The 144,179-nt window shown below is 31.1% G+C and overlaps 3 protein-coding genes across 4 annotated transcripts; all 3 read right to left on the bottom strand.

Annotated features, from left to right (window-relative positions):
• Window positions 1–14,633: 14,633 nt before the first annotated feature.
• On the bottom strand, window positions 14,634–88,724 carry LOC139481121 (uncharacterized). Its single transcript, XM_071264228.1, has 5 exons — window positions 88,252–88,724; window positions 22,916–23,018; window positions 18,661–18,806; window positions 17,533–17,910; window positions 14,634–16,178 (listed from the first exon to the last, which is right to left on the bottom strand). The coding sequence occupies exons 1-5, from the start codon at window positions 88,367–88,369 to the stop codon at window positions 15,715–15,717; spliced, it is 1,209 nt and encodes a 402-aa protein (XP_071120329.1). The 5' UTR covers window positions 88,370–88,724; the 3' UTR covers window positions 14,634–15,714.
• Window positions 88,725–109,357: 20,633 nt separating this feature from the next.
• On the bottom strand, window positions 109,358–120,938 carry LOC139481122 (uncharacterized). Of its 2 annotated transcripts, none has more exons than XM_071264231.1 (6): window positions 120,871–120,938; window positions 119,092–119,304; window positions 116,377–117,654; window positions 115,657–115,807; window positions 114,968–115,091; window positions 109,358–114,077 (listed from the first exon to the last, which is right to left on the bottom strand). In XM_071264231.1, exons 2-6 carry the CDS (start codon window positions 119,241–119,243, stop codon window positions 113,092–113,094), a joined length of 2,691 nt encoding a protein of 896 aa, XP_071120332.1. In that variant the 5' UTR covers window positions 119,244–119,304; window positions 120,871–120,938; the 3' UTR covers window positions 109,358–113,091. The 2 variants fall into 2 exon arrangements, with proteins under 2 accessions (XP_071120332.1, XP_071120331.1); XM_071264230.1 differs by lacking the exon at window positions 120,871–120,938 and adding an exon at window positions 120,641–120,811.
• A 12,957-nt stretch (window positions 120,939–133,895) lies between these two features.
• LOC139483042 (uncharacterized) lies at window positions 133,896–142,569 on the bottom strand. The gene is made up of 6 exons (XM_071267069.1): window positions 142,467–142,569; window positions 140,159–140,371; window positions 137,057–138,337; window positions 136,330–136,480; window positions 135,631–135,754; window positions 133,896–134,758 (listed from the first exon to the last, which is right to left on the bottom strand). Exons 2-6 carry the CDS (start codon window positions 140,308–140,310, stop codon window positions 133,896–133,898), a joined length of 2,571 nt encoding a protein of 856 aa, XP_071123170.1. The 5' UTR covers window positions 140,311–140,371; window positions 142,467–142,569.
• Between the last annotated feature and the right edge of the window lie 1,610 nt (window positions 142,570–144,179).

A 144,179-nucleotide genomic window follows, 5' to 3' on the forward strand; every position in this document is an offset into this window, starting at 1 on the left:
TCTTTTCAGCGTAAGAAAATAACAAAAACATTAAACACAGATCAGGCTAAGACAAAAATACTCCTTCATAACTCTTACAAAATAGTTTAATCGAAACAGATCTAAGCTATCCCCTCAAATTGCGTTTTACTTGCACTGAGTCTTTTTTCTCTATTTACGAATCTTATGTTTTTTATAAGCTACATTATTATCATTTGTCAGCATTCTATATTCATGCAAACAGGAGTACATTAGTGGTGCATGTCCAACTAAATAATCCAATGATACAGTTTTTAAAAAAGAGTATATGGGAAGCAAGGTATAACATATATGAGATAATGGGAAATGAAGACAGAAGAAGAGTCGCAAGGTTCATTGATACTTTATTTCTATATATATAACTTAAAATCCAGCTTTTATTTATTACGTTTATATCATTTACATTTTGAAGGAAAATTAACAGCCGTCTGCGAATAATTGATCAACAGCTCCAACATTGGTCAAACATTTTCTCATTGGAGATTTCTGCACTGTCAATTGTTATTAGATTAAACGCATCAGTAGTTTGTAAATAATTACTGGCTACATTTCCGAAATAAAATGTCTATAAGAAAGCAACTGTACTTTCGTGGTACATTTTCATTTTTGATCATGCATACATTTATCAAAAATATTCATAAAACGAACGAAGAACAGAAAAAGCAAGCATAGTCTGTAAATTTAGATGAAACTAAACGTAGCATTGATGAAATGGAAATTAGTGCTTTGCGACTTTTTTTATAATATTATTTTGAACCATGGATGCACGTTTCAATACAAATAATAATCAGAGGCCAATCATGTACCAGTAGATGATGTACAAAAAACTGAATTAACTGCACTTTCTAAATGAAGTGGGGCAATTGTACGCAATGACATGAGTTGTACCTATAACATGAATATTCGTCGTCAACATTATTGATTAGTTCGTCAGACAAAGGACTTCTTGTCAAGATAAACATATCATGCTAGCGCCCTCTCTGTGGTTGTTATTACGTAAATGTTTGATATCGGTCTGTATATCATTTATTTAAGTAGCCTTGGGAAAACTATACATGTTGCACAACACCTAATTTAGCTGAAAATAATGAATTGGTTTTTTTTTACATAATATGAGTTGTATCTGCATCTAATTCAAAACCCAATGATTTACAAGAAAACACAAACGGTTAAATTGTATACCAAACGTTCTATTTCAAACTAACAGTTAAATTATGTTGTCAATTTTATAAATTTCCTGTTTACAAAACTTTGCATTTTTCGAAAAACGAAGGATTTTCTTATCCCAGGAATAGATTACCTTAGCCGTATTTGGCACAACTTTTTGGAATTTTAGATCCTCAATGCTCTTCAACTTTGTACTTGTTTGGCTTTATAACCTTTTTTATATTAGCGTCACTGATGAGTCTTATGTAGACGAAACGCGCATCTGGCATACTAAATTATTATCCTGGTACTTTTGATAACTATTATTAAGAAACTGAGATTTCAACTCCCTCATGCAAAGTTGGCTTTAGATGAATTTGGCTATCTATTTAAGGTATTTTTGACATATAGCTCTTCAACGGTTTCAGTACTTATACATCTTCGGATTTCAAATGTTTGGCTTTGAGCGTTCCTGATGAAGGTAAATCAAGAACAGCGTTACGGACGATAGCAATTATTTAATGTGTTGTTTTCAAATTTTTACATCACTGGGTCGATACCTCTGCTGGTGGACTATCAGTCCCCGATGGTATCATCGGCTCAATAGTAAGTACTTCAGTACTGACTTATTTAACAAACTTTACTAAAATTGTCCATTTATAAATTTCGAAATTATTAAGAAACTAAGGTTTCAACTCCCTCAGGCAAAGTTGGCTTTAGATGAATTTGGCTACCTATTTAAGGTATTTTTGACATAAAGCTCTTCAACGGTTTCGGTACTTATATATCTTCGGATTTTAAATGTTTGGCTTTGAACATTTCTGATGAAGGTAAATCCAGAAAAGAGCTTCGGACGCAAAAAATTATTTAATGTGTTGTTTTCAATGTTTTAACTGATCTGTGTTGGACTCAAAACTATAGAGAACATTCTAGTACAAAGATATTAACAACGATGTTTATCTTTAGGAACAACAGTTCCTCTCATGCTGGGATTAAATTGAAATTTATATGCAATCAATATTTGTATCTCTGGTATCTTTCGTCCCTCTTTTGTAGAAAAAAGAAACAAATATTCTTCTTATAAATAGTTAATGCTAAACTGTATATTTGATATCAGTTACATTTTTCTAGGAGGACATCTTTGGTCACCTGTATTTGATAAGCTGCTCTAATTTGTACTTATACTTTTACTTTATCAGATGTGTTTCTTACACCGTTGGTTACTATCGTCGATAAATTTGCACCGGGAAAGTGTTTTGCGGCATCTCTGCTGTGTTATTTTCCAAAATGTATAATGTCATTTTACCGTTTCTCTTACACCTTATTGGAGCGACTACGATTATTTGTACTAGCTGAAGCGGAGAGAGGTTTTGAATGTTTTTTAAAATTTAGCATTTGTCATAATTGTACATGTAGAATGATTTATATAAGATATATTGGAAATTGACCTATTCTCAAATCATTAAGGAATGTTCGACATCAGCGTTTATTAGATTGGGAGAAAGAAAACTTTTATCTAGTACCAGAAAAAAGAGGCACCTATTACCTCATATTAAGCAAGCAAAGTAGCAAGTTTATTACTTCTCAATATAAGATACTTCTACCTTTTATTCAATTATGATCCACTAGAGACACATACGATCCTAACTTGCATAAATTGTCATAAAAGATATGTAAGTCACACAGACAAAGTTACGATAATATAAGACAGCTTGCATTTCATAACCCCTCTGCGCTTCTGGCAAAATGGCAAAAAAAAATAGCAGGTGTCGCTTCCATACCGTGTCTAAGACGTTTGATCATAGCACTCTTTTTCATTTTAAAACGTCTAAACAGCTAGAAAATCCGAAAGATAGAATATACCATATCAGTTGATGATCAGAATTGTTAGTCGGATGTGTCATGTTTTTGAACATCAACAGTTCATGATATTTTACCATTTGTCAAATAAAACTTCTGAAAGTTACTGTTATATTTTTAATGTTTGTTATGTTTGCAAAAATCTCACAAACAAATTGTTAAAAAGACAAGGTTTTAAACGATTCTTTAAAATATTAGATGCATTTGTTCCATGTGATGTTTTGTTTTTATTTCACCACTTTTTGGCGATTTTAAAGATTTCCCGATTCATAAATCAGGCTTTAACCACATTAATTTACTTCTCCATATTGTATTTTACACAACCTGAAGTCCCAATACGTTGTTTCACTGAGACCTTGTTTTTATTTCTATCAGAAATGTATTTAATGAAAACTGTAAACGAAGAATAATTGTCCGATTAAGAAAATGATTTACAGTGTTATCAATCGGATTAGTTTTCAATCATTTTGATACAATTCAATCCAAATGTTTCTCTTTTTTTTTTTTTTACAAAAAAGAAGGCAATTATTCAAGGGAGGACAATGACCTTTAATGTTTTCAAGACGTGTTTCCACTGTAATCACAACTATGACATATTTATTGCGTACAAAATTGAATCTCTCAAGATTGACATTTTATTTTCATTAATGTATTTGTATCTTTATTATCTTGAATGAGTCTCAAGTAATTATACGATGTTGAAAAAAATACAAGAAACATCATTATGCTTCACTAAATACTTCTATAACATGCAATGCATATAATAAGTCTATTACCTACTAGTATTTATCTCCAAACTCTCAGTCATCCTTACGACAGTACAAACAGAAATAAATAATGTGCTGTCAAATGAAATGCAAATAAACATGGGATAATAGTTTATGTGCTAAAATTTCACAAAAAGAAATAAATATTAAGGAGATATTTTTCTAATAATCTGTTTTTCTTTTGCACAGATACATTTAGTGAATTGACATTTTATATGTATTACCGATAAAATTGCATTACAGCACTAAGTCTTCTGCGCTCTTAACATTTTAATTTGAGACAGGTTTAGAAACTTGATAATCTTTCATGCCTGGTCAGTTCCTGTTCTATGTGAGAAGGGGTTCGTCTTTAAGGGGATGAAAAATGGAGAAAAGTTTGGGCTTTTCCGAAATTTTTAAATATATAAATGTGCAACAAGCATTCATTGCGATCTTAATGTAGCTGATGCAAAATAAGAAATATACATTTACATTTGTGGGAAAATTCTCCTTGTACGATCTAGACCAAAAACTAGAAAAGCCAACAATAAGTAAAATATCTGCATTTGGTGAAAAGTTTTATATTGGTCTACGGTATTTGTGTCATAGTTCTGTTAGTAAAGTATCTATAATTTTTTACGTGTCTGTCATATTGAATCCTTTTAGTTTTGAAACATATTTATGATAATTCAGTCTTTCCTCTTGCCTCCATCGTGTTTGATGCATTGATATATACTCTTCCTAAGGTCATAGTGTGGCTTTTATTGATTTTTTTATTGACATGTTTTAACACTCACGCAAATTGAGAGAGCAGGGATTACTTTCGCTTAATTTACAATTATTCTCCTGGTTGTTGGTTGTTAATTTTCCGTTTCCACGAGTGAATAATAACGTCGAATGTATTTCAAACTACTTCCAATATACAATCTGAAGACATTATGTAATACAGATCATCTCCAATTACCAATTGAAAGCAATATATATCTATGTATTGACACTCCAATGAATCAGTCAAGATAAAATAAAACAAGATCGATATATCTGGCCTTTCTCAAGTAATACAAAGATAAGCTGACATGAGTGGAAAGACCTTTTAAATATTAACACTGGCAAGTTATAACGTGCATTTATTTACAAATTACCGGAATAAAATAAACTTAATGTCAATACAAATACTTTTATGTTTACCTTTTTGCATATTTGGCATTCACAAATTAAAGAAAATATTACCAGATAAGTAAAAGAGATGTTAAAGATACCTGAGGGACAATCCAACCTATCATTTTGCTTTTAAATTTTTTTAGTGTTTCAAACAATTTAAGATTTTACAAAATTGATGTTCTATTCTATGTCACATTGTACAAACCAAGAAATAAAACCCATGCCACTATACTGCACATCTCTCGGTATGAAACATGTTTGAAAGTTACTAACAGAAATCAAAATCCAGTCAAACCACGGAGGCGAAGTTGAGTTGTGTCAGAGTATTAAAAGATGTTTAAATTTCTATATTGAAAGGTATGAGCGGAGATAAAATGACCTTATTCGTTGCTTATTTTCAGACCTGTAAACAATATAGAAAATCATCAGTAAGAATGTCAAGGTCATTTACAATTTGAAATGAGTCTATTAAAATTGACAACATGGGTATTCAGACGATAGTTTTTTGGCGGGGTTCCTGTTGCTAAGTCTTTATTTTTCTATGTTGTGTCTTTTGTACTATTATTTGTCTGTTTGTCTTTTTATTGTTTAGCCATGGCGTTGTCAGTTTATTTTCGATCTATGAGTTTGACTGTCCCTCTGGTATCTTTTGTCACTCTTTAATCACTCAAAAAGTGATTATTTCAGGTAAAGCTGACTTGATATGTTTTAAAAGCCCGTTGCACACCAACTCTCTGATTAGACAAATTAATCGGGGTCAAATTTAGAAACAAAAACTCATAACAGTGTATCGCTACCTAAAACTACAGCGCTCGACTTAACATTTACAACGCTAGAATTTACATCGTGTGCGCTAGACGTTATTTATACAGCTCTCTTTTATCACCCTCGCATTTCGGCGCTAGACTTTACATCTCGTGTTATAGGATTTAAAGACCACTGCTCCTTTCTTTAGAGTCTTTATTAATAGACCTACCTGACTTGAGCATACCAAACAAATGTCAAAACGCAAACGTGATAATATAATGAGAACCACTAAAAAGAGATTCATACATGAAAGTTAACCAGGCGTGTTACTGACTTCATGATTTGATTTTAGTTAGTTCAGGTATAGTTTGGTTAGTTTTCAATTGATTTTGTTGGTTCATATTTTTACAAATGGTAAAATATATTGTGTTCTATTTGGTAAAATCCCTTTTATAGAATTGCGTGTCTTAATTATGCACCAAACGTTAGTTAACGTTCAGTTTTGATTCATGGGTGTTTGTATCATTAGCTCTTACGTCTAATAACTATTGTGATGTATTAAAAGTTAGTAAACATCGTTAGTTACAACAAATAAATATTCCTTATGGGCCTTTCCAGACACAGCAGGTGTTTACTTAAGCATTTTCTTTTGTAATGGTCTTTTTCCTAGGCCGCTTTCAGCTTTCAGAAGGTTCGCCATTTTAGATTGCACACAGTAAGTATGTTTGAAAGTGGAATGTATTGTTCAGTAAATCTAGTTGTATCGTACGATATCTATTTGTGCAAAAAATTTGCTAATTTTAGTTTTAGAACCAGTGGATTTTAAAAAGAAACTTTAAACATTATAAACATTACAACCTTAAAACTTTAAAGGAATCAATTGTAAATCGAAACATCAACTGAGATGGCCAATGGAAACGAAAAGATCCAATGTATCACTTTCAAATGCGAACGCAATTTACAAATTTCACATTATATGGGATGGCTTAGTTACATAAAAATTGTTTACACGTGTCTTTTTGCAAAAGTATGTGTTTTGAGAACTATAGTGTAGATGGACTGAAAACATTTTCCTAAATACCATATTATTGTAAAGTGTCATGTCAATGAACGTATTCTTGTGGTAAGATATGTCTTAGGAAAATATTAATAATATTTTCAGGAAGTGTCTGAGACATTTCGTAAGATGTAAAGCAAAGCTATCTCAGAACTTTTTTTCTATCTACGATTGCCCAGTGACAATTCTATAAAAACACTATAGAGTACATTAATTAATGAATAAACATATGTAGTGAAGTAGAAAAAAATATTATTGGTGCATCTTTTATTGAAATCAAATTTACACAAAATAATGGTTTAACGTATATGCAAAGATACATTACTATATACTAATCATTAAATTAACTTCAAACAACAACTTAACAAAAGTGTCACCAAACTTTATGGTATGTTTTTATAATGCTGTAATTTCAGTTTAATTAGCTAGTTTTGTTCTCAAATCAACTAGGTTTTATTACATGCATTGATTTAGCATGAAGAATACAATAACTTCATTTTTATCTGAAACCGATATTCAAATTCTGCTGACTGAAGTAAATAGGCATAGGCGAGTTTGATCAGCAAGCTTTTATATGTGTCTACGATTGATATTAAGGAAAGGCATGGGATATGTTTTGAACAATAATAAAACTCATTAATTACTTACCATAATCAAATAGTTTTAAAAATTCGATTCAAATAAACCCAAGTTTGAGACAAAAGTCCGTTACAATAATAACAGTTTACAAGGAAAACTTCAACCTATAAATTTGACAAATTTCTTTGTACCCACATACACGTTATTGGTTATGTCAATGAGACAGTCGTCCATGTATAGGAATAGTTACACAGTAGTTCCCACAAAAACGGGGGAGGGGGGATAAGAAGGACTGGAATATTATTATGATATGACGAATATGTAACCCAGTCGTGAACGAACAACTGCACCGATATTTTAATTACAATCATAACATAAAATAACAAAGTACATAAAATCATGGACGTACACAGCGACCATAACTGTTGTATATTTCAAAATAGGTCATCGGAACTTTGAGGAATATCATAATACCATCCTAAGATATATATGAATATATCAAAGCTAACAGACCAAATTAAGGACATATCATGTATGAGGAGACTTTTGTTAACCTGCCTAAGGGCTTAGAAATTTCCTCAAACCATCATAAAACATATCCTAGTCATTAAATAGCTGCATTGACACTAACCATGTTTATTCTATCGAAGGATTAAGCTTATCGTATACAATAACACTGTCAGAGAGTATCTGATTAATATTGAACAACATATATTGAAAAGATATTATATATCTAAACCATAAAAGAGGATCCTTAATTCTTTGATTACATGATTACACGAATGAAGACGATTTGGTGATTATATTCCCATACGAATAAGATTTTTTTGTTATTTTTTGGTATTGAACTTGGTGAATCTATTGAATGCTTATTAAAAAGTATTATTACACATATTATATTATATTTTAATTCTGCATTAATGCCACAGCAGCTTGTTAGAGGTGACCTAAAAATTTCATACGCAAACAAGCATTGTATAAATCATTCAAAAGTTTGAACTATCTGAAGTATGAATAGAGAGAGCCACATCTCTTGCACGTAAAAGACACCATTGTAGATTTCACAAAAGAACAGGCTCCTGCAGCTACAAGGCAGCACGCGCACCCGCAAAGTGAAAAGGGATTGATATAAGTTGCAATAACTTGTTTCCCAATCCATTTAAATAAATATGTTTAAACTAAGTATGCAATGAATTATATTATTACTTTGTAAACAAATTATAAACAGATGGGAGAATGAAAAACTGAGAAAACAGTATACTTGCATAGTTCATTGATTCTTTATATTGACGACATCCAGCTTTCAAGAGTTATGTATCATCATTTATATCTCGAAGGGAAATTAACCGCCGTCTGTAAATTGTCCGGATTTTATAATTGATTAACACATCCAACATTGGTCAACCATTTGTCATTGGATATTTCTGTACTGTAAATTGTTATTAGATTAAACGCTTCCGGACTTCTGTAACATTACTGGCTACAGTACCGGACAAAATGTCAATAAGAAGAAAACAGAACTTTTACGGTACATTTTAATAATTGTTTCTGAACACATTAAACGTAATTATTCTAGAACGAACGGAGAACGGAAAAAAACAAACATGCTCTACGATCAGGTCTACTGTTTAAACAGCTTGGATGGATGACAGTAGAGAACAGAATCTCGTACCACAAATCAGTTTTGATGCATAAATGCCTTAAGAATGAAGCCCCTGTATATCTCACTGAAAAATTAAAAACAAATGCCAGAAATATACCAATATTGTTTGAGAAATGTCTCTTGCAAAAATTTACAAGTTCCAAAAGCCAAAAACAGAGCTTTATAAGAAATATTTTATGTATTCAGGATCTATTTTATGGAATAACTTACCAATATCCCTGAAAAATTTAACCTAAAGTACAAGCTCATTCAAAAAAGATTTAAAAAATTACTTGATGGAACATTAAGAAGCTCTGCGTTTTTTTATATGCATAATAATTTTCATACACTTACTCAAACTTATGATATTGTTGATGCCAATACAATATATGTCATATATGAATTTGTAACTTTTACCTGTTTTGAAAATTGTATATTTCATAACAATTTTTTATTTCATTCTTCATTTATGCAGATCAATTTTTTTCGTTCATAGTGTATTAATTTACGTTTTTTGGTTGAGTTGAGCCTGTCAATTGATATTTTATCGTATGTTTTTCTATGTTGTGATGTTATGCTATTGTTTTAGAAAAAGGGAGAAGGTTTGGTACCATTAAAACGTTTAATCCCGCTGCAAATGTTTGCACCTGTCCTAAGTCAGGAATCTGATGTACAGTAGTTGTCGTTTGTTTATGTAATTTATACGTGTTTCTCGTTTCTCGTTTTTTTATATAGATTAGACCGTTGGTTATCCAGTTTGAATGGTTTTACACTAGTAATTTTGGACCCCATTATAGCTTGTTGGTCGGTGTAAGCCAAGGCTCCGTGTTGAAGGCCGTACATTGACCTATAATGGTTTACTTTTTTTAAATTGTTATTTGGATGAAGAGTTGTCTCACTGTCACTCACACCACATATTCCTATATCTTTGTGTGTCTGTTTGATATTTTGTAATTGTTTGTTATATTTCATTATATTTCATGAGGGCCTCAGGGAAGATTAGCTTTATAGCTAACTGTGTAACCCTCTTTAAATAAAGAATAATAATTATTATTATTATTATTATTATTATTATTATTATTATTATTATTATTATTATTATTATTATTATTATTATTATTATTATTATTATTATTATTATTATTATTATTATTATTATATTGGTCAAAGGGAAGATATTGCTTCGCAAAAAAAGTATGTATGTTGGTGTTTGTTTTTGTAGCAGTTTAGTGTCTCTGTTTTCCGTCGATTCTCTCTAATATTTGATGTGTTTCCATCAGTTTTGGTTTATGATAAGGATTTTTCTCTCGCTTAATCGATTTATGACAATTGACCAGTGGTATACTTATGTGGCCTTTATTTGAGGCAAAAGTCATTAAAGATCCGTTTTAGATATATTTAAAAGAATACTAAACTAATGCTTACCCATACCTTGATGGCACTGCTTTAATATAAAAGATTTTGTTTAATGCACTGTGGAAACTGGTTTTCAAACCACTTCTTTGAATTGTCCTTTCCTAAATTTGAATATTTAGTTTCACATGAAAAACACTATACAAAAATAAACGACAAAGTGTAAAACATATTTATTTATTGTGGATTGGGAAACAAGTTTTGCAACTTATATTAATCACTTTCCACTTTGCTGGTGCGAGTGCTGCCTTGTCGTCTATCGATTTTTATTATCCTTAATAGTTTGTACTTTCTATTTTAACAATTTGTTCATATTTATTTTAGCTTACTATATGGTAAGGATTTATTTATTGTTGATGGCTGTGCATTGACCTATAATTGTACAAACATCTATTGTTTTTATCTCCAGTAGATAGTGTCATTGGGAATCATACCATATCGCCTAATTCTCATAATAAAACATGACTTGCACCTGACGGAAAAGCAATGGTTATTGTATGCATAGTGTGATAAAGAGATATTTAAATGTAAACTGTGATCTGTACTATTTTAATGTAATACTTTTTTACACAAAACAATTCAATCTCAAAGATTACACGCGATTTTGTGTCAGAATGACAATGTGTATCTCTAATAATATTCTTTAACTGATAAAACTGAACCGTTATTGTTTTTTTTCGATAAAGGTGCAAAACAAGTTTGTATATCCTTTTCAAGCAGAAACAGATAAACCAGGTAGATTCTATTTTCATTTCATAAGTAGTTCTATTGCATTGTATTTCATCGTCGTGAATTGCTCGTCAAGAAATAAAATGTGATAATAAAACAATACATAGCTATATTAACACTAATGTCGGAGGGTAGATTTTGGAATCTTATCGTTGGCTTTTTTTTTTAAATCTGTTATCATTTACCTCTTCGTTGGTTTTGTGACTGTTTACTAGCTTATTTTAATCCACCATTTTCTTTGGAAAATTCCTATTCCAAGTTAGGAATATGATTACCATTCGTTCGTTGTCTTTGCTTAGCACGTGGCATTGACGAGGCAGATCTAACACTTGTCAGCTTGGTAATGGAGCCAGATTTATGTGTCAAAGTGTGGTGAATGGTCTATCTACGGACTGTTATCTTGTGAACGAAACGTGTTGGACCGAGCAGATTTAAGTTTAAACATATTTATTTATGGTGGATTGTGAAACAAGTTTTGCAACTTATATTAATCCCTTTCCACTTTGCGGGGGCGAGTGCTACCTTGTAGCGGTATTAACCTGCTCTTTTTCGAAATCTACAAGGGTGTCTTTAACGTGCAAGAGATGTGGCTCTCTCTTAACACGGGTCAGCTATTTGTCGTTCCCTTCCGACGGACTCTCATCGTTTCCTGATTTAAAAATCATAACTATCACATCAAAATTTTCTCGTCCTGAAATGCATATAATGTCTTCCTTTGTAAATTATACACCAATCAAGCCATACAAATATATTCATTGCTAGTTACAATGCCACATACATTGCTCTTAATAACGTGTTATATTATTATTTCATTTGTGTTCTTTGATATTAGTTTTACATTTAGTCTGTTTTAGGTGATATCCATTTGACGTTACTCTGTACTTATTTATCCCGCCATTGTGTTATTGTCCTATATATATTTTATTTAATCTTGTCTTTTATTTTTGCTTATGTTATTTGTCTGTATGCTTTTTAGTGTTTCTTTGCTACATATAACGTGGCTCTGTACTTATACAAGGACAAACTGTTACATTTTTGAACAATGCAATTAATAAGAGAAAAAACTTTTTGTATAGGAACAATCAAACATGAATTCTAACTTTGTCCGCTGTTAAATGATTATTATATTTTATGTATAAATGTTTAAAGTGACTTATAGGTCCAAGGGGCCGGGTGTTGATACATGTAATTACAACTGCTTATTGAAATATTGTATATTGTCATAAAACACATGTCACTATAATAAACAATTTGGTATTGGTATATATATATATACATCCCGTCATTGTATTGTTATATGATAATTTTTGCATTGTTTTTTATCATTTTTATTAATGTACTTTGTCTTTATCATGCCTTTTAATGTTCCTTTGAAACATATGAAGTGGCTCTGTACTACATCCATTCATTATGTTATTGTTCTAGATCTAATGCACATTTTTGTATTCTTGTCTTTCTTTTTCGCTTGTGTGCTTTGTCTATATGCCTTTTTGTGCTTTTTAGTTACATTTTTTTTTGTTTTTATAGTCAGCAAGACTATAACACAATGTTGACTGTTGTATCGGTTTTTTTTTTATATTTTGACCTATGATGTCTGTTTGTTGTGTTCACACATTGTTGTCAATATCATGGAATTTGATGCGACTGTCATACAAATGATAGTTTAAGCTAGCTGTAAAACCAGGTTCAATCCACCATTTTCTGCATAAGAAAATGCCAGTTCCAAGTCGGTAATATAACAGATGGTATCCATTCGTCTGATGTGTATAAGCTTTTGATTTTCCTTTTTGAATTTTCCTCAGATTCACTATTTTTGTGATTTTACTTTTAAGGAAAAAAATCGTTGTATGAAATGTTAATTTGAACCTAGCAGTATACATTGCGACTCACGCGCCTGAAAAGGGAAATCGCTGTTCAAAGCTTTTACATATGATATTTGGGTAGTTTTCTATCTTCTAGCCTAATTTTAAGTTTCATTAATGTTGAAACTAGATGTGTCAAAGCAACACGAAAGGCGCCGTCTCAAAAAGTTGAAAAATCAGCAATTTCAATATCACATATGGACACAAATAGTCTCACATATCAAAATTCAGCTCAAAAACTGAGGGTTTATAGAAAAAAAGCCCATATAACTGTGATTTTCAACAATTTTCAAAGTTGTAAACCCTTAATATTGGCAAAATTTTCAAAGTTGTAAACCCTTAATATTGGCAAAATTTTCAAAGTTGTAAACCCTTAATATTGGCAAAATTTTCAAAGTTTTAAACCCTTAATTGTGGCAAAAATTAGCGGAGCGGAACAACACTTAAACTTGATCTGTAACTTACAATGGTTAGCTCACATAACAATAATCAGCCCAATATCTGAAAGAGTTTGGCAAAAATTCCGTATAACTGTAATTTTAAAAATTTATCAGAGTCCAAAGCCCGTAATTTCGGCAAAAATTAGCCGAGCAGGACGAAACTTAAACTTGATCTGTAACTCATCTTGGTTAACTTACATGCCAAAAATCATCCCAATATCTGAAAGCGTTAAGAAAAAAAGTCCGTATAACTGGTTTTTTTTTTTTAACAATGTATCAAAGTCCAAGGGCCGTAATTTCGGCAAAATTTAGTGGAGCGAAACACAACTTCAACTTGATCTGTAACTCATCTTGGTTAACTCACATGCCAAAAATCATCCCAATATCTGAAATCGTTTAGAAAAAAAACTCCGTATAGTGGTTTGTTGCGGAAAGACGGAATTACGGAATTACAGAATTACGGAATTACGGACAAGGGTAAAACTATATTATGGCACCGACAACTTCGTTGCGATTTGTAACAATTTATCAGAGTCCAAAGCCCGTAATTTCGGCAAAAATTAGCCGAGCAGGACGAAACTTAAACTTGATTTGTAACTCATCTTGGTTAACTCACATGCCAAAAATCATCCCAATATCTAAAGCATTAAGAAAAAAAATCCGTATAACTGTTTTTTTTTAACCATTTATCAAAGTTCAAGGGCCGATATTTCGGCAAAATTTAGTGGAACGAAACAAAACTTCAACTTGATCTGTAACTCATCATGGTTAACTAACATACCAAAAATCAGCCCAATATCTGAAAGCGTTTAGAAAAAAAACTCCGTATAGTGGTTTGTTGCGGAAAGACGGAATTACGGAATTACGGAATTACGGAATTACAAAATTACGGAATTACGGACAAGGGTAAAACTATATTATGGCACCGACAACTTCGTTGCGGGGCCATAAAAATTTTCTTATTGTATAACTGACATATTGGTCAACCTGTCTGTTCACAGTTCGCAATTTTCTACTTTGATTCAACGATCAATGTAGTGACAAAATGTTTTTTCGTATTAACAAACAACTGTATAATTATAAAAAAACCAACACTTGTATGATTAATTATTTGTCGCAGCTCTTTACAATCATGCAAACTGTTTGTCAATAGAACGTTTGTTTGTTTGATGTAACGAATTGTATTTGAAGAAAGGTTACAAGTTGGAGTTAGAAAGGCAAGGAGAACACGGAAAGGGTATGATAAAGATTTACCAAGGTACATCTAAAAAATATCTTTTGACAAAGTAGTTGTATAAACCTACATTTATATAGAATATTATTAAACATTGAATAAATCTGTCGGAATGTAAGAGCTAGAGTAAAGGTAATCTCATGTAGAAAAAAACGAGAAAAAAACACTAGTCTTTCAAGAAATAAAATTATAAATTATTTTTAATACTCAATATAAAAGTCTTTGTTTTCGCCATCAAACAGATAAGGAAATGTTGTGTTTCATAGTCATATACAATTATGGTCTTCATCAAAACTTAATATTTACTATAATCAAGTAGACAAGACATTACTTTCCCGGATGTTCAATGTTCGAGACTCGAGAATGTTGAGGGATATTAACTTTCGATGAAAACAACTATATTGTATAGCTTGACTGTGCTATATATTGAGAGGTATTCTTTTTTTTTATACCCAAAAGCGCCCCCAATTTAAAGTGCAATCTTTACAAAATGCATATTCCCAACAGGATGTCTACTCTAAGTTTGCCATGAAAATAATGTATTTTTTTTTTAAAGAAATAAAAAGGGTTAGCTGCCCACAATGTCTATTATAGGAAATATTTTAAAAATAATTGTTAAAGGTTGAAGGTTTCTACGTTCAATAGGTGGTATATAAAAACCATTGTGTAAACAAATTGAGAGCATCATACATAAATATTCAATTTTAGAATCAATCAATAATATTGAACGTTATCTTTAAAATGTTATAAATTGACCTTCAAAAAAAGCCAAAAGGATGGTCACCTACAATGACAATATCAAAATGAAAACATGAAGACAAATAACTGGAGTATGATATTTCACTTTTTTGTGCTTTCGTTAATGTAAGTGTTCTCCATCAGGGCAATCTGCTGAAATATCTGCACTGAAATAACGACCAATCATTTTCATGTTTTATTTTATCAGCTGAACATTTTAGACAACCAATGCATTTTGCTGATTCTGAATGCCGTCTTCACTTTGTGAGCTTTTTGTCACAAATAATCCAAACTGTTTTGTTTGCTGAAAAGCAGAAAATCTGTCGATCTAAACAACTTTAATCACACGTAATCAACTTTAGAATATTCTTGTTCCATCTGGATATCTTCTTGTATTCCATTGCTGTTTGAATAGGAATGTGCATTTTTCGTAGATTTTGTTGATTTCCTACATTTCGGTCGCCTATATAGTAAGTACGGAATAGTTAAACACAAAGAAGAATTATAAAAGAAAAAAGTGGAAACAAAATTGGCATGTCTCGGAATGAAATGTCCAGATCCATTCATGAAATTGATAACATAGTAAGGAAAACAGCATATGAAACTTAACAGACTTCCAAAATATATTATCTTAAAGTTAACAATGTTATCAGGTAATGAACCGGAATAGTGGTTCATAAGCACAACTAATCCACAGGCTGCGGTTACAGCAAATGGTAAAATAAGAGTTGTTCCGAATATGTAATATGTAGCTGACTTTTTATAATCATTGACTGAAGAAAAATCCAAAGTACAAACTCCAAGACCTGAAACAAATTAAAAATATTATTTTTTAATTATAGAAAGAGAAAAGTCAAACAACTCCACACAATGTGTGGACAACAATGAGTTTACTCGATGGGTAAACACAACGGTGATGGAAGAAGAAATTATTTCAATAATACACTCGTGATCGAAAAGCGTGAACAATTATATTTGTTGGCCCCAGTCTCAAGGAAGGAGCCTCTTGCCTTTGTTAGTTTTTTATGTCTTTTTTTATTTTAGTTTATTTATATGGTTATCAAAGGTACCAGGATTATATGGTTTGGAGTTCAGTGTGGCGTTAATTTTCACTGAACTAGTACACGATATCATTTAGGGGCCTACAGATGAGGACCATCTCCGGGTGTGGGATTATCTCGATGCCTTAAAGACCAAATGGTGGCATCGGACTGTTTTTGGCTCTTTGGTAAATTTTTGTCTCTTCGACAGATTTTACATTTCCATTCTCAATTTTAATCTCTATTTTAAATGAAGAGGATTTACTAGATATTTGAATATTTCTATCATTTACAAAGAGTAATGTTACCATAATATTGGGAATCGTTTGGTCATGTCATTCCACATTGCTTTGACAAGTATAATGCACACGTTATGTGTAATTATTTTGTTTGTATGTTGAAGTATGAAGTAAGTTTATCAGGATATGTTTGTCTTTTAATTTCATGTCAATTTATAACATTCAAGAACCAAAAACCATAGTTAGGTTAGCTTTAATAATCCCTGCTCCCGGATTATAATTGGTTCAATATGCCTACATCATTTTTTTCGATGTAATGCTAAGTGACGTATTGTAATACTGTCTGTGCAACTTCGGCTTATGGATTTTTTATTTCCACTTTTTATATCTTTCTCCCTCTCCCTTCGTTAATTGTGTGCAATAATGTCTTCATGTTATCTGTATATTTATGAAGTTATTATCCTTGTTGTCATGTAGGCATACGATTATTGACACACATATGAATAATTGACCATAATAACTTAAAGAAAAGGACAGATACCTCAATTTTCATTTAAATCAAAGAACGGGTCTACATGTAAACCATTAACGATGGAAACCAATAATGTCAAATAGCTTAATCTGTTTTATGAGATTGCTATAGTCATAGTTAATTCTATATTTTCAAAACTAGTAGTCCGTCAAAATTTCTCAAAACAAAACCAAGAGAAAACAAACAGCTTCTTTTATAAAAAGTATATGGAACTGACGACAGAGAACTCTCATCGTCCTTTTGTTTGTGCACATACATGTATTCAAATCTATTAAACTCGTTTCTGTTTGTGTACTTGTTCAAAGTGACATATTGGATTTATATATAAAGTTAACATATTTTTACATACTTTGAAATGGTAGAAGAACATTTTTATAATTATGCATATTGCTTCTATCCACAATAATCTCAGGTGTATATCTCTCTGTAACGTTATTGTTCAGGTGAGTAATTAGGTCATATAGAATATTGCCCGTTTGTTGAGACTCTACGTCTTCTAGTAATACTGTTAATGAAGGAACATCTCGAATCCTCACTGTGAAATGAATATCACATTTAGTATTCATTGAACGGATGTACATATTCCATTTTTCTTGCAAGCTTGATGTAATCAATTGTCCAAAATATTGGATATTTTCAGCATCTGTTTTGGTTAAAGTGGTATTACACAAGTCTGTTGACTCTGGTGTATGACGTGAAAGTAATCTCACTTTTATCATCAATAATCCTAAAAATAAAAACTTGGAGTGAGTTATCATGTTAAGACGAAAAATGTACAAAGATATGTATGAAATTGATTATATTGAAATTGCAAAACCAAAGATATAATTGCTTTTGGATTTTTTTAAGATAGGTGGGAATTTAGATAAGGAACAATGGTGTAACTTTATATAAAACTAACTACAAAAATCACTTGCAAATAGTTGTCTTATATGATTTGTCCTAAATTAACTACACAATAAGCCAATGAACAGAACACATCGATATAAGCTTATGTTGACTGTTACAAAAAGCTATTTTAAAACACGATTTGAAGTAAATCATAAATTACGTTTTCCCACATTAAAAGTCAGGTAAGTTTCAAAACAGAATCATATAGGTGTAAATAGTAGAAGCTTTTTATTCACCACAAAGGATATTTGGTCAACGAAAAAAAATGTGTTCAGTTGTTGGGATAGGTAATTCAATACGCCAGACACGCGTTTCGTCTATATAAGACTCATCAGTGACGTTCAGATTAAAATAGTTAGAAAGCCACACAAGTATAGAGTTGAAGAGCAGTAACTATCGAGATTGAGATGAGACTATGACAAAAGAAAGAAAGAAAACTATCATGATAAAAAGTTCTTCCAACATGTAATTTACAAAGGAATATGTTCATTCATTAGTCTAAATAAATACCAAAATATATCTTCACTTATATAGATATTGCTATAAACATTTTTATCCGAGTTCAAATTTACGGGGACACTGGTACCTTTAAATTGTGAATACTCTCCCCATCCATACATAGGACCAGTGCACAGAAAGAAAGCTGTCATATACATTCCAAATATCAGGATGCGTGTATTGATTTCAGAAAATGTCATCGAGTAACTTCCAGATGATAAACATTTGTATAACCTGAAATGCAATGTATATGAAAAATTTATAATTTACTAAGGCGGGATTCATACTAATGTTATTCCATTAATAAACAGGTAACAAGACTGTGTGCTGTAAAAAAAACACTTATTCTCTTCGATTTGACTAAGTTTATAGTTTATTCAGAAATTCAGAATTTATTCTTGTTTAACCATCGGTTGATTTGAGAAAATTAGTTAATTTGGAATGTTTCATCGAGCCTCATAGAAATAAAGAATAAGCAAAACTACCCTAGATGAAATATTTCGAACTGGTTTCATTTTAACTCAGAATGGAAAACATTATAAGGAAGCTTGTTTAACCTTATTCAACCGAGGTTAAATAGGGTCCTCTACTAAAGTCTTTGTGCAGAACTTTGTTGGTCGTTGGTATATTTTCTGGCTCTAATTTTGACATTGTATATTTGTCTCTGAAGCTTCGTATTGATAATCCTATAATGCAAATTCTTAGCAATCTATGGTTAGTACACAAAGACTACATGCATTTGTTGTAAATGTCATATAACCTACACAATGTACTGGACACCCATTTGTTTATATTCTGGATTCACTTTCTAGTTTCCTTCTAAAATCTTAAATATCTAGGATTTTTATACAATGTTTTCAACGTCCTTTCGGATGTAAAATACCTATCTTGCATACAGTTGTTTACTCTGAATTACAAATACGCTTCCTTTGTACTCAATTCAGAGAAAAAGTCATTCCAGCAATTTTTAAATTGTAATCGTACTCTACAGTATTTTTATCATACATATGCACTTCCGTTGCAATGCACAAGAAACTAATAAGGTGTAAACAAATAAAACACTATTTTTCAACTATACTATGCAACAAAATTGTTTCGTACGTGATATATAATAACAAGCATAAGTTGATTAGTCAACTTAAAAGCTTTTAGAATGACTACTTCGTCTTCATATCTTGGGACACATTACGAGCAAGATAGCTTGGAAACTGCAACACAAGGAAATATATCAAACAGAAATTTGAATAATATGAGGAATCATAAAAACAACTCTCAATAAGATTTGATGTTATCCCAAATTTCTACTAAAAGCTATCTGATGAACGCTTAATATCTGTCAATAAAAAAATACTTGAACTGCATTTTTTCTTGTTAAGGTAAAAAGGTATACATCAACTGATAATTTGTTTTATAAATCTAAAAATTTACGAAATTTTGCATAATTGATAAAGAGTATTCTCTGAACAATATTCTCTTTTCAAAAACATATATTGAATTGAAGTTAGTATGTTATTTAATGGCTTGTTGTTAAATACAACTTTATACTATACATATATTGTTATTGTCAAAACAAACTACCAGCCAAATATATTTAATTTTAAAACACGTGATCTACGGAATATTTTAAAAGATGAAATTTCAGAACTTATTTTGGGAGTTAAACAAAACAGGATTATATTATGTCATGAAAATCGAAGTTATAATTTTAAGAAAACTGTTAACGAGCTTGGGTTAAAATGAACAGTTAATAAGATAAAACGAAACATCCTTTCAGGACCCAATATCTTCCATACTCCGTCATTCATTTGCGATGTTGTTTCCACAATTGGTTGTTATGATAAATAATTTTTAAAACATCCATTTCGCATTAAAGCTTTCTTTAAACATTTAAAAATGTTTAGATACATGTTCAAAATTATGACATGTTACAACAAAATATTGAATCGGACATGTATCAAAGACATAATGTATCGGCAATTAAGATTAGTGAATAATCGAATGGATAGACTGTCATACAAGTGAGAGGTTTAGCTAGCTATAAAACCAGGTTCAATCCACCATTTTCTACATTTGAAAATGCCTGTACCACGTCAGGAATATGACAGTTCTTGTCCATTCGTTTTTGATGCGTTTTGTTATTTGATTTTGCCATGTGATTATGGACTTTCCGAATTGATTTTCCTCTGAGTTCAGTATTTTTGTGATTTTACTTTCTATTAATGTTTCACAAGAAAAAGTATTCTAAAATGACACTTTATTAAAGAAGATGTATTGAAATTATCCTGCAATGGAATGAAACATAACAAATCAAGCAAGGAGAAATGATGAATCTAATATCGACAATAGTACGATGATGTGGGTTGTCAGAAACCACCATGTGAGCTGTCACATACGAGTATGCGAGCTGTGATTCATTTCTAGGTGGGTTTTTACACTGTAGGGTGTCTGATACATTGTTTTAATATCTATTTTATCGATCAGTGTCAGAAGCAAAACTAGTTCACAATTAGTATTAAAGGATTGTGTATAAACTGAACTATAATTAGGCCAACACCAATTATTTCAAATAACATAGTCCTTAAAGACACAAAATTTGATATGCTCAGGGTTGGGTGGGCGATTTATATTAAGGAAATTAGAAAAATGTGACCCGACATTTCAACCTCCACAAATTGAAGATATCCTATGGCAGTTTAAAAATTATTATCCTGACTCACAAAGTATTGAACAATGATAATAGTATTAGATAATAATGTAGCGTTGCCTCAAAAATGAATAATTTTTCCTTGGAATGATTGAAAATAAATATTCATGCGGAAACAAAAACACTCACCCATACTAATCTACACTTCATGGTGAACTGAACTAACAGTCTTCATCAATATACTTTTCTACCTCAGGAATAGATTACCCTAGCTGTATTTGGCAAAATGTTTCGGAATTTTTAGTCATCAATGCTCTTTACCTTCGTACTTTTTTTGGCCTTTTAAACATTTTTTTATTTGAGCGTCACTGATGAGTATTTTGTCGACGAAACGTGCGTCTGGCGTAAATAAAAAAAATAATCCTCGTATCTATGATGACTTTATATACATACGATAATGAACTTTTCAATCTCTAAATCACCAAAAAGTTGCAAAAACCATTTATTATTTTTTTTAACGCATTAAAGGAACCATCTTTACAAGTATATAAGTCATGCGCTCGTTTTGTCTTTATAAGATACATCAGTGGCATACGAATCAAAACAAGAAATCGGAAGTTGGAGTACAGTGCATGCTTGAAAAAACGATTTGATCCATCTATGCATGGCGCTCGAATTAAACTACAAACAAATAAATTACAGGAACTGACCAATTCAAGAATATTTCATGTATACATAAAGCGTTGACTTCACTGTTGGTGATAACAACTAAGACGAAACGTCGACCAGAAGTTGTATCGAACCAATGTATTTAAAATATACACGCGTTTCGTATGCATACCTACATAACAGTGGTCCTTAAGTCGAAAACTTAAAAGCACGATCAATCACGAATAAATGAAATAGTTTTTGATAGCCCTTAAACTGATTGTAACGTTATCGCTCAGTCAAATAACAAATAGTAGGAACTAGAATTTGTGATAAATAATTTAGGACAAAAAAAAATACTTAACTCCACGATAACGTTTTTATTGACACTAAAACCAACATGAACGTTTAATATCCATATTTTTTCGGAAGTTAAATGAGTTAATGTATTCCCTAATGATATCTAATGGCATTCACCATGCCCTTAACGGATTATTTATGTATTTAGAAATCTGCCAATTTGCAAAACAGTAATAAATGCAAATCACTGTATTGTATTTCAGAAGTTAAACCTTTAACATATTAAGACCTCTATGAATGTCAAACAAAGTAAACGACCCTACAAACACAAACAAGAATGACAATTAACCTTCCGCTAATAGTATTAATACATAAAGATTTAAGGTGATTTTTGAAAACAGTAACAATTAAACGTCACATTTATAATATAGCACATCAATAAAAACAATTGTGAAACATTACTTGTACAATCAAAATTATTTAAAACAAGCATCAGAAGATCGAGAAGCGTAAAGAAAAACGAAAAATAAAGATAATGAAAAAATATAAAACAAACAGAATTGGAATTAGTCTTTCTATTGTTCAAATATGTATTAGTCTTAATCTATTGCATATCAAGTATGGCGATGTTTTTTTTTTATAAAAGTATCAAAAGTAAAATTCTCTTTTTATCATTAACATACATGATGAAAACAAACGTTCACTTTTTGGTAACTATCGGGATGATGGATGCTGGAAAAAGAATGATTACCTTTCAATCGCTGCCAGAGATGTCAACCAGGCAATACTGGATAACAAGACGTAACATACAATCGCATGGATTTGACAAGAAACATCCCCAAACATCCAGGTTTCTGAAATATATATTGAATTTCATTGTTTACCATATGGCAACGAAATTACTGTATATTACTTTCCAATATAATATGATAATATACATTGCTTTCTTTTTTTAACTTTAAGTTCTATATAACAATATGTTGACGTTTATCAAACTGTGTCTTACACCATTCATGGTTTAAAATGAATATCATTGTATGATCTCCAGTCATAACCTAATTTCAGCACTTTAGCAATTTTTTCAGCACGGTTTTATTACTGTGCTTTATATGCTATATAGCATTTCCAGACTGTTGATCACATACAGACATTAAGTGTGGACGGAAACATTAATACTATTTCTATATATACTTTTAATGAACGTATTATTGCTTTGTTTGCACCAGAATATCACGATTCACCAAATTCATATAATAGCCAACACATAACAATACTTAATGTGCATACTTTACCTATTGCAATCATAGTAAAAGTTGTAATGGATTAATATTTTTATGAATGCCCTCTAATAAAGGATACTTATCGAAAAGTAGTCTATATTAAACCAAAAGCTTGACTATACTTAATTAAAAAATATTCAAAATAATTGCTGATTATATTAAAGCTAAAACAGGAATCAAAAGTATGCAGTTGATCTACATAAGTATTCTAGTGATACACAAATGTACGTACCTGCCTCATTTGGTACAAATTTGTTTTGGTTACTTTTGAAAATTGCATACTTTATATAACAATGTTTTAGACTGTACGAAAATGTTTTCTTGCCATCAACCGTGAAATCTCAGTTGGTAAAGCGGGAGACTTTAGTAGAATAGACACAAAGCGGAAGACTGTAGTGTTTACAGGACCTATATTGAATTTGTCAATTGAATCCCTCTGCTGCTTCCAAACATTTACACTTGTGTCAAACAACTACCCAGAGAATTAATATTCATATTCTTGTCCTACTTTGGCGTGTTATTATATATGATCGAAAAAAAATATTTTGTTCAATACAATATAAAAAAGATATTCATCATTGAATACAAAATCATTTTCTTGTCTTGGAAACATCTTTCGTGCCTACATGTATATTGATAATATACATTTAATTATATTATTTAGACGAAAAAGAGAAAACATTTGACTTCTAACATTATAATATAAATTTGAAAATAATAGGCGCTTTTCCAGTACATATACAAATAAAAAATGGCTAAATAACGTAGTTATTAACTACTGCGTTGACCTGCAACAATGTGAAAATCACTGTTTTTATCCGAAAAGTTTTAATTGTAGTACTCTTTTCTTTTCGTCTCTTTTAATATTATTATCATATAATGGATATATATATTTTGTGTTATCAAATCTGATACGGTATATCATTTATTTAAACAAATGTATTAAAATGTTTCTATTATTTCAATATACATTAATGATCATTAATAATAAAATAAAAAATGTTTAAAGGACATATTGTCTGAATTGACTTAAGAATCCTTGATCTGAATGAATCTCGAATTCCTTCGAGGAAGTTAAAGAAGACTAGATTCAACGTTAAGGAGGCTCGCGGTTACAAACAATTCTGCAAAAAACATTTGATTGTTTTTCATTATAATTTATTACACTATTAGTTATTACTTTATGATATGGTACAAAAATCAACCAGATGGCTCCAGATGACTTTTAAAATGTTTAAATCATTGAAAAAACTCAAAATTATCTCCCTTTGGTGCACAAATGCCATTTTTTGGCATTAAAATTGAAATATCTTTTTTAACTCATCGATGATCTATATTGTTTATCAGTGTTTTCAAATAAGCTGTACATAATCTAAGTAATTGTAAAATTTAAGAGATTTCTGTCATTTAGGGTGTTTTTTTTTAATTTCGATATTACCTCTATTTCTCCTATTAGTTCAACAGAAAAAAGGACATTAACAAAAATGTATGCTTCTTTCAGAGGAAGATTGTGAGCTTAAATGAACGGTGACCCCATTTTTTATTTCATTTTTCTTAAAAGTATATGATAACGTTCATTTATAAAACAATACAACGAAATCCTATATTAGAAAAAAAATGATTTATACCCGCGTGCCCCCTTAAAGGCTGAAACCATAAGAGCGATGTAAACAGAAAAAATAAGCGAGACTAAAATCAACGAATAAAAACAGAGGAATATATTCTATTTGATTTACTTAGGGTAATTGGTCTTTGATTGTGATTCATTTACAACAAATATTCATTTTCTCGTCACTTTATTGACATAGTATGTAAGACAGAAAATTTGATGTCAGATAAAGAAACAGATCGTTCATAGCATGAGATGTGATTAAACTTACCTGTTAGCTGCATCTATAATATTCTATAATTCAGTGCAACAATACACATGATACATGTACATGAAATTGAAAGTAGTTAAATAAAATCTGTATGGTCATTTAAGAAAAAGAAGAGTCACCCGCTCTAAGATATATGAGACTAACATTTAAGTTAATCAATGATGTCATTAGGTCAGGAAACATTTATCAACATTGCCTTGCTTTCCAATGCCCTTTAAATCTTACTAAGTTTGTCGTCATTAAGCAAACAAGAGCTTCATTGGCCGAAAGATACAATTAAGAATAGACCAGACTTTTAGGACGTCTGCTTTATATATAGATCTTAACACAACTCGAATCTAGAATTTAACCTATAAAAGGCTATTGATATCAAACCAGCAAATTTAATTCCTAACGAATCGTTTAACAAACAATTAGCACACACATATTTTTTTTTAGATATATCTTAGATCCTTAATTCAAAATTTTAAGAAATTACCTTATATATTGTAAGCATACAGATATGAGAAGAGCCTTTGTATTTCCCCCTCCGAACATTTGATTCAATAGCATGCCGTTACCAAATGTAATATAAATGTTTGACTACTAGAATCTGTAAGTTACAGGGGTAAAGGTCTAAATGAAGGTATTCAAATGAAAGTATGAAACAACAGTCCTTTAAATAATGTTGGATTCTTTATTTTGTTTGATTAGTCAGACCAATGTTTCAAAACTACTGCATGACAAACAACCTATACCATATGAAAATTTTAACCAAATTTTTCTTCTTTCGAACGATTCCTTTTTTTTTGTCCGATTCACTTTCTCATGTCTAACTTAACATGTTCTTGGTACGTTAAAGTCTCTAATTCAAACTGGTATATTTATTTTATCTTCCCAGACTTCTGAGTCACAGAGCTCTTTAACGTCAAATTGAAACATGAAGATAGACTGAAATGAGATTATTCAGTAAACCTTCATTTATAACGTACATTCCCGATAGATAAGTTGAACAAATAAACCCATAATTAGTTCCGTAAAAACTATACTAACAAACAGTTTGTTAAATATATGAAATAGAAGTCGTGCACACCTAATTCATCAAAGATACAGACGTACAACTATAGATGTTTTATAAAACATGGCTGACGACAACAAATATTTGTTCATGTTATACAAATGTTGGTACAACATTGAATATCAAACCCATCTGGTGTATTAGTCTTTATAAAGTTAAAACAGTTAGTTTTAATATTCCCTGTTATTTAGTTTATACATAAAAAAAATTAAAATAAAACCATATTGGATTCTAATTTCTATTCAATCGTCATGATCGTGTTATTTTTTTCTTATTTTTTAATTACTAGAACTTATAATAATTTGATATTAGCTTATACTACTTAATCAGATGTATTCCGAGCCTCCGTGCTTTTGAGTTTTAATACATCAGGGTTCTAAAATCATTATGCAAGTAAAACGAACTTCGAATTCAGAATTTTGATTGGCATTGTCTTCGAGAAAGTCAAGCAACTGGCTGTTCTTGAGATAAATAAAAATTACGAACTTATTTCGAACAATTGACCATGTTGACTGAGGAGTTTTCATTCATCGACAAACTGACTTTTTTCTACCCCTAACTATAGATTGCCTTAGTCGTATCTGACGCGACTTATCGGAATTTTAAGTTGGCTTTCTAACTGTTGTAATTCAATCACCACTGAAAAGTTTCACGTAAATATAACAGAGTTATGATGTACATGGTTAAAAGCCTGGTATCATTGAACTGATGATTGTTTTCATTAACTTTGCTTTCATGTGTTGATATAGCTATTTGGGAATAAAACGAATGAACTATTTGGAATATCTGTAGTCCTGTTTTGTCCATTAGTTATATCCTTTGAAGATACAGAATATAAAGATTGAGATGAAAATACACCTTTTTAAGGTTAACTGTTTCTTGTTAACTGTTTGCAAATAACCATTGAATTACTTAGAATAGACGAAAGCAGAGCTCTGATAAATATGCGATGTTCTTATTTATAGATATTGCATATTAGAGCTCGTAAAACAAAGGTCTAGTTCCTATATATAAGATATAAGGGCTCGTATAAATAAATAATTCTGTCGCTCATATAAATAAGTAGTAATAGAGGGTATACATTATATCCTTAGTATCTATCCATGAGTAATTTTTACACAAACAGAATCACACGTTATTGTGCATTTTCGTACGAAATTCCGAGAAAAACTAATGCAGATACATGTATTTAACAACCATTTAATCAGCTGGTGCTCGGGCTCAGAGACTAAAACATCTACGGATCTTTCTTATTTGTTTATTTGTACTTTTAATTTAATATACATGTAAATACCAAGATATTGTATCATGTTTAAATCTTCTATATAAGATTCCAGTTATATGTTTTCTTGTAAATACGTTATAAAAAGATATGTGAGTTAATTTTGAATGAGTAAGCCAAAGGGTCCTTTCTTTGTCTATCTTGTAATTACATTAGAAACTTATCTTCAGAAATGTGTACTGTTGAAGTCTGCAGAATGTCTTAAAAGGTTGGTAAAATTCACTAATTACTTTGTTTATAATGTGTATAATTCACACTCTTCTCTTCAAAGCTCTATGTCGTTTTTATTAACGTTGCATTCGATTGATGGTCAATTATTGGACATGAAAAAGAAATATTAACAAGAAATATAAATGTTTAGCACTTATTTTATAGACGACAAATTGAAGTATCTTTCTGATCTTAATTAGATTAAGAAATTATAAAACTTATAATAACGTCTTTATTTTGAAACGAACGCTGTATTTCTCAACTGGCTACTTTCTTTATTTTCAAATAAAATTCATACCGTCGCTTGGCTTAAAGGCTGTTATCTCGTTATCGTTCTTGACTGAAATAGAACTACAAGTGTTACAATTTATCGTCAGCTGTATAACCTTTTTTTATTATTACATTGCTCTGGTATCCGCTTGATTTATTACGAAGTGATTAAATCGTAAATATTGTTAAAACTTGTTTGCTTTTTACTAAAACCTTTCTGGCGTTTTCCCCTTCAAAATTCTTTGCAAACTAAGGCATCATTCTGATGGAATATATTGAAATTTTGTCATTTCTATGCCGGTTTTTAGCAATTTATTCCAAAATGTGTTTCACATGGAAAATCTAGAAACATATAGATTCTACCACTGCATCGAGTGTGATACGATATTTATCCACTCGAGACAGTAAAATTTTCAAATTTAAAACGCTAGGCTCGCCGAGCGTTTTTAATATTTAAAATTTAACTGTCGAGAGTGAATAAATATCGTATACACGAGATTTGGAGGTGGAATCTGTTTCTCTAATGATTTTCAAATGATAAGCAGGCAAAATATTTCCTTCTTTTCGAGTGATCTGCAAAAAGATGGGTTCTTTCTACATGACGTCATCAGGCATGGTCCTCTTTTATATGCTGTCACAAGAGGAAATTCAGAGGAAAGCAAGAAAATTCGACGTCATAATCGGATTGTAACCAATGAAGAACTGAGATCAAACGAACCACACGTTGATTTTTTTTTATACAATGTGTGTAGATAGGAATAAATTGACGAATAATTAGAGAAATCTATTTAGCTAGTCAATCTTATTTTTCACATGGTTGACCTGGAAAAAAACAAGCCCACAGACACATCTTCACTGTGACATTCGTTTTATACAATTATTATATCGGAAAGGCGTCAATTATGACAATATTATCAACTTTACATTAAAAAATAAAGATATTTATATTGCTTCCTCAATTTGATATTCGATTGATATAGGAACTTTTCATTTTTTTTCAGAAGTGAGACTTGTAAAGGGTATTTTATTTTCAATATAAGTAATATTGATCGTGTCACGCACTAAAATCAAAAATGTCGAGATGAAACATCAAATCGACAGCTGTACAAATAATATACAGCTACATTTGTACCTCATTAGCTTAAAAATCTTTGTTTTTTTAGCATTGTATTCCAACATCATGTAATAAAAGGACCAGTTTACATTGTGATGTTAGGCTAAATGACTCTTACAAAAGCAAACAAAAGATGCGTTTGAAAAATGCACATTTTTATTTAATCTTGTTTATTTCATGGCAAAGGCAAAATTAAAGGTTGGAAACTATTGATAGGTTTTTTTAAACTGAAATTCTCTAGAAGTTAATTGAAGTTAAATTGGGAATACCGTGAAATACAATTCTTATCTGTTTTAATCCTATCCTCGCTGACATAACAGCGTACCTTTGGGTCTTTTCAATTTTATATAGATATGCATTACATATTACTTTAGTTTTTCTTCGTCCATTATCTTTGAAGGTGTAAACATCTATCAAATGCTAAGGTAGAAGGAAACCTAATGGCTTGATATAATGGTTAAGTATCATACTTGATTTTGTGAAATCATTAAATTGTTCAGAATAATTACCAAATCCATCCATACAAAGCCGATTCAGCGAAATAAAGATATATTAGGACTATAACGGTCATTATCGGTTAATCATAGGGGTCAAAGTAGTAGATATACGGACTAACTAGTCTTCTAATTATTATCAGAGTGACAGGTCCGATGTATTATGTCCATAATTGGCCAAGTTCTAGAGACAAGGTGAACAATGGATATTCATTTTAGAGACATTATTGTGACTAGTTGGTGGTTAAAGTCAACTGTCATCGGGTAAAAGATATTGACGATCGTGATTAGTCAATAGAAAATTGTTTACTTTTATATCAATGTACGAACGCTGACCTTTAATACTCCCTTTATGAATAAAATAAGCTTCAGTATCAATGTCAACCTTCAAAAACATAAACTCCCAAAAGAAGCTGACTGGTGAAGAGCATACCCCAGACGTCATTAGGCAATATCAATAAATGCGTAAACAAAAACAAGGTCAAGCTAAATAAACAAAACAAGAAATCGTTACAATGCGTAAACCAATGTATAGAAAAAGTTTAGAAATGAAAAACAATTGTAAAGGGGCTTTCCGTTTATCTTAACAACCCGGCTAATAATCAGCATAAAAGTATAATTTCGACAATGTCAGAGGCGACTTTAAAAAACATTGCACACATCTAGTTATTTTTCAGATAAAGAGGAAGAGAAGATGGGATCGGATTTTCGAAGATGAAAAAAAAGAAAAAAAAACATTTTAATAAACGGAAACTTTTGATTTCGATATCTGTGTAAACTACGAACTACACGTCTGTATTTATTAAATAGTCTTTAATTTGTTAACAATGTTAAAATCAACAGTTGTCATCCGTAGTTGTTTTAACAGTACAGGTATTTTGATTTCTCAAAACCTTTAGACAAAATGTCTTCCGCAAAGTACCGGTAATGTTATCACTGCAAATAGTAATAGCTGTGTAGAAGATGTAATAAAAAAAACATTGTGATAAGGTAGCAAATCACATAACGGGATTTTACGGAGGCCGATGTCCTATTGTTTTGATTTTGTTATATTATCTACTTGGTAGGACGAGTAATTGTGATTTACAGGAATTGATGTCAATGTTTGAAAAAAAAATACCATTGTTGATAATACATGATAACGTTAATGATGATGAAATACGGTGCGTCTGACGGTAATACAAACCTTCTACACAACCATCGGAATTAATGTTTTCATTCTAACCGGACGTTGCTGTAAACTTATACTCCTCTTATCGCAATTGTTTTCTTGCGTTGTTTGTACTGTATTTCTGTCACTAAGTTTTGACATTTTAACGATATTTGTTAAGCATTGCCTTTGAAGCAGGAGGTTTGACTAGCAAACAACAAAAAAGGTTTAATGTCCAGTATCAAGTGAAAATATACGAACAAATAAAATTGAGAATGGAAATGGGGAATGTGTCAAAGAGACAACAACCCGTTTGTTTGCATTGATCTTGTTTCCACATGATGTATTACGAATTGTGTAAGTTATAATTGGTATTTCTGTTTTTTAATAATGTTAGTTCCCCATCTTTATCTTATTGTGATAACATTCATTTGTTTTTAATTCTTTAAACACTCAAGTACATATTTAATGAAACATAGTGGAATTTTGTCATGTAAATTACATGTATAATTTTTTAACAGTCCAAAATTCATTTCCGCCGATTTATTTCATTAAAAAAATGCATGAACATCTTTTAAGCAAATCTATTTTCTTTAAACGCATGCATCTTAAAAGAATCAAACACAAAACCGTATCGTTAATTGCCTCTCTTGTTGTTTAATATATTCTATCTTTTGAAAACGTAAATTTTGAAAATGCTAGATGTATATGCATTCAACGTTTGGTGTTAGAAAGATATATGAACCTTTTGTTTACTTTAAAGAAAGAATAAACCATATACTTGTAATCCAAAAAGTCAGGCCTGGAGCGTAAATTATGTTTTTTTATATTTTAGATAAGTTTCACACGGTATTGTGAAGTACTGACATTCGTATATGTCGAGAAGTGTAGGAACGTGAGATCTGGGGAGAACAAAAAACGAGTTGAATATTCGTTCCCTCATGTTTCAGCTTTTTCTTCTATTGCAGTATACCTTTCAAGTACTCTTGCAAATAGGGGCTTCTTCAACTGTATTTGTATTTAATCACTTAAATAATCATTTTGATAGTTTTTGCGATCAATCGCCAAATATTCCCTTGAAGTGTTAAAAAAATAGTCTGCATGTATTGAATTTCTGAGAAGTCACATATGTTTTAAGTGTTGGACATTTAACACTAATATAATGTTATTCCTAATGCTCAACAACATGATCCTTCGTCAATTGTCAGAAATATTAGTCCCTGTATTTACATAAAAAAATGTATTCATTTTCCTTAATGATTTATAAAACCACCGTGTCAATTCCACTGTCTGTGAACACCGTCACCGTAAGTATCCCCCACACTGGAATCGTTAGATAGCACAGACAAGGTCATATGCTGTACATATGCTGTTTATAATATTAAAATCATTTAAAACTCAAAAGTTGTTCTATCGTATAGGTGAGTTTTCAATATTCTTCAACTTCGCTTTTAGGCAAACCTCCCGAATCTTTTGATTCAAACTCAACCGCAGAATACTATGTAAACAAAACGCGCGACTGTAATACTCATATACAAGCCTGGTAGTTTTGGTTATAATTTACCTCAGTTCGTAAGCTATCATTATGTAGAAAAAGAGATTACATAACGTTTGCTACTCAATAAACAGTTCCACCGTCATTGACCTTCGGCTAGGGTGCATATATTAGTTTTCCCATTCGGATTTGGTGTGTCAGTGTAAGATCACTCCGGATGCCGGATGCCAGAGTGTGATCTAACACTGACACACCAAGTCCGAAAGGGATTACTTGTTTAAAATAAATATGTTTAAACTAACTATTTTACATCCCAGCTGTTTGAGATGAGACGAAGAGCCATTTACAATTCACAAAATTTAGTTTAGAACGCCACAAAACCATTATAATATACTTTATATTTTACTATATAATATATACCCTTTATGACTCCCGAACACGATGTTTTAATATGAATCCATGTCAACTCGCCCCACTGTCCAATTGACCCACACTAAATCGCCACTTTCTAAAAAATCGCCCCACTCTTGTTTATCAACTCGTCCCACGTATGAAAAAGGGTAAAATCCCATTGAACAATCAGTCTGATAACTCGCCTTATTCATGAAAAGGGTTAAAATCCCACTGAAAACAAAGTCTGCCAACTCGCCCACTTATGAAAATATCTTGCTCCGTTTAGATATGTTAAATTACCGAGAGTTGGTATCCAGGCGTCCTGGTGTAGGGGAATGTGTCGTAGGTTGGTATGCTAAAGGTCTAGAGTTTGAATCCTAGCATAGACAATGGATTTTTTCTACATAAATTTTGAAAGTTTGTCTTTTCTCAGTAAATAATTTTAGTTTTATTGTTGATAAGTCATTCCCTCAAAAATGTTTTAAAACAAAGGAAAGCATGCTAAACACAGAAACTCAAGCTGGGGTGATCTGGTAGGGATGATCCGGCTCAGATCACTCCTGGTAGAACAAAGGAGCTGGAATGTAAGTTTAGGAATTAAACAGTTGGTAAAATTAAGCTTTATTTTGGAAAGTGAGAGTAAAATACAGCTGGTAACACATAAGTAAAGTCCATCTAAAATATCTTGAGCATTTAGATTTTCTCTTGCAAAATAATGTTACACTAAGCATCATTTACTTTGTAAAGTCTTTATCTTACAGTACACAAAAAAAACCGAATGTGTTTCAAAATTACGCATTTCTATTAATATATTTTTTCTGCAAAGGCATATTCAGGTGATCAGTTATACGTTCATATGTATGAACCAAAACTCTTAAGAAGTTACTAGTATTCCGTTCCAGGCATGGACATATTTAATAAAAATTCTATGCGATTTTGATTCTTTAATCGATGCTGTCTATATATTGAAACGCCTTGATATAACAGCAACCCTATGGATCTAATCAATTTTGTATAGATATCAATTACAAATCAATTAAAAAATTTCTTTTTTTAAATGTGAATCAATCAAACAAATGATGAAATTCTAAATGTTTTGATATATTGTCTCAGATTCTTTAGATTTTCCTGGTCACACTAATTGTCTATAAAAAGTGTGCTTGTATATTTAAAGATTAAGACTCGATTTTTAAAACTACTTATTCCATTATACGTATGCACTAAAACTCCTTATGGTAGTACATTTATCAATATTTAATAAAAAAAAAAAAAAAAAAAAAAAAAAATGCGTGTAAATATAATGTGTGCTCCTGATATAATTATGGGAATGTTATAATTATTAAAGCTTCAGATTAAATTGTCCGTCTTCATTTCAGTATGAATTTATATTATTGCTAGGTACTAAGGTGAATGGAAAGCCTAATAGCATAAGCTAACGGTGTAATTAAGTATGATACCTGACACTTGCGACATCATGAAATTGTTCAAAGTAATTATCAAAGATATCCCTACAAAATCGTATAGCGATTTATTTAGACAGAGTCACATTAGGACTATAACAGTCCTAATTAAAAATCATTATATGTCCATCCTCCGTGTAATCGTAGTAGACATACGTACTAACTAGTATTATAATTATTGTCAGTATGAAAGATCTGTTCCATTATGGCTACTACGTTTCAACTTCTAGTATCAGGACAGACAATGGATGTTGCTTGTAGAAACACTATTGCGACAATTTATTGGTAAATGTAAACTGTCACTAAACAAGATATTGAAGACATGGACGTAGGCTAAATGGCAATGGATGTTTATTTCCATTTTACGAACGATGTCCTTTTGCACTCCATTCATGATAAAAATTATTTCAGTATCAATGTCAGACTTCAAAACCTTACAATTCCAAAAGAATCATGGATCATGCTAGTCAATACCACAAAAACAGATGTCACAAATCAATAGCAATATATGCGTAATAAACAACCAAGGCCAGAGGAAATAAATACAGCAAGAAATGATCATCAATCATAATAAATAAAGTTACACAAGAAAACAAAAATATAAACGCGAGGACAACACAAATCGATACAACATTACAGCTAAGGCGGATCCAGGGGGTCTGGGGGCCCGGCCCCCGCTTTAGTGGAAAAACTTTGGCTAATAGTTATAGGGAATCACTGAGGCATGATAGGAGCGCCACCCCTTCAGGTCAGTCAGCGCCCCCTATGAGATATGAGTAGTTCTAGATCCGCCAATGAACACAATGTGAAGTACTGATGGAAAACACTTTTAAGATTGAATGACATATTTTATAATAAGAAGAAAAGCAACTGAAGACTTCTGTGCAAACAACACTTGTTTATTTATAAAAATTTCATTTTTTAATACAAGTAACTGCTGTCAAATCTGAATTAATATGATACAAATTATTACGGATGGCTAGTATTACAGTACAGTAAAGTTATCCTTATTTCTCAATAAAAACGTATGCAAACAAGGTCGTCCGTATTCAAAGATTTAGACAGTAATTGTGAAATTGATACCGTTAATTTCATTATTTCAAGTAGTGATAACAGTACAATAGCTGTAACGAAAACATGTAATGAAAACAATTTCTGATTTTATAGCAAATCATATCACAGAATTGTTAGAAGACCGATAACTTATTGTTTTGCTTTTGTTTTATTATAAGCTTTGTATATCAAGTAATTGAGATTTACAGGAATTGATATCGATGTGGAACAAAATAATACCATTGTTGTCGTAACGAGATAACGTTAATGATGATGAAATTTGTCTGATGGTAAGGATTAACCTTCCACAAGAGGCATTGAGTTTAACATTTTCATTCTTAACGGACGTGCCTTTTAATTTAAACATCGTTCAAAGCAAGGGATCTACTGTGAAATAAAAATATAGCCATCTTTTATACACAAGCTATCCCATGGCCTTGAAAAATTGTATTTTTGTAAATCGTCAGTAAAATAATATTTTATTTATACCATAGGGCAAAATACACAGAAAATGATATAATTGCATCGTTTATTTGTGTGTTTTTGCAGTGCATGTGCTGATTGTGTGTCAATAATTGATACCCGTATCCTTTGTATTATATTATAGTGATTCAAAGACTTCGAATACCGAAATGGTTAGACGGAACATCTTGCGTTAGTCTTTCATCCGAGCCTGAAAACGTAAAGTGCATATTGTATCGTGAACTTTTACTTATTCTACATTTAGATCATATCAAAGTAAACCGTACTGGAGAATCATCCAAATAATTCTTTCATATTGGTTGTATGCCATTACAGGATAGATTTGCTAATGATATATTTATTATTTAAAATGTTAATAAATCATGGAATAACCACTCATAAATTAAACCAAATATTCTAACAGAGGTCAAATATTTTTTTTAAACATAGCAAAAACAAACGCTCACGGATAAGTGTTGTACATAAATCAATATAATCTATCTATTTGTTGGAGTCAACTTAGAGGATTGAAATAAATCAAAATATTACAGGGAATTTAAGAAGGACATTCGGCTCGAAAATATCCAGAACAACTTTCACAAAGTAAAACCCCAAATAATACCCATACATTGTTTTTTACCAACAACCGAAAACTAAAAGCATGTGTACAAAATAATGAGCCCGATATTCATAGTATCTTTGATAAATTTATCGCGTATTTAAGTAAATGAAACATCATTGGATTTGATATTTGTTTAAAATGTGATATTTTCATTTAATATCTACATTAAATGTTTTAAAATCCAATCGTTTTTTTGGGGTTTATTTAATTTTTTTCAAATTGTCACTCACTAAACGTAAGCCAAAGTAAAATTAATGTTTTGGCAAAGCGCACTTGTGGTTATTTACATGATAATGTTTAAATGTTCATTGAAAAACGTTCTTGTAAATCGCTCAAATCCGTTAAGTGTTCATTATTATGTAAAACTTTAAATGTGCGTTCTTTGATTTCTGATACTAGTATTTACACTACAAGTTTATATTTAACTATTTAAAAATTATCTTTGTCAATGTTGTCTCTGCATCAATACTTTGTATATTTTTTATTTCCATACCACCTCTTACGTTACATATCTTTTCCTTTATTTTCTAGTCTATTGTAAATCCTCCATACTTAGTAATGTATGAAATGACATGACAGCATTACAGAAAGATAAAATGTCTTTAGATATAATCAAACTACAATTTTCTGTAACTAAATGCGTGTCTAAAGCCAAAACATAGTTTTGTTTTATTTGGTCATATATAATTGGATTGACAGAGATAATTTACAAAACGGGAAAATTGAGATAGTCATTATTTCCACTTAAAAAACTGACGTGAAATGTATTTATTTGTTATTATGTTTATGGTTAGCTGTCGTACCATCTATCTCTTGGTGTATAAAACGTATCATTAATTTTACTGTATTCAATAGACACAGTTAATTTCCAAAGGTTAAAATGCTTTATCATGCTTGTTTTTTGTCTTCTTTCTAAGAGCCGGATAATATGCCTGGTACATGAACTTGGTAGTTTATTTTAGTATTGAAAGATATGAATTAAAAGTTCCTAACATTTCTATATATACAATGTAACAATGAGATTGATTTTCCTTCTGTCTGCACTCATTAAATGCCAACTCGTAATATAAATACGAATACATTTAATATTTGCATGCATTTTACGCATTTGATTACCAAATGATGTCGACAGGGACGCTAAAAAATAACTAAATAAAGGCAACATTGATATACCGCTGTTCTAAACTCATGAATCGATTGAGAAAAAAAAAACAAATCCCGGTTACAAACTAAAACTGAGGGAAACGCATCAAATATAAGAGGAGAACAACGACACAACAGAAACACAACATTAAAATGAAACACACACAGAAACGACCTAAATTGTAATTTGAAAATTCTTTTTTCATCATATGAATTGACAAAGGAGTAGGTCCGGTAAGGACCGATTTTGGCCTCAAATTTCAGGTTCATCAGACAAAAGATTTTGACCACTTTTTAAACACTTAAGTGTCTATTTCATTTAAATCAATTAGTTTATGTGAAAGATTTTAACTGATTTAGTCATTAAAAACGATCCGATTCAAGCTCACATATGAAAAATCTACCAAATATGCCAAAAAATGTCACTTTTCAGATGGTTTTTTTTTGTCAAAAATTAAAGTGGCCGCATCCGTGTTCATCCTCAACCTTTATATATGTTATGTATTATCATAAAATACAACTTACATTTCAAAATTAAGGATGAACACGAATGCGGCCACTTTCGTTTTACACAAAAACCGTCTAAAATTTAACTAAAATGCTAGAATTGTGAAGATTTCAGTAATTTAGCATGACTTAATGGTGCTAGTACCCGATATATGTGCATTGTATTGTCAAAAACAGACCATATGTATGTAGCAGAAGCATTCTACTGTTCAATAAATAACTAAAAGTTTACATTTTAACAATTTTGTAAAACTGCTATATTTTGGGGCCAAAAAGGGGTCTTACTGGACCTACTCCTTTCAAAAGATACTTTTTTTTTTGTTCCTGTGAACTTCTTACCAATAATTTCATATTTATTTATTTTAGACAGATGTGAAAACTGTCTCATTTAAATTGCAATGTAGTAGAATTTTATGATTTAAGAATGTACGTCAGGTCAAATACTCGGACTCCTTTTGATTTTGTCCATCGATGTAGCGTAAAATATTTTACCTCACTATACCCACCTTTTCTTTAATAGCCCATAAAAGGTCATTTATCAAAATTTAAGCAAGTTCGAGACTTATTTTCTTAATATTGAAGACACAAATAATGCCAATACTAAATATGATAAACTTTTCATGCTTTTTTTTTAAATATCGAAAAAAAGGAGTTCCATAACCTATCAATACTTGTAGCTTATTTATTCCTTAACTAACCATCTGATTTATAATATCAATCCCAAATTCTAGACAACAAATCGAAACTCACATAAAAGTTATCAAAGGTACCAGGATTATAGTTTAATACGCCAGACGCGCGTTTCGTCTACATAAGACTCATCAGTGACGCTCAAATCAAAATAGGTGTAAAGCCAAACAAGTACATAAGTACACCCTTATCAAAAATAACTAAAATTTGACGTCGCACTATTACTACATAGAATATTAAACTAACATGTGACCCCATACAATTTCAAAATGAAGTTTAAAAACCAAACATGAAACTAGCATACGTTATACCAATTATTACAGAAACTAATGCTGCAATAGTTAATTCATGAAATTGATAAAGAGTAAAGAGTATTTTTACAATTTTTACAAAACACATGCCGTACTGTAATATCGCTAGTCTAAGAATGAATTTTGAATGTATCATTCAAATATGGTTCTGCTAATAAGTAACTACCAACAAAAACTGAAGTGACCGTCATTTGAACTTTTATTTTTGACGTGTATATTTCCATTAACTCTTTCTGGAACTATTATATGTTTCTTTGTATTTGTGTATAAATGTTCTACATTTTGTAAGTCATAGACTAAGTCGGGCAATCTTTTTTTTATTTAACAGTGTTTGTACTAATAACCAACGGAAATATAATATATATATATATATGCCAAATTTTGGAAAGAGTCCATCCTGAAAGAAAAGATGCATTTCTATTGTATGGCAATATAATATTTCCCACAGAAAGTAACCAAAAATTAGCGTGCAATAAATTCAAATATTGCACTAGTGCAATAAATCTTCAAAATTCATGAGGTCATCAACGACAAAATCTTAGTTTAAACCAATCTTTACTCTCAAATATTAAATCACAAGCTCGGGTAATATAAAATTCTACTCGGGACAATATTACCCAATATTCATGCAATAACCCTATATTATTATATAGTAAATAAATTATCAGATAGAAAGACGAAGAACAAGTATTTTTTCATGGAAGTTTATAGCATAGAAGAGGGACAAACGGCACCAGAGTGACAGTCAAACTCATAGATTGAAAATATTCTGACAACACCATGGCTACAAATAGAAAGACAAACAGACAAATAATAATACAGAAGACACAACACAGAAAACTAAAGACTAACCAACACGAACCCCACCAAAAACTGATTGTGGTCTCAGGTGTTCTGAAAGGGTAAATAGATCCTGCTCCACATGTGGCACTCGTCGTGTTACTTATGTTATTACAAATCTGGTTAATAGTCTAATTCGGTAGGTCACATTCGTGGTAAATGAAGGATATTGTAGTTACGACATACGGAAAATATTCGATATCATCTGTTAAACGGTTATTCCATAACGGTCAACCAACTCGTGATAGCCTCCATAAAGTTTACCAAGGGTTGATTTCAACTTCATCATTTGGAACTCTTGGTTTAAAAGCTTCCTTGTGAGCAGCAATCCTCTATCAAGGAAATCATGATAGGAAAATCTTCTTTGTTAAGTGTCGTGAAGGTATGTGTTGAGTTTCCAATTGCATTGTCAACACCTATTCATTTATCAAGCAGTTTATGTACTGATATTTACACACAAAAACGGTGTTGTTTGGGGCTTTATCTGCGGGGGCAACAACATATTTGTAATGGAGGTAGGACAAGTGTTTTGCAACATTCGGTTCTTTAAAAATTGACGAAGCGTGGGTATAGTATAATTCGGTTAGATGATTTATATTATGTTTAAATCAATTTTGAAGAAAGCTATGAAAATGAAATAAAAAAAGATAAATATGATTAAGCTTAAAAATGGAATTTACTTCATGATCTTTTTGAGTTGTTTGATAGTTACAAATTTCAATAGCATAAAAACAAACGCACTAAAAAGCGATGGCAGTCATTGTTGTCTACCTATGCTGAAGTGTACAAAGAAACCATGATTAAATGACGTCAGTTGAACTCAAGCCCATGACGTCAAGTATGTCTATTTATTCGTTACTTTTATATAATAAAATATTTTCCATCTAATTCTTTTTAATTTTTGTATCACTGTACTATCTTTTTTCTACAGCAATATTTACAGATTTGGTCATTATCACCACCAAAATATCTTATATTTTGTACAATACAAATTCAATAGTAATTCAGCACATTTAGATGTGAAAGTGCTACATTATTGTGATAATAACCAGCAGGAATTTAATATACATGCCAGATGTTTGATTAAGTCGATTCAGGAAGTGATTGACGGCAAAACAAGAAGCATTGTTAATAGCTGTCTTCGGAAGTTCCATCTCACTTATTGGATTCATCGCAATCAGCTACATTGACAAAGATTTTAATATTATATCTGCCCATAACTGTGTATATACTCAATATGTTAAAAAAGGGTTTACCGAATACTACATACAATTAAATCAATACAAAAAAGAAAAAGAGGAAAGGACAGATTTATGAAAATTCATACACTACAAGAGATTAGAAGTAATGCATGGTCCTTGTGTGTAATAACCATTTATCTCAAAACAGAGAAACGCAAATGGTACAGAATTGGCTAACACAACCAACGTTCAAATATTATTATGTATGAACAAATTTAGATTAACCCATACAATCGAAAACATGCAGAAACTGAAAGTACTAATATCACCTTCGTATTTTACTGAATCTGTCTTAAGATATTGTACACGTTTTTTGCGCAATATAGTAAGAAAACATCTCAAATCAACTTGTCGAAACTGTGACAACATCGTATAAATTGGTTTTTCTTTGCAAACTATGACAGCATCATACACAATTGATTTTGAGGATATAAATAGCTTGACTATTTGATTATTCTCAAGCAAACTCGTTGTATGAAATGTTTTACAGATTAGATAGTAAGGGAAATAATGGACATGGCGTTTACATACTTTTTTTTAAATATAATCCAAAAATTCAGCAAAGGAACATCGTTTCTATTAATTTTATTCATCTTTCAGTCACGTGACGTGAACCTCACCACATTCTAAAATTTGACATTGCTACCTATAGATTCCACAACTGCAACAAGTGTATTACAATATTTCTCCACTCGAGACAATTAAATTTTGATATTTAAAGCGCGAGGCTTGCCGAGCTTTTTGAATAAAAAAAATTTAACTGTTGAGAGTGGAGAAATATCATAATACACGAGTTACAGGGGTGAAATCTGTTTCTCTTATGATTTTTATCCTTCCTTTTCAAAGTAGTTATCAAAAGTACCAAGATTATATTTTAGTACGCCAGACGCGCGTTTCGTCTACATAAGTCTCATCAGTGACGCTCATATCAAAATATTTTAAAGCCAAACTAGTACAAAGTTGAAGAGCAAGAAAGATCCGAAATTCCAAAAAATTGAGGAAAGTTGCGTACTTTTGATGTGACTTCATCAGGCATGGTCGCCTTTTTTGCGATGTCACAATAAAAAAATTCAGAAGAAAACAAGAAAATTTGACGATTAAATTTCAACCAATCATTTGCCGAGAACAGATTTTTCACTAGTGAGGTGAAATATTTTTCTAACACCGGTCAGAAAATGTGATAATAGCACAAAAATAAGAGAAATCTCGTTTTATATGTATGTAGATATAAGAATATGTGGTATTTGTGTCAATGAGACAATTTGTGAAAAAAATAACCATTATATGCCAAAGTACGGTTGTCAACACAGTCCTTGGATCCATCCGAGCAACAAGCTATAAAGAGACCCAACAATTACTAGTGTAGTACATTTGTACCATTAAAACAGGAAAACAAACCATCTAATCTATATATAAAAAAACGAGAAACGAGAAACACTTATGAACCACATCAACAAACAACAACCACTGAACATCAGATTCCTGACTTAGGACAGGTGCAACCAAATACAGCCTGGTTAAAAGTTTTAATAGATATCAACCATTAACCTTAGCTGAAACAATAGTTTAACATCATAACACAGAAAGAAACACTAAAAAATATCAATTTGAATGGCTTTATTTAATATATATGTTTATTACTAATTTGTAAGTTATTCCCTTTTACGATTCATTCAGAGTGTTTATTGACTCTGATTTTATTAGATTACTACCATTGTTGTTCTATTGATATAATGTATACGCATGTATTTTTATTTTAAATTATTATGGCGTTTGGTTGAATTTTTTGTTTCGTTCGACAAAATGATATATTGTGAGTTGAAGATGTAAGATGGCTGTTGTATGTCCAGTGGGAAATTATATGCGTAATCAATGGAAATGTGTCAAAGAGACCCGAACAAAGCGCAATAAACAACCACAGAGTTTCTATAATTCTACTTTAAAATATGCCTGTACCAAGTTAGGATCCGGAATATGACAGTTGTTGTCCATTCGTTTGATGTGTTTCAGTATTTTTGTGATATCAATTTCACTATTGCTTGACATTTTACATCTTTAAAATTCATTACCACAATCTAAAAATGAAAAAATACTATCGTTTATAACACTATACAAAAAATGTTCGGTAAAGGCCATTTGTGTTTAATGTTACAAGATAAAAAATGTGCTTGAAATTTTACATCTTTATAATTTATTACCACAACCTAAAAATGAAAAAAAATACTATCGTTTATAACACTATACAAAAAATGTTCGGTAAAGGCCATTTGTGTTTAATGTTACAAGATAAAAAATGTGCTAAGTTGATTTTAAGACATGTGAGAAAGTTATATAAAACTATTTCTGTCATAGTTTTATTCTATAGCGTTGATTTGTACATCCCAAATAGGTCAAAATAAGCAATTTTAGCGAAATTTGACAAAATCGGCCGGATTTCAGCCAAATTAAAGACCAGGAAACATAGAACGCAGCCGTCGACAACCTTAATATTCAAGTTAGACATGTAAAATGTCATTACAAACATTATTGTCAAAGATCTTTTTGTCGACGTATGCGCTCTTTGTTTCTTGTCCAAATATTCAATGGATATTTATCCATTTTCATTGTTTTTCTCATGGGCAATCAAAATGAGTACTGTTTGTGACGTCATGAATAAAACGCAGGAACGTAAATTTTCAACAAAAGACTTATTTCTTATCTAGTCATTGTATTAGCTATGATTCATTGTGATATTGGTCAATAAATCACGATTTGAAATTTCGGCTGGAAAAGGGAGCCATTTTAGGCCCTAATCGAACCTACTTCTTTTGATGTGTCCGCAGTGCAAACAAAATTTCGAATCATATAGGTTGAAAGTCAAATATGTTTGAATACTTGAATATAGGAAGAGTTCCAAGACAACAACGTGGCATAAGTAACCATTTCCCACTTTGAGTTAAACTTAGTCTGAGTTTCTAAATAGTTTGTAAAAGACTTGAAGAAAGGTATCAATTTGAATTTAGAATATGATATTGCATGTGGTACATCTATTATAAAAATTGAAGAATACAATTTGTTTTCTGTTTTCTCAAATTTGTGAGTACAATAAAAAAACGCATTCGTTTATCAAACCTTTGAAAAGATGTATTAACTCGAACCAAGAATGAATGGCATACAGTATTGATATTGTCCATCCATTCAAATCTATGATATTTGTTATTTAGTTGAATGACTTCATAATATGTCTACAGCTTCATAAAATTCGTACACTGGAATCCATTTTCTGATCAAACTGTCAGTCAGCTGTTTGTTTTGCGACAAAAATGTAATATATAATTAACTTATTTTAGGCTGAAGATATTCTCTCTCCTGTTTATCGCTATCAAAGTGCAGAAAAAAGAATTGAAACTTACTTTCAACCCTTTTCAATTTTAATTGTGCACCAAATAAACCCTCATATGATGAATATCTTACGATTGTATGTTACGGATTAGTGTTAATCTAAATTTTTAAGTCAAAATACCATTGTAGGAATTAATATAGATAATACCAAATTTGCATGTTCTAATTCTACATTAGGTAAAACGTCGTTTATGTTATAAGACATCATCTAGTCTACATCTATCAAATGAAGCTACAAAAATGGTATGAATACTCTTTATACTTGTCCCAATTAACCTAAATCAAGACTATATATTTGGATAGATGTTTCATCACATCAGACAGTTCGGGTCAATCCTGTATATTGATTAGTCTTTTTTAATCTGACACGTCAAGATATGACGAATTCAAACAATGTTTTTATAATGGAACAACATTAAACGCAAATTTATTGTCTGAGAAATTTAGTTCTAAGAAGTCAAATTCTGCGACGCGATATATAAGGTCATCCTCTCATATTTGCGACACTGGAAAATCGATTGTTTCAGATCTTCATTTCTGAAAGGTTTTTTTATCGGTTTTCAAGTAACTCTACAAAAACGAGATATGATCCGTTAAAATAGACAAGTCTAGCTCTCTTATATTACCTAATTGTGCAAATAGTTTGCAAATTATGTTACGTGTCATTCGTAATGTACAACTATTAACGTTATATCCTTCGTAGCCGCCAGATAAACAGTGATACTATAATGATTAGACTGCTACCAAAAGGCACAATTTAATAAATATATATGTTAGACTCTAATTGAATTATCATCTTATCTAATGCCTGGAGTATGATTTATTTGAAATGATCAGCTGGACTACGAAAAGAAATAGTTAAAAAAGCAGTAGACAACAACTATTATGAATAGATATAGGAAGATGTGGTGTGAGTGCCAATGAGACAACTCTCCATACAAATAACAATTTAAAAAGTAAACCATTATAGGTTAAAGTACGGCCTTCAACACGGAGCCTTAGCTCACACCGAACAATGTTCGCATATGTGCACCCAGGCTGATATGCGAAGGACTATGACAATCCTGCTTTTTAGGTTCTGGTTATATAAGTGATTCTATTTAGCAAGATCATAAAACATACTAATCTTTATAATCTGTAACATTCATTATATTGTTGTTTTAATTGACAGTTATCACTGGACTAGTATATATTTGTTTAGGGGCCAGCTGAGGGACGCCTCCGGGTGCGGGAATTTCTCGCTACATTGAAGACCTGTTGGTGACCCTCTGCTGTTGTTTTTTATTTGGTCGGGTTGTTGTCTCTTTGACACATTCCCCATTTCCATTCTCAATTTTAGTTGTATCATTGGAAACGTACCCAATATGAGTATGTTCGTATTTTAAATAGGTTTTAGAATGCTTAATTATTTTGTAATTAAGTGATGATGAATTAGTCTTGCTGATGTATAGTAAAGCATAAAAGTGCACGCATTTATTTGTGGAGCGAGATTACATAATATAGTTTTTTTGTTTTATTCGGAAGGAATCATAGTTACATTAATTCTAGCATTGAATTCAGATGACGTTATTCATTATCTCGAAAGTCTCATATTATTCTTTTAATGATCTAGTGATTGCATTTTCAGAATAATCAAGGAACCACCAATTCATCATTTTCATAACGGGAAAAATATGAAAAGCGCTACAGGATGTAAAAATATTTTAAATCCATTTGAATTCTATATACTGACTCAGCTCCTATTTACAGAGATCATTAAAGAACAACGTTCGAGAATTTTTTTGTTCCGATAAAAAAAAGTTTTACACAATAAATATTCAAGTCAGATACCTTCTTTATATGTATATGATATATTATACACGCCTAAAAAGTTGTACAACACGACACCAAAATCAAAAATATTAATATATATATTCAATAATATAAATTGATCCGAAGGTTGATTTTTATTGACCTCACATGTCTCAAAAGGCCAAATACATGCAAGCTATTTTCATTATATTTTAGTATTGATGTCTTTTATATTATATTGAAAACTAAAACGACTAGACGGAAACTATGGAACGCCACAGCTGCCTTATGATAACGATAACCATATCATTACGGGTAAAGATATATTATGAAGCAAATGTTCTATACTATAACGATATTTGGCTATAATACTCTGTCAATTTGCAATATCACTTAGATAAATTTATATACTATAAAGACACTTTGATACAACATGGATTACCGTTAGGTTTGAGAAGGGAAATCAGAGATGAACACTTATTTTTGAACACCTTCAAATAATAATATATCAAAACATAAATGTTTTCAGCATATTGTCATCTCGATTTACACTTCCAATATACTAGGATACTAGGTTATAAATAAAGGCAACAGTAGTATACCGCTGTTCGAAACTCGTAAATCTATGGACAAAAAACAAAATTGGGGTAACAAACTAAAACTGAGGGAAACGCATTTAATATAAGAGGAGAACAACGACACAACATTAAAATGTAACATACACAGAAACGGACTAAGCATTATACAAAATCCGATGAGAATAACAAATATAAAATCAAAACCAAATACATGAATTTGGGATAGAAAAGTACAGTGACACGTCTTATAGTAATGTGAATTCACACTCAAATATAAGAGAAAACAAACGACACAACGGAAATACAACGTTAAAATGTTACACACACAGAAACGAACTATAATATAACAATGGCCATTTATAGCAAGGATTTGTATAGTTACTATACAAATCCTTAGTTATCGGACGTGGAATATGTCACATTTTTCTGCAACTTGTGAATAGGTAGAAGAAAATATCAGAAATATATGATAAGTAAAAAAAATATCCCATTACTTGTTGAATAAAAAGCTCGGTATTTTTTTCACAGCCACAAGTTTGGGTGTTCATTGCTGTGTTTCTGTTCACATGTTGTCCCTCTTCGTCTCTTTGGTAGTACATTTTTCAACACACCTCATCAAACCAAACCAAAATGGAAAAAAGTCACACTTTTACATACGCAAATTTTGAAATGTTAAATGCTTTTATAGAATCTTAATTATACGAAAAGGGTAGGTTACCAGAACCCCAGCGTCACCCCCATCACTTGAGTATTGAAATGCACCCCTCCCCTTTGACCCGAAAGTGTATATGTATAACGCTAGATAAAATCGTTACATTTATATAGAAAAGTAAAGATTTATCAACTTTCAGTATTGATTTGTTAACTTCGTTTACAAGATCATTATGATTTTAACAATAATGTAATTTTAAACATATGCCGATCTGGCTCTCAGCTATTAGTTAATAATACTATTCAAGAAAACGTCTAAATTGTAATGAGTACGGGATACGGTTTACACATTTTGCATCGTACCTGTCAACATGATTTGCAAAGATGTGCTTTACGTAAACCATCTAAAACAAACAGGTTGCTGTCATGATAATAAAAATTTGGCGAAAAGAATTTTTTTTTTGTCTTGTATGTTATTTAGGTTTTGTTCGTTTATTTTTAGGAGGTACCTATCTTGCCGACAACAAATCTTTACAACTCCGTATCGCTGAGGGCAAATGCAACATTAAAGTCAATTAATTCATTCATCTTGAAAACGATTCCCTAAGACCCACAAAAATTTCCTTCACGGCCTTTTTTTCTCATTACAATCGATGTTGCGGATGAATTTCTCGGGGAATTTTCTCCGCTATTTATAGATGTGTCTTATGGTATGATGAAATGGTCTTGTGATATGGTGAAATGGTATAATGATATGATAAAATGGCCTTATGATATGCATGGTGAAATGGTATTATGGTATGATGAAATGGTCTTATGATATGGTGAAATGGTCTTATGATATGGTGATATGGCATTATTGTATGACGAAATGGTCTTATAGTGTAATCAAATAGTCTATTCAAGATGTACAAGAATGCGCACGTGAAAAAAGCCATTCATCAAATGTTTTCTTATAGGAGTTCTTGTTCCTGTATTATTATGTTTTGCCTGTTATTATCTTTTTCTGCCAGTTTTGTAGAACGACAAAGTAGATAGATAAACACAATCTGTAATAAGCAAAAATGATCAGCAATACCAAAAACAAATTGATTGATTCCTTTTATTCCCTTAATTATGAATGTTTATGAAATGAGGGTTTGTTGGTTTGTCACTAACCATTATTAACTGTAAAAATTAAGATACGCAACAAACACAAAACTTAATCCAAAATATACAATTGAATCACATAACAAAAACTTTTAAATTGACTACTTAGTATATTTTGAGACTGCTCCACGATTAGCTCTCAGTATAATAACGTTAACCATTCTGATTTAATTTTATTTTAGGGAGTATTGTCTAGATATAGAGAAATAGTAAAATAATGGAATTGAAATCATGCAATTTTCGATCTTTATTTCTTTTATTTACATTTATATATATATATAATTGTTTAAATGTATGTTGTGATACACATGTCACTATAATAAATAATTACTTACTTACTTACTTATTTACAGAAATATTGTGACAAATGCATTTAAAGGAGCTTAATTTAATTCCTCAGTAATTTCCATCGTGATTTTTAGGTAAATAATGGACCCTTGTAATGAAAATATATAACAATTTATTGACCTTAATTTCATTTGAACGCAATAAAAAAGCTGCATAATCGGTAAAAGAGATAATTGTCCGGACACAAATCATTGCAAAGAAAGGACAATTGATATCAAAGTTACAATTTTTGGCCAGTTAGTGCATTTACGTTTGTATGACATTCTTCTTGAGATGACCATTTGCTCAGATAAAATATATATGCATCTTAAAGATTTTTGCTAGTTTTACGATCATCTAAATTTTTTATTGAGTAAGGGAAAATGGTTAAATCGAATAAAAAGATGTCAAGAGACAATAACATCATTACAGTGTCAACTTATTTCTCACACCATCGGACCAAGAAACCAGTGATAAGTATTTGGTTAGCATGACTGTACTGCATGACACCATATACAAATAACGTACATTTAGATATAGTTATTAAATTTATTTTTGTCTAGGGAATACTAAGTTAACTAAAGCGTAGATTATAAATACAAGGTTAAAATAGGCAGGCAATGTAATGTTATATTTCATAGTAGTCATGTTTTATCAATCTTAAAAAGGGATATAACTGTAACACGTAATATTTTGATGTAATAATTAGATCCTTACCAAGCACACATGGTAATCATTATGTAAATAATTTAATATTAATTTATGTGCGTATTTTCCTATGTGTTGGATTTTAGGGATATACAGGTTTGTTATAGTAACTGAAAATCAAAAGATGTTTTATGAAGTTGCTGGCAATCGATAATGCCTAATACGTTTGCCTTTAAGAAAGCATAAGCCATGAAATAAACGGTCGGTTGTTCTGTTAGGGACAAATGGTTCCCATGCTCTCAATGAAATATAAATTTGGCATACAAACATTTGGACTAGATATCATTTTGGTACCAATTTTTCATATTGGTAGCATTAGACTAAGTTCCAAAAGCGCACTTATAAAGTTCTTCTTGAAAATGTCACGTATATATGTAGGTTGGATTTCTGCTAAAATTCTAGGATTGCTAATTCTATCTTAATGAGGTTCTCAACTCTATCTAAAAAGTAAAAACACAAAAATACTGAACTCCGAGGAAAATTCAAAAAGGAAAATCAAAAATCAAAAGGCAAAATCAAAAGTCCAAGCACATCAAACGAATGGATAACAACTGTCATATTCCTGACTTGGTACAGGCATTTTCTAATGTAGAAAATGGTGGATTGAACCTGGTTTTATAGCTAGCTAAACCTCTCACTTGTATGACAGTCGCATCAAATTCCATTACATTGTCAACGATGCATGAACAAAACAAACATACTCAAAGAGTAAAAATGTCAAAAATAGGGGTACAACAGTCAATATTGTGTTATCATCTTAATATCACTACATAAACAACAAATGTAACAAAGTAGCACAAAAAGGCATACATCAAATTCAACATTATCATTTTGCTTTTCCTATACGGCTGAATTTATCTATGTAAAGTCTACCCATAAATGAAAGAAGGTTTTCATTACTGGTGTAAAATTGCGCGTTTGAAATTCGCACAGGTAGACATAAAAATAATTTTGTCGTATGACGGCATACATAAATGCAGACTCACGTAAAGTAGATATAACAAAAAACAGACTTACAGTAAAAATAATAAATAAAATAATGGTGTGGTTCAAAGTATGACGGGATACTTAAGTACAGTTTCACGTCAAATACGGCTGAATTTATCTATGTAAAGTCTACCCATAAATGATAGAAGGTTTTCATTACTGGTGTAAAACTGCGCGTTTGAAATTCGCACAGGTAGACATAAAAATAATTTTGTCGTATGACGGCATACATAAATGCAGACTCACGTAAAGTAGATATAACAAAAACCAGATTTAACAGTAAAAGTAATAATAATAAATAAAACAATGGTGTGGTTCAAAGTATGACGGGATACATAAGTACAGTTTCACGTCAAATGACGGCCTTTCTGAATGATCACATCTTGCATGAAATTTGAAACCATTATTGCAGCCATTTGATATTGTAAAGGTTTTGTCGAAATGTTTGATTTCAGTCGTTTGTTACAGGGAGATCAATTCCAAATGATGACAAATCCACCTGAGATCACCCCTAGTTTTTGGTGGGGTTCGTGTTGTTTATTCTTTAGTTTTCTATGTTGTGTCGTGTGTACTATTGTTTTTCTGTTTGTCTTTTTTATTTTTAGCCATGGCGTTGTCAGTTTGTTTTAGATTTATGAGTTTGACTGTCCCTTTGGTATCTTTCGTCCCTCTTTTACAAAAGTGAAAGGTAAACTTTTAAAATGAATTAGTCAATTAGCCAATTCAAATCAATACAATTAAGCATATAAAGGAAACATTTGAACACACAATGCTATTGAGTTCATTTCAACGACAGATTTTGGAAGCGTTGATTCTCGAAAAACACCACGGTAAATGACTATGCTGACGTCATAACTTTATTTTACGAACAGAAAAACGGATCGTTTCCTAATCGACCGATAAGAAGATAAAAAATATTAATCAAACAAAGTTGAACATTTGAATATTTGTACACACGCTTGTTTGCAGAGTAACATTTAATATTAAGTTGTAATACTACACAAGTTAACCAACACTTATAGTCTTCTTCTTTTCTTAATCAACCATCAAAATGTTTACATTTCAATGAGGTTTTAACAAATCTAAATGCAATGACATTTAGTCTTTAAATGTACACAAAAAGCCATATAGAACATGTAATGAAATGATTAAAACCATCGTTGTTTTGCTTGACAATATTCATAGTAGTTAGTGATTGTTTTGCTGGTGGGATTTAATGTATAACTCTTATCACAAATGTGTTTCTATATTACTATTACCAATCGCAGTTTATGAATAAATTCAATTAGCAACAAACAAAACCCAATATTATAGAGTTTTTAATCAAAAACTTCAGATAGATATGCAAAATATTTCCTTTAAGTCCATGTCTAAATGATCAAAATTTTCCAGATCGACACTCCGAATGGGTCTAACCACAGCTTTTAAATTGGTATTTACTATCTTAATTTGCATCTTATTCAAATTTAAAACAATCAATGTATTATCAATAGCAAACTTTGAAACTGGAATGCGTTTTACTTTACGCCTTTAAAAAGTGCTAAAGGTCCAAAAGAACATAAGTTTTCAAGTAGCTCTACATGTCAAAATAAACAATATATGTCCATCTCTTTATTATACAGATATGAAGACGAGAATTGCTACGTAAAAATAAATATGTATTATATAATCAAACTGTGTAGATAGTTAGGCAATTATCAAAGCGGTCATTCGTTATGTAGAACTTTTGACGTTTGTTGTACTCTTGTCGCTAGATGAATAGTTTGTTTGATAATCATAAGTAGACTACTACTTAAAAGCACAATTGAATCAACATAAAGTGATTACATGACTTAAGTTATCATCTTGCCATTTGCCTGGAATATGGTTTATTTGTTATGATCAACTAGACAATGAAAAACAGTAAACACAAAATAATCTACATTTTCGCAGACATACATAGACGAAACGCGCGTCTGGCGTACTAAATTATAATCCTGGTACCTTTGATAACTATTTACACCACTGGCTCGATGCCACTGCTGGTGGACGTTTCGTCCCCGAGGGTATCACCAGCCCAGTAGTCAACACTTCGGTGTTGACATGAATATCAATAATGTGGTCATTTTTATAAATTTCCTGTTTACAAAAAATTTAATTTTTCGAAAAACTAAGGATTTTCTTATCCCAGGCATAGACAACCTTAGCCGTATTTGGCACAACGTTTTGGAATTTTGGATCTTCAATGCTCTTCAACTTTGCACTTGTTTGGCTTTATAATATTTTGATATGAGCGTCACTGATGAGTCTTATGTAGACGAAACGCGCGTCTGGCGTACTAAATTATAATCCTGGTACCTTTGATAACTATTTACACCACTGGCTCGATGCCACTGCTGGTGGACGTTTCGTCCCCGAGGGTATCACCAGCCCAGTAGTCAATACTTCGGTGTTGACATGAATATCAATAATGTGGTCATTTTTTATAAATTACCTGTTTACAAAAATTTTAATTTTTCGAAAAACTAAGGATTTTCTTATCCCAGGCATAGACAACCTTAGCCGTATTTGGCACAACCTTTTTGAATTATGGATCCTCGATGCTCTTCAACTTTGTACTTGTTTGGCTTTATAATATTTTGATATGAGCGTCACGGATGAGTCTTATGTAGACGAAACGCGCGTCTGGCGTACTAAATTATAATCCTGGTACCTTTGATAACTATTGTTATGTGTGGAACTATGAAAAGCCTGCATACTATTTTTCTGATAATATAAACATTTTATAGCGGAAATTGTATATAAGATTTTTTTTAATTAGTGACGTTGTTGGATAGATATTTAATTCTAATAGTGAAAAAGAATCGATAATACCGGATGAACAAAACAAAATTCGGAACATACAAAAACATGCATCAATGGTTTCCTTTTGGGAGTTCCTATTCTTGAAGAGTCATTTGGTATAGGTTATTTAAGCGTATTCCCCATTATCTTGAAAGATGAAATGAATAGATAAAAAGACAATTTACTATTGGAATTGAACAGTGTTTAGTTCTCAGAAAGATGAGCTTTTGGAGGAGGTTTAAATATTTTTTTGAAATTCATCATCTTGATTTCCTAGTACAAAATGTACTGATCAGGGAACTCACAGAAAATGATAATTACTTGGCCTCAATTTCATTTGAACGAACTTAATAGTTATCAAAGGTACCAGGATTACAATTTAATATGCAAGACGCCCGTTTCGTCTACATAAGACAAATCAATGACGCTCAGATCAAAATAGTTATAAAGCCAAACAAGTACAAAGATGAAGAGCATTGAGGACCCAAAATTTCAAAAAGTGGTGCCAAATGAGGCTAAGGTAAAACACTGCATAATACATGTAGATATAAGGTATTCTTTCTTGTACACAATTTATTGACGTCAAATAGATGACAATGAATACCAAAACTATATATTTTGACCCGGTTAGAATTTCCCGTTCGACATATATCCTCCTACCTGTTGATACTCTTGTTTTCTAATCAACGGATTTTCATTTGTATGTGCCTGTCCCAAGTCAGGAGCCTGTAGTTCAGTGGTTGTCGTTTGTTTATATGTTACATATTTGTTTTTCGTTCATTTTTTTTTTTATATAAATAAGGTATTTAGTTTTCTCGTTTGATTTGTTTTACATTGTCATATCGGGGCCTTTTATAGCTGACTTTGCGGTATGGGCTTTGCTCATTGTTGAAGGCCATACAGTGACCTATAGTCTGTGTCATTTTGGTCTGATGGGCAATCATACCACATCTTCTTTTTTATAGTTATTTAAACATAAATGTATTTCACTAGTCTTGAATACGGTTGAGGAACCAGCAATACATAGTCTGTTCGCATAACTGTGCTGCATCTTTTCAGATAGAGTTAAAGTACATTTAAAGTTATTCGTTATTCGTTGAATCAACGTTCTTGTGGTTTATCTAAGTTAATAGATGCGTATATTATAATTATAAGGTTATAATAGGCAGGCTATAGTATGTAATCTTTTCATAATAGGAAATTACAATTCATGATCGATCTGACAAAGGAATACAAACGTCACATAATTTGTTTTTGTGAAATGAATAAACTTTTGACAACACAAATGTACAATACAATCTGTATATATATGAAATAAATGTTAAAATTATAATTATTCCACCCACCAGATATTCTTCTTCTGAGGCGAATCGACTACGATTTTATAAAACAATATTAATGCAATTAACGTGCACTTTTTTTATTTACTTGAAAATACTATGATAAACAAATAAATATTACTATCATGATCAATATGTACTTTGTATACCTACTTCAAGTCACTGTATATTTCTACGAACAACACTTGTAACAACATACAGCTTTTAATGTGATAAAATTGAAATAGTTGGAACCGTATTTATTGGTATACTATGATATATAATTGAGGAAATTAAGTTAAAACTTTTTGTTTAAGGGTGCACGTGTTATATTGGTTACTATAGACAACGTTCCATAATCGCATTGAAAAATGCTATACTTATATGTAAGTGGGACTTCAACTAATATTCTATAATACCCTAATTTCCTATCTTAATTAGGTTGCTAATTCTATCTATCTATATAATGTCCCTTTTATGATCACATGTTACTTTTGCCATATGACAATTATACTTTTACTTTTCTAGTGTATTTCGTCTCTGTCTATTTTCAGTTAACTAATTTTTTCCTCCTCTGACGATAGGTATGTATTTGTTCATTATTATTACAATGTTATCTTTGACCTTATTACAAAATAATAAAATCAATTAGAATGAGCCATTTATCAAGGGTGGATTCATTAGTTTTCATTAGACAATCCTCAAAATGAATATATACAGCCAAGCGGCGTGATGCGTAAAATTTAATCTGAAATTTGAATGCCATACAAGTTTAAGTCACATGACTTTTCTCTCTCACTGTATAAACCAATCAATGAAACGTTTCCATTTTAATGACATCTAAATACAGATACAAAAATCGTTTACATAAATCTAAGCGTTACGATATGTTTTGGTAACAAAACCTACAAACATAGCCTAATGGGACCTGTAAGGAAATGCTTAAAGCCTTCTGCAGATTGTTGATAATATTCAAAGTTGTTTTTGGAAAGGTTAAGAATGATATGAAGTGATTGGTATTCTATTCAGAATTAAGTCAACAAAACAATATATCTGCCATGTTAAGTGTAACCACCATGATTTGTTTTATTAATAGGAAGACGATCAACGCGCACTTTGTTTTACTAACGTGAAACCTTCATGATTTAACAAATCAATACCTTACGGTTAAGCTGGCTATAAAACCAGGTTTAATCCACCATTATCTACTTCAGAAAATGTCTGTACGAAGTCCGTTGTTGTCATTCGTTTGATGTGTTTGCGCTTTAATTTTGCCATTTGATTAGGGATTTTCCGTTTTGAATTTTCGTCGGAGTTCAGTATTTTTGTGATTTTACTTTTTACAATCAACGTGCACTTTTTCTATTTACATCAAACCACTGAATATATACAGCCGAGTAGCGAGATGCGAAAGATGTAATTTGGAATTCAAATACCATACAAGTTTAACTCACATAACTTTTCTCTTTCTCTGTATGACCCAATCAATGGAAAGTTTCCTTTGCAATGACGATTAACTATACATGTAATGTTTTGGTACCAAAAACCTACAAAAACAGTCAAATAAGACTTGTAAGGGAATTATTAAAGCCTTCTGACACAAAAATAGCCACAACTTTCATGATCTTTAAATCAGTACTGCAGACGATAAGGTAACATATTCCCTCTGAATGAATTCACAATATATATATATATATGTCTTAACTCACTAAATCAATCTTTTAAAGTGTAAAAGTTGACGATTGTCCGTTAAAAGTTGAAATCGATCTTCAAAAATCTTTAACTGTAATCTTTATTCCAAACTTTATAACGATTTGCGCTTTTTATTTTCTATAATTTGGTTGACCCTTTCTAGATACCAATATTCCATGGTTATCTTAAAATGATATCACATAAGAATAATCATGTTAAAGCAAATAAGTATAAATCAACATAGGTCATTATTCAATTGATAATTTATACGACAAGTTTATAAGGATGAAATTTACAATTTTTTCCGTTTTAATATTTAAAAGCATACCATATGCTTCCGAAGAATTCCTCAAAATAAGAGGCTTTTAATTATCTCATAAATCGACATCGAATGAATTATCGTTACCTTCAAAAGTGCAGAAAAGTCATATTTGAAATTAGATTTGCATGTTATGTAATTCTGCGGTAGATATCATTCATCTATTTATAATCTAACTCTGAAAATCATTATCTAAAATAATTCAGAAAGAGGATTTCATTTAATGAGATCATATAATTTCTTTTAAAAAACATTGATTTTTTTATTCATATCACCGCGAAACTTAAATGCTGGTTTATGATTTTAATGCATGTTTGGTGAATAAAATTGACTGGAGAAGTATTCTACATATAATCTTATGATCCCATTACACTAATAACTGAATATTTTACTCTGAATTAAAATACGTTCCTATATTATTCGAGAAAACTTTGTTTAACTATTAGTACATATTTTCTTTCTTCCTTATGAATTTCTATAGTTTAGTTTGCTGATATAAAACATTGTGATGTAGGACTTTTATTTGTTTCAATAGGATATTGTGAAATGTTTTTGTGACTTCTGTGAACTTTTATAACTGTTTAATGTACTATTTGCATTTTTTAATAATAAATTATAAGGTAAGGATATTCTAAGATATGATAACTTTTGTATAGTCAATTCTGGTCTTGGTGTAGCGTATTTAACATGTTTAGATAAAAGTCGTCATGTCATTTTCTTGTAGCAGTCCAAATGTCTTGCCCTCTATTCTGGTAGATTCTTATTACATGATCTGTTTATTGTAAAAACTATTAATTTGTTTATGTTCTAGACATGCATGAAATATTTGGTACTGTACCTTAGGCAATCAACAATCAATCAATTAGGACAAGAGTCAAGGTAAGATGAAACATGTCAGTCGGATAAACGGACCTGACCATTAAACTTAACTTTGACCACCGACCCATTAGACTGTCAAGATCAAATGACTCTTGTTCAAAAGGTATTTAAACCTAGAAATGACCCTCATATAGTAGTAGCAAACATAGGTATTGTATTACTTATTATAATTGAGCTAGCAGTGACTCAATTCTGAAACTACGACCAAATACAATATTAAAACAAATGACCGACATTACTTCGAAATAGAATGTACAGTGAAACCTGATTAAACCGAACCCTGAATAAAATGGAAACCTGTCCAATCCAAACTTGTTCTGAAGACCATTCATATCACATTTTATGCATTGTGAACCTGATAAAACCGACTACCTGCCAAAACCGAACAAAATCTCAAGTCCCGAAAGGTTTCGGTTTAGTCAGGTTTTACTGTATCTGTAAACAAGGTATCAAGTATTAAGGTCATCTGAAATAAAACCAAGCAGGATCAGCACACACCAGTCTCGTATTCTACAACCTTCGTTGCAGAAGGAGAAAAAGGAAAAATATCAACAACCTAAAAACGAACACCTTTAGTCAACAATACAAATACGAAATTTCAACACTTTTTAACGCTGTCAAAAATAGACAAACATTCCAACAAAATATATGAATAAAAAAGCACTGAATGGCAATGAAAATAAGTGGTGGTGTTCACTTAGAAAAAGAGCCGTGACTCTTTATGCTTTCAATTTCGATATATCTTATTAATGGACAGCTAACTAGTAGACTGGTACAACCAATAGCTTAAAAGATGTCTGCGGTGTAGTGATTAAAAAATCATTAACGAATATATAGTGTTATGACGTGTCATGCACCCATATATAATATAATGGTGGTGTATTTAATTCTATATAGTTAAACTAGAACTTCCTATAATCATATTGATGCAAAGAATGTATGGAAGAAGTTGTTGTGGTCGGTTGTTTTTTGTTTGGTAATTCCACGCCAATGTTTGTTCTTAAAATATTTCTTTCACTTTGAATCAGCAATTATAAAAATCAAAACATGGTTTATTAGTAACGCCAAATTTGTTAATTTTTGTACACTGTAACCTATTGTTATAGTGTAGGGTTTTTTCTCAGATATATTTGCAGAAATCGTTTGAATAAACACGCTTTATTTGAGCTATTTTGGCAGACAATCTAGTAAAAATAGACATGATTGTGTAGTAAAATTTTACAATTAGGAACACCAAGAAATTGAAATACCATGATGGTCGAAAATGCAATAAAATATAAGCGCATATTAAACAGTTTATGCAACAACAATATATATAATTAACTGAAATATTATTAGTATTGTTATTAAGCTTGGAATGACTTTCCTAACAAAGTTTTTATGTAAAGACTTAAAGTTTACAAAACCTTTATCAAATTGCAGTTAAGGTCTTTCTACAATATGAGTTGATATAAGAGTGTGCCCTTAACTATGTTGTCATCTAACCTCTTGGTAGTCGAACTGTCCAGTATATTTTTCTTTTGGCTTCACAAATGTCTTGATAAAGGTTCTAACGACACTGCTATTAATTTCATCATATGTTTTGGGAAATTTGAAATCGATATATTTATAGTAAGACACACGGCTGCATTGTTATCATATTCAATAATTTGCTTGGACATTCACGATCTAGTGGTATTGTGCAAAACTCATGAAATACGAAGACTTAATTAAAACTGTGAAATTTTATAAAACGCAAAGGAATGTTTGGCCATAACCTTGTAAGTGAAAAATTGGCCATAACAGCTTAAACAAGTGATGATGTACAGTATATTGTTGACATAATAGACGATTGATGAATTAGTCATAACGTTTTTCCAGTTCGCCATAGATCTACTAGGAAATACATGGAGTTGTTGTCTTGCGACCATTGTCATCTTCTACCTGCATTTTAGTATTTGGAGAAATCATGTAATCATTTAATTCTGTAGATTTGGAGGGCATAGCGAGTATGTTGAATAGGATCAGACATGTTTCCTTGAAACAGTACACTAAAGACTCAGAAAAAAAATGATTCGGTTGGGGTTTTTTTAAGCAAAATGAGTGATATAATCTTAATAGTAAAATATTATTTATTTAACTGAACAAAATACTAGTATAATAAGTATGATACGTGGAACACAAGTTATATAGACAGTAATTTTAATTAATAAAAGAAATGCTAGATAACAACAAATACATTTGATTTTAAATAAATGCATCCATAGATGTTCTTTGCACTATAAATACATTCCCTTGAAGTAACCCATTCAATAACTCAAATACAAGTCTTATGTAAAATTCTCTTAATTGATTTGAAAATAAACATACGCTATTTATATGTCTTAAGAAAAGGGAAAATGATTATGGGAAGCAAATAAATCGGGAAAATGACTGCATATTGGACACAGCAACATTTGTAACTTATGTAAAGAGGTATGACCACCCTTACTTGTACATCCTGTCAAAATATTCTTTATTAGGAGTAGGGCGTCTCTATACACAAAAACAATCGATTGAATAAATTAGATTCTATATTTTACTATTTGGATTAGGTAAAAGTGCAAGAATTTAATTCCTGAACACGATTACATAATGATTTTGTTTGATTTTGTTTGAATGAATAGTGTCATACACGGAAAAAGAATCATTAGTCATCGTTGCATTAATTGCAATATTGATATAAAGACATTATTCATTATCACGAATGTTTTGTGCTATTATTTTGATCATCTAAAGTGATTGCATTTTACATAGTAAAACAAGAACAACAACCAACTCCACATTCTCATGTTAGGATAATATCAAACTCATCGCAAGATGCAAACATATTTGAAAAGCTATATACTGACACAGTTTATATTTGCAGAGCTTCTTAAATAACAAAGTTCGAAAATGTTTTGGCGATGGAAAACGAATAACATCATGAGCATAAATTTATATATATTAGGGTAGAGTTATTGCTAGGATGAAATCAGGGTATTGATATTTGTTTTAGCTTACGTGTCTCAATCTGCAATATACATGCGATGTAATTCCTGCTTCTTTTTTTAAAGTAAAAAATATTGCCTTTTTTTCCTTAAAAACTAAAAAGGATAGACAGAAGCCATTAACAGAAAAGTGATCAGCAATTTAATCGACAAAAATGAAAATTATGTGACTAAAATCCTCCTTAACTCTTTATAAGAGCTTATTCCCGATTGTGACTGTTTTGCTGAGTGTGAATTCGCATTACTATAAGACGTGTTACGGTACTTGTCTATCCCCAATTCATGTATTTAGTTTAAATGTTTAATGTTATATTTGTAATTCTCATCGGATTTTGTCAAACGTGTTGACGTCTTTTCTATTATATTTATGTGTTATGGAAAGAAAAATTAATCGTCGCCGTCATTTATTAGATTTAATTTTGGTCAACGTAATCTGTACGATAATTTACGTTTGAAGTTGGATTCATAACAAACTGGACATATATATATATTATAGTTAATTGCTATTAATAAGTATTGCAATATGCATTGTGTTTAAATGCAATATCAGTATTTTGTTCTATTATAATCTTTAATCAATCCTAATTTTATCTTACTTTTGAGATATAGTTTTTCATATATGACGTCATTTTTCTCCTGTTTCCGAAATTTCATATATTCAAATGTGACGTAATTTTTAATGCCTTTTCACCATTGTATGTGACGTCATTTTCATAATTTACTGCGTTGAGGCCTGGACTGAGTCGGGTGTGTCTATTCTGTGTTATGTATTCGTGTTTGTTTTATGTAATGAGTTAATACTTCAGTTTCATTATGTATATCTGTTATATTCATTTGATAAAATTTACTGTTTGCAATAGCATTAATTGTTCTAAATAATAAGGATGTTCTTATCCAAAGCATAGAAACATAGCCGTATTTGACACAACCTTTTTCAACTTTTGATCTTCAGTGCTGTACAACTTTGTACTTTTTTTCGCTTTCGATCTTTTATATCTGGGCGTCAATGGTGAGTCTCGTTTGGACGAGGCGCGTTTTTGGCGTATTGAATTTTAAACCTGATGCTTTTTGTTATTCATTAATCATGTGTTTCTTTTTCTAATACGTTCTCTTATTTTTTTGTATTGTAGTCCTTTAATATTATGTTGTCATTTCAATGTTATATTTAACATTGCCATTAAAGTGCGTTGTTTGGCATGCCACAAAACCAGGTTAAACCCACCATTTTTTCCTATAAAAATGTCCTGTACCAAGTCAGGAATATGGCCATTGTTATATTATAGTTCGTTTCTATGTGTGTTACAATTTAACGTTGCGTCATTTGTTTTTTCTTATTTTTTTAGTGTAAATTGACATTGCGATAAGACGTGTCACGGTACTTGTCTATCCCAAATTCATGTATTTGGTTTTCATGTTATATTTGTTATTCTCGTGGGATTTTGTCTGATGCTTGGTTCGTTTCTGTGTGTGTTACATTGTAGTGTTGTGTCGTTGTTCTCCTCTTATATTTATGCGTTTCCCTCAGTTTTAGTTTGTTACCCCGTTTTTGTTTTTTGTCCATGGATTTATGAGTTTGAACAGCGGTATACTACTGTTGTCTTTATTTTGTACTCAAATGACGATTTTTCAGTAATCTTTATGTGTCTGTCCATCATTTTGATATATATGATAAATAGATGGAACTGCATAACGACTGCGAGACTCAACTTTAACTAATATACAGAAATACCAATTCAAATCTATTTGTGAAAGAGATCAACAATACAGGATGTACAAAAATCATCTCATAAAATAAAAAATAAAAAACAAGCAATAATTGTTTCCTTCAAGGAGTTTCCGTTCCTAAAGGTTCACTTCGTACAGGTTGAATAAGCGTGTTCCACCAAATTCATCATCGTTATTTTCTAGTAAATAAGGTACTGGCCAAGGTCTTAATTTCATTTGAAGGCAGAAAACAAACAATAGGTAGGAATTTCGTCTGTACACAATGCATTGACAGTAAAAAGACAATGAATATTTAAATTACATATTAATGCCCGGATGAGAGTTTCACGATCGTCGGATATCCCCTTTGTGGATGTTCTTTTAATGAGATCTTCACTGTTTCTTGTTTTATAATCATCTCAATTTTTTATTGTGCCAAGAAAAAGGATTAAAATTGACATTAGGTCGAATAATGAAGTCAATAAACAATTACATTATTGAAGCATGACTTTATTACACTAGCCTTGACTACGGCCGAGGATTCAGCAATAAATATGTGATTCGCATGACTGTGCTACATCACATCAAATACAGTTAACGTACTTTCAGAGTTATTCATTGAAACCATTGTCTTCTGGGTTATCTAAGTTAACAGAAGCGTATATTATAATTATAAGTTTATAATAGGCAGGCTATTCAATTTAATCTTTTAAGATTAAGATAATAGGAAATTATAACTTATGATCGATCTGCAAAAGGGATGTAAACATCACATACTTTGTTTTCGTGAAATAAACACACCCTTGACAACACAAATGTAAAAAAAGGCACTTTATTTATGATTTCAATGTAAACAAATCAAAATTACTACAGTCAACGCGTACTTGGTTTAGCTGACGTGAAACCCCTTTTAGTCAATAAAACAATATCACTGCAATCAACGCGTATGTTACGTGGAAACATTATTATTTGACGAATTGATAGGAAGAAGATCAAAGCGCACTTTGTTTTACTAAACAATACCCTTACGTTTAGCTGGCTATAGAACCAGGTTTAATCCATCATTTTCTACTTAGGAAAATGCCTGTACGAGGTCAGGAATATGACAGTTGTTGTCCATTCGTTTGATGTGTTTGCGCTTTTGATTTTACCTTTGATGAGGGATTTTCTGTTTTGAATTTTCGTTCCGTATTTTTGTGATTTTCTTTTTACAATCGACATGACCCTTTTGTATTTACTTCAAACCACTATGATTAACAAATCAATACTACCATGGCCAATGCGTACATGTTTACTTACTTAGTAACAACAGTAAGAACAACATTTTCAACATCATACAGCTTTTCATGTGATACAATGGAAGTGGTACAACTGTATTTAGTGTATACAATGATATATGGTTTACAAAATTAAGATAAACCTTTTGATTTAAGGGTTTAAGCGTTATATTGGTAATTATAGATACGTTCCATAATCGCATTAGAACATACTATACTTATATATACGTGGGACTTAAACTAACATTCTATAATTCCCTGATTTCCTATATTAATCCCTTTATCAATTCTATCTATCTATATAACGTTCTTCTCTATGCTCACATGTTACTTTTGCCATATGACAATAATACATAACCTTTTCCAGTGAATTTCGTCTATTTTTATGTTCAGTTAACTAATGCTTTCCTGGTATGAAGATGGCTACAAATTTGTTTAATGTTATTAAAATGTTACCTTTGATCTTTATAACGAAATGATAAATACATTATTTATGTGCAGATTTATCACAGGTTGGTTTATAAGTTTCCATTAGACAATTCCTCAAAATGAATATATACAGCCGAGTAGCGAGATGCGATAAATGTTATCTGGAATTTAAATACCATTCAAGTTTTACTCACATTACTTTTCTCTCTCACTGTATAAACCAATCATTGGAACGTTTCCATTTCAATGACGATTTACTATACATTTATCTGAATACAGATACAAAAATCGTTTACTTAAATCTTAGCGTAACGATATCTTTTGGTAACAAAATCTACAATTTTGGTTGGTATTCTGGTCGGATTGTATGAGCTACTCTTATCACAAAATATGTTCGTGTACTGTTAATCCCAATCGCAGTTAATGACTCAATGAAATGTGAACCCAAATAACTACACCTCTTTCGATCTTTTAATCAATACTGCAGATGATAAGGGCATCATGTAAGTGTCAAAGTTTACGATCGTCCGTTAAATATTAAAATGATCTTCAAAATTCTCTCACATATTACCTTAATACCGAACTTTATAACGAATTGCGCTTTTTATTCTTTTTTACCCTTTCTAAAAACTAATCTTCGGTTGTAATCTTAAAATGAAATCACATAATGGGGATCTTGTTGAGGCTCAACTATAAAGCTGATGTCTTTGTCTAGATCATTTTTTAGCATTAGAAAAGCACACGATTCTTTATTTCATGTTACATTTGTAGATATGTAAACAGTATATAAATGCTAACCAGTATATGAATTGAAATTATTTTGAATGTATGAAATTTTACATCTCATTATGAAGATTTAAAATAATAAATCGTATATCAGTTTCCAAGTTTTAAAATGCTAGATAATTTTTTTTTTTTTTTGTATAAAATATAAATTAACGTGGGTCATTATTGAATTGATAATTCAAACGACAAGATTATAAATATAAAATTTACAAATATTTCCATTTAAAGATTTCAATATTACTATCATTCGCTTCCGAAAATAATAGGCTTTTAATTTTCTCATAAATCGACATCGAGAGATTAATTATCATTACGTACAAAAGTGCAGAAAAGTCATAATTGAAATTAAATTTGCATGTTATGTAATTCTGCGGTAGATATCATAAATTTATTTAAAATCTAATTCTGAAAATCATCATCTAAAATAATTTAGAAAGAAGATTTCATTTAATGCGATTATATAGTTTTTTTTTACAAAACAATTATATTTTATTCATATTACCACGATATCAATTATCAGTGTTGTTCGGTCACGAATTGAATATTTTTCGATATTTGAATTCTTTTATTAGTTATTCTTTTTATTACATTGGCAAATGGCTTTTTGTTATGAAATTAAAGAAGAAAATGTAAGGAACTATATCTTTTTCTACGAATTCACAATTTGTTTTGATCCGACGTTGACAACGCCTATTGTTGTAAGAAGTCAGAGGAGTGAAATAACCACGTGTATTTCAAAAGTGAAGTTATCGATTTTTGTATTTCACTGGGAAATCAATGTTATTCATTGCAACCAATGTAATAACACTTATTTTCTTATATAGCAAACATAGGTATTTTATTACTTAATATAATTGAGGTAGCAGTCACCTAATCCTGAAACTGAGGTCAAAGACAATAAACAAATGACCGACAAAACTTCGAAATAAAATGTATCTGTAAACAAGGTATGAAGTTTAAGGCCATCTGATATATAACCCAGCGGTATTAGCACACAACAATCTTTTTCTACGACCTCCGTTGCAGGAGGGGAAACAGGGAAAGATATCAACAACGTAAAAAGAACCACCTATAGCCAACAACACAAATACGAAATTTCAACGCTTTTTACGCTGTCAACAAAAGGCAAACATTCCAACAAAATATATAAATAAGATATGCTCTTAATTGCAATGAGAATGAGCGGTGGTGTTATACTAAAAGAAAAGGCTGTGCATCGTCATGCTTTCAACTTCGATATATCTTATTGATAGATAATTTACTTGGGGACTGGTGCAACCAATAGCACAAATGATGTCTGCGATATTGTGATTAAAACATTAACCAATAGACTGTTTTATGACGGGTCATGCAACCATATATAATATAAAAGTGTTGTTTTCAATTCTATAAAGTGTTTAATTAGAACTTCATATAGTCATATTGATTGAAACATCACAGCAAGAGTAAATTTTTTTGATTTTTTTTTCATTTCCTAGACTTTATAATACATAAAGAGTATACGAAAATGTTTGCCGTCGTGATGTTTTCATCAAACACAAAAATTTGTTATTGAAAGTTTTGTTTTCACTTTGAATCTGCAATTAATCAATGCAAACTTGCATGGTACATCAGTTTTGATAATTTCTCTAATGGTGGTTTTCTCGGAAGTATTTTGGTGTAGAAATCGTTTGAAATAAACAAGCTTCCTGTAAGCTTATTTCATATACTTTCAAGTACAAATAGACATGTGTAATAAAATTTTACACTTAAGACCAATTAGAAATTAAAATACTTTGATGGTCGAAAATGCAAAAAATTAGAAACGCATGAATTTCATTATCAAATTAAATAGTGTATGCAACAAAGATACATATCTCATTGTACTACCTTTTTCTTTATTAAATTTTGAATGACCTTCCTATCATTTTTTTAATGGATAAAGATTAGCAAAAACTTCATACAATTTAAGTTTAGGGCAATCTACAATATGAGTAAACATAAAAGGATGACTTATCTATATTGACATCTATTAAATTTAGCTAATCGGACAGTTCAGTGAGCCTTTCTTTTGGCTTCATAAATGTCTTAATAAAAGCCCTACGTACACTGCTGTTCATTTTATCAATTTGATATCGATTCATTTATTCACAGTTTGTAACACGACTGTATTGATATCATATACACAAATTTTCTTGGACATTTACGATATCGTGGTATTGTGCAATACTCATGAAATACGAAGACTTACTTAAAACCTTGAAATTTAATAAAACGTTAAGGTATGTTTGACCATGCCCTTGTAGATGAACATTGGACATACCAGTTTAATGGTTTTACACTAGTAATTTTGGGGCCCTTTATAGCTTGTTGTTCGGTGTGAGCCAAGGCTCCGTGTTGAAGGCCGTACATTGACCTATAATGGTTTACTTTTTTTAAATTGTTATTTGGATGGAGAGTTGTCTCATTTGCTATCACACCACATCTTCCTATATCTAATCAAAGTAATACTGTACAGTTTACCGTTTACTCGGACTAATGATGAATTATTCATAACGTTTTCCAGTTCAAAATAGATCTGCTAAGAAATACTTGAAGTTGTTTTCTTGCGACCATTGTCATCTTTTATCTGCATTTTAGTACGAGGACAAATAATGTAATCGTTTAATTCTGTAGATTTGGACGGCATAGCGAGTATGTTGAATAGGATCAGACATGTTTCCTTTAAACAGTACACGAAAGACTCAGAAAAAAAATCGGTATTTTTTTTAATGCAAAATGAATGATACAATCTTAACAGGAAGATATTGAATCTAATTTATTTAATCGATTGTGTTTGTGTATAGAGACATCCTGCCCTTCATAATGAATGTTTTTTTCAGGATGGAAAATACCGGGTAGCCATATTTCTTAAAATAAGTTACAAATGTTGTTGTTTCCAAAATGCAGTGAAATTCCCGATACATTTGCTTCATATGATAATTTTCCCTTTCCTATAGAAACGTATACCGTATTTTATTTGATTTCAAAATCAATGAAGATATTTTGACATTAGAAATGTATTTGAATTTATGCATGTATTTCTTCAAGAAAGCGTTTGTTGTATACACAATGCAAAGAACTTCGATGGATGCATGTATTTGAAGTTCAATGTATTTATAGTTATCTAACATTTCTTTTATCAATTGAAATTTTGATCTATTGGACCCGTGTTCTACATATACTAGTATTTTGATCAGTTTAAAAAAATAAAAAGCATCAGTAAAAGTGAATAGTGGATGTATGTTCATGGTTTAATTGCAAGAAAACACCATAAGCTATTTGAAATAAGTGATGCTTAATGAAACAAAATATAACATGCACATTGCAAAGGGGGTTGGTCTTCATTCAAATGTATATTTCTTTTCGTTATCATTGACAATTTTTTTTCCATCTCATCATTACATATGATACCAAAAATTAAGCCACTTAGCGTATAATCAGTCGTTTTTTTTATTGTTTCTGTTGAGGATTTCCCTCTTTTTTAAGGGGAAAAGAAGGGTAATTCTAGCATAGCAATTAAAAGACCATAAAATCATGATGGTCGAAAATGCTAAAAAAATGCGAAAATGCAATAAGTTGTCAAAAGTGTAAGCATATTTTCTTTGGTTATAAACCTGAAAGATCTTTGTATAATTTGCAGTCATACCAATTCTCCTTGTGTTTGTACTTCAGAACAAAGGTATTGGAATACTTGATTATTTTCTAATAACATGATTATTTATAAGTCGTGCCGCTGTTTGAATTATGTTAAAGTGCAAGAACCTTATTTTCTGGACACGATTACATAATGATTTTGTTTGATTTTGTTTGATTTCATAGTTTCATACACGAACAAAGAATCATTGGTCATCGTTGCATGAATTCTAATAGTGATATCAAATGACATTATTCATTATCACGAATGTCTCATGATATTATTTTGATCATCTAAAGTGATTGCATTTAACACAATAATGCAGGAACAACAACCAATTCCCCATTCTCATGGAAGGATAATATCAAACGCATCGCAATATGCAAACATATTTGAAAAGCAATGAAGTGCTATATACTTGCACAGTTTATATTTGCAGAGCTTCTTAAATAACAAAGTTCGAAAATGGTTTTTACGGTGGAAAAAGGAATAACATCATTGGCATTAATTTATTTATTTTAGGGTAGAGTTTATGCGAGGATGAGATCAGGGTATTGATATTTGTTTAATCACGTGTCTCTATCGGCAATATACATGCGATGAAATACCTGCTTTTTTTGTTTAAGGTAAAACATATAGCCTGTTTTCCCTTAAAATCTAAAAGGAATAGACAGAACCCATTAACAGAAAAGTGATCAGCAACTTAATCTACAAAACTGACAATTATTTGACTGAAATCCTCCTTTAACTCTTTATAAGAGCTTTTGTACTTAAATGATGATTTTTCAGTAATCCTTTGTGTCTGTCCATCATTTTGATATATAGGATAAATAGACAGAACTGCAGAATGACTGCAAGACTCAACTTTAACAGATATAGAGAAATACCAATTCAAATCTACTAGTGAACGAGGTCGACAATACAGGATGTACAAAAATTATCTCGTAAACTAATAAAACAACATGCATCAATTGCTTCCTTTTAGAAGTTCCAGTTCTTGAAGGGTCACTTCATACAGGTTGAATAAGCATGTTCCACCATTATATTGAGAGATATAATAAGTACATAAAAAATCAAAATAATTCAATAAGTTACTTGACTAAAAATAACAATTGACTATTGAAGTTGAACAATGTATAGCTCTTAGTAAAATGATGATTTTCGATTATACTTTCTTGTGAGGGGAGAAGAGATATTATATTTAGTAATATTTGAAAGCTAAGTTTATATAAGAAGCTAAACATTCGAAGAGCTATAAGACCAAATCATCAAAAGGAATAGCATATTAAAAGATGTCTTCAAGACATTACATTTGACATCATTGTCTGTAATATTGTGGTGTCATCTTTTAAATGAGCTATAAAGAGTTTCGTCAAATTCATCATCGTGATTTTCTAGTAAATACATTACTGGCCAAGGTTTTAATCTCATTTGAAGGACAAAAACAAACGATCGGCAGGCATTTTGTTCTGTACCCAATGTACTGATAGTAAATAGACAATGAATATCTAAATTACATATTGATGCCCGGATGAGAGTTTCACGATCGTCGGATATCCTCTTTGTTGATGTCCTTTTTATGAGATCTACACTCTTTCTTGTTTTATTATTTATAATCATCTGAATTTTTCATTGTGCCAAGAAAAATGATTAAAATTGACATCAGGTCGAATCATGAAGTCAATAAACAATAACATTATTTAGGCATGATTTTATTACACTAGCCTTGACTACGGCCGAGGAACCATCAATAAATGTTTGGTTCGCATGACTGTGCTACATCACATCAAATATATTGAACATACTTTCATATAGAAGCGTATATTATAATTATAAGGTTATAATAGGCAGGCTATACAATGTAATCTTTTCATAATAGGAAATTACAATTCATGATCGATCTGAATAGGGATGAAAACATCACATAATTTGTTTTTTGTGAAATGAATACACACTTGACAACACAATTCTAAAAATATACCTGTATATATGAATTCGATGTTAACATATCAAAGTTAATACAATCAAAGCGCTTTTTGTCTAGCTGGCGTAAAACCCCTTATAGTAAACAACCACTATGATTTGTTTAATCAATAGGAAGAAGATCAACGCTCAATTTGTTTTACTAACGTAAAACCATCATGATTTAACAAATCAATACATTTAGGTTTAGCTGGCTATAAAACCAGGTTTAATCCACCATTATCTGCTTACGAAAATGCTTTTACGAAGTCAGGAAAATGACAGTTGTTTTACAGTTGTCCATTCGTTTGATGTGTTTGCGCTTTTGATTTTGCTATTTGATTGGGGACTTTCCGTTTTGAATGCTCATCGGAGTTTAGTATTTTTGTGATTTTACCTTTAAACAATCAACGTGCACTTTTTTTATTTACTTCAAACCACTATGATTAACAAATCAATATTACTATGATCAATGCGTACCTTTTTACTTACTTAGAAATACTGTATACTTCTAAGAACAACATTTTAAACATTATACAGCTTTTCGTGTGATAAAATTGAAGTTGTACAATCATATATGTTGGTATACAATGATATTTAGTTAGCACAATTTAAGATAAAACTTTAGATTTATGGGTTTAAAAGAGGGACGAAAGATACCAAAGGGACAGTCAAACTCATTAATCTAAAACAAACTGACAACGCCATGGCTAAAAATGAAAAAAACAATCAGAAAAACAATAGTAAACATGACACAACATAGAAAAATAAAGAATAAACAACACGAACCCCACCAAAAACTAGGGGTGATCTCAAGTGCTCCGGAAGGGTAAGCAGATCCTGCTCCACATGTGGCACCCGTCGTGTTGCTTATGTAATTACAAAATTTTAATCCGGTAAATAGTCTAATTCGGTAGGTCACATTCATGAAAGGGAAGGGAATTGTAGTTACGACGTAAGGAACATATCCGATATAAGTGTAATATAGGTCATTATAGGCAACGCTCCATAATGGCATTGGAACATGTCATACTTATATGTAGCTGGGATTTTTAAAACTCTATAATTCCCTTTCCTATCTAAATTGGTTTGCTAATTCTATCTCTCTATATAACGGCCTTTTTCATGCTCACCTAATACTTTTGCCGTATGACAACTATAAATTTCCTTTTCTAGTGAATTTGTCTATGTCTCTTTTCAGTAACTAATTCTTTCCTCCAATGACGATGGGTACGAATTTGTTCAATATTATTACAATTTTATCTTTGATCGTAATGACGAAATAGTAATATCAATTATTATGCGCCATTTATCAGGGGTACATTCAGTAGTTTTCATTAGACTATCCTCAAAATGAAAAATGTAATCTGAAATTTAAATACCATACAAGTTTAACTTACATTACTTTTCTCTCTCACTGTATGAACCAATCAATGAAACGTTTCCTTTACAATGACGATAAACTATACATTTATCTGAATACAGATACAAAAATCGTTTACATAAATCTATATGTTTTGGTAACAAAATCTACAAGGGACTTGTATTGCAATGATTAAAGCCTTCGTTGTATTGTAGATAATATCCATAGTAATTTTTTTTTTAAATAAAGTATAATATGAAATGATTGGGATTCTGGTGGGATTGTATGAGCTACTCTTATCGCAAATTTGTTCCTGTATTGTTAGTCCCAATCGCAGTGTATGACTTAATTCAATCAACACCTAAATAAATATATTTTCTATGATCTTTTAATCAGTACTGCAGAGAATAAGGTTACATTTTCCCTCTAAATGAACCCACATTATATATATTATATATATGTTAACTCAATAAAATCAATTTTTAAGTGTCAAAGTTGTCGATTATCCGTTAAAATTATAATCGATCATCAAAAAGCTCTTACTGTAATCTTTAAACCAAACTTGATAACGAATTGCGCTTTTTTTCTTTAATTTGGTTTACCCTTTCTAAATACTTATCGTCCGTTGTTGTCTTATATTGATATTACATAACGGTGATCTTGTTGAAGCTCATCCATCTCGAGTGTGAATGGTCGTTGGTTTGAGTGATCGATCTCCGACTTGGTGACATCAAAACTACAAAGCTGATATTGTCAATGTTTTAGCATTAGAATAGCGTACGATTTTTTATTTGATGGTACATTTGAAGATATTTAAAATATAAGAAGTATATCAATGCTTACGAGTTTATAAATAGAAATTATTTTTAATGTACCAAATTTAACATTTCATCATGAAGATTTATAATATCAAATCGCATATCAGTTTCCAAGTTTGAAAATGAGTTTTTTTAAATCTAATTCAACGTGTGTCATTATTTAATTGATAATTCATTCGACAAGATTATAAGGATAAAATTTACAAGTATTTCCGTTTTAATTTTTAAATATTACGGAAGCATATCATACACATCCGAAGAATTCCTCAAATTTAGAGGCTTTTAATTATCTCATCAATCAACATCGCATTATAGTTACGTATAAAAGTGCAGAAAAGTCATGTTTGAAATTAAATTTGCATGTAATATAATGTTGCGGTAGATATCATTAATTTATTTATAATCTAATTTTAAAAGTTATTATCTAAAATAATTTCATTTAATGCGATTATATTTTTTTTTTACTAAACAATGATTTTTGTTATTCATATAACCACGAAACATAAATTCTAGTTTATAATTTTAATGCACCTTTGGTAAATAAAATTGACCGGAGAAGTATTCTTCATATTGTCTTATGTTCTTGTTATCCTCCTAAATGAATATTTTACTCTGAATCAAAAGAGGGACGAAAGATACCAGAGAGACAGTCAAACTCATAAATCGACAATAAACTGACAACTTCATGGCTAAAGATGAAAAGGACAAACAGACAAATAATAGTACACATAACACAACATAGAAAACTAAATAATAAACAACACGAACCCCACCAAAAACTAGGGGTGATCTCAGGTGCTCCGGAAAAGTAAGTAGATCTTGCTCCACACGTGGCACCCGTGGTGTTGCTTATGAGATGACAAATCCGGTAAATAGTCTAATTCGGTAAGTCACATTTATGAAAGGGAAGGGGACTGTAGTTACGACGTAAGGAACATATCCGATATCATTTGTGAAATGGTTATTCCATACCGGTCAACCAACTCGTGATGGCGTCCGTAAAATTTACAAAGAGATGATTTCAACTTCACCACTTGGAACTCTTAATTTAATAGCTTCCTTGTGAGGAACAACCCTCTATCAAGAAAACTATGATAGGAAATGCAAGAGCGGGAATATCGTATCAACTGGGAGATATATACACAGTATGCAGATGTTGCTGGAATGTTGCTACTTAGAAATGGAAATTTCACAATTTGAAAGCTGAAATCATCTCTTTTGTCGTAAAGTTTTATTTTCAATCGACCCTCATGGTCAATTTCTAGATGTAAGTCAAGATATGAGGCCGACTTAACTGTATCTGTTGTATCCTTTATCTCTAGTTCAATGTGATAGATGCATTCGATATGCAAAATACGTTCCTGCATTATCCGAGAAAACTTTTTTTATCTATTGATATATATTTTCTTTCTTCATTATCAATTGTATAGTTTAGTATGCTGATAAATAATATTGTGATGTAGAACTCTTATTTGTTAAGATAAAGTAACATGTTTTTGTGACTTCTGTAAACTTTTATAATTGTTTTATTTACTATTTTCATTTTTTAATAATAAGTCATTACTTATTATGTGTAGGAAAGGACATTCTATGCTATGAAAACTTTTGTCTGGTTCATTATGTTATTGGTATAGCAAAAATAACATTGTTTAGATAAAAGTCTACATGTCATTTTCCTGTAGCGGTACAACTGTATTGCTTTCCATCCTTGTAGATCCTTATTACATGATCTATATATTGTAAATACTATTATTTTGTTTTTGTTCTAGACAAGCATGAAATATTTGGTACTGTACCTTAGGCAATCAACAATCAATCAATTAGGACATAAGTCAAGGTACGATGAAACATGCCAGTCGGATAAACGGACCTGACCATTAAACTTAACTTTGATCACCGACCCATTAGACTGTCATGCTCAAATGACTCTGGTGTGAAGACTTTGGAATTACCCTTTTATAGCAAACATAGGTATTTTATTATTTTTTATAATTAAGGTAGCAGTCACTTAATCCTACACTGAGGGCCAAGACAATAAACACATTAACCGACAAAATTTCGAAATAAAATGTATCTGTAAACAAGGTATGAAGTATTAAGGTCATCTGATATATAACCCAGCAGTATTAGCACACAACAGTCTCGTATTCTACGACCTTCGTTGTAGAAGGAGAAACAGGAAAATATCAACAACATATAAACAAACACCTATAGCCAACAATACAAATACGAAATTTCAATATTTTTTCACGCTATCAAAATGAAAATGAGCGGCGGTGTTACACTATAAAAAATTACATGCTTGCAAATTAAAGATATCAATTTTTATTAATGGTTAATTTTCTAGTTGACTGGAACAACTAGTAGCACATAAGATGTCTGCAATGTTGTGAATAATACATTAACCAATTGACGGTTTAATGACATGTACAACCATATATAATGTAATGGTGTTGTTTTCAAATCAATAAAGTGTTAAATTAGTACTTCCTATAATCATATTAATGTAACGTCACAAAAGGAGCTATTTTGTATTTTTATATTTCCTTGACTTTATACTACATAAAGAGTATACGAGAATGTTTGCCGTCTTTTGTTGTCATCTTACAGACAAAAATTATGAGTGAAAGGTTTCTTTCACTTTGAATCTGCAATTAATAAATGAACACCTGCATGGTACTTTAGTTGTGTTAATTTTTGTACACTGTAACATATTGTAATAGTGTTTTTCTCAGAAATCTTTTGGTGAAGAAATCGTTTGAAATAAACACACTTCAGTCAGGCTACTTTTGCATAGAAACAAGTAAAAAACATGTGTAGTAAAATTTTACAATTAACAACACCTAAAAATTGAAATTCATTGATGGTCGAAAATGTAACAATTTATAAACGCACAAATTTTGATAACATATTCAAAAGTTTATGCCACAACAAATACATATCAGAACTTGTTTTGTTAAGCTTGGAATGACCTTCTTACCATTTTTAACATAAATACTGAAAGTTTACAATAACTTCATCAAATTGCTGTTGATGGCAATCTACAATATGAGTAAACATAAAAATGTGACCTCAACTATGCAGTCATCTCACCTTTAGGTAATCGAACCTTCTAGTAAGTCTTTCTTTAGCTTCATAAATTTCTTAATAAAGCTATTCATTTCATCTTATGATTTGGGGAATCTGATATCCATTCATTTATTTACAGTTTTAAACACGACTGTATTGTAAGCATACACACTAGTATAACACTAAAACCCTTAAATTAAAGTTTTACCTTAATTCTGTTAACCATATATCATTGTATACTAATAAATATGAGTGCACCACTTCAACTTTATCACATGAAAAGCTATTTGTATGATGTTGAAAATGTTGTTCTAAGAAGTATACAGTACCTTTAAGTAAGTAAAAAGGTACGCATTGATCATAGTTATATTGATTTGTTTATCATAATGGTTTAAAATGAATGCAAAAAGTGCACGGTAATTGTAAAAAGTAAAACAACAAAAATACTCAACTCTGCAGAAAATTGAAAACGGAAGTCCCTAATCAAATGGCAAAATCAAAACTGCATAAACACATCAAACGAATGGAAAGCAACTATCATATTCCTGACTTCGTGCAGGCAAGTAGAAAATGGTAGATTAAACCTGGTTTTATAGCTAGCTTTCAAGTCTGCTCGTGCATTTTTCATTGTTATTCAACGCAAAATAATTATCTAAAAAACCTGGGACGATCTCATCTCACAAAGGATTTCTATTGTCTACTTATTTTACCTCGAACTTATTTACCCGATGTAGGTCTTTAAGTTGAGGTTCAATTTTCTTAAAGTTAATCGGGCATGACTAATTGGATACGCCCTCTTAAAATCAGGGGGTCCGAAATAGGATCGTGAAAAAACACCCAGGTATTTTACCTTAATTTACAATTTTAGAACTTGTTTGATTCAAAGTGCTTTTGGTTGCTTAAATATCTCCGATCAATAATCAGGCGGTATTTTGTGGAAATAATAACCTGCCCCGAACCGGGAGATGTTGGCTACAATAGGAATTTATTTATAAAAAAAAGTCAATATCTCATTTACTTACAGTGGCCGTTATTGATTGTAAATTCATGCCGTTTTGTTTATGGCAATCGTCTTTCGTGGAGAAAAAGAGGAAAGGAGGGCTAACAGTTTAACTTACGAGCTCGATCATTAGGGTTCAAATCTATTCTATTACGTTTTACCTCTAGAGAACGCTCTGCCTTATTGTAAAAAGTGCCACTCTAAATTTGTAAGCATTTGCTTCAGATTGATCAACTTATCATCTATAGTCGTGAATATGCATGGCATATTTGCCACTGGATACAAAGGAGCAATAAATTAATCAGCTCCATTTAGTGATGTATAATCATATGTCCTCTGTTGATTATAGTCTCAAACAGTTTTCCAACTTTTATATATTTTATTATTATTTACATTTGAATTTTGATGCGTAAATCTTAGCATTTCTTCCATCATTTTTCTCTTTGCATTTAATCTATTTTTTAACATTAAAAAATGTTTTCGTAGTACACATCAGGGATTACATTGTATTATTCCCAGCAAAACTAATAGGGAGGGGACTAGAACAGAAAAACAATCTTCATTGAGTGGCAATAACTCATATGTTGAAGCGTACAATGACGGCTGTCTCGTCTAGGTGACAACATTTGATGTTTCAAGTTTATTTGTATCTCAGACTGGTATAATAGTTGTCGCAAAAGCAAAAAAAGTTATAAAAAAGGTTGACAACAATTTATAAAAAGATTCAACTTATTTTGGGCGTTTCATTTTTTTATATTAATTTGTCTTGCTGATCGGTTTTGTTATATATTTATTTTCATCTACTATTGTTCAAGCAAAAGTCACACAAAATGTTGTTAAAATCAGCCATGCGACTAATTTGAAAAGATTTAGCTGACCTTTCTTGTTGTTTACACATTTCAATCATTCAACTTGTGCGTAGATCGTCTTTCCCTTTAATGTTTTTTACGGTATAAATAGCATGAAATTCTCAATGCACCAGGCATCGGATATGCATTCCTATTATATTTTGATCGGACAAAGCTGCGTATTTATATATCCAATAAGCCACACGAACGCACCCATTTAGCAAGGGTACACTATGGGACCGGAGAGCTGCAGAGATGTCAATATTTCTATACCGAAGCGAATCATTTGGTTTTGAATAAAAGGATGATGAAGGTATACATTAATGCGACAGCAACCCAAAGACGCAGATAAATAAAAATATTTAGTGTCAACATTCGGTCTTTTTTTTTATAGAAAGATCATGCGTATATAATACAGAATAATAAGCTCAAAACCGACCTATGACTAAATAATAGTTATACAGAGTTAATTCAATAATATTTTTCCGTCAAATATTATATATCCGAAAAGGCACATTCGATTTAATGTTATTTACCGTCAAAGATAACCACAAGTGTTTGGTTGAAAAATTTCACCTGCCATATTTTTTATCTGTGAAAATTTAAGAAGTTGTAATATAAACCAGTAATAGAAAAACACTTCACTGTATAATTCTACGGTATAATAAATAATGATAATGAATAACGACCAGCGGCAAATAAAATTAATATTCAGGATGATAACATGTAACTATAATAAGAGTATTAACCCCGTTTTTTTACTAGACTGACAATCTGAGTCGGTTTTTTTTTATCGTATATAAGTTCACAAGATATTAGTTTGTATGAAGAAAAGTCACCCGACCCGGACACATTTCCGACTTTGAGCCGGCCAGTCTGTGCTCTTACTCTATGATGCCACCTTTTTAGCGTTGAAATAGAATACCAATTTAATTAACGTCTTTGTTTGACCCGTTTGGGATTCGAACAAATGACCTCCCGCTCTCGAGGCGAACACCCCACACTAGACAGACACAATACACCTTCACAAATTATCACAGTTACAAAAGCGAGCTAAAAGTATCTAACCTAAATTGGATGCGTGAAATTATATTGTAACCGACACGTAAACATGGAGCTGCAAATGTGTGCACGTGTCCTAAGTCAGGAATCTGATGTACATTAGTTGTCGTTTGTTTATGTACTTTATACGTGTTTCTCGTTTCTCGTTTTTTATCTAGATTAGACCGTTGGTTTTCCCGTTTGAATGGTTTTATACTAGTAATTTTGGGGCCCTTTTTTGTAGCTTGTTGTTCGATGTGAGCCAAGGCTCCGTGTTGAAGGCCGTACATTGACCTATAATGGTTTACTTTTATATATTGTTATTTTGGATGGAGAGTTGTCTCATTGGCACTCACACCACATCTTGCTATATTTATGATCGACCTTAGGGTAGATTTTATGGTTCAACGCTCTCTGCAAATTAAAAGCTCTTGCACCTATTATTTGAGTGGTCCGAATATTGCAAGCTGTTTCAAGTCTAAACTTCTTTCCTTATTCAATATACCCTCATTTTCTAGTGGTATTTTAAAGTTTCACGTCCAACCTCACTGTCGACCTCCTATTGTACGACCTACCTATTGTATTTAAAATGTATGTGTTATAGTCATGAACATGCATGAATTATTTGTTACTGGACGTAAAGCAAACAACAATCAATCAACTTAATTGATATCTCTGTACTAGTAGTTAGCACACAAGATCTTGAAAAATGCTATGATTTACAATTTCCATTTATATTTTTATGTTGTTGTTTTTTGTTTTTTGTTGTTGTTTTTTTTTCTTCTTTTTTTTTGGGGGGGGGGTCTCTTCAGTTTATCACATAACTGAATGCTTATTAAAAAGTTTTAAATATTTTTTTACTATGGTTCTTATCTACAGTAACTGTTTTAATACGATTTATAACATATGATTATTTTTTGTCAGGCAAGGATATATCTAAGAAAGATAAAAGTTTTTTAAGGTGTTTGTGCTTCATTTAGACTTGAAAAGGGAATAACGGACGACTATATTAAAAAGTTTGTTTTCATATAAGGCATTGAACTTGCGAATATATCTCACCTCACACGTTTTGATTGGGCCAGTGAAACCTATTTTAATACGGTTTTGTTCATTGAAGTTTGTATGCATAGTTTTTATTTTTTTTAAAACACAAATAAAGTAAGATCTATTAATTAATTGGAACGAATAGACAAAACTAACTATTTTGCATTTTAACATTATGTAGGAAAATTACTAAATTACCAAATCAGAAATAAAAGGAACATTTACCGGATGAATATTGTGAAGGACCTTATGCATCTAGGTCTGTCCGGTTAGAAGTTTCGAAACAAGCTGTTTAAACAGCTAATTGTTGGAAGAGTTTCCTTACTGTTTTCTAAGGTCTTGATCTTTACGAATCTATTTCATGGTTACTGTCTGATCAAAAACACCAAGTATATATAGCATGTAGTTATTGGGCATACTATTCATTGGTCTGTTATAAATGAGGTATATATGGGGTTTTGATTGCGTGATTTATTAAATAAGAAATCGTTATTTTGAAAAGTTGGCAAAAAAAGTATAAATTTACCCCCTAATTTTATAAAACTAGCATTTGGTGTTATTTAGATGCTATTTTTTTTTATCATAAATTATATGATGTAATGTCATTAAATCGGTCCGTTTTCATTTCAATTTTGTAACTGTTAATTGTATATATCCGTCTGAGTACTGTTTAACTATCATTCAAGTTGAACATATTAAGACTCGTCCAGTTCAGGGGAATTAGTTTTCTGCAAGTGCTTTTTATGTACTTTTCTTATATTTTTGCCGGTTTGTAAGTCAGTAAAAGTTCAATGATTAAGTTAATATTGACATTAAAATACCTCCTCACAAAAAGAGCTGTTTAAATCCCCTCGCCCTTCGGACTCAGGGATCTGAACACCCCTTTTTGTTCAGAGGTCTTTTAATATCAATATTAACTTATCATTGAACTTTTACTATTACTTAAAGGTACTGTATACTTTTTAGAACAACATTTTCAACATCATACAAATAGCTTTTCATGTGATAAAGTTGAAGTGGTGCACTCGAATTTTTTAGTATACAATGATATATGGTTAACAGAATTAAGGTAAAACTTTAATTTAAGGGTTTTTGTGTTACATAGGTAATTATAGACAACGTTCCATAATCGCATTGGAAAATGCTATACTTATGTAGGTAGGTGGGCTTACAACTGACATGCTATAATGCTTTCTTATCTTAATTACTTTCCTAATTCTATCTATATAACATCCTTTGTTATGCTCACATTTTACTTTTGCCATATGACAATTATAAATTTATGTTTCTAGTGAATTTCGTCTATTTCTATTTTCGTATAAAAGAGGGACGAAAGATACCAAAGGGACAGTCAAACTCATAAATCTAAAACAAACTGACAACGCCATGGCTAAAAATGAAAAAGACAAACAGAAAAACAATAGTACACATGACACAACATAGAAAACTAAAGAATAAACAACACGAACCCCACCAAAAACTAGGGGTGATCTCAGGTGTTCCGGAAGGGTATATCTTATTCTTTCCTTCTCTGACGATTGTTACGATTTTTTTCTATATTATTACAATGTTATCTTTGATATTTATTATGAAAGAGTGAAATCAATTAGTATGAGTCATTTATCAGGGGTATATTCATTAGCTTCCATTATACAATCTTCCAAATAAATATATACAGCCGAGTAGCGAGATGCGAAAAATGTAATCTGAAATTTGAATACCATAAATGTTTAACTCACATTACTTTTCTCTCTCACTCTGTATGATCCAATCAATGGAACGTGTCCATTTCAATGACGATTAACTATACATTTATCTAAATACAGATACAAAAAATGTTTACCTAAAGCTAAGCGTAACGGTATCTTTTGGTAACAAAATCTACAATTGTTTCACTAATGGGACTGTTATTGAAATGATTTAAGCTTTCGGTGTATTGTAGATAATATTCATAGTTGTTTTGGAAAAGTAAAGTATAATATGAAGTGATTTGTATGCTGGTTGGATTGTCTGAGCTACTCTTATTGCAAATGTGTTCCCAATCGCTGTGTAAGACTCATATCAATCAACACCCAAATAACTACAACTTTTTAGATCTTTTAATCAATACTGAAGATGATTAGGCAACATGTAAATGTCAAAGTTGACCTTAATACCAAACTTTATAAGGAATTGCGTTTTTTGTTATTTTCTATAATTTGGTTTATCCTTTCTAAATACCTATCGTCCGTTGTTGTCTGATAATTATATCACATAATTGGGATCTTGTTGAAGCTTATATATCTCGAGTGTGAGTGGTCGTTGGTTTCCGTGATCGATCTCCGACTAGGTGAAACCCAAACTACAAAGCTGATATTGTCTTTGTTTTAGCATTAGAATAGCGTACGATTTTTGTTTGATGGTACATTTGAAGATATTTAAAATATAAAAAATATTTCAATAACAACCAAAATTATTTTGAATGTATGTAATTTTACATATTATCATGAAGATTTAAAATATTAAATCGCATATCAGTTTCCAAGTTTGAAAATGCTAGATAATTTGATTCTTTTTTTTAATATAAATCAACGTGGGTCATTATTTCATTGATAATTCATACGACAAGATTATAAGGATAAAATTATCAAGTATTTCCGTTTTAATATCATAATATTACGGAAGCATACATAAAGGCAACAGTAGTATACCTCTGTTCAAAACTCATAAATCCATGGACAAAAAACAAAATCGGGGTGACAAACTAAAACCGAGGGAAACGCATTAAATATAAGAGGAGAACAACGACACAACATTAAAATGTAACACACACTGAAACAGACTAAGCATTAGACAAAATCCTATGAGAATAACAAATATAACATCGAAACCAAATACATGAATTTGGGATAGATAAGTACCGTGACACGTCTTATAGTAATGTGATTTCACACTCAAAAATAAGAGAAAACAAACGACACAACGGAAACACAACGTTAAAATGAAACACACACAGAAACGAACTATAATATAACAATGGCCATATTTCTGACTTGGTACAGGACATTTTTAAAGGAAAAAATGGCGGGTTGAACCTGGTTTTGTGGCATGCCAAACATGCCATACGCGTCCGAAGAATTTCTCAAAATTATAGGCTTTTAATTATCTCATAAATTGACATCGAATGAATTATAGTTACGTATAAAAGTGCAGAAAAGTCATATTTGAAATTTGATTTGCATGTAATGTAATTTTGCGGTATAAATCATAAATTTATTTATAATCTTATTCTGAAAATCGTTATCTAAACTAATTCAGAAAGAAGATTTCGTATAATGCGATTATATAGGTTTTTTTTATTAAACAATGATTTTTTTATTCATTTAACCGCGAATCTTAAATGCTGGTTTATAATGTTAATGCATGTTTGGTAAATAAGATTGACTGGAGAAGTATTCTGCATGTTGTCCGACTAAATGAATGACTCTGAATCAAAATACGTTCCTATATTATTCGAGATTACTTTCTTTTACCTATAAGTATATATTTTCTTTCTTCCTTATCAATTTATATAGTTTAGATTGCTGATAAATAATATTGTGACATGGAACTCTTATTTGTTAAGATATTGTGAATATTTTTTTGTAACTTCTGTAAACTGTTGTTATTGTTTTATGTACTATTTGCATTTTTTAATAATAAATCATAACTTATTATGAGTAGGTGGGGACATTCTAAGTTATGAAAACTTTTGTCTGGTCCATATTGTTCTTGGTATAGAAAAATTAACATGTTTAGATAAAAGTCTACATGTCACTTTCCTGTAGCAGTCCAAATGTCTTGCTCTCCATCCTGGTAGATCCTTATTGCATGATATTTTTATGGTAAAAAAATAATTTGTTTTTGTTCTATACATGCATGAAATATTTGGTACTGTACAATAGGCAATCAACAATCAATTAGGACATTCGTCAAGGTAAGATGAAACAGTCCAGTCGGATAAACAGACCTGACCATTAAACTTAACTTTGATGACCGACCCATTGGACTGTCAAGTGCAAATTACTCCTGTTCACCAGGCATGAAAACCTAATATAGGAAGCAAACATAGGTATAGTGCTACTTATTATAGTTGAGCTAGCAGTGTTACACTATCAAAAATGACAATGCAACTTCAGACTTGCAACTTTAAGATATTTTATTAATGATTAATTTGCTAGTAGACTGGAAGAACTAATAGCACAAAAGATGTCTACAATATTGTAATTAATACATTGACCAATATATAATGTAATGGTTTTATTTTCAATTCAATATAGCGTGAAATTAGCACTTCCTATAATCATATTGATTGAAACATCACGAAAGAAGATATTTTGTTGACGTGTTTTTATAGTTCCTAGACATTTAATTCACAAAGAGTGTACGAAAATGTTTGCCGTCGCCTTGTTGTCATCTTACACACAAAAATTTATTATTGACAGGTTTCTTTCATTTTGAATCTGCAATTAATAAATGAAAACTTGCATGTTGCATTAGTTTTGTTAATTTCTGTACCCTGTAACCTATTGTAATGGTGGTGTTCTCAGAAGTATTTTGGTGTGGAAATCGTTTGAAATAAACACGCTTCATTTAAGCTACTTTTCAAGTAAAAATACACATGTATTGTATAATTTTACAATCAAGAACACCTATAGATTTAAATCCCTCGGCAATGCAAAAATGTATAACCGCACGAGTTTCAGTATCATATTAAAATGTTTATGCAACAACAAATTGATGCGTTTTGTTATTTGATTTTGCCATGTGATTATGGACTTTCCCAATTGATCTTCCTCTAAGTTCAGTATTTTTGTGATTTTACTTTTTATCTAACTGAATTGCTTTTTTTATTAAGCTCGGAACGACCTTCGTATCCATGTTTTATATAAAAACTTAAAGTGTTCCTAACTTGATCAAATTGCAGTTTAGGGCAATCTACAACATGGGTAAACATTAAACTGTGACCTTAACTTTGCTATTATCTAACCTTAGCTATTTGGACTGTCCAGTAAGTCTTTCCTTCGGCTTCATAAATGTCTTGATTAAGGTTCTAACACACACTGCTATTAATTTCATCATATGGTTTTGGGAATTTGATATCGATACATTTACTGATAGTTTGACGTGAAACTCTTTTTAGTCAATAAAACAAAAGGTCTGCCATGTTAAGTGTTACCACTATGATTTGTTTAATTAATAGGAAGGCGATCAACGCGCGATTTGTTTTACTAACGTGAAACCATCATGATTTTACAAAAAAAATACCTTTAGATTAAACTGGCTATAAAACCAGGTTTAATCCGCCATTATTTACGTAAGAAAATGCCTGTACGACGTCAGTTGTTGTCCATTCTTTTGATGTGTTTGCGCTTTTGAATTTGTTATTTGATTAGGGATTTTCCGTTTTGAATTTTCGTCGAAGTTCAGTATTTTTGTGATTTTACTTTTTACAAACAACGTGCACTTTTTTTATTTACTTCAAACCACTATGATTTACAAATCAATATTATTATGGCCAATGCGTACATGTTTACTTACTTAGAGATACTGTATACTTCTAAGAACAACATTTTCAACATCATACAGCTTTTCATGTGATACAATGGAAGTGGTACAATTGTATTTAGTACACAATGATATATGGTCAACATAATTAAAATAAACCTTTTGATTTAATGGTTTGAGTGTTATATTGGTAATAATAGAAAACTTTCCATAATAGCATTGGAACATGCTATACTTATATGTACGTGGGACTTAAATTAACATTCTATAATTCCCTGATTTCCTATTTTAATTATTTTCTTTATTCTATTTATCTATATAACATTCTTCTCTATGCTCACATGTTACTTTGGCCACATGACAATAATATATTCACTTTTCCAGTGAATTTCGTCGATTTCTATATTCAGTTACAATGTAACTAATTCTTTCCTGGTGTCAAGATAAAGAATTTGTTCAATGTTATTAAAATTTTACCTTTGAGCTTTATAACGAACTGATCAAAACCATTATATATGTGCAGAATTATCACAGGAACATTAGAGGCTTTTTATAATTATCTCATGTAACAAAATCAAAAGAGTAATTATAGTGGTTTGCGAAGTGCAGAAAAATCACATTTGAAATAAAATTTCAATGTTATGTAATTCTGCGGTAGCTATCATGAATTTATTGATAATTTAATTCTGAAAAATTATTAACTAAAACAATTTAGTAAGAAGATTTCATTTAATGTGATTATATAGTTTCTTTTACTAAACAAATGATTTGTGTTCAAATTCCTATTGCCGCGAAACTTAAATGATGGTTTATTTTTTTAATTCATGCTTGGTTAATAACATTGACCATATATGTATTATAATCAAAGTGCTGATGTACAGTATACTGTTTTCTTGGATGCTTGATGAATTATTCATCACGTATTCCAGTTCACCATAGATCTACTAGGAAATACTGGGAGTTGTTTTCTTGCTTCCATTGTCATCTTATATTGCATTTTAGCACGACGACAAATAAAGTAATGCTTAAATTTTGTAGATTCTTGTTGAACAGGAAGTATGTTGAATAGGATCAGTCATGTTTTCTTACAACAGGACACTAAAGAAGCTGTTTTAATGCAAAGTGATTGGAACAGTCCGGACAGTAAAATTCTGAATCTACTGTATTTAATCGATTGTGTCTATTTAAAGAGACACCCTATCTTTCATAATAGTCCGTTTTTTGACAGACTGAGTAGTACAGGCGACCTTATATCTAAAACATGTTACTCTTGTTGCTGTTTCTAGTATGCAGTTTTTTTTTTTTTTCTTTTTGCTCCGTACATTTGCTTGCCAAAATATTTGTTTTCTTTTTTTATTTCCAAAACGATTAAAGCAGACATTAGAAATGAATTCGAATCAGCGTTGTTACTTCAAGGTAGCGTTTACTGCATACAGAATCTAACATATCTTTGATAAATTGAAATTTCGGTGTAATGTACTCGTATTCCAAATATCATCAATTATACTTATATTTTGTTCAGTTTGAAAAAAGAACAAACATAAATAATAGTGAATAGGAGAATGTATCCTTCACGGTATAGTCTGTAAATTCTGATGTTAAAGAGTATACGAACATTAACATTAGCGATGTTAATTACTATAATATATTAAGTGAGAGGTTATTACAAGTTAACACCATAAGCTCTTTGTAATAATAAATGCCTAATTAAACGAAAATATAACATGCAAATCGCAAAGAGGGCTTGTCTCCATCCTAAAATATATTAATTCTCGTTATCATTTAGGATTATGTTTTCATCTAATCATTACATATAATACCAAAAGTAAAGCGACTTATCAAAGCAAACAGAAGTAAATAATCAATCGTGTGTTGTTGTTTTTGTTAGTTTATTTCCCTCCATTTTAAAATTGTAAGGGGTGTAATCATAGCATAGCAAATAAAAGACCATGAAACCCAAGTGTATTGTCTTGATTTTTAACATGTTTAGAAAATTTGTAGCACTCTTCCCTTCGCCGCTAACAACACGAGTAAAACTACTAAAGTTCAAATGAGATTAATTTCTTTAATTTTAACGTATGATTTGAATAAAGATATCAGATATCACAACCAATGTCTCAGCAATAACTCATATTATAAATATAAGATAACAACTTGTAGGGTTCCTGCTTTGGAGCAGCAACTAATGTACATAACATTAATAGAAGGGCGACATGACGTATACAGCATAGATAATATTCGATTTGCACATGGCCATTTATTTGATTCTCGATGTTATGAAACTTTATATAACGAACATGTTTTAACCATTTTGACAACGGTATTCTAAAGAACATGTTTTAACCATTTTGACAACGGTATTTCTAAAAATCTGTGGAGCGTGTTACAACAGCTATTGCTTAAATCTACTTACAAACGATGGACGTTATCCACAACCGATTAACTCCTTGAACTGTACAAACACACAAATGTACATAAACATTCACATGATGCAGCGGAGGGAAACTAGTAATTTTTTTTACAGTTTTGATATTCATCCTCTCATTGTTATCTCAATCAGTGTAACAACAAAGGGTACACACAAGAACATATAATAGACATGGGTACGAAGACAAACATTTAACCTTACAGATAATAAGAAGACGATACTAAACAACACTGTAATATAGCAAAGAATGGTCACAGATACTGAAACCAAACTCCAAGTGCTTGGCTTGCTGATATGCAACCAGATGTTCAATCTATGAAACATTGTCGTTCGAAACTCATTTGTTCACTATAAACACATACGGAACGGAGTCTTGTGTATGGCCTCTAATTGAAAATCCTATTATGTATATAAAAAGAGAGAACTAATTCTCTACTTCGATTTAAGCAATGCATAGTAGTTGTACCGGTGACATTTTTTTTTTATCAGGATTGTTTATTATGAATCCGTAATACAAGTAAGTATAAACTGGAAGATGTTAAAGAATGTAAAAGGAAAAATGGATTCTTACCTTTTGATGCTGATATACACAGAAGAACGGTATTCAGAATACTACTAATAAAACTAATGACAACAATGTTCTTCATTATAACACTGGATGCTCTGTCGATTCTTTTTCTTGTTGCCATTTTCACTTTCAGTTAAATCCTTGAACTAGAAATATCTGCATTGAAGTATTTGTTGTCCTATTTTATTCCATTTTCAAATTTTTTAAAAAGTATAAAGTTGCACCATTATTAGTTCTTTACCAATGGTATTATTGCAGAAGTTTCGGCTATTTAAGATCGCATTGATTAAAAGTTATTATACAAATTACTGACCCAACACAGATAAAATAAGTAATAATCAGGCTAGTTACTGTCGAGTATTACATAGTTTTAGAAGTAATCATTTCATTTCCTGGCGATAGCTCAACGTGTATAGAATTGACGATCAGATGTGAATTCATAGTACTTCTGTTTAAGCCGCTGACATTTATTGATGAAAATAAAACGATCGATTTAACAAGCCTATTCAACCTACAATTATGGTACATATTTTACAATCTATGCAGATTAGTTCACCCAATCTGATTAAAATCTGTCACACTTGTTGTTGATGACAGAATTTGTAATTTCTTTTTATTTTTTATTATCCTGATACAAGAATATACAAATGGAATAGCAAAAAAAAACAAAGCAACAACGTCGAGTTAGGAATCATTCACTCATAGTTTTGATGACAATGCATAAACCAGAACCACAGAAACCAAATACAGGAGGACGGACAAAAACAGGAGTAACAAATAACGAACGTGACACACTGAAATTTGTGAAGCGCCGTTTCCATAAAAATCGTGAGTGAAATCATATGCCTAGAAAGGTTAAGCAATACACTTCAAATGCAACACCGATTGTATTGCCTTGTAATTTACTACATATAATTGGTTTTAATGGCCTTATTCGGTACATATGAAACGATATAGATGCCATTTTTTGAATATTTCAACAATACCCGTATATACTTAGACAAGAGTTATCTAACAAAATACTTTAATATCTAATTACCAATGATATTTAACCATCTGAAATTTCCTTCACAAATCGAATTCAAAGTGATCGTTGTTCTTCTTTTAATACGTGAATTTAGGACGTTCACTAAAATTAACGTCGTGTTGTGTTTGTGCGATTTTATGTCCCAAGTTATGCGGCATTATGGACGACCATATTCTTACCTTTTCTGTACTTTCCTTTTATTATAATATCTATATTTAAGGGAATGGGAATTTTAAACTCAGTTTAAAAGAAGTCGGAGTCCAATGTCATAATAGGTAACAATGGAAACTAAGCGAAATTACAATGGTATATACATTAACACGGGACTACTATGGGTACTAACCTCAGTTACAATGATTGACAGATTATGTCTTCATCATATGAAATCAACCACAATCCCTCCCGTGAGGGGTTTAGTATCCTAGCATCAGTTATGGCTTCTAACTTGTTCAGTTGGATCGATATGTGCGTGTTTGCAGTGACCATTCAAATTTTGATAAAGACATATTTTCATTTCTAAAATTATTCAATATATTGAAAGTTAACATACATTTGTCAAAACGTTAACTTGCAATAATAACACGTAATATAATTCCAAAAATACTTAATACTTTTAAAATACAAACACAAGAACAAAAACGAGAGGTAAATAGGAAGTCATGTCTACCATACTTTTCAGACAGTTCGTCTTCTAAACCTTTCTGCTAAAACCTAACAATGTGTTAATATTTTTATAAAAGACCATTTCCTATGTTTAGGTGTATTACCATCATTGATTTCCCCCTATTAGGAGTCTTTGTTAAATTTGCACTTTTCCACAAATTGTGCAGAATTTATTTTTATTTCAGATAAAGAAATACTTGACATGAGTATAGTTTTATCTTGTCCATTACTATAGAAAAAATCCACATAACATATCATTGCATATAAGAAAATAACCATCACTGGAAGTGACCTATCAAATGTTCCCCCTATTTTGAAATGTGTCAAGATTTTGAAACCATGTAAACTGAAGTTTCCAAAATATTCTATAGAAACCCCAAATAAAAAAAATAATGGTGCTCTGAAATACCCAAGATATATGTTCAAGACCCAGAAATGTTTTACTGCAATAAAATGTAGGATTAGTTACCTACAACTGTCAAATACAAAGGGGGGAATTTCGACTTATGTTCTTTTGCAACCGGATGTGACGTACAATAATTTGGTGGTATTACACCATTAAATCAATTTTAGATGCACTACGTTGGCTGACTGTTTTCTATGAGATGAATTTACCTTTTTAATTTGACTAAACCATTCGATAAAATATATGTTTTAAACTCAGAGAAATTCAAAACGTGAATATAAAGAAGAGACAATCAGTAGTAAAGTAAACAAATTAAAAGCCTGTTTTTTATTTAACTTAATAAATTATGAACTCGCATGAAGAATTAAGAATAGAAATTAATGCTTTTAAAAGTATATCAATAAGATTAATGGTTGGTAATTTTTCGAATCTAGTCTTAAATATTGGTATCACATAACAAATTAGTAAGGTCTTCAGCAATATATCCGTATCAAAATCAATATTGAACAATGTAATATATGTCAATGTATATTTTCATTTTATCATTTGCGATTTGTCTTGTGTCGCCTTTTTGACATTTTTGAAATTTCTAGTTAAAACTGTATTAGGTGTATCATTGTTGAAGAACGAACTCGTGTCATTTTCAGTGTAATAGTATATATTCGTTTTCAAAACGTATCCTATTCAACTCTTAAAAAATCATAGTTGTAATAGATTTTTGTGTTCAAAATGACTTTAAAAGTATTTTAATTTCTAATATTGTCACTCATATTGTCATTTATTTTCTAAATATATTTATTCATCAGTGTAATATATCTCGCTCTGTAACAATCTTTCTCTTAAAATAATGTTTACAAAGTATTTGCCACTTCCTCTTTACTTTATTGGAACATCTAAATCTAAATTAATTGACTGTTTGTCTAAAGTATAATACACAGTTGAACCAATAGTAAGTTAGGCAGAATCAATAAAAAAAAAACATAACTTTAAGCACCAGATTATTCATGATAGTTTTTGTGAGGTTTTTTTTTATATCATTTAAGTGATTAGCTTGCTTATTACAAGATCAATTTTATTTGTATCAATATTGTTTCTGCAAGGTTTATGAAGAACATTGCATCATAACAATGTTTTGAATATAGCCGAACATAAAATAAGAAAAGAACTTGATGATAAAATTATTATCTTAAATTTTTAGTGAATTACATTGGGGCTGATCAACAGTGTATAAAACTGACAATAACTATAGAAATCATTTGTATATAGTTCAAAGCTAACTCGACATTAATAGTTATTAACACAACTTGATATTGATATTTTATTCTACATATGGCGTGTTAAGACTGAAACATATTGTTTTAAATCTTTAACGATCATTCGGGTATGGCAACCCTACAGAAAGTAATTGATCTGATAGAAATTGCGACATAAGAGATCTTAATGGTATCTACATTAAATGATTTGTTGGTAGCAGTTATCATTGCTAGTTAAAATTGAACGCTCAGAAAAAAATTATGATCAACAAACAAGTCTATATGTTAAAAATGTCATTAAGTCTTTTTCTCAAATAAAACAAGACGATATACTTCACTTATAAGATGGTAAGTTTCAATCACAGGCATAAAATCTATATATTATTTCCTGGTAATGTGATTTGGGAATGAAAATGTATTTGTTATTCATGAAAAATCACTACCAAGTACACAAGGGTCTGTTATTAGTTCTGTAAATTTCCTGTCGCAACGTGAAAATTGCTGTCGTATATAAATGTGATACATAGTTATAATATAAAATTGTGAAATAATGGCATTGGCCAGGATTCAGATGAAACATCACTCTGAATATCAATGTTCAACTTGTTTCGATGTTTCAGAATCATCTTAGATGAGTATAAACAGCAATGATTGATATTTTACTAATATTCTTGGAGAGAGAGAGAGAGAGAGAGAGAGAGAGAGAGAGAGAGAGAGAGAGAGAGAGAGAGAGAGAGAGAGAGAGATATGATTCGCAATTCTTTTCAGTATAAAAAATAGTAGCACACGCTATAAGTCTATTGCTTTTAGGTAACATACAGCATAACTTGTTGATATTGAACGAATGATACAGAACATTCTACTACGAAGTGATCATTATGCTAGATTTTCGTATAACCAACATATTTGTCAAGAAATTGTCGAGGTGCCTCTCCTGGAAGAATTCTTCTGATTTAATTCTGAATCAACGTTCCTCAGACACTTCTTGAACAAAAAGATCATAAAAGCCAGATCATTTAATTTCACAATCATATGTACTGATGATGATCCTTCCATTTGCAATCCATACTTTTCTTATTGTGTTTCATTATTATATCATTTATATGTTTTAAGACAATCATAACGATTTAAATTTTGAAATTGTAAGTTTATATCTTTTTTTTTTTTTACAACAAATAAATATTCTTTATTCATCAAATTGCTTGTTACAACTTTACTTCATTGTCCAAGCTTCAATAAAGTATCCCTGTGAAATACTTTCTGAGTATCCAGGAAAATACACAGAATATAAATAAATATAAACATTATTTTTTTTCCATCAATTATATCAACCTTTTTAACTTTATGAAAAATACATTATGAGATATTGTTTTGTTCTCATTCATAAACCTTCGTAGTTCCTTTATAAACATAGCATACACATCTAAAAATTTCAGTTTTTGCTCTGACACATAGTACGACTTGTAAATACAAAAACCTAAAATTGTCAAGAAATAATTTAAACCGTTATAGCCTTGATCTGATATTTTGTATCCAAATACTATATGTTTTGCCAATATCTTGTTTTGAAAATTCATTTTGGCTAGAAGATAATGTACTTTCTCCCAAAAATCTTTCAAAAATGAACATGTAATAAAGAAATGCAAATAATCTTCTTCTTTTGTTTTACAAAAGTTGCATTTATCGTTCTCAGATATTTTCCACTTCAATAGTAGCTGCTTTGTAGGAATGATATATTGAAGCAGTTTCCATCTGAAAATTTTCAACTTATTTTCCTTTAAAATTTTAAATATAAAATCATATACAAATGGCATCTGTGGTACGTATTCTAATTTTAAATATCTTGTCCAAATGTTGATACCGATTGGCTTTGTATATTTTGTATCTACTAAAGTTTTATAGAGTATTTTATTATTGATATCTTTTGTTTCAATTTGTTTATTTTGCCATCTTAATTTAACCTTACATATATTGATTTTACTCTTAACGGAGTTTTCTTTTTTTAAAACTTGCATCCATTCTTTTGGGATGCAGGATTTTAACATCTTAAACTCTGCAATCCAGTTTGTTTTATTAATTAACTTTTTTTAAATAAAACTTTCGGATAAATTTCCTTTACTATCCAACATGTCGTTTATATAAATCAATCCACTTTTAACCCAGTTCGGGAAAAACAGGCATTTGTTGCGATATTTAATATATTTATTTCCCCAAATAATCTGTTTTCTAATATTAGAGAAGTGATTAGAAAATGTTGATAAACCTCCTCCTGTTTTAACCCAACTTGAAATTACTTGTGAATAAAAGTCGGGTATTTTTCCAAGTCTATCTATTGATTTAATATTATCTAAATTCATGTTAAAAACAAGAAAGTTTTTACCAAGATTGTTAAAATATTTAGTAGGAATAATCTTCCAATTCGACATATTGGTTGTTGTTAATTTTGAGACCCATGAGGCTTTCAGTGCAGTAAAATAACTATCAAAATCGATCATTCTTAACCCCCCTTTTTGGTATTCTCCAATAAGTGTTTTTCTTTTTACTTTGTCATTTTTTCCTTCCCAAATGTATTTGAAACAGCAGCTTTCAATTTCTTTCAAGTAAATCTCTGGAACTTTACACGAAGTAGCCAAAAATGTAAATTTTGGTAATATTAAAGATTTTATGATCAATATTTTCCCAACCATTGTTAATTTTCTTTTTTCCCATGTTTTAATTAATGATTTCATGTTATCTATTTTAGGTTCCCAATTTAACTTTTCACATTGAAGTTTATCGTGACCAAAATAAATACCTAAAGCTTTGACGGGTTTGTCGGTCCAGCGTATGCCTTCAATCTTATCTACGCTGTTTTTAAGCGCCCCAATCCAAATTCCTTCTGTTTTATTACGATTTAGCTTTAACCCTGAGAAAGAGCCAAATGTTTCAATTATATTCATAGCTTTAGATATATCTGATTTTGAACTACAAAACAGAGTTGTATCATCAGCTAATTGTGATATTTTAATGCTATGTGTTTTATTATCTATAGTAACACGAAAACCTTTAATGTCTGAGGTTTGCCTCAATCGCTCGGCCATAATTTCGACTGATAAAACAAAAAGTAAAGCCGATAAAGGACACCCTTGACGGATTCCTCTAGAGTTTTCAAAAATTTCGGATACCCATCCATTATTTATTACACACGTCTGTATTCCCTTATATAATGTTTCCACCCATGATATGAATGATTCATTAAAACCAAAATGCTTTAGAACACTTAACATAAATTCCCATTCCAAAGAATCAAAAGCTTTTGTAAAATCAACAAATATTATAGCCCCATCTATTCCGTTTGATTCTGCATAGTCCATTATATCTTGGATTTGCCGTAAATTAAATCCAATAAAACGATTTTTTACATATCCGGTTTGATCTTCATTAATTAATTTAGGAAGAAGTTTTTTTAGTCTCTGTGCTAAAACATGAGATAGTATTTTCAAATCTACATTTAATAATGATATCGGACGATAATTGTCTAAAGATAATGGATCATTTTTCTTGAATAATAAAGAAAGAACACCTGTTCGTTGTGTATATGAAAGAAGTTTTTCCTCATGTCCCTTATTTAGAACTTTTACCAACATTGTTTTTAATTTTTCCCAGAATGTCTTATAAAATTCTAATGTTAAACCATCTAGACCAGGTGATTTATTTAGCTTCATCGTGTTAATAGCTTTAGTACATTCATCTATAGTAACCTCCCCATCACAAACTTTAAAGTCATTTACATTTATCTCCCTTTCCATAATAGTATCACCTACATATGTATGCAGTAGATCTTTATCTGGAGCCGTGGTTGTATATAATATTTTATAATAGTTTTTAATCATTTCTAAAATTTGTTCTTGATTTGTTGTTACCTCGTTATTTTCATTTCTGAGTTTGTTAATAGATTTTTTGACTTGTCGCTGTTTTTCTAATCCCAGAAAATAAGAATTATTCTTTTCCCCTAGTTCTATCCATTTCTCCCTTGATCTAATTTGAGCCCCCTTTGCTTTATATTCATAAATTGTGTCTAATTGTAATTCTAATTGTTTAATATTATTTGTTAGTGTTTCATCTTCTTTTAATTGTTTATCTCTGGTTGTCATTAAGTGTTCTAATTCGCTTTCTAATTTTCTTGTTGTCTCCCTTGATAACTTCGATTTTCTTTTACAGTATAGAATAGATTCATCTCTAATTTCAATTTTTAGATTGTCCCATAAAAGACGGATATCGCTACTGTCATTATTGATCATACGATTTTCGAACTGATTTATTACCCTGTTGATTGTGTTTTTATATTTAATATCCTTTAAGATAGAATTATTTAGTTTCCAGTATCCATTCCCTCTTTCTGAAGCCCCTGTCTTAAAGTTTAAAACTATCCCTTGATGGTCAGTCACTTTAATCAGTGCCGGTTTAATTTTACAATATTCAACGAGAGACTGGAATTCTTTTGCAATTAAAATTAAATCTATCCTACTAGCTTGTGTCTTATCCTTTCTTCTCCATGTAAACTGTTGTGTGCTTTTATGTAAAATACGCCAAATATCTATAAAATTATGATTTTTTAAAAGAACTTTTAAACTATTAACAGGCTCTGAAAATTTCGTATTTTTATTTAAGCTTTTCCTATCTAAAGTTTTCAATGCTTCATTGAAATCGCCGGCAACTAGAGTAATGCCTATAGAATTTTCTTTTATAAAATTGTTTACTTTTTTAAAGAAAGAATTTCTATCGGTTCTATAATTTGGTGCGTAAAGACAAACTAAAGACAATATTACATTATCCATTTTCACATTTAATAAAATAAGTCTTCCGTCATTATCGCAGAATTTATTAATAACCTCAATGTCTGCATGCTTGTTTATACCTATTGCTACCCCCCTACTTGCCGTAGTTCCATGACTGCAGTGAAAAATAAAATCAGTTTCTTTTTCTAGACTAGCCCTAGTTTCTTCATTTAGATGTGTTTCTTGTAAAAGTGCAATGGAACACTTATTACGTTTAACCCAATCTATGACTCTTAATCCTTTTTCTTTATTTTGTATACCATTAACATTAAGTGTACATAAATTAATATTTGTCATTGTAATGATTAGTTAAAAGGTAATTTAATTTCGTTGACTTATCTATATGATCTATTCTAACATTAAAGTACAAACTTTCAATTGACAACAGGTAAAAATTTGCGACCTTATTTAATCTCATGTCAATTATTAACCCGTGAAGTACGGACGTACCCAGGTACATAAAATTTGTTTCATCACCTGTTACATTGTGTATAAAGCATTCAACATGTTCAATTTGGACAAATATTTCTACCTCTAACGGTTTAAATGGATTACGTTGCAGTACACTAAAAAATAAGTGAAATAAAAATAATGTGCGAGTAAGACCTTTTAAACATATGAACTGAGTATTTTGCAATTGAAAAGTGCTTTTGCTTATGTGGCATACTATAGAAAAGCCTGAACTTCGAATGGATTTAAATCCTGTTTTAGAATTCATACGTAAATGATCTTTTGGATTACTTTTACAATTCTGAAACAGATGTTTTCTGAAGATGAGCACATCACTGATAAGGTAAGTAATTTTGGATATATACCCAAGATTGTTTTTATTTGTTTGTTTATAAATTACTTTGTTATCACTTGCAACAAAAGGTTTGTGTTTGTTATCAACTAATAGTAAGTCCCAAAAAGTGTCGCTTTTATGATGTACATGCATATTGAAATTATATTTACTCACATTAACATTATACAAATACATTGTAAGAAATAACTGTTTCTCAAACATACAGCTACAGGTTTTAAAAATGACTATATGTAATCTACCTTGTTCTTGTTTAAAGGTAGTTTTACGATTTTTTTTGCTATAACATATTTCTAAAAATATCTTTGGGAAAACCCAGTATTGCAAGTAAGCACATAATTGCTTGATATATAACATCCTCGACATTGTACATGTAAACCTCTGTTTATGATATAATTTAATTAACTCCTCATCTACTATCTTATAATAATTGTATAAAATCTCAACTTCACATGTTGATCTTCGTGCTATAAAACCATAAATGTTGTACATTGTCATTTCCATTTCAGATACGAACATTTCAAATTTAATCAATATACATTTGGCGAATAACAAAATGATAGTACTACATACCCATGTCCATGATAATATTGGTGTAGTACTTACAGCTAAATATATTTGATTGAAATTTATAAAGCAGCATAAAAGTGTATAATATAAACTATATGTTTTGGTCAATGAATAACTTCTGTTATCCGATAGATTTTCACACTGATTTAATGTTTCTAAATATAGCATAGGGAAAACCCAGTTTTTATAAAACAGCTGGTTGACTTTTTTTCCCATACAATAATACTTAAACAAATGATTATGCAAAATCTGGTTGATCATGATTCTGAAAATAAATATTATCTTTTGACCTATTAAATAATTTATGTAACACCATAACTTTGATTCTAATATTTTCAATTGACCTCTTAAAAATACAAACATTTGTATAGTAATACATAATATTAGTTTTATTAATAGCGTTTTCAACACAATATTAACTTTTTTATACCATATCTTGTTTAATAACATTCCAACATTTTTAAATATTTCATCTTTACTTCGATTAAACTCTGTATTTGAGCTTGATTTTTTTTCCATTTATATATTTTTTGTTTTTGTTTTTTTAAATAGTGTAAAAACATATGTTCAGTTCATTATAGTACATTTCAGTGGTAAATCATTAAAATACAATATTTTGAAATATGTTACAACAGTTGTTTTGACTATAACGTGATAAATTAGTCTACCCTTTTGATTTCTTAGGTGCAATGTTATCAGTAGGTGTTGGTGGGGTATGATTTCTTGCTGCGGTTCTTCTTGCATTTTTTGGAGTTCTCACAAATTTATCAATTGATTGTTGTGGTTTGTCATTGCCTGAGTTACTGACATTTGATATTTGCACATTTTTTGTTGAACCTGTTCTTGTATCACTGTGTTTGCTAGATCCACTGCTATTTTGTGATGGTTTAAGTTTTGATGTGTTGGATGTTTTGTCAGTTGTTTCAGACATTTGTTCTTTTGTCTGAGCTTCATTGGACTGTAGATTTGCATCAGCACTTTCATTAACATCAACCTCTGAGTTTTCATCATTTTTATGTTCACTTTGAAGGTCAGTTGGGCAGTCTATCATTTTATGCCCACTTTCTTTGCAAGTTCTACAAACCCAGTCATTTGGACATTCATATATCAAATGACCAGGCTTCAAGCATTTATGACAAGTTTTTACATTGTTTTCATAATTGATGCTTCTGTTGAATTCAGGTTGTCCAGCATGGAAAACCCTAGCCATGTATTTGCCTATCTGCAGATTTCTTGGTATGGTCTTGTCTAGTACCTTGCTGATAACCACTCTGTCACCAGTCTGGCAAGCAGTTAATTCACCGTTGACTCTCAGATATTCTCGGAAAAGGTCTTGAATATCACACCCTTGTAGGGTTAGAGCTCTGTGGATTTGTCCATCGTCAGCGGACAGAGGGACATTCTTCACCTTAATACGAATAGTATTTTCTTGAAGCCTACCAGGATTGCGAGGATTTTGCGAGTACAGGGGCACCTGCCTGCCACGCAGGTTAAGCCCTGTCACTAACAAAGACAGTCTGTCCTCCTCGTTGTCCATATAAAGGCGCCACATTTCTCTGATCCGTTGAATACCTTTAATACACTCTGCTGGGACTTTGGTACCTATGGCATTGTATATCTCTACATTTGTGAGCCAAAGAGTTCTTGGGGGTTTTACTGAGCCATGTACATCTTCGTCTTTCAGAAAGATGGGTTTTACAAAGTTTCCGGTATTATTTCTTTGAGGTGTCTCAGATTGATTGTTTTCAGTTTGTTTGTTTTGAGTTTTACCAGTGACTACTTCAGAAAAAGACGCCATTTTTTCTTTGTTTTGATTATGTTCATTCACTTCATCTCCGTCAGATTCACTTTCTTCGTTTTGTAGAACACTCAGTAGGCGTTTCATACGATCAGCATTCATACGCTTACATATTGCTTCAAGTTGTGGATCCATCTTACCTCTATTTCATTAATAATTAAACTTTTTTAACGGAGTGCTATCTCAACGAGCCTTAGCAACAAGGGACATCACTCTTTCTGTAAGTTTATATCGATTTCAACTGGATTTGTGTCATTCACTTTCCATGACCCTGCAACTGCAACACCAATTTTAGTAAACGTCAACAGTGTCTGAGTAGCAAGGAGATTAACGAGCGTTATGGTCTGTCTATATGTCTTTGTAAATTTTTTAACCTTTACTATATGTTTAGTCTTTTGGCAATATCTTATTTGGCGTGGCTCATTTATACATGCCGCCCATTGTGTTCTTGTTTTATGGTGTTTTTTTTTGTGTTCTTGACCTTCATTCTTGCTTATTTGCTTTATCTGGAGAGTGCCCATATGCTGTTTTTCCTTGTTGTTATAGTTTTTTGTCTTCCTAATGATTAAAATTATACCTCAATGTTGAACAGCGGTATACTACTGTTGCCATAATTTACCATATTTTTTTACATTTTTACCTGCTATATCTGTTTGTTTTGCTCATACATTGTTATCAATATTCTGGTACTCTATACGACTGTCATATACACGTGAGAGGTTTAGCTAGCTATAAATTACGGTTTAATCCACCATTTTCTGCATAAGGAAATTCCTGTACAACGTCAGGAATATGACAATTGTTTTCCATCGTTTTATTGCGCTTAAGGTTTGGATTTTTCCCATCTGATAAGAGATTTGCCGTTTTTGAATTTCCCTTGATATTTGTTTTTAAACAAAAGTATCATGTTGCCAAGGACTCTTGACTCAGGTAATCACACATACAAAAACACATTTAATTTGACAAGGATGAGATTTTTGCGAATAATACATTCTTCATGGCTTCAATGAACATTAAATTGAACAACAAATCGGAGAGCTTACCTTATTTGTATTGAATACCTAGGCTTTTCAAAATTCCATACAAACAATGTTTCATTGCCGGCTCATCGGCATGTTCGACTAAATAATTGTCCATCAGATTGACAAAAACTTTTTGAGCAGTCTTCAGAAATACTGTGAAACTGTTTACTTACACAATGGTATTAACAGTGTGTGGATTCTACAAAACCTCTGAATAATTTTAAATCTCGGACTTTTTTTTGAAATAGTTATAACAAAAATTTTATATTTTTTAACCCTGTATATCACCATTCCTCATGTGAAATTGAAAAATAGTCTCAAAGATATAACCCACAATGCTTTTTAAAGTAAAAATGGTATTTTCCTCTATAAATTTATAACTTTTGGATAGAATACGGCATATTTTGTAAATCATGAACAAAAAGGCAAAGCATACCATGTTGGTGAATATTCCGTATCAACTTCATAAATAAGACACGATGGTCTTGAAGTATAGATTCTGGGTACTGACATTGATATTTGTCTTCATAACGTGTTATGGTATTCTTTTATTTGTCTCAATGAATATTAGTTTTACAGTTTAGTCTTTTTTGGTGATTTCCATTTGTCGTGACTCTGTAGTTATAAAACCCGTCATTGTGTTATGTTCTATCATGGTAAAACAAGAATTTATGTTTGTCTTTCATTTTTGAGAATGTGTTTTGTCGATATACCTTTTTGTGTTCTTGTACTCTGTACTTATACATCCCGCCATTGTGTTTTTGTGTTTTTTGTGCTATGGTCTTTTAATATAAATTTTTGTATTCTTGTCTTTCATTTAAGCTTATGTCCTTTGTCTATATGCCTTTTTGTTTGTGGCATATTGGTTTGTTTTCATAAGGATTAAGATTATAACACATTGTTGACTGTTGTGCCCATATTTTGGACATTTTTACCTATCATGTCTGTTTGTTTATTTACACATGGTTGTCAGTACAATGGAGTTTGATGCAAACGTCATACAAATGAGAGGTTTAGCTGGCTATAAAACACGTTTAATCTCCTTTTTTCTACATGAGAAAATGTCTGTACCAAGTAATATCAGGAATAATACAGTTGTTATCCAATCGTTTGATGTTTTGGAGCTTTTAGCTTTGGCATTTTATTACGGACTTTCCGTCTTAAATTTTACCCGGAGTTAAGTTTTTTTGTGATTTTACTTTTCAAATATTTAAAAAAAAAATAGTTGTAATTTAAGACTCGCTACGGTCATAAGCTACAATTTCAATGCTTATGTTACTCCCTCGACACTCAGTAGTTTGTTTGTTCTTTGTCAAATATTTTACATGCATCAATATTCCGTTTATTTGAATTGTCATCATCAGCTTTCTATCATAATTGCAAAGATTTGAAAAATTAGATATCGATATTATTTCGGAACTTCTGGAAGGACAACGTTTGTAGGAATCGGTTGGTTTTTCAAATTGTTACCCAACCCATCATATTATTTATTTTCTGGTTAATGATTCATAACTTTTGTAATACATATTATATACGACATAAATATCCTGGAGATAGGTTCTATATATCATTCCAAATATTGAAAATCTATATAAGCCATTAACTATTACCGAATGATGCTGTTCTTTGTTAGTTATCTGTTAAAAAACCAAATGAAATGTAAATATTATTGTCTGTTACACAAGAGATTGTACTACAACTAAAATTCATATCATATATATAGAGAATAATACATGGCAAAATCCGTATCATATGTCGTATCATCCCGAGACATCAATATCAGCCCAAGGGCCTTTAGGCCCGAGGGATGATATTGGTCGAGGGTGATACGGCATGTGATACGGATTTTGCCATGTATTATACGCTTTATCATATATTTCAACAGAAGAGTATAATATTATATGAGATGTTTTCTAATCCATAGCTGCACTGGGTTACCTTCAGTTCTGCTTTTGTCTTGTTTCAAAGCCTTTAATAAAATAACTGCTCAATTATTTATCGGAAGCACCTGGGTTACCTTATAATCTGTTGTTTTAAAAATATTTTTGTTTTATAATGGTATTTATTTGAGTGTTTTGTAATTTTTATAGTTGCATTTAGTGTTCCAAAAAATATGTTGTGAAAACTTGATGTTCGTAACGTCACATACAATATGAAAACTTGACGTTCGTGACGTTACATACCAATTAATCACGTCATTCAAAAAATTGACCTATTTTGAGGAATTTTTTTCTTAAGCAAAAAAAACTAAAAAAAAACTGACTTTGTGTAAAAAAAAAAAAAAAAAAAAAAAAGGTATGCGAGACGGGTTTCACCATGCGATACGGGGTATGCGATACGGGTTTAGCTATGCGATACGGGGTATGTGATACATGCAAGGGGATACAGACTGGAAAAACGCACCTTTATTAGATATACAAAATAGCTGTATTTTGTACTAAATATATGATAAACCATTCTATTGAATAACTGTTTCTCATTTTTTTATGCACGTCGTTAAATTAGTATATTTAATATGTTCTTTTCTGAAACTGTTTGGATTGATATACATCCTCAACTTTCAAATATTCTGCTTTGGGTGTTCCTAATTAGTTTGAATCAAGGCAACCACTTTGGATGCATGCTTTCTTGTAGTGTTGTCTTCATATTGTTTTTTATAACTTATGCAAGTTAATACCGCTTTAGGAAGATAATAAAAAAATCGTTTATTGCACTTTTATTGGAAACAAGTGTCTAAGGTTTAAGATCAATCAAATTCTTATCTTACAGTCAAAACAATAATCATATAGCAATGATCATTTAGCAGACATGGAACATATTATCTTTATCGGATTTATTGGTATGTTTGTTTGAATTTTTAAGTGAGTTGTGTCTGTAAGTCTGTGATGAATGTTTACATAGTTCTGACTTTAAGAAATCATTTATTGCACTTTTATTTGAAAAAAAATGCGTGAGGTATAAAATTGACCAAATTCTTATTTTACATTCAAACGATAGCAGACATCAACTTTTTTTTATCGGATTTATGGGTATGTTTGTTTGAATTTTTAAGTCAGTTGTGCATGTAATGAATGTTTCCATAATTATGACTTTAAGAAATCGTTTATTGCACTTTTATTTGCAAAAAAGTGCCTAAGGTAAAAGATTGACCAAATTCTTATTTTACATTCAAACGATAGCAGACATCGAATACACCGTCTTTGTCGGATCTAGTGGTATGTTTGTTTAATTTTTTTTTAAGTCAGCTGTTTCTGTAAGTCTGTGATGAATGCTGAAATAGTTTTGACTGCTGTGTCCTTATTGGCAAAATGTATGTTAAAACATGTTTTATTATATACTGAATGTACTATCAACTACAAAAATGTGTTGGTGTGTAGTCAGATTTGTAAGTATGTTTTTTGAATTTCTAAGTCTGTTGTGTTTGCATGTGTGATGTATGTATCGTGATAGGACTGTTGCATCCAAATTATTGTCACGTAAACATCCATTCAAAACTAAAAACGACAAAAGTGATTACATGAAAAAACCACACCACCTTCAGCAAGTATCAATTGTACCCCTCCCCCTTTTTTCCCTCAACAATGCGTCGAACTTACTATAATAACTAGTTCGTCAATTTTAATGACAATAACACATTAAGATCGATCATAAAGCACTGCGTAAAACAAACAATAAAGTCAAGTACATTATACACTTCTATATTCTTATTCAACTGCATTGTTTATCAGCATGCAGCACAAAGACAAATTTCTCCCTAATTTGATAACCTAGATCATCCGTTTCTTTCGATATTTAAGGCTCCTAATTGGATTGACAGTAATTCGGTCTGTTCTTTTTCCTCGTCTGCTGTCGTGTTTTTTTTTCAGTTACACATTTCATTATACTTGATTAACTACCAAAGCATTAATCGTAGTAATATCATAGATATATAAATTTATCTATGGTTACAAAATTACAGAATTGGCCAATTGTGTCAGATTAAATTGGCATACTTGTATTTGCATAAAATGCAGAATATGAATTGATTTTTAATATATAGAAACCGTTTAGATACATATATATTTAAGGAAATACTGTAAAAAAATTCTTTCTATGAAGAAATAACATAAAAAATGTGGTGCACACTGAATAACCTGCGTAACGGGTTATTTTAAAGTGTGTACCACATTTTTATGTTATTCCTTATAATTTTATTCTAAATCCATTTTAAATTGGAGTAGTTCATGAAAAAAGCGTTGACAGCGTCACAGTCACATGACAAAATTATGTCTATGAGCTGATAAACAAAAGAATATCAGCCAATCAGAAGACGCGTTACATCCAAAATTAAATTATATTCTGATAATCAGCATGGAAATATTTGCTACTTTCGTTCATGAAAAAGTCTCATCATTCGATAGTAGCAAATGACTGTTTAGGATATTATTATGATCAATTTAGTGTCATATTATGAAAAATCACCAGCTTTAACCAATCAGATCAGAACGATGCTTCAGTTTAGGAGACTTCAATGACAAAATAAAAATAGAGTAAGATGTATCGAGCCAAAACTTACAATAACTCTATCTCTATCGTATCAAAACGAGATGGCTTCGAAAACCTTTTTTATGTTCATATTTAAGTACTTGCAATTGTACCGTTCATAGTATATTTTTTATGTCACATTCGTACACAATGAATGGAACAATGCAAATCGATCCATATAAGCTCATTCTACTAAAAGGGAGACTTTCAATTCAATGTTCGATTAAAATCTAATTTGAAAAGATACAATAATGCAATCTAACCAATTCTATATTCTAAAATATGTAACATAAAGTAGATTACAGATACATCATTTAAGATTTTTAGAATTTTATGTAATCTAAATGTGAATATTTTGTCGCTTACAGTCCATTTTATTCCATAAATGTATTAAAATATCACTGACATATAACTGCTTAATTCATAAAACCTCGAAATATCAAAAAAACTGAATTTCTACAAATGAAAGCGTCTAAACGTTTTCAATCAAAGACATGCCTAAACTATGCTCTTTCATGTATGCAAAAAGGAAATGGTAGCTATAGTATACTCCGATGACATCACAAACCAACAACAGCTAGATATCAACATGTGTGCCTGATATTCATATGATGAAGACATAATCTTTCAATCAGTTTAATTGAAGTCTGGAGCTGGCATGTCAGTTAACTGCTAGTAGTCTGTTGTTATTTATGTATTATTGTCATTTTGTTTATCTTCTTTGGTTATATCTTCTGACATCAGACTGGTACTTCTCTTGAACTGAATTTTAATGTGCGTATTGTTATGCGTTTACTTTTCTATATTGGCATGTTTAACCCCGCCGCATGTTTTCGCCTGTCCCAATTCAGGAGCCTCTGGCCTTTGTTAGTCTTGTTTTATTTTTAATTTTAGTTTCTTGTGTACAATTTGGAGTTTAGTATGGCTTTCATTATCATTGAACTAGTATATATATTTGTTAAAAAAGAGGAACGAAAGATACCAAAGCCAAAGTCCAAAGGGACAGTCAAACTCATAAATCTAAAACAAACTGACAACGTCATGGCTAAAAATGAAAAAGACAAACAAACAACAGCACACACGACACAACATAGAAAACTAAAGAATAAACAACACGAACCCCACCAAATAGGGGTGATCTCAGGTGCTCCGGAAGGGTAAGCAGATCCTGCTCCACATGCAGCACCCGTCGTGTTGCTTATGTGATAACAAATCCGGTAAATGATCTAATTCGGTAAGTCACATTCATGAAAGGGAAGGGGATTGTAGTTACGATGTAAGGAACATATCAGATGTCATTTGTGAAACGGTTATTCCATAACGGCCAACCAACTCGTGATGGCGTCCAGTGTTAAGGGGCCAGCTGAAGGAAGCCTCTGGGTGCGGGAATTTCTAGCTGCATTGAAGACCTGTTGGTTACCTTCTGTTGTTGTCTTTTCTATGGTCGGGTTGTTGTCTCTTTGACACATTCCCCATTTCCATTCTCAAATTTATTTGGTCTTTAAAATCAAAATGATATATTGTAAATTAGATTCTATCGTGTAAAGACACAAGATTATTTAAATGTCCTACATGACACAGGCAACACAACAACATCTAAATGTCAACATGTTGACTTTAACAATAGACAATATAATGTCTAGACGATTAACCAAGCTATATCATAGTAATAAATCGCATAAGTCTTGTAAATCTGTAATATTTATCTGAACTTTTATATCTCTGATATCAACGCCAATTTATTTAATGAAAACAATCACCGATAAATAAAAGAAGGCAAACACTGAAATAACATGAACGGTATCAATTTCATTGCACCAGATGATCATTTCGACAATTAATGCATCTTTAGTGATGAAAGAGTCCAAAACATTTTAAAGTCCAAACCTGTCGAAGGGTTGTTAAAAGCTAACAGGACCAACAATGTAAGAAGGGTATACAATGAAAATTTGGACAAAATGAACTTGTTTTGTGAATGCCTGATAATTTCTTTTATCAAAATCACTCGAATAACATTTAAAAAAGCACAAAAAAGATTGCACAATACAAGCCTGCTTTGGTTACGCACCTAATACAATAATACCGATATAACTGTCAAAAAATCATATATTTTTATATCAATAAAAAATAATGCAAAACAGAACAGTACCAAAGCTTGTTCATAGTAACTGAACGCATTTCACTCTACTTCTTTGTCATAATGCATTCTTTATGTTTTCCGTCGTTCATATTTTTTCCATATATATTTTGCAAACATCAGACTTTAACAGAATAGATGGGTATATCCATATATTTGATCAATTTGTTATAAAATCATAAGATAATTTGATAATTGGCTATCCTTGTTCGCTTTTTTTTTTGCCTAAAAATTACATCAAATCCCTTAGTCTTTGTAAAAAGTTGTGGTAAAACAATTTTCCAGTGTATTCTAGTGCACTAAAATCATGCATGATTAAACCTTCTGAAAGCTATTCTGAGGGGAGCGCTTCTCACTATTGGTTATATCGGCAATGTCCCTTGGTATCTTATCTCTATCTCTATCGCACACTCTTTGAAGAAACAAGGGATATTTAAAGTTAAAACTTTATGTTTTCAATTGAATTATTATGAAGATATAGGAAGATGTTGTATGAGTGCCAATGAGACAACTCTGCATCCAAGTAACAATTTATAAAATTAAACACTTATAGGTCATGGTATGGCCTTCAACACGGAGCCTTGGTTCACACCGAACAGCAAGCTATAAAGGATCCATACATTTTCATTCTATCCGTTTGTATAAAAAGTAAAATCACACAAATAATGAACTCAAAGAAAAATCCCGAATCTAATGGCAAAATCAAAAGCCCAAACACACCAAACGAATGGACAACAACTGTCATATTCTTCACTTGGAGCAGACATTTTCTAATGTAGAAAATGGTGGATTGAACCAGGTTTTAAAGCTAGCTAAACCTCTTACTTGTATGACAGTCGCAAATTTTATTATAATGACAACAATGTGTGAACAAAACAAACAGACATAACAGGTAATAGGTATAATTTAGTGATGTTCAAAACTATATTCCCCTTTATCAAAGGTCAAATATGTTCATCCAATTGATAGATTGGAGTTTAACACCGCTTTCAACACTATTGTGCTATTTCGTAGGTTCAGATTTTATAGGTGGGGGATTCCAGACTGGCCAGGAATAAATCAGCGAATTTCGATAAGAAAACTGGCAATCCTAGTCAATTAAGATTAGAGTCGAGCGCACCTGCCACGTTCGAGATTCGAACTCATAACCTCATTATTGACGGCTTATATATAGCTAGGGATACAGTAGGTCTTAGTTCTACTATTTTGACCACTCTGCCATCGGAGCCCCCTTTTTTGACTGCCTATATAAAGCTTGGGATACAGTAGTGTGTAGTACTTTAACTTCTCGTCGACAGGAGTTCCTTTTTTCATTCCAGATTTCTTCTCAACTGGTAAAGAAATTCTTGTAATTATTTTCTGAGAATCATAAAAATATGCTGTCATTTTATATTAGATGTTTCATTTTTTTTTCAATGTTAAGTTTAACTCTATAGGCAATGTCCTACACTTTTAAAAAAAATTAATCAATGATTTTATTGATGAGTACGGTTATCGATATTTGGTGTACAAACTGTCTTGATTGCAAAATGTACATGGTGTTACTTGACCTTGATCTCTATTGGTCAATTTTCGTGAATGTAACAAATTATCAGTTACTGTAAATGACAGTCCAATCTTTAGAACTTTTCGATCTTTGTTAATATATTTCTAGTTTTACTGTTAACAGGGTTTAAATCTGGGATCGACTGACGCATTGTACATGCACATCATAGTTGATAGGACACCTCTTATAGTCTCTTGATTTTTTCACAATTTTGTCTTGACTAGACCTGGCCAATTCAAAATTGTTGTACTGTATGAATACTTGCCTTTCTTTATCGATTTTGTTTTGAATCGTAAATTGTTCTTGTTTTTGTTGTTGCTACATTAGCAGTGATTTATCCCCAACAAGTAATTGTATCCATAATACTGGCAAAATGTATAGATGACTATCCTTGAATCTATAATAATTTTGACTGACTTTTATAAAATTGAACAACGTCATGCTTCTAAAGTAAGAAAATACCTAAGTGTATATTATTGCATTGTTAGTAACTGACCAGCAAATGGAAAATTATTTTCCACATACAAATTAACAAATAAATAGATTAAATTTATAATATTTATTATAATAATAGCCTCTAAACTACTATAACCTTTAAAACAGAATATCACATCATTACTTTAGCACATAAATAAATATACTTGCTCTACTCGCAAGTAACATCAACAATATAACCATGCTATCTACATGTAAATTGATAAGATACATTAAGTAAATGTCATTGTGAAATGCCCATGAAATAAAAGTGTCTCTATTGGTAAAATAAATCTATATTTGCTAAGTCTGGTAGAAAATTGGTTAACAGGCTTACTGGACCACACATAGAAATTTCATTATCTCTTAATTGGCTTTATTTGTCCATAATGGAATATTTTTAGTTGATTATGTATATCAAATTTATATTTTGAAGATATTTGTTTTTTCCAGATTTATTTATTTTTGGAAGGTTCTGACCAATTGTTCTAATAAACCAATATGTATATACAATTCAGGGGTGTAGAGTGTAATTTGTTTCATTTCTGCTATAAAAACAAGGGAAACAACTACATTGTACGTTACTGATAACAAATATGTACCACTACTCTTTTTGTTAAATGGAAGACAATAGATGTGTCAATACTTGTATAAGGCAAGCAGGGAATATACGAATGCGCCCTGTTGTATACCATTTTGTTGGCTACTAAATATCAGAAGACAGATTATGCAATTAAAATAATAGGATACATATTTCCCAAACATGGCTTCGTTTTTTTTTTCGAAATGTCATGAAAAATATTTTTAAAAAAGACATATAACAAAACAAAAATAATGAATGTATACTAAGTATCCTAAGTACATGTATGCCCCATCCGCACAATCATTTTCTATGTTCAGTGGACCGTGACAATGGGGAAAAAACTATAATTTGACATTAAAATTAGAAAGATCATATCATAGGGAATATGTGTACTAAGTTTCAAGTTGATTGGACTTCAACTTCATCAAAAACTACCTCGACCAAAAGCTGAAACCTGAAGCAGGACAGACGAACGGACAGACGAACGAATGCACAGACCAGAAAACATAATGCCCATCAAAAGGGCATAAAAAGTAAATTGCATAACAATAATATGGCAGGATAGTTATATGAAATTGTTTAACCTAAAAGGCATAATTACAGTCTTTAAGAGTTGCTACTATATACATCATTTATATTATAAACAGCTTGATTCTAGAAGCTTAATCTTAGATTCAATTAAGTTTTTGTCTTAACAATCTTGATTTCAATATGTAACATTATTTCAAGCTTCGAAAAATAAAAAACAATGAACATTTGCATCTACAAGATTAAAATGTACGTATATGATGAATGGTGTTTGCCAAATATGACATTAAAATCTTCTACTTAATGATCTTTAAAATCTACAGAGCTAGCAAAAGATATGCTTTTGTTTACAAACAAGATATGAAAATCATAAAAATTTCAAAGACAGCAATAGACTTTTTTTGTCAAGTACAGTATAAATAATAAAATGCTACAATAGTCCAAAATATTTCCATATAAAACTATCTTCTGTTTTAAATAAAAGTCATGCATTATAAACGTATATGAAAAAACATAATAAGGCCTAGAACTATATCACAATGAATATCAAAATTAATCCTTGTAAATAAGAAGAGGTACTGAAAGGCATCTTTTGATTTCAAAATAAACCACAAGTCTTCATTCGCATACAAAAACATAAAAATTTCTTTAAAAAAATCAAAGGCTTCATAAAAATCTCAAAAATTCAATATGTCACACAAAAACTTGTCTAGAAAATGTTAAATGCATGTATCTACCCAATTTTATAATATCAAGATAGGTTCATCAAATAACACATATTTTTTTTTAAATGAACACTTTTTGTATAACATCTACTTTTACTGTCATAAAGATATCACAAACAAAAACTTCAATTAGATATGGATTGATACAGACAAGAAAACATAAAGAACCTATCTGCAGGATAATAAAATAACTTATCATATAAATTGCTAATGCATTTGTTGCTGGTTTAAAGTCCCAAGCAACAACATTTCAAAAACAGGAAAATGCAGTAGTTATTCAAATATAATTTTCAAAAAGATGGGTAGAAGATCTAAATTTCATTAATAAATTATTTTTTTTTAAATTAGAAAATTGTATCACTAAAAAATAATTCTAAAAAAAAATATTTCAAAAAAGAGTCTTTTTAATATTTCTATAATTTCCAATTTTACATAATAATGAGTACCTATTTATTCTACTTTGAGCAACAACAAACATTGTACCTTCTGGCTTCTGAAAATTGGTATTGTCTGCATGTACTTAGACAAATTGAGATTACAGCAAAACTTTGAGCAACCTTATTGGCCTCAAATATATGTTTTACAATGTGAAACGATTTGGGCAATAAATTATGTAGCTGTAATTATAAATAAATCATTACAGATAACAAGAAATTCATTTCAAAAGATTATGCCATAAAAATAAAAATGTAAAAATATCTCTAAAAATTAAAAAAAAAAAACAAACACAAAATTATCAAAATGTTCATAACAAATACTTTGTTATATCCAAGTGAATTTATAAACAACCAAGAATCACTTGTACCAGCAAAGTGGAAAGGGATTAATATAATAATACATGTAGTTGTAATAACTTGTTTCCCAATCCACAATAAATAAATATGTTTAAACTAAACCTGGTACAGTAAAAATTTGTACTATTTAGTTATTATCTCCTTAGAAATTTAAATCTGTAGGTTGAATACTTGGTGTAACCAAATGGTTAAAGGGAGACAACAATAAAATTGAGAAAGGAAATGGGGAATGTGTCAAAGTGACAACAACCCGACAATATTTATTAAGTACATGCTTAGGCTGGTCAACAACTCTAAAATACAACAATTTTTTTATTTTTCAATTCAAATGTCAAAATTAAAGAATGGCCATATCAAATTTAAAACAGATCAAATCATGAGTGATTGAGACAAACTTCATATTTTGTTAGTGTATTTGATCGTGACACTATTTTGTAGGAAATAATGTAAAATGGCATGCACAACCTGTGTCACCTTTCTAAATACATATACAGTGAACCCTGTTATAATAGAAAGCTTATAATTTGATAGTAAAAAAAGCTCTAATAATACAGGTTTTTTTTAGGAACACAGGTTCAATCTATCATGAAGAGTATGGAACCTAAAATGTATGATCAAATAATACAGGTGGTCTCCTGAACAGGTTTGACTGTACTTGGAATATCCAAGTTTTTACCGAGGTATAACTCCAAAGAAAGGAACCAAAATACATTGTTTTAGTTATAAGATATGACTGGTACTGTGATTTCATTTATTAAAAATATTCTTCTTCTGAACACACAACATTCAATTTACCTATAGCTAGATATGAATCAGTTTTAAAATAAACTGATGGGGTTTACAAATTATAATTGTGAAATTGCCTACACACACAGCTTTAACATGCTGAACAAGGGTTACAAAACAACAAACTTTCAAATTTATAAATAATTTACACAATATTACAGAATAATAAATACTTAATAATATAAAAGACATACTAAAAGACACAAAATAAGTTTTTATTTCCCTCTATGAATCTGACTAAATTAATGTCCTACAAACACAGGCACATTCTTTCCAAAAGATGGTAAAAATAGTCACTTAATGTATTGGAAACAAACACAAATTATTTATATGTGCTAATAGTTATTATTTTAGACAAGAGTAAAAACGTTTTAGGGGTTGGTAAATACTAGCAGAAAAAATAGGGTTTCCCTTCCAAGAATGAAATATTGATAACAAAACTGAATACCAGGATAAAATATAATGTTATTCTACTATCAATAGTAAAGGTATTCTTTGTTTGTTTTCTGTATTTAGCCTCCACAACCCCCACATCCTCCCCCTCCACAGCCACCACCATCACATCCACCATCATCCCCTCCACCACCATCACCCCCACCCCCACTATCACCTCCCCAGCCAGCACCACCCTACCACCACAATTACACCCACCATCTGCGTTCCAGCCACCCCCATCATCTCCAGAATCACACTCACCTCCATCACCCCCTCCTCCACCAAATCCATCACCACCCCCACAACCACCACATCCTCCACAACCCCCTCCGTCCCCATCTCCCCCGTCACCATCACCTCCAACCCAATCTCCACCGTCAGCATCACCATTAACATCCCCATCTGCGTTACAGTCACTACCAAACCCATAACCACACCCATTTCCACAACCATCCAAATCAATCCCCCAATCAGATTCAGAATTGTCACCTAAATATAGAACAGTGGCTCCACCCATATAACATGGATAATATCGTCTACCATATTTTTTCCTAATATGGTGGTTAGATGGTGTCGCTATGGCCATTCCTGCTGCTGTAAACATGGTCACTTTACCAACATTCAACGTCTGAATTCTTCTACGACCTCTCAATACAACCTTGTTCTCTTGTCCTGGTTCCCAATCATTTTGGTGGGGTTGACAAAGCACATGGAGAAGAGAAACACTGAAAGACACTGCAATATGTTCAGCAATGGTCTTACTATCTGGCTTGGTCATTATTGTACCATTGACTAGGTCAACCTCTGTGTCATCAATAGTAAATTTGTAAGAACCAAGGGAGTAGGAATTGCGCAGATCTAAGTCTATCCATGACTTGTTGGCCATCTTGTACAATTTAACCTTCAAATGACCTGGATCTCCAGAAATACCACCACTCCCTGAAAAACAATAGTTTATGGACATTACTCTGTAATATTCTAAATTTGCAGATCTTCACAGTGTAGGATTTATATTTAAAAATCATATATACATTGTAGTATTGCATAAGAAGGTACCAATTTATGTCATTTGATGTCTGATGAATATATAAAAGTACTCTCATTGGCAGTAATAATATACCATTTCGCCTTATCTTTACACTAAATTGCAATACCACTATCAGATTATAAAGATATGTTTGTTGGTAGTTTAAAATATAGTATTGGAAAATGTCAAACTGAGAAAAATTCTTATTGAAAAAATAAAAATATACAACAAAACACATCTGAAAGGTGAATATTTTTGTCTTGATTCTTTTAACATAAACATTTAAACATTTTTATGAACATTACATATGAACCATCTGCATTTAGTTATTTAATAAATAATTTCAAAAACCTCAAGTTTTGCATGCAATGGTATGTAACAACTTCAGAAAATCATAAATGTCATATACAGAAGAAAATATAAGGCAATACTTATTTTCCTTGTGGTAATTTAACACAAACCCTTCAACTATACAGCTATTTGTTTATAGCAATATTCTGAAAACCAAGGATGTTCACACCTCATATTTTTTACTTTTAATAAATATTTGGAAAACACTCTACAAGAATGCTCAGGTATATAAGAAGTTACCCATGGTGTTGTGTGTATTCCTACAGTCTGTGAAAAAAACATTATTCCATGAGAACAGTTCCTTGCTCATTGGTTTAGTTTGTAATGAAATTTACAAAAAGACAAATGGATCCAAGGGCAGAAATAGTAATTGCAATATACAACCAACTCCATGATGGTTTATAAGAAGATACTGAACCGTGTTGCCAATAAGACATGTTATTTAACTTACTTCCTCGTCTGAATCCTGACCACTGTCCAAGTGCAATACCCCAGTCACCATCATTGTTCTTTATTAAAATAGATCTTTCAAACTTTACAGGGTCTAGAGTCACACACTTCTTGTAATCTGCTACCTGGAGTTTTCAAGTAAAGTATTTAACAACACTTTGTGAGATACAGACTTTTATAAATCCTGTAGAAGCCTCAATGCTTTTCAGCTTGAAATATTACAACAACCTAGTATAGTGGAAGTCAATAATCTTAACCTCCTTAATGTCATGTTTTTTTATATTCTTGGGTTGCCATCTCATTGACACATACCTAACTTCTCTAACTGTCTAACAGTTGTGAATGCTCTTTTCATTTACCTAAACTGTGTACAATAACCTACATGCTAAATTGTGCAGTTGTTTGTCCTATAAGTTTCTGAGACCTTGCTATAGATGTCAGAAGAAACAAATATACAGAAGTGTATAATATGTCACATACATTTTCCTGTACAGTTCTGATGTCACAATGCATATGTAATAATACAGTAAGAATCAATTGTTCAGTGACATAATTTATGCAGATTGATATAATTTTCCTAATCATTTTTAAACACATAAGAGAAACATTAAGCCTTTCTGTTTACATTAATTGCTTCAAAAATACATGTAAATATATAATCATGATGTGTAATTAAATTTTGTTCTTCACCTGTGAATGAACTGGTAGTTGGTCAGACCCAATCAGCTGACAAACAACACTTAGTTTATCCTTACAGAAAACATGTATGGCTGACATCAATAATGGGATACTGTGTATAATACGACATGTAAAGGTCACAGCTCCTGTCATGTTGACAATCCTGAAAATACATGTTACAGTTACTGTTAATCAAAGATATATTCTATAACTCTGAATAAAAAGCTTTTGAAAATGAAAAAAATATATAATATAATGACTACATGTATATGTAAGGACTATATCTAAGTAAGCATATTTTCAGAATTATCATAAAGTCCACAAGGTTTATTTCTACTTACATGTATACCTACTAAACTTATTGGAAATAATTGAAGAAGTTTGATATTGCATCCAGTCATTTACAAAGGGGTTAGGTGTACTGGATACTAGTGTATGTGGTTCATATGTGTTTCTTGTTTCTTGCTTTTCATATAGATAAGACCATTGGTTTTTCTGTTTGAATGATATTACACTAGTCATTTGTCATGTTTATTTGGCCCTTTATAGCTTGCTGTTCAGTGTGAGCCAATGCTCCATGTTGAAGAACATACTTTGACCTATAATGTTTTACTTTTATAAATTATGACTTGGATGGAGAGCTGTCTCATTGGCACCCATACCACATCTTCTTCTATCTACATCTTTTCAGTTGTAAATTCTACATAACTGTTGTGATTAATTAAGTCATACTTGTGAGATGCAACTGAACAGACATTATCTGTACCCTCAGGTAGGCGTGGCAATGTAACAGGTCCCCATAACTGTTCAATGTACTCAGGCATGACACAGGACTCGAAATTTCCCATGTGTAATGTAAGTACACATGTACTGAGTGATGTAACTGTTATACCATACTTTATCTCCAGCAAAGATCCATCGGAAAGATTGACAATTGTGTCTTCATAAATTTTCTCATCCATTGTCATACATTTTGCCAGTAGTTGATTCATTTCCATACACCCTTTGACATTTTCTTTAAAAATTCCAATCTTTCCAGATTGCTTGACTTTAACAGTGATGATATCACAAAATCTGGAATCTATATCAAAAACTGATATGTTATGAGTCTCTTTTGTCCATCTATTTTCTTTTGTTGGCTTCTTCAATTTCAGCAGATCTATCCTAATCCCAGAATTAAATTCTGTACATAATTTAACACCACATATTTTTTTCTTCGTGCTGTTTGCTGATTGTACAACATCTATGCTTTGTATTTCAAGGTTTGCCAGTTTGTGACTACTCTGAAAAACAACTTCTTTTGAAACATTGTTTAGTTTTCCATTTGGAGGTAATCCCCTGTACATAGAAGCTATATTAGTAAACTTTTCATTGAATAATTCCTCCCACATGGTCTGAGTTTCTGACATGGACCGACATAGTTTTGATCCCTCCGTTCTATCATTTACTGAATCGTCATGGTTGAAGTGCTCTCCTAGAAGTTTCACTGTATCTGTTTTGTATGACAATGGACAAAGCTGATGGGTATGCCATATCAAGTCAATGTCATAACAAGGCACGATAAAACTATCGGGATAGCACCGTTTCATGTGAAGAAATTTCTTATATCGGACGAGGCTGCTTTCAAGAAATTTGTTATCAGTATAATGCGGTAAGGACACTTGATAATAAAACACCTTCTGTCTACTGACAGCAGCTTCTAAATCATAAGTCAGACAGGACACAAAATCAGATAGAATTTCAAAGGTGATGGGATCTTTGTTATAAAATGGTGTATTGGGGTACATCTGATTCCAAAGTTGTTCACCAGTTATTTGTCCTTCTTTTCTCTCTTGACCACCCATAAGTTTGTGGCTCAATATTTTCCCGAATATTTTGTTGCAGTCTCTGGCATAAGACAATGGTGATAACATGTGACAGTGCCATATCCAGCATATATCTAATGGCGCTGCTACATGTAGGTGGTCGTGGTTATTGACGGCTAACAATGGAAGCCAAAATTTCTCATATCTATAAAATAAAGATCAGATATACACGTGTATTGATAAGTTATATGGGCATTCAAAAACAATGACTTCAAAAGAAAACATTAAATCAGATTTGATAAAAGTAACTAAATATACATATACATGTATATATATAAACATAAACATATCAAATAATATCAAGGTTACAGACAGCTAAATTTAAATCTTTTTAAGGTGGTACCTAACACCTTGACTGAAATTAATTCGGCTTGTTTATAATTTTCATAAATTTTTACAAAATATTTGCTTTGACCCTTTGACAAAAATATAAAAATTTCAAAAAAACTTGAACCAGACACATTATCGGAAAAAAATAGTTGGATATATAGCAGTTTGACAAACAATTATTTTGATCATTGAGAAGCTTCATATTTTCGTAACAATAGAACATGATTAGAACTTTCAGCTAATTTTACAGAGTTATCTCCTTGTAGTGTTATGTACCACCTTAATATATGTTATATCCTGTAACATAAAGACGAGAACAGCCCATAATGGCAGCTAAAATCATCTGAAATTAATGTCAATAAAGATAACCGCTCTGTACAGCTAACAGAGGCAGCCATTTAACCACTTATATTTCTGTTGAATGGCAAAACTCTGAAATCAAATATCCAAGAAAATATGTTTTTTTCTCAATCCAAGAAAATTCGTACCCACAAAAATAAATGAATCCACAGTATATCAGAGAATTGTACATGTATGATTTATGTGTACACATCTATACATTTTACATAAAGCATTTACTCTGTGAAAGCAAGAAAAACATTATATATCTAATGTAGACAGCTGGAACCAAAAGTCAAGACCTTATAGAATGCTGAGATCCTATAAGCACATATATGTCTTTCGGTTTTGTAAAATATTCAAACTAAAGATAAGGAAAAGTTGACCGTGATGAATTTGACTTTCTGTTTATTTCCTTTTATGGTTATATAGCCCTCAAAGTTACAACATATTTACATATCCCTGGCTTGCACATGCTTGTATGTAGTTTTTTAGCATTTCTGATGAATGTACATCAAGCTTAGGACACACACATTTATCCATTGATTATTTTCTTAAATGTCAGGAATATGACAGTTGTTATCCATTTGTTTAATGTGTTTAAGCTTTTGGTTTTACTATTTGCTTAGAGATTTTCCTATGGAATTTTCCTCAGAGTTAGGTATTTTTGTTATGTAACTTTTAACAGGCTGTAGCAGTGTAAGGCAGGCAACTTTATTAACAATTTTGCACTGAAAGAGTCAATGAAAACTAAGTTATTGAGGCACTCAAAAGCCACTCATACATTGTGTTTCAGTAAAAATTACTTGGAACAGACAAAAATCTCTTATAATGTGCAAATTGAAATTCAAGTCATCAGGTCTACTTATATAATGTCTATGGGCTTTATCTGTTGTTATAATATACAAGTTACCTAAAAATAGCTTGTCTTACAACCTCCCCTTCATATAGATTTGTTTCTTTGTCGACAAGATGCAGGAACTCTACTTGTTTTTTGGCAGCCTCCACCAAATCAACATCAAACATGTCAAATGCTATATCTTCATATCTTAAATTTGAAGTCATCTTGATTGCTTTTAATTCACACTAAATGCTGTGTTACATGTTTATGATTTTAAAATCATCCCTTAAAAATAGAATTTATGCACGTACATGTATATAGAAATAAATATAATTGAAAATCAAATCACAGCTCGATCCTTATTCCTCTATATACAACTACGACAGGAAGCTGCCCAAGTGTGAGTATGTTATTCAATAGGTATGTATGCATATGTAGAATACTCTAAATCTTTTAAAATGATTTGTTCGATATTAGGCAATCAAAGCTTAAACATCAATATGAAACTATAACACTCTATTGTTACATGTATAATTACTTACTAAACAATTTTCTTGTTTGGTCATGACACAAAACTAACATGGATGTCTTGTTAAAAGACTAAATGAGGTATTGGCTTTGCTCATCGTTGAAGGCGTACTGTCATGACTGTCATGACTAAAAGTTTTGTTAAATGACTAAATGAGGTATGGGCTTTGCTCATCATTAAAGCTGTACTGTGACGAATAGATGTTAATTTCAGTGTCAGTTGGTCTCTTGATAATTTTAATTAAGAGATGTCTCATATAATTTGCAATCAAACAACAACTTCTTTTTTTTATAATATAAATTTAACAATATCTTCCTAAAATCATTGAAACAGTCAAGGGTATCATTGAAACAATTATTTTTTTAAATAACTTCAGTTATATTTGGTTAATTGTTTGTTTTTATCATGCATGTATTAAAAAACTCAAAAAGGTAAATGAAACTTACATTGTAAGTTATATAAAAAGTAACCAAAATGACTTTTAAGGGAAACAACTCAGGAAATAAAGCTCAAGTTATTCCAAATTCCTTGGCCCCCCTTTTTTCGTGGGAAAAATTTGGAAATCACTGATTTGTGACAGGAGCAAGTCATTCAGTGGTTGTTATTTATTGTTGTTTCCCATACATTTGTATCTTAAATTTAGATTCTTAATAATTATGGTTTATTGCTTAGTATACATGTAGTGTGTTCATGTGTTGCGTTGTTGTGTCTTTGCACCATTGTCCAAGGTTAGGCAAATGTTAATGGAGGTTTGCACCAACACACTAGTTTAACCCTGGGCACTGAGGTGAGCAGAAAATTGATTTATGCAAATCAAACTAAAAAAAAACAATGCCTTACAGAATTCAGTTTATAAAATGCATTACTGTTCCAAACATTAACCTATTAAGTTGTTAACCAGTATGGCAGTAAACATGGTACATTTATATATATATATATGTATATAAAAGATCACAATAAAAAATTGTGAAATATTTTTTATGAGGATTGCGGAGTCATATCATACCCCTTATGCTGTTGTGGGTTGTTGCGGATCACATTATAATGATTATTTTTTTATGTGTGCCAAATTAGTAACATGAAAAAACTTACAGTTGTAGAAATTCATGTACGCATCTCAAAACTAACAGACATACTGTATATATATATACCCTGAGACTACTATAACACCGTAGTCTCAGATATATATACCTATACACTTAAAAACAGGTGTATTGCCTAATTTTGTTTATCGCTTGCAAAATACCTCCTTCGTAAAACGCATAAATAACTATTTATATTTCACCGAACCATGAACCCACCTTCATCTGATATGATTTTACCTGTGTTGCTAATAATAATATCACAATGGATTGGTTTATGTCTGTCACTCATCCATGGTTCATGTTTCTTGGGTTACACTAATGTCCTGACAATGTCCTGACAGTGTCCTGACGGGAATGAAAATGCTTAATCCTTTTTTAGTATTGGAAGGATTTACTTGAAATTTGGAATGAAGCAAGATGAGAACTAATATTTATTACATAAAATTTAAAAAAAAAATAAAAAATATTTATAAGAGTTAGAAAACTTGACCTGACCAACTTGACTTTGACTTACTATTGTCCTGACCGAAAAGAAACGGCAAAAACATGTTTTATTATTGACAGGATAGACTTCAAATTCGATACCAAGGAAAATTAAAACATTTAATACAAAAATATAAGAAGAAAAAGGAAAAAAAAATATTTTAAAAGTTAGAAAACTTGACCTGACCAACTACATCCTCCCGTGACTAATGTCCTGACTGATGTAAAATGCTAATAACTCTTTTGTTCTTTGAAGGATCGACTTCATATTTAATGTCAAGGAAGATTCTAACATGGAATATAGAGATATAAGTAAAAATATTCAAAAACCTAATTTTAAGTGTTAAAAAACTTGATCTGACCAACGTCGACTCTGCCCTGACTATAATATCCTGATCGATGTAGAAAATGTTAATAACTTTTTTGTTATTGAAAGAATTGACTAAATAAAGTTCCTCACCAAGGAAAATTATATTATTTAAAATAAGATCTTAAGAAAAAAATTGTTTGTTAATTTTTTAAATGTTATAAAACTTGACCTGACCAACTTGATTGATCTTTATTAAGATAATTAAGTCAATTCTTTCAATAGCAAATAAAAATTGTGTTCTTAGTTAATGAGGGACTAAACATGTCAAATAACATAAAAAAAAAAAAAAAAGGACAGGAAATGGGCATCTTTTGATTTCATGATAATGTTTTTACAAGCATTCAAAGTAGAATTATGTTAGAATCACATAGAAATATAAAAACTTATAATAAACATAATTTTATTATGTCAGTGTCTTTTGGCTTTCTTCTACACATATATTATGAATTATAAAAGGGGCATCCAAGTTCCTTCTTGACTATATTTAAATTTAAAAAAAATGAACTATCAATATAATTTTCAAACATTTAGTCTATTTTGTCTTTAGAGAGAGTAAAAACAGCCGATTATATAATATTTGTCTTTTTTTAATTGACCAGGACATTGCAGAACAAGGTAAACAGTGGTCAGGTCAAGTTTAAAATATTTTTATTTTACATTCTTATACTTAGTGTTGTTATATTCCCTGATACCAAACTTGGTAATATATCATTAAATAGTAAAAAGGTTATTGGCATTTTTATAACAGTCAGGACATTCATCATGACAAAGATCAAGTTTGTCAAGTCAAGTTTTCTAACATTTCAAAAATTAACAAACATTTTTTTCTCATAAATTCCATTCCTATATTTTATGCTATCATCTTCCTTGGTAAGGAACTTAAGTCATTTTTTTTCAATAATAAAAAGATATCAACATTTTCTGCATCGGTCAGGACATTCATAGGCGGATCCAGGGGGGCCTGGGGGCCCGCCCCCCCCCCTTTCGTGGGAAACATTTGGTTGATTATATAGGGAATCACTGAAGCATGATTGAAACGGGCCCCTCTTAGGTCAGTCAGCGCCCCCCCCCCCTTAGGAAAAGTTCGGGATTCGCCACTGACATTAGTCAGGGCAGAGGCGACGTTGGTCAGGTCAAGTTTTCTAACATTTTAAATTATTTTTTTTAATCTTATTCTTGTATCTCTATATTTAGTGTTATAATCTTCATGGACATCAAATTTGAAATCGATCCTTCAAAGAATAAAAAAGTTATAAGCATTTTACATCGGTCAGGACATTAGTCACAGCAAAGCCACACAATTCGTAAATTTATTGAGAAAAAACAAATTCGGACTACAAACTAAAACTGAGGGAAACACATCCAATGTAAGAGGAAAATTACGACACAACACAAACACAACATTAAACTTTAACACACACAGAAACGAATTACAATTTAACAATGGCCATTTTCCTGACTTGGCACAGGACATTTTAAGAAAAAATGATGGGAGGAACCCGCTTTTGTGGCATGCCAAACCTCCCGCTTCTACGGCAATGGTAAATATATCATTTAAAGACAACATTACATGACAGGACTACAATACAAATAAATGAGAGAACATATAGGTCAGAGAAACACTCCAATTATAGCTAACAAAAGGTACTAGGTTTAAAAAAAACTTATACGTCAGACGCGTCTACCACACAAGGCTTACCAGTGACGCTCAGATGAAAAAAATTCGAAAGCCAAGACAAGTACATTGAGGACCAAAAGTTCCAAAAAGTTGTGCCTAATACGGCTAGGGTTTTTGCCTGGAATAAGAACATCTTTGTTAGTTCGAATAATTCATAATTTTACAACCAGTGATGTTTTATAAAATGACTATATAATAGATAGAAGCGGTGACTAACTACACAATAAAAACGAATACATAAAACAACATAAACCAGCACATAAAAATTCACGGCCGAGTTAGCCAAAACCATAAACGCACAAAGTGACGAATTTCTTAAACTATATCCCAAAAATAGGATAGACAGAATTCAGGATTAGATTCGCAATACTGATATAAAATTTATCAATAACAATGAAAATTACAGTATTTATTAATATCAAATTGTGGTAGTAAACTAAACCGATTATTTACCCAAATCCACGAATTTAGACACATATTTGATTGGTTAGACTTTTATTCATAAAAAGAACTTGGTGATTTATTGTTATTTCAAAATTCTATCTCATAATTTTTATTTATGCACACAAATTTGTTTTTTCATAAACAATCTAACCATATTAAGGCAACTTTCAACGACTGATAGCTTGTATATAAAGATATGATTTCAATTCCCCTCACGCATTCACGATTTCCTCAATCAGAACCGATCCCCTCACGCATGACAAAATGAAAATATGAGATTTTTACATTTATTTAGATGTCTATGCACACCGGACAGCGCACACACCGCCCAAAACGACATTGATACCCATTGACCGAATTAAAAGTAAATTTGAACTTGTAGGTCTGTTAATAGAACCATTTAAAAATTAAAATGTCACTTTTTTAGGCACATTCTCGTGCGGCAACTGATTTTGTAGGAGTTCAACTCCACGTACAACAGTAATATGACATAATGAAAATATGAGGTTTTAAGATTTATTAAGATGTCGATCAACACCGGACAGCGTACACACCGCCCAAAACGACATTCATACCCATTGACTAAATAAAAAGTACATTTGAACTTGAGGGTCTGTATTTAGAACTATTTCAAAATTTAAATGTCACTTTTTTAGGCAAATTCTCGTGCGGCAACTGATTTTGTAGGAGTTTAACTCCACGTACAACAGTAAATGATACATGTATCTCTTTGTTCAAGTATTCACCACAGCATAGCATTTTCCGAATTTCAATATTTGGATCAGTCGAATAAGAAAATTGCGATTTAGAAATGTATATACCTTTCGAAGCGGTGACAATTGCTCCACTCAAGCACAACCGGAAAATCCTCTCACGGTTTTCCTTGCAGAACCAAATGTTCTGCGTGTGTAGATTACCAGCCGTGATAGTCGGCTATAAAAGGTCCCGACATGAAAAATAAGAATCAATACCTTTCGAATTTAACTGACGGCCTAATTCATAATAAAACAATTTACGAAAAATATATATGACAGACATGAACCAACGACAACCACTGAACTACGAGCTCTTGACTTGAAACAGGTACATAAAGAATTTGGCAGGGTTAAAAATGTCTGTGTGCGCTCATTTCTCCCCAAAACTAGCACAGCACAAGACCAAACTATAAAAAAAATCAGATGAATGATCGGATCAGCATACTATTATTGACGATATCAGACCAGGTGCGGATCCCGCCTTTCTGCAAAAGGGGGATCAAAACAACGGAACACACTGAAACGTCCACAAAATAAAAAAATAATCGGAAAAAATGGGGTTTCAACCACCAAAACTCCCTCTCCCCGCATACCGGATCCGCTAATGCAGGCTGCATTCATTCAAATAAAAGCTTCAAACATCATTAACACTTTTAAGTGTGTAATTTAGGTTTTAAAAAAATGAAAACAATACCAAATAAGTAACTGTTATAAAAATCGTAACAGAAAAAGGAGAGAAAAATCATGCCAGACATATATTGTATTGGATTGCAATAGTTTTAATAAATATTTATATGACAAAAGTATCATGGAAAACATAAACTGATCATGAATGTGGCAGAAGAGATGGTAGTAAGCATTATCTACTTAAGAGTTATAATTAGTCATATGCCACTAGAAACTATTATAGCAAAATGCAATGAGTGTGTAGGAAAAAGTAATACCTTTGACTAGCTTGATTGCTAGCTTAGCCATGAAGTCATAACAAGGTAAAGTAGGTAGAATCAGAAGACGCGTTACATCCAAAATTAAATTATATTCTTATAATCAGCATGGAAATATTTGCTACTTTCGTTCATGAAAAAATCTCATCATTCGATAGTAGCAAATGACTGTTTATGATATTATTATGATCAATTTATTGTCATATTATGAAAAATCACCAACTTAATTTAACCAATCAGATAAGAACGATGCTTCAGTTTAGGAGACTTCAATGACAAAATAAAAATAAAGTAAGATGTATCGAGCCAAAACTTACAATAACTCTATCTCTATCGTATCAAAACGAGATGGCTTCGAAAACCTTTTTTATGTTCATATTTAAGTACTTGCAATTGTATCGTTCATAGTATTTTTATGTCACATTCGTACACAATGAACGGAACAATGCAAATCGATCCATATAAGCTCATTCTACTAAAAGTGAGACTTTCAATTCAATGTTGGATTAAAATCTAATTTGAAAAGATACAATAATGCAATCTAACTAATTCTATATTCTAAAATATGTAACATAAAGTAAATTACAGATACATCATTTAAGATTTTTAGAATTTTATGTAATCTAAATGTGAATATTTTGTCGCCTACAGTCCATTTTATTCCATAAATGTATTAAAATATCACTGACATATAACTGCTTAATTCATAAAACCTCAAAATATAAAAAAAACTGAATTTCTACAAATGAAAGCGTCTAAACGTTTTCAATCAAAGTCATGCCTAAACTATGCTCTTTCATGTATGCAAAAAGGAAATGGTAGCTATAGTATACTCCGATGACATCACAAACCAACAACAGCTAGATATCAACATGTGTGCCTGATATTCATATGATGAAGACATAATCTTTCAATCAGTTTAATTGAAGTCTGGAGCTGGCATGTCAGTTAACTGCTAGTAGTCTGTTGTTATTTATGTATTATTGTCATTTTGTTTATCTTCTTTGGTTATATCTTCTGACATCAGACTGGGACTTCTCTTGAACTGAATTTTAATGTGCGTATTGTTTTCGTTTACTTTTCTATATTGGCATGTTTAACCCCGCCGCATGTTTGCGCCTGTCCCAATTCAGGAGCCTCTGGCCTTTGTTAGTCTTGTTTTATTTTTAATTTTAGTTTCTTGTGTACAATTTGGAGTTTAGTATGGCGTTCATTATCACTGAACTAGTATATATATTTGTTAAGGGGCCAGCTGAAGGAAGCTTCTGGGTGCGAGAATTTCTAGCTACATTGAAGACCTGTTGGTTACCTTCTGCTGTTGTCTGTTCTATGGTCGGGTTGATGTCTCTTTGACACATTCCCCATTTCCATTCTCAAATTTATTTGGTCTTAATCAAAATGATATATTGTAAATTAGATTCTATCGTGTAAAGACACACGATTATTTAAATGTCCTCAATGACACAGGCAACACAACAACATCTAAATGTCAACATGTTGACTTTAACAATAGACGATTAACCAAGCAATATCATAGTAATAAATCGCCTAAGTCTTGTAAATCTGTAATATTTATCAGAACATTTATAGCTCTGTTATCAACGCCAATTTATTTAATGAAAACAATCACCGATAAATAAAAGAAGGCAAACCCTGAAATAACATGAACGGTATCAATTGCATTGCACCAGATGATCATTTCGACAATTAATGCATCTTTAGTGATGAAAGAGCTCGAGGCCAAAACATTTTAAAGTCCAAACCTGTCGAAGGGTTGTTAAAAGCTAACAGGACCAACAATGTAAGAAGGGTATACAATGAACATTTGAATAAAATGAACTTGTTTTGTGAATGCCTGATAATTTCTTTTATCAAAATCACTCGAATAACATTTAAAAAAGCACAAAAAAGATTGCACAATACAAGCCTGCTTTGGTTACGCACCTACTACAATAATACCGATATAACTGTCAAAAAATCATATATTTTTAATTCAATAAAAAATAATTTAAAACGGAACAGTACCAAAGCTTGTACATAGTAACTGAACGCATTTCACTCTACTTCTTTGTCATAATAAAATTGAGAATGGAAACGGGGAATGTGTCAAAGAGACAACAACCCGACCAAATAAAAAACAACAGCAGAGGGTCACCAACAGGTCTTCAATGTCGCGAGAAATTCCCGCACCCGGAGGCGTCCCTCAGATGGCCCCTAAACAAATATATACTAGTACATTCTTTATGTTTTCCATCGTTCATATTTTTTCCATATATATTGCAAACATCAGACTTGAACAGAATAGATGGGTATATCCATATATTTGATCAATTTGATATAAAATCATAAGATAATTTGATAATTGGCTACCCTTGTTTGCTTTTTTTTTTTGCCTAAAATTACATCAAATCCCTTATTTTTGGTAAAAAGTTGTGGTAAAACAATTTGCCAGTGTAATCTAGTGCACTAAAACCATGCATGGTTAAACCTTCTGAAAGCTATTCTGAGGGGAGCGCTTCTCACTATTGGTTATATCGGCAATGTCCCTTGGTATCTTATCTCTATCTCTATCGCACACTCTTTGAAGAAACAAGGGATATTTAAAGTTAAAACTTTATGTTTTCAATTGAATTATTATGTAGATATAGGAAGATGTTGTATGAGTGCCAATGAGACAACTCTGCATCCAAGTAACAATTTATAAAATTAAACACTTATAGGTCATGGTATGGCCTTCAACACGGAGCCTTGGTTCACACCGAACAGCAAGCTATAAAGGATCCATACATTTTCATTCTATCCGTTTGTATAAAAAGTAAAATCACACAAATAATGAACTCAAAGAAAAATTCAAAAAGAAAAATCCCGAATCTAATGGCAAAATCAAAAGCCCAAAACACACCAAACGAATGGACAACAACTGTCATATTCTTAACTTGGAGCAGACATTTTCTAATGTAGAAAATGGTGGATTGAACCAGGTTTTAAAGCTAGCAAAACCTCTCACTTGTATGACAGTCACAAATTTCATTATATTGACAACGATGTGTGAACAAAACAAACAGACATAACATGTAATAGGTATAATTTAGTGATGTTCAAACTATATTCCCCTTTATCAAAGGTCAAATATGTTCATCCAATTGATATACTGGAGTTTAACACCGCTTATAACACTATTGTGCTATTTCGTAGGTTCAGATTTTATAGGTGGAGGATTCCAGACTGGCCAGGAATAAATCAGCGAATTTCGATAAGAAAACTGGCAATCCTAGTCAATTAAGATTAGAGTCGAGCGCACCTGCCACGTGCGAGATTCGAACTCATAACCTCTTTATTGACTGCTTATATATATCTAGGGATACAGTAGGTCTTAGTTCTACTATTTTGACCACTCTGCCATCGGAGCCCCCTTTCTTGACTGCCTATATAAAGCTTGGGATACAGTAGTTTGTAGTTCGACTACTTTAACTTCTCGTCGACAGGAGTTCCTTTTTTCATTCCAGATTTCTTCTCAACTGGTAAAGATATTCTTGTAATTTTTTCTGAGAATCATAAAAATATGCTGTCATTTTGTATTAGATGTTTCAGTTTTTTTTCAATGTTAAGTTCAACTCTATAGGCAATGTCCTACACTTTTAAAAAAAAATAATCAATGATTTTATTGATGAGTACGGTTATCGATATTTGGTGTACAAAACTGTCTTGATTGCAAAATGTACATGGTGTTACTTGACCTTGATCTTTATTGGTCAATTTTCGTGAATGTAACAAATTATCAGTTACTGTAAATGACAGTCCAATCTTTAGAACTTTTCGATCTTTGTTAATATATTTCTAGTTTTACTGTTAACAGGGTTTAAATCTGGGATCGACTGACGCATTGTACATGCACATCATAGTTGATAGGACACCTCTTATAGTCTCTTGATTTTTTCACAATTTTGTCTTGACTAGACCTGGCCAATTCAAAATTGTTGTACTGTATGAATACTTGCCTTTCATCATCGATTTTGTTTTGAACCGTAAATTGTTCTTGTTTTTGTTGTTGCTACATTAGCAGTGATGTATCTCCAACAAGTAATTGTATCCATAATACTGGCGAAATGTATAGATGACTATCCTTGAATCTATAATAATTTTGACTGACTTTTATAAAATTGAACAACATGATCATGCTTCTCAAGTAAGAAAATACCTAAGTTTATTTTATTGCATTGTTAGTAACTGACCAGCAAATGGAAAATTATTTTCCACATACAAATTAACAAATAAATAGATTAAATTAATAATATTTATTATAATAATATCCTCTATACTACTATAACCTTTAAAACAGAATATCACATCATTACTTTAGCACATAAATAAATATACTTACTCTACTCGAAAGTAACAATATAACCATTATTTCAGCATGTAAATTGATAAGATAAATTAAGTAAATGTCATTGTGAAATGCCCATGAAATAAAACTGTCTCTATTGGTAAAATAAATCTATATTTGCTAAGTCTGGTAGAAAATTGGTTAACAGGCTTACTAGACCACACATAGAAATTTCATTATCTCTTAACTGGCTTAATTTGTCCATTGGAATATTTTTAGTGGATTATGTATATCAAATTTATATTTTGAAGAGATTTGTTTTTTACAGATTTATTTATTTTTGGAAGGTTCTGACAAATTGTTCTAATAAACCCATATGTATATACAATTCAGGGGTGTAGAGTGTAATTTGTTTCATATCTGGTATAAAAACAAGTGAAACAACTACATTGTACGTTACTGATAACAAAAATGTACCACTACTCTTTTTGTTAAATGGAAGACAATAGATGTGTCAATACTTGTATTAGGCAAGCAATGAATATACGAATGTGCCCTGTTGTATACCATTTGGCTTGCTACTTAATATCAGAAGATAGATTATGCAATTAAAAAAAAAGGATACATATTTCCCAAACGAGGCTTCTTTTCTTTCGAAATGTCATGAAAAATATTTTTAAAAAGACATATAACAAAACAAAAATAATGAATGTATACTAATGCCCTGCTGTATAAAACTTCTAATAATTAAACTTATAAAGTATATATCTAAATCAGGCAGTATTGACAGACTAGATGCAGAGGATACATACACACTGACTAGTAAGAATTACAATGTGTTCCATTAATACAAGAAGGAAATAATAATAAAAAAGAATGTGTCCTAAGTACATGTATGCCCCAACCGCACAATCATTTTCTATGTTATGTGGACCGTGGCAATGGGGTAAAAACTTTAATTTGACATTATCATTAGAAAGATTATATTATAGGGAATATGTGTACTAAGTTTCAAGTTGATTGGACTTCAACTTCATTAAAAACTACCTTGACCAAAAACTATACCTGAAGCGGGACAGACGAACAGACAGACGAACGGACGCACAGACCAGAAAACATAATGCCCATAAATAGGGCATAAAAAGTAAATTGCATAACAATAATATGGTAGGATAATTATATGAAATTGTTTAACCTAAAAGGCATAATTACAGTCTTTAAGAGTTGCTACTATATACATCATTTATATTATAAACAGCTTGATTCTAGAAGCTTAATCTTAGATTCAACTAAATTTTTGTCTTAACAATCTTGATTTCAATATGTAACATTATTTCAAGCTTCGAAAAATTAAAAATAATGAACATTTGCATCAAAAAAGATTGTTAAAAAGTAAATTGCATAACAATAATATGGCAGGATAATTATATGAAATTGTTTAACCTAAAAGGCATAATTACAGTCTTTAAGAGTTGCTACTATATACATCATTTATATTATAAACAGCTTGATTCTAGAAGCTTAATCTTAGATTCAACTAAATTTTTGTCTTAACAATCTTGATTTCAATATGTAACATTATTTCAAGCTTCGAAAAATTAAAAATAATGAACATTTGCATCAAAAAAGATTAACATGTATGTATATGATGAATGGTGTTTGCCAAACATGACAAAGAAATCTTCTACTTTTAATGACTATAACACTGAGGTAAAAATCTACAGAGCTAGCAAATGATATGTTTTTGTTTACAAACAAGATATGAAAATCATAAAAGTTTCAAAGACAGCAGTAGACTTTTTTTTATCAAGTACAGTATAAATAAGAAAATGCTACAATAGTCCAAAATATTTCCATACAAAACTATCTTCTGTTTTAAATAAGAGTCATGCATTATAAATGTATATGAAAAAACATAATAAGGCATACAACTATATCACAATGAATATCAAAATTAATCCTTGTATAGAAGAGGTACTGTAAGGCATCTTTTGATTTCAGAATAAACCACAAGTCTTCATTCGCATACAAAAACATAAAAAATTCTTTAAAAAAATCAAAGGCTTCATAAAAATCTCAAAAATTCAATATGTCACAAAAAAACTTGTCTAGAACATATTAAATGCATGTATCTACCCAATTTTATGATATCAAGATAGGTTCATCAAATAACACATTTTTTTTTTAAATGAACACTATTTGTATAACATCTACTTTTACTGTCATAAAGATATCACAAACAAAAACTTCAATTAGATATGGATTGATACAGACAAGAAAACATAATGAACCTATCTGCAGGATAATAAAATAACTTATCATATAAATTGCTAATGCATTTGTTGCTGGTTTAAAGGCCCAAGCAACAACATTTCAAAAACAGGAAAATGCAGTAGTTACTTCAAATATAATTTTCAAAAAGATGGGTAGAAGATCCAAATTTCATTAATAAAACAATTTTTTAAAAAAATAGAAAATTGTATCACTAAAAAATAATTCTAAAAAAAAATATTTCAAAAAAGGGTCTTTTCAATATTTCTAAAATTTCCAATTTTACATAATAATGAGTACCTATTTATTCTACTTTGAGCAACAACAAACATTGTACCTTCTGGCTTCTGTAAATTGGTATTGTCTGCATGTACTTAGACAAATTGAGATTACAGCAAAACTTTGAGCAACCTTATTGACATTAGATATAGGTTTTACAATGTGCAACGATTTGGGCAATAAATTATGTAGCTGTAAATATAAATAAATCATTACAGATAACAAGAAATTCATTTCAAAAGATTATGCCATAAAAATAAAATGGTAAAAATATCTCTAAAAATTGAGAAAAAAAAAACAAACACAAAATTATCAAAATGTTCATAACAGATACTTTGTTGTGTCCAAGTGAATTTATAAACAACCAAGAATCACTTGCACCAGCAAAGTGGAAAGGGATTAATATAATAATAGTTGTAATAACTTGTTTCCCAATCCACTATAAATAGATATGTTTTAACTAAACCTGGTACAGTAAAAATTTGTACTATTTAGTTATCATCTCCTTAGAAATTTAAATCTGTAGGTTAAATACTTGGTGTAACCAAATGGTTAAAGGGAGACAACAATAAAATTGAGAAAGGAAATGGGGAATGTGTCAAAGTGACAACACCCCGACAATATTTATTAAGTACATGCTTAGGCTGGTCAACAACTCTAAAATACAACTATTTTTTTATTTTTCAATTCAAATTTCAAAATTAAAGAATGGCCATATCAAATATAAAACAGATCAAATCATGAGTGAGTGAGACAAACTCCATATTTTGTTAGTGTACATGATCGTGACACTATTTTGTATGTAATAATGTAAAATGGCATGCACAACCTGTGTCACCTTTCTAAATACATATACAGTGAACCCTGTTATAATAGATCGCTTATAATTTGATAGTAAAAAAAAAGGTCTAATAATACAGGGGGTCTTTAGGAACACAGGTTCAATCTATCATGAAGAGTATGTTAAAGGAACCTAAAATTTATGATCAAATAATACAGGTGGTCTCCTGAACAGGTTTGACTGTACTTGGAATATCCAAGTTTTTACTGAGGTATAACTGCAAAGAAAGGAACCAAAATACATTGTTTCAAAACTAAACAAACTTTGTGAACCCTTTTTCCATAGTTATAAGATATGACTGCTACTGTGATTTCATTTATTAGAAATATTCTTCTTCTGAACACACAACATTCAATTTTCCTATAGCTAGATATGAATCAGTTTTAAAATAAACTGATGGGGTTTACAAATTATAATTGTGAAATTGCCTACACACACAGCTTTAACATGCTGAATAAGGGTTACAAAACAACAAACTTTCGAATTTATAAATAATTTACACAATATTACAGAATAATAAATACTTAATAATATAAAAGATATACTAAAAGACACAAAATAAGTTTTTATTTCCCTCTATGAATCTGACTAAATTAATGTCCTACAAACACAGGCACATTCTTTCCAAAACATGGTAAAAATAGTCACTTGATGTATTGGAAACAAACACAAATTATTTATATGTGCTAATAGTTATTATTTTAGACAAGAGTAAAAACGTTTTAGGAGTTGGTAAATACTAGCAGAAAAAATAGGGTTTCCCTTCCAAGAATGAAATATTGATAACAAAAGTCAAAACTGAATACCAGGATAAAATATAATGTTATTCTACTATCAATAGTAAAGGTATAATTTGTTCGTTTTCTGTATTTAGCCTCCACAACCCCCACATCCTCCCCCTCCACAGCCACCACCACCACATCCACCACCATCCCCTCCACCACCATCACCCCCACCCCCACTATCACCTCCCCAGCCACCACCACCCCAGCCACCACCATCACCCCCACCACCTGAGTCCCAGCCACCCCCATCACCTCCAGAATCCCATCCACCTCCATCACCCCCTCCTCTACCAAATCCATCACCACCCCCACAACCACCACACCCTCCACAACCCCCTCCGTCCCCATCTCCCCCATCACCATCGCCTCCAACCCCATCTCCACCGTCAGCATCACCATTAACATCCCCATCTGCGTGACAGTCACTACCAAACCCATAACCACACCCATTTCCACAACCATCCAAATCAATCCCCCAATCAGATTCAGAATTATCACCTAAATATAGAACAGTGGCTCCACCCATATAACATGGATAATATCGTCTTCCATATTTTTTCCTAATATGGTGGTTAGATGGTGTCGCTATGGCCATTCCTGCTGCTGTAAACATGGCCACTTTACCAACATTCAACGTCTGAATTCTTCTACGACCTCTCAATTCAACCTTGTTCTCTTGTCCTGGTTCCCAATCATTTTGGTGTGGTTGACAAAGCACATGGAGAAGAGAAACACTGAAAGACACTGCAATATGTTCAGCAATGGTCTTACTATCTGGCTTGGTCATTATTGTACCATTGACTAGGTCAACCTCTGTGTCATCAATAGTAAATTTGTAAGAACCAAGGGAGTAGGAATTGCGCAGATCTAAGTCTATCCATGACTTATTGGCCATCTTGTACAATTTAACCTTCAAATGACCTGGATCACCAGAAATACCACCACTCCCTGAAAAACAATAGTTTATAGACATTACTCTGTAATATTCTAAATTTGCAGATCTTCACAGTGTAGGATTTATATTTAAAAATCATATATAGTATTGCATAAGAAGGTACCAATTTATGTCATTTGATGTCTGATGAATATATAAAAATACTCTCATTGGCAGTTATAATATACCATTTCACCTTATCTTTACACTAAATTGCAATACCACTCTCAGATTATAAAGATATGTTTGTTGGTTATTTAAAATATAGTATTGGAAAATCTCAAACTGAGAAAAATTCTTATTGAAAAAATAAAAATATACAACAAAACACATCTGAAAGGTGAATATTTTTGACTTGATTCTTTTAACATAAACATTTAAACATTTTTATGAACATTACACCATCTGCATTCAGTTTAATACTTAATTTCATAAACCTCAAGTTTTGCATGCAATGGTATGTAACAATTCAGAAAATCATAAATGTCATATACAGAAGAAAATATAAGGCAATACTTATTTACCTTGTGGTAATTTAACACAAACCCTTCAACTATATAGCTATTTGTTTATAGCAATATTCTGAAAACCAAGGATTTTCACACCTCATATTTTTTACTTTTAATAAATATTTGGAAAACACTCTACCAGAATGCTCAGGAATATAAGAAGTTACCCATGGTGTTGTGTGTATTCCTACAGTCAGTGAAAAAACATTATTCCACGAGAACAGTTCCTTGCTCATTGGTATAGTTTGTAATGAAATTTACAAAAAGACAAATGGATCCAAGGGCAGAAATAGTAATTGCAATATACAACCAACTCCATGATGGTTTATAAGAAGATACTGAACCGTGTTGCCAATAAGACATGTTATTTAACTTACTTCCTCGTCTGAATCCTGACCACTGTCCAAGTGCAATACCCCAGTCACCATCATTGTTCTTTATTAAAATAGATCTTTCAAACTTTACAGGGTCTAGAGTCACACACTTCTTATAATCTGCTACCTGGAGTTTTCAAGTAAAGTATTTAACAACAATTTGTGAGATACAGACTTTTATAAATCCTGTAGAAGCCTCAATCCTTTTCAGCTTGAAATATTACAACAACCTAGTATAGTGGAAGTCAATAATCTTAACCTCCTTAATGTCATGTTTTTTTATATTCTTGGGTTGCCATCTCATTGACACATACCTAACTTCTCTAACAGTTGTGAATGCTCTTTTCATTTACCTAAACTGTGTACAATAACCTACATGCTAAATTGTGCAGTTGTTTGTCCTGTAAGTTTCTGAGACCTTGCTTTAGATGTCAGAAGAAACAAATATACAAAAGTGTATAGTATTTCACATACATTTTCCTGTACAGTTCTGATGTCACAATGCATATGTAATAATACAGTTAGAATCAATTGTTCAGTGACATAATTTATGCAGATTGATCTTTTGAAATTGATTGATATAATTCTCCTAATCATTTTTAAACACATAAGAGAAACATTAAGCCTTTCTGTTTACATTAATTGCTTGAAAAATACATGTAAATATATAATCATGATGTGTAATTAAATTTTGTTCTTCACCTGTGAATAAACTGGTAGTTGGTCAGACCCAATCAGCTGACAAACAACACTTAGTTTATCCTTACAGAAAACATGTATGGCTGACATCAATAATGGGATACTGTGTATAATACGACATGTAAAGGTCACAGCTCCTGTCATGTTGACAATCCTGAAAATACATGTTACAGTTACTGTTTATCAAAGACATATTCTATAACTCTGAATAAAAAGCTTTTGAAAATGAAAAAAATATATAATATAATGACTACATGTATATGTAAGGACTATATCTAAGTAAGCATATTTTCATAATTATCATAAAGTCCACAAGGTTTACAAAATGTATTTCTACTTACATGTATACCTACTAAACTTATTGAAAATGATTGAAGATGTTTGATATTGCATCCAGTCATTTACAAAGGGGTTAAGTGTACTGGATACTAGTGTATGTGGTTCATATGTGTTTCTTGTTTCTTGCTTTTCATATAGATAAGACCATTGGTTTTCCTGTTTGAATGATATTACACTAGTCATTTGTCATGTTGGTTGGGCCCTTTATAGCTTGCTGTTCAGTGTGAGCCAATGCTCCATGTTGAAGAACATACCTATAATGTTTTACTATTATAAATTATGACTTGGATGGAGAGCTGTCTCATTGGCACCCATACCACATCTTCTTCTATCTACATCTTTTCAGTTGTATGTAAATTCTACATAACTGTTGTGATTAATTAAGTCATACTTGTGAGATGCAACTGAACAGACATTATCTGTACCCTCAGGTAGGCGTGGCAATGTAACAGGTCCCCATAACTGTTCAATGTACTCAGGCATGACACAGGACTCGAAATTTCCCATGTGTAATGTAAGTACACATGTACTGAGTGATGTAACTGTTATACCATACTTTATCTCCAGCAAAGATCCATCGGAAAGATTGACAATTGTGTCTTCATAAATTTTCTCATCCATTGTCATACATTTTGCCAGTAGTGGATTCATTTCCATACACCCTTTGACATTTTCTTTAAAAATTCCAATCTTTCCAGATTGCTTGACTTTAACAGTGATGATATCACAAAATCTGGAATCTATATCAAAAACTGATATGTTATGAGTCTCTTTTGCCCATCTATTTTCTTTTGTTGGCTTCTTCAATTTCAGCAGATCTATCCTAATCCCAGAAGTAAATTCTGTACATAATTTAACACCACATATTTTTTTCTTCATGCTGTTTGCTGATTCTCGTACAACATCTATGCTTTGTATTTCAAGGTTTGCCAGTTTGTGACTACTCTGAAAAACAACATCTTTTGAAACATTGTTGAGTTTTCCATTTGGAGGTAATCCCCTGTACATAGAAGCTATATTAGTAAATTTTTCATTGAATAATTCCTCCCACATTGTCTGAGTTTCTGACATGGACTGACATAGTTTTGATCCCTCCGTTCTATCATTTACTGAATCGTCATGGTTGAAGTGCTCTCCTAGAAGTTTCACTGTATCTGTTTTGTATGACAATGGATAAAGCTGATGAGTATGCCATATCAAGTCAATGTCATAACAAGGCACGATAAAACTGTCGGGATAGCACCGTTTCATGTGAAGAAATTTCTTATATCGGACGAGGCTGCTTTCAAGAAATTTGTTATCAGTATAATGCGGTAAGGACACTTGATAATAAAACACCTTCTGTCTACTGACAGCAGCTTCTAAATCATAAGTCAGACAGGACACAAAATCAGATGGAATTTCAAAGGTGATGGGATCTTTGTTATAAAATGGTGTATTGGGGTACATCTGATTCCAAAGTTGTTCGGCAGTTATTTGTCCTTCTTTTCTCTCTAGACCACCCATAAACTTGTGGCTCAATATTTTCCCGAATATTTTGTTGCAGTCTCTGGCATAAGACAATGGTGATAACATGTGACAGTGCCATATCCAGCATATATCTAATGGCGCTGCTACATGTAGGTGGTCATGGTTATTGACGGCTAACAATGGAAGCCAAAATTTCTCATATCTATAAAATAAAGATCACATATACACGTTTATCTTACCTCCTATACATTTCCAGGAATATGATTGGTTAAAAGCGTCCGCGTGCAAACCGTGTATATTTGATATTAGGTAAGTAGGGAGGCGGGGCTTATCTCATACACGGTTAGTAGTGGAGTTACGTCCCTTTATATTCCTTCTTAGGTAAGAAAGGGGCGGGGCTTATTTCATACACGGTTAGTAAAGGTGTTATGTCCCTTTTATCATGTTAATAAAAAACAAAACGGTACTGAGAAAAAATCTTAAAAGTTCCAACAGACGAAGAAATTGATGATTAAGATTGAAAAAAAATCATAAAACACATTTAAACCTTACAAGTCGTTATTGTTGGCATCTGTTTTTGTAGGATCAATGGAAGTATTTTATGGGCATTCAAAAACAATGACTTCAAAAGAAAACATTAAATCAGATTTGATAAAGTAACTAAATATACATATACATGTATATATATAAACATAAACATATTAAATAATATCAAGGTTACAGACAGCTAAATTTAAATCTTTTTATGTGGTACCTAACACCTTGACTAAAATTAATTTGGCTTGTTTATAATTTTCATAAATTTATACAAAATATTTGCTTTGACCCTTTGACAAAAATATCAAAATTTCAAAAAAAATTAACCATGCAGACACATTATTGAAAAAAAATGGTTGGATATATAGCAGTTGGACAAACACTTATTTTGATCATTGAGAAGCTTCATATTTTCGTAACAATAGAACATGATCAGAACTTTCAACTTATTTTACAGAGTTATCTCCCTGTAGTGTTATGTACCACCTTAATATATGTTATATCCTGTAACATTATATCCTGTAACATAAAGACGAGAACAGCCCATAATGGCAGCTAAAATTATCTGAAATTAATGTCAACAAAGATAACCGCTCTGTACAACTAACAGAGGCAGCCATTTAACCACTTATACATTGTTATATTTCTGTTGAATGACAAAACCATGAAATCAAATATCCAAGAAAATTAATACCCACAAAAATAAATGAATCCACAGTATATCAGAGAATTATACATGTATGATTTATGTGTACACATCTATACATTTTACATAAAGCATTTACTCTGTGAAAGCAAAAAAAACATTACATATCTAATGTAGACAGCTGGAACTAAAAGTCAAGACCTTATAGAATGATGAGATCCTATAATCACATATATATGTCTTTTGGTTTTGTAAAATATTCAACCTAAAGATAAGAAAAAGTTGACCATGATGAATTTGACTTTCTGTTTATTTCCTTTTATGGTTATATAGCTCTCAAAGTTACAACATATTTACGTATCCCTGACTTGCAAATGCTAGTATGTAGGTTTTTAGCATTTCTGATGAATGTAAATCTTGGCTTAGGACAATGTAGGACACAAAAATTTATCAATTGGTTATTTTCTTAAATGTCAGGAATATGACAGTTGTTATCCATTTGTTTAATGGGATTAAGCTTTTGGTTTTACTATTCATTGCTATTTGTTTAGAGATTTTCCTATTGAATTTTCGTCAGAGTTAGGTATTTTTGTTATGTTTCTTTTAAGAGGCTGTAGCAGTGTAAAAATTTTATTAACAATTTTGCACTGAAAGAGTCAATGAAAAACTAACTTATTGAGACACTCAAAAGCCACTCATACATTGTGTTTCAGTAAAAATTACTTGGAGCAGACAAAAATCTCTTATAATGTGCAAATTGAAATTCAAGTCATCAGGTCTACTTATATAATGTCTATGGGCTTTTGCTGTTGTTATAATATATATATATATACAAGTTACCTAAAAATAGCTTGTCTTACAACCTCCCCTTCATATAGATTTGTTTCTTTGTCGACAAGATGCAGGAACTCTACCTGTTTTTTGGCAGCCTCCACCAAATCAACATCAAATGCTATATCTTCATATCTTAAATTCATGAAATTTGAAGTCATCTTGATTGCTTTTAATTCACACTAAATGCTGTGTTACATGTTTATGATTTTAAAATCATCCCTAAAAATAGAATTTATGCACATACATGACATACAGTATATAGAAATACATATAATTGAAAATCAAATCACAGCTCGATCCTTATTCATCTATATACAACTACGACAGGAACCTGCCCAAGTGTGTGAGTACAAAAATTATGTTCAATAGGTATTTATGCATATGTAGAATACTCTAAATCTTTAATGATTTGTTCGATATTAGGCAATCAAAGCTTAAACATCAATATGAAACTATAACACTCTACATGCTCTATTGTTACATGTATAATTACTTTCTAAACAAATTTCCTGTTTGATCATGACACAAAACTAACCTGAATGTCTTGTTAAAAGACTAAATGACGTATTGGCTTTGCTCATCGTTGAAGGCGTACTGTCATGACTAAAAGTTTTGTTAAATGACTAAATAAGGTATGGGCTTTGCTCATCATTAAAGCTGTACTGTGACTAATAGATGTTAATTTCAGTGTCAGTTGGTCTCTTGATAATTTTAATTAAGAGATGTCTCATATAATTTGCAATCAAACAACATCTTCTTTTTTTCATAATATAAATTTAAAAATATCTTCCTAAAATCATTGAAACAGTCAAGGGTATCATTGAAACAATTATTTTTTTAAATAACTTCAGTTACATTTGGTTAATTGTTTGTTTTTATCATGCATGTATTAAAAAACTCAAAAAGGTAAATGAAACTTACATTGTAGGTTATACATGTATAAAAAGTAACCAAAATGACTTTCAAGGGAAACAATTCTGGAAATAAAGCTAAAGTTATTCCAAATTCCTGCCCCCTGGGCACTGAAGTGAGCAAAAAATTGATTTATGCAAATCAAACTAAAAAAAAACAATGCCTAACAGAATTCAGTTTATATATAAAATGCATTACTGTTCCAAACATTCACCTATTAAGTTGTTAACCAGTATGGCAGTAAACATTGTACATTTATATATATATGTATATAAAAGATCACAATAAAAAATTGAGAAATATTTTTTATGAGGATAGCGGAGTCATATCATATCATCTTGGTACCTGTTTTGACGCGGACCAGAAATGACGCACCAATTTAGTTTTGGGTTTTATATTTCTAAACAAAAGATGTGACGTCATCGATAATTACTATTCATAACATGATGGTGAAGGTCATATGACTACAACATAGATGCCTCAAACTCTGTCCAGAAATGTTATTATTGCTTGAATTAGTAAAGATAATGCAATTTCTGCCATTTTATTAAGGTCAAAAACAGTCTACCCTTCCCAGAATGATTATCAGTCCTAAATCCACTTTGGCCGGCAAAAGTATGTATGCACATGCTGCCCCAGTTTGTGTTTTTCAAATCATATGACTGTCATGTGACATGGTTTTACATTTAAGCGGGAATCACTGTAGAACAAATGATCGTCGCTTATATAATTTTCTATTGTTTATCGATTTTTTTCATTCATTGTACGAAGTATACATTGATAAATGTTTTAATGTCAATGTTGTTTTATGAATGCAATTACTTCTTATTTTCAAGTAAATGGAATATATATGTCACTTTGATAAATTTTGAACAATTTTATATAAAATTTGAAATAAAATATAGGTTACAATTAAATTAATGAAAAAAATTGTGTTGCTATCAACATGATCATAAAAGTGACTGTAAATGTCAAAATTTGTTATTAAAATTAAATTTGTTGAATAGTGTTAACTTTAAATTATCCGGATTGAAGCAATTTTTCGAACATCAGGTACACTGCAAGTGGTTTTTACTGGTTTGTTTATAGTGCGTCATTACTGGTACCCATCATAAGTTGACAGTCCGTTTGTAATGTTAGCAAACATGATTTTTATTGCTTTTACTGTTTCAAAAATCAACTGTTTAATGATTGAAATACATTAACAAGTGATCAATCTTTCATTCTATTCCGTGTTTCTTTTTCTTTTAAATGGTAGATTAAATGCAGAGACAAACACAACGTTAGGTGCGGCATTACTGGTTCCTCGGGGATACCCCTTATGCTGTTGTGGGTTGTTGCAGATCACATTATAATGATTATTTTTTTATGTGTGCCAAATTAGTAACATGAAAAAACTTACAGTTGTAGAAATTCATGTAGGCATCTCAAAACTAACAGACATATATATACCCTGAGACTACTATAACACCGTAGTCTCAGATATATATACCTAAACACTTAAACAGGTGTATTGCCTAATTTTGTTTATCGCTTGCAAAACACCTCCTTCGTCAAACGCATAAATAACTATTTATATTTCACCGAACCATGAACCCACCTTATCTGATATGATTTTACCTGTGTTGCTAATAATAATATCAAGATGGATTGGTTTATGTCTGTCACTCATCCATGGTTCATGTTTCGTCCGCATTTGTGTCGGGTTTTGTAAATATAATGGGAACCACTAATGACAGGACGATTGCCCGGATAGTGACAGGACGGTTGACCGGACGACATATAACTAGTCATAACTTTTTTGTTATCCGATAGATTTGTTTAATATTTGTAAACCTGAAAGATATTAAACTATATTTTATGAATATAAAAAAAAAGAGGAAAAATAATTATTTTTGAGCAAAAAAAGTTGACCGGACGGTATTCACACTCGCCAATATACGCTAAATATATATTCAACTGGTTGACGACAAGTGTTAATATCTCTTTTGTTTTACAATATTTGTCCATGAAACTCAGGAATCTGTGAGATTTATAAATATATTATACGAAAATATAAACTTGATTGCAAAAAATCGTGTTTTTCTCAAAAAAAAGTTGACCGGACGGTATTCACCCTCGCCGATATACGCTATATATATATTGAAATGGTCGACGACAAGTGTTAATATCTCTTTTGTTTTACAATATTTGTCCATGAAAATCAGGAACCTGTGAGATTGAATAGTATATTACACGAAAATATAAACTTTAAAGTAAAAAAGAAAAAAAATCTGCAAAAAAAGTTGACCGGACGGTATTCACCCTCGCCGATGTACGCGTTTATTATATTAAACTGAGCGACAAAAAATGTAAATATTTTTTTTTTTAAACAATATTTTATCATAAAACTGAAATATGTGCGAGATAAATAAATATATGATATGAAAATATAAACTCTATGATAAAAAAAATATTTTTCTTAAAAAAAAAAGTTGACCGGACAGCTAACATTCGCCGATATATGCCTTAATAATAATAAATTGATTGACATAAGTGTTAATATTATTTTTTTTACCATATCTGTCCCTGAAATTTATGAACATTGGAGATGAATAAATATATTATACGAAAAATTAAACTATATATTTAAATAATTAAAAAAAAAAAAAAATTGACCGGACGGATTTTACATTTAATCGATATATGCCTTAAATATATTGAACTGATCGACACAAATTCATACAAATTAGACAGTTGAACGGTGTTCATCACAGAGCCAGTCCCCTAAAACATTGGAACAACTCTGGTGAACCCACTTGCTGCAAGTGACACGTCCTCGTTTGCCTTCACATCCAAACATATTTTCCAATATATCAGGCTTACCACAAACACAGCTACATTCAATTTTTCTTGTGTGCATCTTGACTGAGTCAGCACAAGAATTTAGTGATTGAGGGAATTTAGAACAGTATCCCAGTTCAAGGCATTGAATCAAATGCTCTCTCATACCAGTTGGTTCAAAAGCTGTTTTGTTTTTGAAGTTGGAAGTACCTCCATTAAAGCAAAATTCAAGCAAATTTGCTATGGAGTAAACCCCACAATCATAACCATTTGGCTGACGTTGCACTTCTGG

Source organism: Mytilus edulis, chromosome 7, assembly GCF_963676685.1.
Source record: "Mytilus edulis chromosome 7, xbMytEdul2.2, whole genome shotgun sequence".
NCBI classification, from domain to species: Eukaryota; Metazoa; Mollusca; class Bivalvia; order Mytilida; family Mytilidae; genus Mytilus; species Mytilus edulis.

Excerpts from the sequence above, each read along its gene's own strand:
- LOC139481122 (XM_071264231.1), bottom strand. The coding sequence starts at position 119,243 with ATGACTTCAAATTTAAGATATGAAGATATAGCATTTGACATGTTTGAT. Across the intron at positions 117,655-119,091 it reads GTAAGACAAGCTATTTTTAG|ATATGAGAAATTTTGGCTTC; the intron begins GTAACTTGTATA and ends TTTATTTTATAG. Across the intron at positions 115,808-116,376 it reads TGTTCAGTTGCATCTCACAA|GATTGTCAACATGACAGGAG; the intron begins GTATGACTTAAT and ends ATGTATTTTCAG.
- LOC139481121 (XM_071264228.1), bottom strand. The coding sequence starts at position 88,369 with ATGGCAACAAGAAAAAGAATCGACAGAGCATCCAGTGTTATAATGAAG. Across the intron at positions 18,807-22,915 it reads TCTCTGGCAGCGATTGAAAG|GTTATACAAATGTTTATCAT; the intron begins GTAATCATTCTT and ends ATTGCATTTCAG. Across the intron at positions 16,179-17,532 it reads TGTTCTTCTACCATTTCAAA|GTCTTGGAGTTTGTACTTTG; the intron begins GTATGTAAAAAT and ends AATTTGTTTCAG.
- LOC139483042 (XM_071267069.1), bottom strand. The coding sequence starts at position 140,310 with ATGACTTCAAATTTCATGAATTTAAGATATGAAGATATAGCATTTGAT. Across the intron at positions 138,338-140,158 it reads GTAAGACAAGCTATTTTTAG|ATATGAGAAATTTTGGCTTC; the intron begins GTAACTTGTATA and ends TTTATTTTATAG. Across the intron at positions 136,481-137,056 it reads TGTTCAGTTGCATCTCACAA|GATTGTCAACATGACAGGAG; the intron begins GTATGACTTAAT and ends ATGTATTTTCAG.